Here is a 144,179-nt window from a genome sequence, read left to right as displayed (position 1 = left end):
AAATAAACTTGCAGTGACCAAAACCATTTTCTCCCAAAAATACATCTTCTAGTATCAGCTTGTTATTGTTTCCATCTGGAACATTAACTACATATATTTACTGTATTCTTAAAACTGAGAAGTTATCATGACTAGCTATCAGTTTTTAGATGTGTACACTTAGTTACCAGTTCATTAGAAACACTAACTACTACTAGCACTGGCAAGTAGCCTGTGCTGGTTTTAGGCACAGACTACAGGTTGTCTTTCATAAGATCAGATCATAAGATAAGTTCTAAGTTGGAGTCCCATAGTTAGTTAAATGATATGATGATAAATGATGATCTCTGCCTTGATATGATTGTATTTATTTATTCATTTATTGGGACAGTGTAGGGTTTTTAACATGAATGATGCACTGCACCAGAATTAGCTCAAAGCTAATTTACATCTGTAGTCCCCTACAATCAAAACATACAACAGCACAACAAACAGTGCAAAGCAAAAAACACACAGAACACATTATACAAAATACAAAGCTACACACAATAGCACATCACATACACCCACAATGTCAACCAGAAATCAACAATGCAAGCATGTCAAACCAAAAGCAAGATTATTTACATTATCTATATGAAAATTAAATAGAGGATGTCCAGATGAGGACCAATCTAGGCTGATAGATAGGTGTTGACTATAAATCCACATTTGCCCTGGGGATAACAGCTGTTAAAAATACTGGTAGCCTACTGCACAGCATTTAAGTGAGTGACCTGCTGAGCCACAAAAAAAGCTGCAGCCAGTAGTTTCAATTAATGATTTGGCAACGATGTGAGCAGAGCAGCATTTTGCATATATTTCAGTGACAGTTTCCTAGTGAAGTACGCCTCTACAGTGCTGCTGTAGCTTGAAAACTACAGTGTTATGTTCATATTGAAAACAGTCTGTCTAAATCCAGTCTAAATCTTCATTCCAAATCCACACTGATATCATCTCTCTATGGATAAGTAATACTAGAGGAAACTAAACAAAATCACTGTGGGAAACCATCAAGAGAAAGCTGTTAGACATAACTAAATTCTCTACTCATTTTAATGCAGGGTTATTGTGGACCAAGTGTAAATACTGAACCACAACACATGGTCAGGACATCAATAAGTCAGACTCAGATACTGACAATACCAACACCAGTACAAAAATGACTGAGTCAAAGTCAAATATACTCCTGCACAGATCATCAGAAACCTGGATAATGTTATAATCGTACAAGGTTTCTTATGTTACATATATTATATGCATATTACATGTCATATAATGTGATTAAATACAAGGTAAGTCTTAACAGGGGTTCTAGTGTGCATGTAAGGTACTAATTGAAAGATTTGTTGATTACACCTAAATAGAAGACCAATCTTCACACTAAAATATAATGTCTCAAACTGCTGAAACCAATATGTGTGAATAAGCAGATCTACTCTGTCTTGAAACTAGAAATGGGGAACAAAAGAAGAGGGGTTAATTATTACAAATGGAATGTGCCAAATGTGTAGTAAGAAAGAGCATGGAACACTGCCAATCACTAAACTGCACCAAGGTACCTGCTAGTATGATTAAACAGGGGGAAAAAGTTGTTATACCTTCCAATCTAAAATTTAGAAGATGTATTTTAACATTTTTTCAGACTTGTGAGGCATCTATGAGTAGCTTTTTTTAATAATTTGACTACTATAACAGTTGTAACCGTTGTTCAGCTTTGAGGGACAGATTTTAGATCTGTATTGCACCTGTAATATTTTCTATGTGTGGGCTGTTCATATCAGAATCATCAACAAGCTGCATTTTCCATCTCCTCAGAGTATCTGCACAACCCACACTAAATACACCAGAGTCAAGGGGGGTCAGGAGTGAGGGAAAATGGAAACATGAGTGAAGATGTGTGCCGACACTCCTTTCATCTGCTTATAAGGCTTTATCACCAAGGTTTATGATAAGTGTGGCAAATATTTTGATTTCTCAATCTGTTTATCAGAGCATCTAGAAATGCAGTGTTGAAAATAACACAGAGCCATGCTTCCGCATGGCTGTGTGTCATTTGTTATTTTAACAATATTTCTGCCTCTATAGCCATTATATTACTATTTTATTAGTATTGTCTATATGTGTGTTTAAAAGGTACTGTTTGCATCAGTGTATTACTGTCATATGAACTCTGATACTTTGGTCTGTTTATCAAAAACTATGTCAAAAGGGTGGAGATCTCACACAGTAAACTCAGGTGCAAAACTGCTACTGCAGAAAGGAGTTAATGCTTTTTTCTCCAATTAGGGACCACATTTCCCATAAACTCTGATGCTTTTGGTACCTGCGCTCCAGTGCACCCCTTGTTCTTGTATCAGTATGTTTCCAATATTTAATTTAACTGTTGTCTGTTGATCACAGTGCAGACAAGCAGTTGTATTGAGAGTCTTTGTGACAGATTTGATGTGGAATCAAACATCTTTTTGAACAATTTAATAAATACACACCGCCGGCAGGAAACAGTCCACTAACCTCCTGACTGGAAATATTCAGCCCCACATGCGTGTGTACATGCGTGTGTACATGCGTGTGTACATACGTATAATGCGTGTTATACGTTCAAAGAATCATGCACACATACCTACAAATGTACAAACGTATGTGCCTGTATGTTTAAGTACATGCATGTGGTATTTTGTGAACCTTTTAACCCCCCCATACACAGACACACACACACTCACACAATACATCCTCTCACTTCACTACATTAGAGTAACCTATCAGTCAAGTCTTTCATGACCTAGGAAACACACTTCTCTCTGTTAGTGGCAATAGGCCTGTATCTGCTGACAGCCTTGCTGGCCACCATGGTGGTCCGTCTGTTTCAGAGAGAGAGTTGACTGATGTGAGGAAACTCCCATTTCTGAACCAGTGATTACTTGAACAGAGGAAATACAGTACATTTAGGACTGTGTATATTCAAAAAAAATATACACAAAACTATATTCTTCAGAGGGGTGTCAATTATTGCAGGTCCACTTCGCCAATCCTGTCAGTAAGACAGACTGAGCCCAGAGCCTCACAGATCTGGGCAGAAATGAGGCAGAAATCTCAGAGACAGATATCACAAAACCTGGATAAATAAAACCAAGACTATCTAACTGAAAACAATAACACCATGAGGAAAGGATAGAAAATGTATTTATTCATTTATTTGAGTGAACTGACCTTTTAAATCCCATTCAACAACATTAATATTGATTTAGGAGTTTCACACCGGTATCATTCAGCAAAACTTTACTCAAATAGAGGATTGCTGTTTGCACATATTCCCTCTCTTCTAATGGAGGATGTGACTTGTACTGTTTTCAGACAAAACAATGATCCTTATCATATCTTTAGCACCAGTCGACCTGGCTTGTGTGTGTGTGTGTGTGTGTGTGTGTTTGTGTGTGTTTTCATATGTCTTCATCAAGCTTCCCTACCCCACCCCCCCCTTAGTCCCACCCAGGTATTGCATGCCACCGACAGTTCAGCTGCATAGCGTGATGCTGACTCAAAAATGCAGTAGATCTCGTGTTTAGGGTGACGCTCATTGCAACTGAAGTGGCAAGCTGCCAAAGGAGCAGCCACCCACTCATTCACTTGCATGCTAGCAAACAACACTGTAGCTCACCCAACCACCTACGGAGGAGGGTGTGTGCATTTTTATGTGCAGTCCGTGAGGGCCACATGTCATCACAGAGACAGGAAGATGAAGATAGCTCTAAAACCTGATCGATTTCCACCTCAGGGATATTATTAATGTTTTATTATTATTAAAACATGGGTTTTTGTTTAAGATTAGATAAATATTCAGATAAACATTATCCTTTATATTAACAGGCTTTTGCTGCACTCAGCATTACAGATTGTCCTAAACAGAAAAAAAAACAGCAGCGGTTGTTTTGTTCAAATGCCTAATGCGACCTATGTTTATGACAGGTGGAAATGGAATGACTGTCTCTCACATCTAAAAGTGGAAGTGTTATATAGGAGATGACTGTTAGCAACATGTATCCTACTAACAATCGCTGTTGGATATCCAGGCGCCGGTCATTATTTATAGTCAGATTAGCAACTTGAGATGCGAGAATGGACTTGGAGTTGAGAGACGACCTCTATAATCGTTTCACAAGTAGCCAGTTTATGTTTCTCCACACAACAAACAAACATCAATACTTTTTTAAGTGTTTTAGGTCCAGACGTGGCATTTCAGCCAATGCATTCTGCCTCTCTCACTCCCCACAGGGACTGCTTACCTGCATGCAGCCAAAGTATGACCATGGTCTTTCTAAGCCAAATTAATTTCACAAAAAATCTCAACTCAAAGAAAGAAGGACAACAGTCACATCTGACACCATAGACCATTTTTTGGCAGAGACAGAGGGTACCATCATCCCCCATACACAACCACCTGTCACATAACCAAAGTGCCATACTTAGATCATGTTATGACAATTGAGCCAGCTCCATTCAGTAAGAAAATCTGTGAGATGCTCCAAAAAGCTAGTAAACCCTAGTGCAGACTACAAGACTTTGATATTCCAGAATTGCTGTGGAGCTCACATTCCATTTTTGGTCCCAGACATGTTGGTGTGGGTGTGGACAAACTATTCAACTGATCTCAGACAAGGTGTGCTGTTTAAAGTCTGCATTCTGACCCAGAGACTTGTATGTATCAAACAGAAGAATAAGCATTTTTATGCAGATGCAAATGAGTTTTACACAATCTCGAAACCCATCAGCTATCGTCTGATGACAATTTAACCTCTGGAGGCAATGGCGAATGTTTAAGGGCCAAGACTTCCTCTTCCGTGTGCCAGTCATTGTTTACCGTCTGATTAGCAACTTGATATGTGAGAATGGAGTTGGAGTTGAGAGACAATGTTTGTGACCGGATTGTTTCACAAGTAGCCAGTTTACGTTTCTCCACATAGTACACAAACATCAATACTTTTTATAGGTGTTTTAGGTCCAGACAACATTTCAGCCAATGCATTCTGCCTCTTTCACCCCCACATGGATTGTTTACCTGCATGCAACCAGAGCATGACCATGCATGGTCTTTCTAAGCCAAACTAGTTTCACAAAAAAAATAACTCAAAGAAAGATCAAGGAGGACATTCACTGACACCAGAGGCCATCTTTGACAGAGACAGAGGATACCAGGCTTGTCCACTGCTGTGGGATTAAAACAGTCTTATCCAGTCCCCAAAACTGGAAGTACTTGAGCACCTTATGATAGGAAAAAGATCAGTATCCAAATCAGAAGTGGAGAGGGAGACAGTTATGACATTGAAACAGTCTCATTAGTATTCACAAACAAATGTCAAGTAATGTAACTTGCAAAAGAGAATGCACAAATAAATGCAGAATGATTTGTATCTGTAAAGCTGTATCTGTATCTGTGCCTCTAATTTACCACTCGTATATCATCATTTGTACCTTACCAGTTACATTTGCTGTAGTGGTTATATGAATTTAGGACCTGAAACCTTCAGTGAACTGATCACTAAAGCCTTTTCTGTGTTGTATTTAGAGTGAGCTACAAGCAGCCATGGTGTGTTTTTCTGCTGTCATCTGATCACATCTGATCATCTGTGCTGAACAGATTCCTTCATCTGCCACAGTGAGAGCCACCAGGATCTAACCAGTATCAGCAGGTAAGAATGTAGTTCTGACTCACAACACCATAGAAAAGCTAGTTAATTTTGCAGAAGTGACACTATCAATCTGTTGACAAGAAACCTGCAGAATGTTTGTCTACAAGTTAACATGGCAAAGAATTCAATATTGGTTGATAGTTTATCTCTTCACACTCACACTGCCGATGTGAAGTTGTGAAGTTGCAGTGATCAATTCGAGAGGTTGTAATCACTGAGTTGGTGTTGTACAGGAAGATGGACTCAAGTAAAAAAATAAATGAATATGAGTAAACGTTGGATTACAAGTTTGTAGCTGTCATTCTATTTCTCTAAATATCAGTTTACACATTTGTAAATATTTTGTCTTCAAATTCAGCTCGCATACGTGTGAATATTTCATATATTTCAACACAAGTTAAAATTTTTGTTCTACGAGTTCTCACATGAAGTCTACAAACTCGCATTTTGCAACATATCTACCTTCATGTTAAAGTTGCCTTGGGGGAAACACTGTTAGCCATGCTGCTGCTGCCCCTTCACCTCACAAGCAGGCAACCACACAAGTCTTGGTCCTGATCTTGGTCTTGGTTTTGGGCTTGTTCTTCTTCTTCTTCTTGTGTTTAATTTAACAGCAGTTGGCATTCATAAATGTTGCATTATCACCATCTACTGGAAAGCACTTGGTCTTCCCTGCAATTGTGGATTTTGTGTGACACACGGTGCGGTACAACAGTCTCAAAGGGATCCACACTAATAGGTTGAGATTCACAAATATATTTCAATTTAAAAATGCTATATTGATGTACGAATGATGATATATGACTGGTAAATTAGAAGCACATATACAGATTTACAGATACAAATCACTCTGCATTTATTTGTGCATTCTGTTTTACAAATTACGTTACTTGACATTTGTTTGTGAATACTAATTAGACCTCTGATTTGCACTCTGATTGGATACTGATCTTTTCCCATCACAAGGTGCTCCATCTACAAGTACTTCCAGTTTTTGGCTGCAATTCAATTAAAAATGTTTGAAAAACTGTAACAGCATCTGGGGTAGCTCATGGGCCTGTCATGAAGGGCACAAGAACAGTTCTGTGCCAACATATGTCACTGTGTCAGATTAGGCAATCATAGTCATAAATTCTTTCTGTGATTTGGCTGAGGACCTTAACCAATCATTGCTTGGCATCTTTCAGGACTTGCATGATGTACACGGATGATTGGTAAGCCGTCATTGTTCCACCTGACAGCATCAATAATAAATAATTCTGTATGCAATCAGTGTTGTCTAAATAATGGCTCTGTCTCCTTCCTACATAATGAGGACCCTGAAAAGTCCATTATTTTCTATATCAGGAGCGCATTATCATCCATGACCACCTATCACAGGCAGAAAGAGAGGCTTTGTTCAAATTGTAATCCATTTTTTTTTAAATTAGTGGTGAGATCCATTTCACCAGCAATGTTTACAGTTAGAGCAATTTAATATACCTTAAGCACTTACTCAGAACAGTGGTTAAACTAACTTTTGAACAGACCTAAATTATTTCTATAGTTTTTCATTGCTTCACCTCTTACTCAGTGGACACACCTTGGCACAATATCAACATGACTTATTTACACACCTTAGCAAGAGAGCTTGAAATGAAAACCTGCCAAATGCACGAGTAAAAATAAACTGGAGGGTAGTGTCATCAACTTACTGGTCAGGTTAAGCACTAGGTAATTTGCACAAAGACAATGACAGCACATCCAACTACACCTGCTATTAACATTCATATGTGCAACAAGCTATGTGCAAAATAGTTTTGTAAAGTTGAAGATAAGCTAAATACACAGCTAAATAACTTTACATTTTCTTTAACTTGTTTCAGAAAGAAAACATAATGTCCAAAAACTTGCTATCTTTTGGCTGCATATTTGAGGTGTCATACATTATTTTCCTGCTAACTGTAACTGATCTACACTCTCCTCTTCATTTTTAACTATCATATAGGACAGTCTTTTCTAAGTTTGTCTCTAGGCCAGCTTTGCTGTCTTTCATAGTGTCATTCTTGATATTACCACTAGATGGCCCAAGAGTGGTCCACACAAAGGGGATTTAAATTGAGTGTATTGTGTGTGTGAACCATTAAGGCAATTGTTAAATGTGGTTGCATTTTTAATTAAATATTTACATGTGTGTTTCTCAGCTCCACCATGACTCCACCCCCATCACGCCACAACAGTGCATTTTGTGACACCGATGGAGCAGAAAACACTGTCCACATTGTGTCCAGTAAGTGTCCAATCACTGGTGACCTGTCCATCAAGGACATTTATCTCTGAATGCAAGACTAGATTTATTTCAGGAATATCATCCCCTCAAAAAAGAATGCTGTTGCATTCAATTAGATTTGGTCACATGTACATGCTACAATTAAATTAGACTAGAATGATCTGAGGTAAATGTTTCCGGGTCATCGGCTGGTCATCAGAATTTTATTTTTTCTCTGGTTTTCTCTAAGTTCTCCTGGTGAGGTGTATAATCTCACAGTTCTGTCAATATTGTGCCCAGGGTTATTTTGCTGAGTAGGTGGTCTTGATTTCACTCAAGACTGACCTCAAAATTACTGCACTGACTCAGTGTTATGTCATGACCATGCAAAATAGTTGTTTCTGATTGGGTAAAATCATTCCAACCACCAGGGGGGAGAAAAGGAACAGGTTGTTGTTAAAAACCAAGAGAGGAGACAGTTTTGTTGATTATGTCAATAAGTCCCTAATGGTGAGGGATCAAGTTGATATAGGGACCATGCGAGTATATGCAAGAATTAGAGGATAAAATACACATCTGTGTGTATGTACAGATCTATAGGGATCATACATCTGCAAACCTCCTCTGCCTTACATGCACAAAATGCATGGGAACGCATGTATATACGATGGTGTTTGCCCTGGTATGCATGCAAATAGGAGCTGTCGCTCTGCTCCTGGAGCAGGTACTTTATATTAAAATCAAGGCAGCATTTCCATGACTGCTCATGAAGTGGTGGTTTCCTGGAGTAATGTTGCCGAACTCATTCCTGTCTGTGTTGATATAATTCCTAATTCCGCCATTTACTTGTTATAGTGTTCATTGAAGAGAGAGACAACAGTAGCAGCCAGTGAATGAGAGCTTGACCTGTCAGTCAGTGAGCGTAAATTAACCTTGCAGGAGAGAAGCTGGGATTCAAATTCATTTTCTGCAAAAACGTGGATCTTACAACTAGATTGTGTGTAAGCAAAGTGAATGTCAATTTGCACTTAAAACTCACCACCTGATTCTCTCTCTCTCTCGCTGTCTCTCTCTCTATCTCTCTCTCTCACACACACACACACACACACGCACACACACACACACACACACACACACACACACACACACACACAGGCTGACCACAGCTCTTTGTGGAGACTTTTAAGTCACTCTCAGCAGATCCATGGCAACCACTTGTTGAAGCCTCACTGCTTGTTGCTAAGTGATGGGATGTATTGGACCAGAAAATCCCTCTTTTGACACTCCCTCCACCCACTTCTCCACACCCACCCCTCTCCCACTCCCTACCCCATCCCCACCCACACATGGAGCGCAGCCAAAACAACCCACATATATGCTCTAACTTCCGCTAGTTACAGGGCAAAAAATGCTCCTTTGATTCTTTGCCAAAATCAACATGTATTTAAATACACTGTCAATTATCGAAAGTTATAAAAGCACCTTTTAATCTCTTCTGGAGAGCAAAGTTCTACATGCTCCATATGTTCTTATGTTTAGGTACTATCTAAGAATGTTTGAATTGCAGCAGTATTACATGAACCATGCCCAATGCTTTTCACTCAGTTTTTTACAGATTTCTTTTTTACAGATCAAAAAATAATTTTAGATTTGGTTTATACAGCTCTATAAACTCCACTTTTTGGCCATATGTTCCAATGGTTCCAATCAACATGTAAGAGATTCTTAACAACTGAAATAAATGTTTCAGGGGGGATCTTAATCAATAACCGTGGCATGACTAAATAAGTACATTTTAACAAGGTCCATATGTATGTATATGTGTGTGTGTGTGTGTGTGTGTGTGTGTGTGTGTGTGTGTGTGTGTGTGTGTGTGTGTATGTATGTTTAAACAAAATACAGGTATGTTCTTTAAGAATAACATTTAGATTAATTCTCAATGTTTAATCTGAAAGGCCCCAAGTGGTCCCTGAAATGGTTCTATGCGTCCTTGAGATAGTCCCATGGGTTCCAGGGATCCTCAGGGGGCTTAGATGGGTTTGAGGGCGTCTCGGAATCTTTCAGAGGGTTCGGTTTCAGTTCAGGGGGTCCTTACCAGAGTTCCACAGGTCCCCATGCAGCAAATAAATAAGAAATTAGAATAGTTTCACTATTATTTTATTAAAGTTTACATCACGGGAAACCTCTCTGTACACAATTGACCGTTGCAACTCACAGGGCTTTCTAAAAACTCAACTAAATTCTTCATTTGGCTAAGGCTAACTAAAATATGGCACTACCTATGAAATGTATTCGGATATGTGCTGTTTGGGAAATTTGAGAAGCTATTGATTTTCGCCGACCTCCCTGCATTTGTTCCCCGTTATCCTTTTCCCCCTGTTGATCCTGGTTCCCTCATCTTTCTCTCCCCCCTTTCCCTACCATCCCATCCCCTCCCCTCCCCTCACTGACCGATTAGCCGGTGCGGGGTTCTGTCCCATTTCCATGAGAAAGGCGGCGGTCGGTGAAAGGGTTAAGCTTGAGGACGAAGCCGCAAAAAGCAGCCCTAATTTTCTGCCCAGCGGGAGAGTGGGGGAGGCGGGGAAAGGGAACAAAGACGCCCGGGGGAGGAGCGGAGACTCCGGCTTTACTATATGCACCTGCGGCCTGAAAAGCCGCGGACAATGCGCCTCTGAAACGGCCAATTACGAACGGGCTATCCACCCGCTTTCTCTGTTGAGAGACGCAGGGGAGGAGGGAGACAGTGAAAGGGAGGTGGGGGGAAAGGAGAAAGTGAATTTTAAAAGAGGGTAAAGATAAGAAAGTAAATAATCGAGCTTTAAATCATTCTAGGCACCATTCACCCTCACCCATCACGTCTTGCCACCCCGGCAAGACACCCATGTTCTCCCGCTAATGTTCACTTTTGTCCGGAGTTTTATTCTGAGCGGCCTCAGGCAGCGCTGATGGCTCCGCCTGTGAAGACGCTGTGAAAAAAGTGAAAAAAAGGTCAGTTTTGATTGCTGGTATGCCATTCTTATATTCTGCGATGATGTCGATGAATGAGGTCATGTTTGAAGCAACAGCTGAGAAACACCAACACTCATCTGGTGACATTTAGATAACTGGATTTTCCAATTCAGAGGAGAAAAAAATATTAGGCTACTATTCATCTGGCCCTTCTGGAAAAAGATTGGTTATAGCCTATTTGAAAATAATAAGCAAAAGAATAAACTGTAAATCTATCAGCAATAATATCAATAAAACACATTAATGTAATATGATAACATTTAGGCTGTAACAAGTAATGCTTAGCAGTACGTATATTTATAAACTGTAAGCCTACAGCACTGTGTCGCTTTAGAGGAAAATTCCAATGTTTAATCTCCCTATAACAGTCTATATTTTACACAACTGCTGACCATTTTCCAAATCATGCTGTAGAGCTTCAGATTTTTTAAGGGTATATAAAATAAATTCGAAATCTTTAAATAGGCCTATGTGCTACAAATGTTTAAACCATCACAGTGAAAGTCAAATCTGCAAAAGTTTTCTTTAAATTTGATTACTGCTGCCTAGAGGGAAGTCTACTCTGCATTAACTTAGAATGATAATATAACTATGACACAAATTAATGAAGACTTGGTATTCAAAGCGAGTTTAATTACAGGACTCAAGCAAATTTTAAGCTTTCATATCCCATAGATATGAACAAAATAACTAACCGCCAAGAACAATAGGAGCCCTAAATTAAAAACTATGAAAGGTTGAATGGAGGCTTACAAAATATATATACATGAACTGAATTGAATAAAACTTGCTAAATTACGAGTATTGTCCTTTAAATGCGTCCATATTTCGCTAACATATAGTATCAGTAGTGCACCAATGTTATTATATGTTAGAGTTAACAATTTTGAGCAACTTGAATTTTACTTGAGTTTTACTTTATGGTAAATTCTACTCCATTTCATTTCAGAGGAAAATATTGTACTTTTTACTCCACTAGATTCGTTTCACAGCTATAGTTATTAGTTACTTTTCAGATTGGGATTTTATATGAAGTTGCAATTTATTTTGAAAAAAACTAATAAGCTATAAGTTGTTAAAATTAGCTGTGCTTCGACCTTAAAATGCTTACATGTACATATCAATAAATCAGTAATAATATTCCAATATATATGATAAACATAACCCTCCAGGGCCATTTTGCATAATAAGTAATTTTACTTTTGATACTTTAATTCCATTTTGCTGTCAATACTACTTGAATGCAGAACGTTTGAGGACTTCTCTTTGTGATATATACTTATGTAAAAGGTCTCATTATAGATTTCTATGATACAATGATGGAAGAATTACTCTTATATAGACTACTGTTTACTACAACAATTTTGTGTTAAGTTTTATTATCTTTTAACTATTTTGATTAATCACCATGTGAATAAAAATTGCCTCCATAAAAGGAACTGTTCATGGGCAAAATAAGACTTCACTAATTCCATTTCTATTAATTCCATCATATACATACTGCCTTTGAACTAAAAGCACACAGACAAAATTTATCATGCAACATAAATGAAAAAAGGATTTGTACTTTTTATTAATATTGTCATGAATGCCATAACAAAGATTTTTTAATCAAAAAGGAATCAAGACTCTTAGTATAAGAGCCTAAAAATGTATACATTATTTACATGAATGCTACATACAGTAATTCTAGTATCTGGCAGCATTTACAAAAAGAGAATTCATTCTAAAAATAGAGATACAAGTCAGTGTAACAGTTAATTTTCAAATACTCGGGTAGCAATGTAAACATTCACGTATTACTTAAATATACCTGCTCTCCCCCCTTTTCAAAAATAAGTCAGGCATCTGTTTCTAGTGCGTGTTTACAGTAGTTAGTAATGAATGCTTTAAACTAAAGAACTGTAAATAGTCTACCACATGCAGCATTCGCAGTTTTTGTAGGTTGAAAATATACAAAAAAAGCTCCCTTTAGGTCCATAGCAGCACTAGTAACCAGACAGAAAAACAGACAATGACAGTACTGTCGGTTTGAGAGAACTAGGATTAAAAACACTGTAGTTTATTCTTTCATAGAATGATTTAATTATCCACAGGTAAAATTATCTGAAATAAAGTTTAGAAACAAAATGGAAGGTTTGTTAGAGATATAATCTGAAAATTTAATTTGATATATTCTCTTTGCTGGTGGTAAAAACACTTAGAAAGGCCATTAAAAACATGCCTGGAAGGCTTTTGTCAGTTCAGCGTACTTGGAAGATATAACTTGCAAGTCTTAATGTGCTATTTGGAGTAAAACTACTCAACTGAAATACAGCCTTTCATATCAAATTTCATTCACTTAAATGATCAGCCTATACAATGCCTATTGCCTAGAGCAAAGTGACAATGAATACACAGAGCAACTCAGGACAATGCCAGAACAACACAACTGAACATTTACATCAAAAAAGTCCAATCTAAAACTAATTATAGCGAATAAAAACATACAGGCAGCAAAAACAGTGTCACACATCTTCTGAGACTCAAAGTTGTAAATCCAGAGATCTGGTGAGAGTGTGGAGACTTTCACTAGACCTACTGTTCAGCATTTTGTACACTTTATAGAGAACGAAGGAACCAGGCTGGTTCTACATTCTAAGCAACACCGTAGATCATAGAAGCCAGTGTTTTATGTTCATTTCCAGTGAATGCAGTGCTGATTGTCCAACAGGTGTTTTCCATGTCATCCAAAATTTTCATCAATTAAAAAAATATAAAAATACAAGAGTACTAAACCAAAGCCAAGGCACAAAGAGTTCATTTTAAAAAAAACACCTCTGTTATTCAAGTTGTGCATTTCCTTCCCATTCTACCCACCCAGCTGTTCTCCAGCTCCACTCACACATTAGGACAGCAACAACAATTCAACAACCAGAGCACTTCAGCTCAGGTGATTTGTCTGTCACTAGCTGAGAGATTCTGATCCATGGACCAAGTTGGCATTTTATTTGTCTCTGTGCTGTGGTTGTACATGGCAGGGACTGGCTGTATGGTCAAACACTGGAAGACTAAACCCAATAACAGAACCAGTCTACAGGCACTGACTGGGTATGGTGGAACTGTAATGAGTGCCAGTGTCACAAGTTAGGGAGGTATTAAGGAGTCTTTGATTTTAAGTTATTACGGATAACTTCTAAAAAATATAAAAAGGCAAAGTAACATTTCCTAATGTGTACACAATAAACAGACATTGTCCCCGTCTTCACTGCAGTCCTTCATGGAGAGAAGTCTGCTGGAGGGCGGTGGGCAGGAAGAAGTCTCAGTTCTGTACGTGTGGTGGCAGGTGTGTGTGGTATTTATCTGAACAGATGTGGCACCAAAGAGGTAGAAAAAACTGCTTTATAAAATAAAAAAAAATGTAGTGATCTTGTGCCTTTAATTGCAGACACATGTGGAACTATAAGAGCCCTGAATGCAGGAACAAAATGTATTTTTTCTTCACATCTTGTGTCTCTTTGCCAGTAAAGTCCACCACACTGGACTCCAACTTCTTCACCCACCCCACCCCTCCCCTCCCCCATGATTCCCAGTTCAATTCTAGATGTGTGTGAGTGGGACGGTTCCAGTGAGGTAGTGCTGCTGGACACTGCTGTAGCCCCTCTGTGCTGCTGTGGGGTCACCGGCATCCCCTCCTGGTCCTGGGATGTACATGCTGATCATGTCCCTGAGGTCACCCTGCAGAGGACCCCGATGGTGGTTTGGTGTCCCCGTCGGAGGTGAGTGGGACACAGGTTCTGCTTTCACCATGGACATGGTCACAGGGCTCGGCTGCTGGGGACTGCTACTGTAGGACATGGGGCTGTGGGTGCAAAAGACATACAAGTAAGATGCCTCATCTGAGAGTTTAAAATATAAATACATCTGGTTACTGGGAGAAATCAGACTATGGGTTTATGTCTGATTTCAGGATGCACTGTTGCAATAAGGTTTTCATGCCCCTGTCCTTTATGCTTACGCTTTATGCGCAAGTTAATAAAAAAGAAAAACGTAGCAGAAATGTAGCCATGTTAACAGGGCTTCTCTTATTAAGATTCCAGATTAAGAAAACATCTTTCTCATTCACATTTAATAATCAGGTTACTGAAAAAAACCCAATGATAATTGGGTGACTGTCATGTTAATTCAGTGATAAGAGAATGGGCCATGTGTGATGTAATCTGTTAGACACTTTGAAAAGGAAAACTGCACAATTTCAGTGTCTCCAACTCTAGAGTACAACAAGTTCGCCGTTTGAGGAAATAAAAAATTAAGCCAAACTTTGCTCCAACTTCTAACAACTGATATTCTGAATGTCTTCTTAACTTTTAAGTTTTATTTTAAGGAGTTATCCTTTCAAGAGGAGAATCAGTGTTCAGCAGCATTAAAATTAATGAACTGGGACTTGATGGAAATGATCATCGTCATACTTGAGTTCAGTCTTGGGAATAATTGTATCTAAATGTTATATAGGAGTGTTCATGGCACAAGTTCAGTAGACAGTAGAGGACAATTCCAGATTACTTGTTTACTGCACAACAAAGATGCTCTTTTACCAAAATGAAACCATGTTCACATTACATCATCATCATTACGTGTAAGTAGCTTTGTAGCTTTAGTTTCCATTTGAGCAGTGACTGCTCTGTTTCTAGGTTAAAGAAGTTGAGGCATCAATCATGTATTATATGTGCAAGTGAACAAAAGGGTAGGCCAGTCCAAAACCATTTGAAATAGTCTCGAAACCTGCTATCACTAAAATTTAGAGGATTTCTAAGAGATGAATATGAGTTATTCATAGGTTTTTGGTCCTGGAATATGGTTTTAAACATAAACAGCTTCAGAAATCATTAATTTAGTGGTGTTTACCTAGCTAAATTAACACTTAACACACTCATAAATTAGGTGCTTGCAGTGTGAATAAGTGTGCAGGTGTCTTTTTTCCATATGTAAATATAATTTATATGATCAAAAATACCTCTGAGAGGGCTTGTACTTCTTAATGACTTTACATTTAAGCACATTTTATTGACGTGTAAATATTTAAGTAATACAGACAATGCTAAATTTTACCTGTAATGCAATATTTTACATTGTGGTGTTGCTACTGTCACTTGCACTGCTTGGACTGTTACAAGAGGCAATGAGTCAGAGTACACCAGTGTTCAAACTACGACAGATTTTTCATAATGAGCACCTGCATGTTGAGACAGAGCCAGGATCAGGGAGAGTAACCACTGTATGTTTGGTCTACAGATCAACACTGGCCTAGTTTACAACCCCACCTACAAACTCTGAAAGCCTTCAGTCAGAAACACCTCTGCTATTCACCAGCCTGAGCACAAAAAAAAAAAAATTCTCACTCTGAGTCTCAGTGGGAACATTCATTTCTTATTTAAAATGAACATTTAACCTTCAGGTACAACAAATTCATTCATTCACAAGAAACTGACACTCTTAGCAAACTTTTGCTAGGATATGTTAAGAAAAGTTAATCCAGTATGGGGGCTCCTATTCTGGAGAACAAAGAATTTGGAGCTGCACTGCTGCCATTATAATTCTGACCAGCACAGGAGGCTAAAAATTGATTTATGGATAATTCAGCTGGAAGCAAATTCAGTTTAACAGAGCTCCTCATCCTTGTGGAGGTTAATGCTGAATCCACACAAGCCTGCATGTGGAACTAAAAATTGACACAAGCAAAAAATATCCATCATCTAGCAATCATAGCAACGAGTTCACAAACAACAACAGGACAGTAATCCCAAATGAGGAGAAAGAGTGCAATGCACCCAGAAGTCATGGAAATGTGCACTGAAGTGTCACTGTAGAAACTTGCCAGCAGACAACATCCCACTCAGTTCAAATGGTTTCTCTGCAAAAAGCATGTCATTGAAGTGTTGAAAAAGTAGTGACTTATTTTAAACCATCTTATACCAGTCTAATTGGGTCCAGTTTTATATAGTTAGAACATCCTACTTATACAATATAATGAAGAAAATGTTTAAAACCCTTAATCAGTTGTATTTTTGCCATTTCTCAAACTCACAGCCCATAAAGATTTATGTCAGTTGACAAGATGTTTCTTTTTTCCTAACTACAAACTTCCCTGTGTTAGATTCCATTTACTATGCCACAAAGGAACAGGATGGACATCAACAGACTTGGCCTCCAGCATGACTCTAAACTTTTGACTTCTAAAACGTAAGCTTCCGTGGAAGATACTTTTATTTGTGGGAGAAAAAAAAACAGTAAGAACAAAGATGTCTGAAATGATAACACTGCAAATCAGTCAAAGGAACTTCGAAATGATCAAATATTGGAATAAAGTTCAGCATCATTCACACTACAACATTTGTCAAAGTGTTCTATCTTTCAATTGTATCTACTGTAGTTTGGGGGACAGTAGACCTACGGCAGAAGGCAGAGACCCAGAAGTGTATCCGGACACAAGTTTAGGGTTAGCAGGAACAGGGGATTGTGGGTAGAGGACCACACACAGAGCAGTCTTGCCTGCCATCAAGTCATCCTGATCAACATTCCAGACAGGACCCAGCCCACAGCAGAACGCCACACTCATAACAAGTAGGCAACAGACTGAAGCCTGTTGTTTCTCAGAGTTTTTCAATGGCTCAATGGCACTGAATAATTTATCTCAACATTTCTTCCCGATTAAAGTCTTATTTTTAAAGTGCTCTCTTACAGGTCCATTTTACATCTCTCACTCTGAAGATTGAGTAGTTGAGTGGTTTCAGTGTCAGTGTATTTCAGGTCATTTGACATTACTTTTTCCTTTCTTGTTTGTTTTTTGTCCGTTGGTTTGAAAGTTTTATTCAGAAATTCTTAAAAAAAAAACAAAAAAAAACACTAAATCAACATCAGAATTCTCAGTCCCCTGTGAGAATTCAGGCACCCCTCTTCATGTCTGACAAGCAAATCCAGTTCAGCAACTAATAAAGCTAATTGTCTGTCACTGTTGTGGCATCTAAATATGATATTGGTTGACTACTTTTATTTTAAAAATAACTAACTTTTTTTAGCTGCTAAAACTATTTAAAACCATTTCTGGGGTTTGGGCAGTACAAATAAAATGGGGAGTCTTTCTATCCAATGATCAAGTCACAATCTTGTTAAAAAAAAAAGAAAGAAAGAAAATACAACTATTCTGTGAATGTGAATAGAAGAGGCATACAGTATATGCAAGTGTAACTATGTCTTTGTTTTGTGTTTGGAACTGCTGACATGGACCCACTACAATAAGAATAAAAGATCAATCTAAATAAAAATCCATATTTTAAAAAAATTTATTAAACGCCTTATTCTAAATAAACTGATTCATGCATGTGCGTAATATTTAATCTCTGCCATGCTCTCCACTTGATTTGAAAGTGTTCTGTGCAGACCTCTCTCCTCAACTGATTGTCGTTGAGAGGCGCTCCCTTCTTCAAATCCATCTTTTTTGGAGAGCTATTATCAAGTCACGTGATTAACACAGTTTGCCTTTTGTTCAGTAATTCCAGAATTTGTACATTTCAACAAAACTGTTTTTTTCTGATCGCAGCAATCAACCAATAATCGGCCTACAGCGCGTGCTGGAGACCTTATTTGGAGGCTGTAAACAGGAGGCACCTAATTTCATCATTTTATTAAGCATGTTAGGCTAATTCTTGGGATATTATTTACTTTGGAGGCAACAAAAACGGCCTTCAAGGAAAAAAAAACTGCAGATAAATTAGGCGAAATGAAAACCACCATTCACTCAAATTTAATAGTTTTGATCCTTGTGGGAAAGTTCTGAAGGGTTTGCTTGATGGACAAAAGGGTCACAAAAATTACGATAAATATATTATATCCTCTTTCTATAGGCCAAAGTATTTGTAAAGCAGGCCACACTTTGATACATTTTGGCACTGACTGGAGAAATGAGGACAGGCTGAACAATCAATGCAAGGACATTCGGACCAAACTGCCTTTGTTGGTTAAACAGCGAAAAAGGGACACAGTAAAAACAAAAAGTGATCCTAAAATGTACTTTAATTTACTGCACTGTAGTTCCCGTACAGCTGCAGCTCACCTGTACGAGTTGGCTCCGTTCATGTACGTCTGTGCTGCCGTCATTGCAGGTGGGTACTGGAGAGCTGACAGGTCATACCGGTGTAGCTGCTGTGTGTAGCCGAGCGCCTCGCCCTGCATACCGGCGTACCCACCGGTGGGGCCCCAGCCGTAGCTCTCCATCCTCGGACTTCCACCTTGGCCTTGCGCAGCCGCAGCCGCCAGCAGGTTACCGGCTGACAGCGGGTACTTACCCACCTGAGTGTCCTTCTTCAGCAGTGGCTTTGTCTTGCGGCGTGGCTTGTACTTGTAGTCGGGGTACTCCTTCATGTGGACGGCCCGGAGCCGCTTGGCCTCGTCGATGAAGGGCCGTTTCTCGGCGTCGGTCAGAAGTTTCCACTCCGCTCCCAGCCGCTTGCTGATCTCAGAATTGTGCATTTTGGGGTTTTCTTGAGCCATCTTGCGCCTCTGTCCCCTGGACCAGACCATGAAAGCGTTCATGGGCCGCTTGACTTTATCCATGGGGTCGCCTCCAGGTGCTAATGCCGTTTTGGAGCTCGGGTGTGAGTTGCCGTTGGTGCCCATGTTCCCGGTCATGTTGCCGGTGACCGGTGACATTCCTTGGGAGGTCTGATGAGACGGTGGCTGGCCGGTCGGCTTCAGCTCGTGTTCCATTATGCTGTACATGTTGGATCTGGCAGAGTTAAGATGAGTTACAGAACAGTTGAAACGATGAAGCGCGCAGCAGCCCTTTGTCGCCGTGCACCTGGCGACTTGTGGCCAGGTTTCTCCACAGGTTTAATCGGGAGCACCGGGTGATCCAAATTAACTAATTACTCACGACACACCCGGGAGAGAAAACAAACCGCAGCGGACGACCGATTTGACCTTTTTTTTCAATTTTTAAGTCTGAATGTGGCAATCATTACTTCGATACTGAAACTTACAGAAAATATGCAAAATTCAGCGAAGAAACGCAGCAACTGCCCGTTTTCAGTACTATAATTCTCAGCGGAAAACCACTTGTCAGACGGCCAGCTCAGACACTGAACTCAGCTGCCTGTTAACTCCAAAACTTCCCCTATTCTCGTGCAGCCGGTCCGGTGGGGACCAATGGGAGAGCGTAAAGCTTCAGCCTGTGCGCGTGCATTTGCAACTGAAAAGGCTGCGATGGTGCCCGAGATACTTGGTGATGTCGGAGGTGGAGAGAGGGGAGGAATCTTAATAATCAATTCTAATCAGCAATAGACTACTTAACAGATTGTTCACATTTAAACAGTGTTTTACCAGTGTTCTCTTCGTCAAGTGTGCGTATATAACACACACACATACACACACACACACACACAGGTAGAGAGAGAGAGAGAGAGAGAGAGAGAGAGAGAGAAAGAGAGAGAGAGAGAGAGAGAGAGAGAACGTGTAAACTGCTACAAACTTGAAGGTCTATCTTAAATTTACTCCGTTTTTGCCAGGCGAAACACACAAACACCAAAATATTAAATATAAATATATTTACGTTTAAAATTGCAAAGGGATAAAACAACAAAATATATAAAAGTAAAATAAATTACAAAAAATATTAGTAATTATTATATGAATAAAATCACATAACACAAAAACCATCAACAAAATATATTCAAAGTAAAGTTTAATGAATTATTTAGAAATTTTATACTTGGTGAAATCCTTCATAGGATTATTTTCCAGGAAGTCTGTTAATAAACCCTACATATTTTCATAGTATTTTATTGCAAATATTAATTTTTCCATAGAAAGTGACCTTGACAGACTGCAAAATTTTCATAAACAATAAAAGTTAGATTTCAAATAAAAATGATGTACAACATTCACCCTAACCTCCTAACCGGTAGTTGGGCAACAAGGTGTAAACTGAGAGAAAATCAAGCCACAACCAATAGCAGTGGGTGGCGGCAGTGCATCACTCTATTGTTTTGCCAGCCACTATAAAATATAAAAAGAAGAAGAAAGGTGACCACAACAAACATGTCAGAGGAAATGCAACAGACATTAGAAGTAAGAAGAAAAGAATTCAATTAGCAAAGGATCAGTATGTTGCCTCAGGTACCAGTCAGAAATGAAATGTGATCCAGGAGGTCCAGTTGGAGTAACAGATCTGTGAATTTGAAGGCTTCTCAGATGCCAAAAGACTTGCTTTTGTTCTCCATCCTGTTCTTGTGTCAAAATATGGTGCCCCTGTTAGAGAAGTGCAGTACCCTTGTCGCTCAGATATCAACAGATTTAAATGCACCAGTGTCCTGTGATTGTCACTGGTGGCAGCAGCAGAGGCCACTGCTCAGCAAAAGTTAGTCTCACTCTAAGTTACATAAAGCTTCCTATATATAATGTAATGTAAAGTACCACAAAAACAAATGTTGTTTAAAATGTTGTTTATGTTTAGGGCCATTTTAACTCCCTTGAGGTCTCCGGGGCAAAACTGTTTTTGGGCTCCCTCTTTATAAAGCAAGGGATCTCTGTTTGCAATACATCCGCCAGGTATTAAGTAGATCGGATCAACTGTTTTCGAGATATGTGAAGGACAAACATATACACGTCTGGGGACTCAAGGAAGTGCAGTGTCAAGTGTGAAGTTGTCTGGATGAGCGGTTCTTGAGAAATATATAAAAATACCTCATAAACAACGTTGATTTGCTTTTTCTTCGGCCCATATAGTCAACAGGCAGAAATGTGGACAGCACCACTCTGCCATTGCAGCAAACATTGTGGTCGAAAGTGGGATTACATTTGTAATGTTACTGACTTGAAAAAGTTGAAGAGACTTAAGCTCTACTATTGAATTGTGCACTGTGAACAAAACTTGGCATGTACGTTCAACACTTACTGCAGGATGTCTCAGACACATTTTGAACAGGCACTGCAGTTCATCTTACTAAAAAACAAGGAATCTCTGTCTGTCTGTCTGTTTGTCTGTCTGTCTGTCTGTATGTATTTGTGTCTTTTCAATATCTCGAAAACCATTCATCTGATCAATTTCACACTTGGCGGGTATACTACTGAGGACCCAAGGAAATGCAGTGTAGAGTGTGAAGTTGTTTGGACACGCGACACATTTAATTAATTTAATATAACAGGGAACAGCGAGCCACTCAGCTCCACGTCTGAGTGCATGGGGGACTGTTTGATATAAACATCATCACATCACAGTGGGGTGGAGCTTCTGGGCTCTCACTTGCTGAGCGGGACAAAGGCACATTCCCCACTCAGTTAAACTGCCCGAGAGAGACGAACGAGCATACACAGGAGAAAAAAACAGAGGCGGAGGCAATAAAACTAGCCAATAGTAGCACCGACACCTTTGATTGGCAGCAAAATCAACCAGTGGAAGGCCATAAACTGCTTCTACAGTTCAACCTCAGTTTTGTTTTTTCTTCTTTCCTCTCCCTTTAGTCATCTCACAACCCCTCAGTTTTATCTGGTGACCCCTTTGAGGGGTCCGACCCCTAGGTTGTGATCCAATGGTTTAAATGACCAGATGATGAAGTCAGAATTCCGGAGGAGCGGCTGCACTGGGAGTGAGCTCCTGATTACATCTCACACTTGGACCTAAAAAAGTGGAACATTTTTCAAAATAACCTCCTAATCTTCAGAAAGGACTCTAAAGAAGAAGTCATAACATTGATCAGCAAGAACAGAAAAGAAAATATCATCTTACCTACCTGCTGTTACCAATATTCCAAAGGAGATACAGCACTAAAGAAGCTAACAGAAGAGTTATTTTATGAAAACAAGAGGAAAAATTAAAGGATCCTTGCTGGTAATGTAACCCACACATGCTGGACCTATCCAGTCACCTCTCTGTCAGCTTCACTAAATTTATGCACTTGTGTAAACTTTTTGTGAATAATATTCCATCTCAACATCGAAGGAAATGGTCCTGGCCACATGGATCTTTTGGGGATCCTAACTGATGGTGGCCTTTTCTCCCCCGCTGAGCTCAAGAGTAGGTTCCGGGTGCACCAGGCCAGTGCTGAGGGACTTAAGAGGAGCTTCTTCCCTCAGGCCACAGAGATCCTGCATGGGATTGCTGCCTAGGACTGTCATGTTTATCATACCCCAGAGCATGCCTGTCAAAAACTGCGTCAAGTTCAAAGCAGTTTTTCATCAGTGAAAAGACCTGGGCTGTGTTTCATGGAGTTCTTTTTGGACTACTGTGTCAATGTCAATGTTGGGAAATGTTGGGAATGGAAAACAGCTGGAACACCGAGTGACTTTAATTTGACAAGCTTGCATCATTAATTTCTAGTTGACATTGTGGATGTATGTGATGTGCTATTGTGTGTAGTGTGGTATTTTGTATACTGTGTCCTATGTGTTTTTTGCTTGGTACTGTTTGTTATTGTGCTGTTATATGTTTTAATTGTAAGGGACTGCAGATGAAAATTAGCTTTAAGCTTACTCTGGTGCAGTGCATCAAATGTTAACATTTATGTTTAAAACTGTACACTGTCCATAAATGCAATACAATTGCCAATTGACGCTCCTTCACTGAGTTTTCATCATAACTTACTGGGATATTTTGCAATCTATTCCTCTGTCCTGCGGCACAGACAAGCCCAGGTACTAGAGCGAATCACTGATCCAGTGGACTGGTCATCTGCCACCCTGTTTTGGAGAATAGCAGGTCTCCTCTTCATGCTGCTCCTGCTCTCTGGAGATATTCAGCGAAATCCTGGACCATTGACCCCTGGAGCGTTGCAGAACTTCTGTGCTGATTTGTGACCAAGTGTGTCCAGGACTCCTCTGGTACCAGTGATGAGTGAGCATCAACCTTCTGAGCCAGGCTTTTCCCTTAACAGACTAAACTTTGTTAACACCAGGCATGATGATGATGATGATGATGATGATGTCTCAATAAATAACGTTTCACTCCCGGACTGTGGAGACCTTGATAGGTCCAGTGTCTCTCACAAACCTGCTGCTGACACCACTGTGTGTCGAAACCCTGCAGTGAGGAGGCAGAGGTTATTCAAAATCTTCCAAACTGTCAATCATGCAAAAGTCTTGTGGGACCCAAAGTTGAAACCGTTTATTTAGTAGACATTTTAACATCAGAAGCATTACTTCTAAGAGCAATCAGCTAACTCATCTTCTGTCTGACTCAAAGCTGGACTCTCTCTGTCTGACTGAAACATGGTTGAAACAAACAACTCCTGCAAGTGTGTTCACCGTGCCCAAATGCCAATGTTTTAGAAGAGACAGACCTGATGGAAGAGGAGGGGGGAATGCTTTTTGATGTGAGAGACAATATCAGATGTGAATATGTGGTTTACAATGTGGGTAACACGTTAGAATATGTTGGGATAAAAATAGTGTTATCTCAACAAATGTCTTTTAACATCATAGGTGTCTATAGGCCTCCTTCTGCAGATGACACTTCATATGATCAACTCACAGAAGTCTTGAAAGAGTGCAATCTCAATAAAGAATTATTATTTATGGGTTATTTTAATGTGAACTGGGAGGATAAATCTAAGAGGTAAAAACTAAAAATGATCACAGAGAAATTCCAATTAGAACAACTAGTAAAAGGCCCAACTAAGATTGCAAAATGCTCCAGTACACAAATTGATCTGATATTTACTTAAAAACCACAGAGAATAATTTAAAGTAATAATTTAATCACTAGCTTATCAGATTATAACCCTATGTGCAAGAAAAATGACTAAAAATAGATTTAGGACCATGGCAACTAAGACTAAGGCGAAGGTGATTAAAACTAGAAGAGACACTGACATGCTAATTTATAAAGCAGTGTTTCCCCTACAATTGTAGGGGCCTGGAGGGCCACCGGGCCAACAAGAGGCCCCACTGGGCCAAAAAATAATTTCTTTAATGCGAAAAATAACGCCAAATATCCATTCATTCAGAAATCAATAATCATTTGTGTTAGGAACCTCTGTACAGCACTGTTCTGAAACATGAGTCCACTTCTATGTCATTGCCTGGGAAACTTTTGAGGTGTTGTGAGTGCCACTGCTGTAAGATCACAAACATATGGGATGCAGGTTAGCTAATGGCACCACCTAAAGAGAAAAAGCTCTAACACAGGGCACAAATAATCAAATATATTACAGTTTTCTCCAAAACTCTGGAGCCAAGCAAAAATACATATGGGGAAGAAGGTAGACTGACAGAAGTGGAAGAAGTGAGAGGGGCAGATAGGAGGCGGAAGCTCAAGCTTATTTTTATGCAATAAATGCAGCTTATTAAGTCATTCTCTCCTTTTGATCTGACCACACAAACATGCCATTCAGTGTGCCTCATCTCTTTAGGGTTTTTTTGGTGCGTACCACCAGGCCTGAAAAAAATTCTAGGGGAAACACTGTAAAGGTTTAAGGAACAAAGTTATCCAAGAGCTAAGAGAAGCTAAATCACATTTGTATCTCAATATATTGAATGAAGCAAAGGGCAACAGTAAATTGATCTGGAAAAACATTGATAATCTCATGAGGAGGGACCCAAAATTTTATGAGATTTTAAACTCAAAGTACAGGAAAACTTAATTGAAGATCATCTTATTGTTGCTTCTGTCTTTAATATTTTTTTACTTGAGTTAGGAAAAAAATGTATGAAAAGGAAACTGGATATTGTTCCTATAGATGCTACAGGCCAGGTTTTCGAGCTGGTAGAGACTAATGAGTTACAGTTAACAAAATCATCAGCTCCTTAAAAAGCTCCAAAAGTAGAGATGCTTTCCAATTTGACACCATGTTTGTTAGATCACACAAAGATATTTTAACTAACCCCCATTGCTCATTTAATTAACTTGTCTTTTTGTCAGCTCCTTTCCAGATGGAAAATGGAAAAGTGCCATTATCACGCCTATTTTTAAATCTGGAGACCGCCTTGAAGCCTGTAACTACAGACCAATAAGTATACTTCCAGTAGTCAGAGGTTGCTTAGAAAGTTGTCATTGAACAACCGACAACATTTCTTAATACAAGCAGTTTTGGTCTACATTGTATGCAATTTGTCTTTAGAGCAAATCATTCCACCAAAACTGCTACCTTGCACTTAATAGAGCAAATTAAATCAAGACTTGATAAAGGAGGAGTATTTGGTGCTGTATTTTTAGATCTGCGTAAAGCATTCGACACAGTCAATCATGATGTTTTAATATCGAAACTCTCTAGATTTAACTTCTCATCTAGAGCACTGGCATGGATGTCTTCATATTTATCTAATAGGATACAATGTGTTATAGTTTGTGATGCACTGTTCAGTAACATGAAGTTCACAATGGGTGTTCCACAAGTGTCAGTGATAGGTCCCCTATTATTTAGCCTATATATTAATGATCTCCCTCAACAGTGTCATGATGTAGAACTGCAAATGTATGCAGATGACACTGTTGTGTACACACATGCTGCTGCTAAACTAACAATTGCAGTGGAAAGGATCACACATTGGCTTGATCAATCATGTCTGAGTCTAAATGTAAACAAGACAAAGGGTATGTTTTTCTCTAAAACCATGGTACAACCTCCTAATGCTGATATTCTCATAAAAACTGAAAGGATTGACACAGTCACTGATTTTAAACATCTTGGTGTGACACTGGATCCAAATTTGAACTTTAAGAAAAAAACAGTTAAAACCATAAAGAACAATTTAGCAACTTTTAAACATATTAGAAACTGTCTCTCTTTGGACTCAGTCAAGATATTTATGCATGCTATGATTCTTTCCCATATGTCTTATTGAATCACATGTTGGGGGCAGGCTGGAGAAACAGCCATAAGACCTGTTGAGTCCTCATACAAAAAAACTCTAAAAACTCTGGACAAAAAGCCAATGCATATCCATCACTGTAGGGTACTGGAGAAATACAATTTACTGAGCTTTGAGAATTTCAGATTATTCTCAAATTTGTGCCTAGTTTATAAAAATTTAAATGGTTTGGCCCCTCCTCCCCTACGTGACTTTGTGTATACTTGCTCAGAAAGTTTTATTAGATCCTCCAGAATAACCTCTATACAATATTGTGCCATACCATTTCGTTTGTATTTGGGCAATCAGCTTTATCCGTGAAAGCCACAACTCAGTGGAATGCCCTACCTGATGGTATGAAGAGCTGCAGTTTCACCAGTACGTTAAAACCAAATTAAAAAATCTGCTAAAAACTGCTCAGCTCTGTAACCACTGACTCTAAATTTCATCTCATGGTCTTCAAATGAACGCAAATAATCTTGCTTTAATTTGACAAGCTTACATTAGTCATTTATAGTTGTCATTGTGAGTGTATGTGATGTGCTATTGTGTGTAGCTCTTTATTTTGTATTATGTGCACTGTGTGTTTTTTGCTTTGTACTCTTTGTTATTGTGCTGTTATATGTTTTAATTGTGACCTGCCTAAGGGACTGCAGATGAAAATTAGCTATAAGCTAACTCTGGTACAGTACATCAAATGGTAACATTTATGTTTAGCACTGTACATGGTCCCAATAAATAAATAAATAAATAAATAAATACATACATAAATAAATAAAAGTAGTAAAAGTCTAAAGTAGTTCAAACTACCTCCAAACTACCCACAACAATAACATGCTGCTTACACACTGATGCTTCAGTATTAATAATCTAATGATGTCATATGTCATATATAATAATATATCAGAGGGACCAAACCACTACTTTTACTGCAATACTTAAACTACATTTTGCTGCTAATACTTAGGTACTTTCACTTAAGTAGGATTTTTCATGCATGGCTTAAACTTGTAATGGAATACTTATACAATGTTATATTGGTACTTTTACTTAAATAAAGGATCTAAATACTTATTCCACCACTGCTCATAACATTGTATTAATTATTCACTATCTACCTACCTATGTAAAACTATCTACCTGCAAAAGAGGCTATACGATGTTTGGAAACATTAGCCCTGATGTAAAATCAGTAAAATCAGTAAAGTAAAATCAGTGAGCCATGGTTCCAAAATAAGTCACTCGCTACAGGTATACATTGATTTACAGTAACCAGGTTAGCACAGTGCATAGAAACACGATTCCTGATTTCCTGTGTAACCTGATTTCTCAGGGTATCCTCATTTCTTGTGTGTATTTAAATGTGCTAAACGAAACAACTGCCCTGATATAGTGGGCTTTAAGCCAAAAACCACCCAGGGTCATTTGGCAAAAAGTTGAATCCCTCTTCATGTTCACCACAAGGCAATGCAGTGTCATCCAGCAACATACTGCATTGGCCAATCAAACACATTCCTGGTAGATTTCTTTGTTACATAAACATGGTAAGTCTACTGTTTGCCTCACAATCTTTGAGAGTGAGGATACAACCTGTAGACATCTTGCATAGCAGGTATGCATTTTGACATCAAAGTACGCTGGTGCGATTTGTCTCTAAACTACGCAGAAAACTGGTCACGCCTATGAGTTCAGTTGTTCACATGCAGTAGTCAAGTCAAACAGCAAGAGGCAGCAGTGTCTAGCCTGCTGAAAAGCAAAAGAAGAAGGGTTCCACCTATCAGAGTGCCGGATTCATTCCCCCTGTCTTCACCTAAATATCTAGCAGCAGGGAAGATCATGATTGACAAATGCGTAATGTCATTTCAAGAGACTGCAAGTCAACAGCAATACAATATCGATTTTATCCCTCTCGTTTCCCTCCTCACTCCAACTGGTTGGTTCATCAAGTTCTTTTAACTCCTTTGCAAATGTAAATGGACTGGGGTGGATGTGGAAAGTTGAAATTGTGAATTGAATTAACTAAAATTAACACAGACCTGCCAACTCTGAGAAAATATTTAACATTAACATCATTAGCCTAATGTTACGTAATTTGCAATCTGGCTTGCTTGTTCACCAGGCATTTAAGTTGGCAAAGTAAAGTTATATTGTGTATTTGTCGCAGATTGTTAAATGTGACTTTTCATAGCACTGTATTCATAATTATTATCGCAGCTAAACCCCTAACCATAATGAGAGGAGCAGATCATGGCAGAAATAACGTTACCTAGAAAGTTAATGGGAGGTGTGTGTGTGTGTGTGTGTGTGTGTTGGCACTGCAACTATTACTTTGCCTACTCTAGGAAAATTTCTGACCTGTGCACTGGTATTTGACTTTTTTTTTCTTCTCGAAAACAAATATTTTTTAAAAAATATTTATATAAAATAAATATTTGTAAAAAAAAAAAAAACAATTTTGCTTTGCCGAATAACGTATTTTTATTCAGGCACACCCCTAGTAACTACACTTGTTAGGAGAGGCACACTGTAGTTGTACAGTGTAAACCTACATTGGTTAGTAGGCTATGTGGTAACCCAGTACAGCAAGCAGTGCCTCAGCCCTCGCTACAACCCTGCCAGATAGATCACTGTCACACACGCACACACACACACACACACATATTTATGCATTTGTCAGTCAAGTGCTAGGAAATCTTACCTGTCTAACATATTTGTGTGTGTGTGTGTGTGTGTGTGTGTGTGTGTGTGTGTGTGACAGTGAGTGATGATTGAAGGTTGGTGGTTGTACATAATGTTTTTCTGTGTCTGAGAATGAAAGCATGATTTGTGTTGTGTATGTGTGTGTGTGTGTGTGTGTGCAGCATCTTACCAGAAGTGTGTATAAGAGTGGGCTTCCTTGAGAGTCAGTTGGACAGTGTAATATGCAGATTTGTGTGTGCATGCTGCAGGTGTGTATTTGTGACCATGTGTTTGTGATTAATTAGAAGTTGTGAGGCTCCAGTCTCCCATTTCCATCTCCACGACAACACTGTGTGGAATCCCTTGCAAACCTAGCCCTCTCCCTCCTCCACTCCCTCCTCCTCTTCGCTCCCCTGGCTTTCCTCTTTCAAAAACAACTCACCAGCACTCACATTCTCTGCTTTTCTTCATCTGTCTGTCTTCATCTATGGTTTCAGAGGGAATAGAATGGCAGTGCAGTTTTTTCAGCTCCTTCTGTCCCCTCTCAATCTTTACACTTGTTGCATGTGTTTGTGTGTGTCACATCAGACACAGAAAAAGCCAACATGGTAGTGGGTTTCCACCTTCCTCTCGATCAGAGTCATGCTCTCTCTGTTTTTTTGTTTTGATTTGTTTTGTTTTGTTTTGCTTGTTTGTTTGTTTGTTTGTTTGATGGCTATAAAATCTTCATTATCTACTTGGTTGTCACAGTTGGGAAAATTGAGGTGAAGACAGCAGCAGTTCCAGTCCTCTCCTTACCTTCCTGTCAAGTGGGTTTTTGTTCACACAGTCACACATGTACGCTCCTATACAAGCGATGTCATACATTCAAAGTTATGTGTCGGATTTCCTTCAGTCCAGCTAGTGTTTGGGTTGTGTTAAGATATTTTCCAGTAAATTACATCTGAGTTTTTCTTATCCTATTAAATGTAGTCTTTGGTCACAAGGTCCACCGCAGTAAACTGGCTGTAATAGTTGGGAATGCCACAGTGGTGCATGTGTTGTCCTGTTTTTGTGGTATAAACTGCTAGGGTGGGTGTGTCGAACCCAATGTGGGTGTAAATATTCCCCCTTCTCTGGTTAGCTTTGACTGCTGCAGTATCACTTGTGATAGAAATCTGGCTCATAAATCTGTTCCCTGATATCTGGAGAGACAAAAATACCATAAACTCAGTTTTGAGTCACTACACAGGAAAGCTGTGGGATACATAAGGAATGTTTTAAGAAATATTAATGTCATCAATTACATACAAATATGTACAATTACATACAAATTACATACATACAAGTATGCTACCTACCAGGACTGTTCGAAGTCACTGTCGGGATATTATACTGTAGGAATATGATTACAGGGCCTTGGACCAGGGAAGTAAGTGAACTAGTATTACATTTTTAATGTTGCAGTATTTGTTGATACTGCTTTCAATGTTTGACACAGTCCTGCTGAGTAACATAACTCTTCTGCCTTCATGAAATATCTTAGACATAATCAGTATCAAAGTTCACATTGAGGTTTATTATTTTTTGCACATGGAAGAGTCCATGTGAACACTCCTCAGATTTCTGTTAGCTGGAGTTAAAAATTAGTTTGTGGGGAGGCTGATGGAGCTCACTGGTAAACTGAAACTTCTGTTAAACTGTGATGGGCCATGACAACAGTAGCTGAGGTGGCTGGTAGAGGGACAACCTACACAGATCATTATTTTTTAACTAGCTCCACCTTTTCAGTCTCATTACCGCCAGATTTACACATACCACTTGAAACTAAAAGCCTCCTTTTTAAAAGACAGCTTAAGGATTCCTTAAGTCGAGGGACTCGCCGATTTAAAACAAAAAAAAATCCCATAAAACGGTGGACTTGGACACAGGAGACCGCTGTTCATTTCCCATTTCCAGCTGCAAGTTGGGACAGTTTTTAAAAAAAAACTTAACTGCAATCATCCCCTAACTTTAACCCTGTGATTATTATTGTAGCCATGACAATGAAAGTTGCCTAACTTTAAGGACATAGTAACTTTAACCCACACCACATGTTTCTCTAACCTTAACAAAGTGATCATTTTAACCCAAACCCTGATGTTTCCCTAACCCTAATCAAGTGTTTTTTGTGCCTAAATCTAACCAGACCTTAACCACAGTATTGTCACATCACAAAACATCATTATTTTTGAACAGTGATTTGTAATAGTTTTATGTCAACCCACATATTTGATTGTTTAATTTGGAGGACTTGTTATTTAATGCAGGTATAAATGCACCAGTGCACATTGTTATTAGAATGCATCATCTAGATCACATCCAGAGGTTGTCTGGCTAGCACTGTAATCAGATCTCAGCCAGGTGCAAATGATATCTGAGCAATTTGGCCACATTCTCAAGAAAAAAAACAGGTAGCAGCTCACCAAACGGTGGACGGTCAGTGTGACGTAAATTTCCTCATTTGCCCATGTCTGTGAGGGACCATACACACTAAAAGTGCACCAACTGCACGTGCTAGAAAAAAAAACAGTACACTTGCGTCATGTATGTACTAAGGATGTGCAGAGAGCCCGGTATTTGTATTTATATCTGTATTTGTTGAGGCAGCAAAATTATTTGTATTTGTAGTTGAATAAATGTGGAACAAGGATTAAAAATCCTATATTTGGTATGCTTTTAATTTTAGAAAATTAAAGTGTTACAGTAAGTGTTCATGAATAAATTACCTTACAAAGGAGGTCCCCACACCGGGTCTCGAACTGGAGTCTCCCAGATTATAGACGACTGCGCCGACTACTGAGCTTAAACTTTTATCATTGCCTCATTGCAGACAGACCTCTACCTATTTATACAGCCATAACACAGACAGCACACCATGTAATGTATAGTGAAGAACTTCAAAGGCAATTATTTCTTTGCACTTTTCATGTATTGCCTTTTTTTACAATCTAACTTTGTGGAAAGGAGAAGGGGACACAACAGGTTATAGAGAGTCCCTTGGAAGCACTTTGCGTGTGTCAGTATCTCGGCTTTATCTCTGAGGAACAGCCCCAACTCTGGGAGTGATGTCCAAATTAGGAAATGTGAGTGATGTAGCAGGTGGATGTCACTCCCCTTGTTGAGACCTGCTGATAGACGTAACAGCGGAGCAGAGGAGAGAGACACGCACTGGTATTTGACATGTTTTTTTTCTTCCTGAAAACAAATAATTTTTAAAATATTTGTATGAAACAAATATTCATTAAAAAAAAAAACACTACTTGTGCTTTGCCGAATAATGTATTTGTATTTGGGCACACTCCTAGTATGCACTATTCCTATTCTCATTAAGCTGACACCATTTACTTTTTTCAACTCTGGAAAGTTATCACGGCCGCAAGCTCCTCTCATCCCCTTCAAATGCAGCAGACAGATAAAAAGGATGAGAGAAGAGATGCTGAGGTCTCTGAGAAAGAGAAAAATGGTTTGCCTAAAGCATGTGCAATCCAAAAACACAGATAAACAATATAACAAATATTAATGCTATCAGGGATAAATATTATAAATATATAAATATAGGGATAATGTCCTTTCTTCGCTTAAATTTATGTTTCAGGAAACACTAAAATTCATGGCCATGCACAATGAAAGGATTATCTGTGCAATGAGATGACCACAAAAACTACAATACAGTTTGTTTCTGTGATGCTCACGCTTGGGACCCATAACATTTCCATCATTACAAACTGCCTTATTTTGTTGTTATTTACCAAAATTAAACAATAACAGAGGATGCAGTCAGTATATGGATACACTTCCATGTGCATTATAATGCCACTGCTACAAATGTTTTGATTGCAAATAGTAAAACTTCCTGTATTAATCCCCTTGTCATGACAGTAAAAATATTTGATTCTTAAGAGAAACATTTGCAGGAAATATCTTGACAGATTTGATGGAGCTCAGGATTCCTGAGGATGGTTGCTGGCTATACTATTCTAAATGACTGCATCTGTGTGTAACGGCTTAACGTCTGCTGATTACAAAAAAACAGAACATCAGCTAACATTACTCACCGACCCTGTCAGCATGTTGAGAGATTTAAAAAGTGAATGAAGTGACTGCGTAAGTAAAATTCATGTAGCACCTCTCAATTTAGGGACTGCAAATGAAGACACTCTTCTCATTGCCACTGCTATATGATGACTATTCAGGGGGTCTATAGTTAGACAGGGGCCCTGAAACATGCCAGGGACTGTAGAGTTTTGATGCAATCTCAGAATAAACTGTTTTCAGGGTTTTTTCTAGCAGTGTCTCTTTCATTTCTTCAAAATGTCTCAAAACACTGAGATTGATCATAATCATTTTAAAAACATAACTGAGACTTCAGTGGATATGTACTGACAGTCTTCACATATTAATACTGATGGGAGAGGGCGAATGAGTCCTTCACAGTATCGAAATCACAAAAAATTATCACCCAACTCTACATCTCTGCTGAGCTTTTCAGCTCTTTTGACCTTATTGGTTTGGTTTAACACATTTACAGGAAGGTTTAAGTCCAACAGCTCTCATCAATCCACGTAAGCCAATTCAGGTAAAGAAAAAAGCTTTGATAAACCCATTGTACATCCTGTCTGTTGCAGAGAGGGTGTTGCAGAGAGACTGGTGAACATAGTGCAGCATTTAGCAGTTAAAGAACCAGGTATTAGAGAGTAGACATGTAATATGTTAGTAATATCAACTTTATATATGACATGCTTGTGCTTTATGTTTGCCTTGTTTTGGTGTTTTCCTGCCCCCTGGTGGCTCAAAATATTTTAACACAGCTTTAAGCTAATTATGCCATAATATCTCCTGCTGACTCAAATGTGGACTCAGTCAGCATGTCAGAGTCAAGTCACATGACTTCTTTTAGTGTTAAAGAGCTTTGACCATGACATTTCCATTATAGCTTCTCATTCACAATACCCGCAAAATAATGAGAGGATTCAAATGTTATGGAACTCACAGGGGTACAAAAAACAGCTTGATGGAAAGGAGGGGAAATCTGAATGAACAGAAATTAAGTGGGATGAAATCAAGAAGTAAGGAGGGCAGCCGAGTGGGGGTGGGGTGTAGATTATAGGGTGAAAAAGAAGCAGTGAAGACAGGCAAATGAAAGCCACAAAATGAGGGAAGAAAAGGAGGCTGAAATAGAGAGGGAGAGCAAGGGAAGAGGAGGAGGAGGTGGGACGAAAGGATGAAGGGATGGATGATGAAGGGGTGGGGTGTGAGGGTTCGGTGCATGAGGGTGGTTTTGGGTGACAGGCCTCATTGAATAGACCTCTATTCTCCCCTCTGCTGGCTTCTCTTCTCATGCAAAACAGGCCTGTTCAGCCTCCCAGCCATCCGTCACACAACAGAAAGACCATGGCAGGCCCTTTACAAGCCTCCCACTCGCATAATCCCCCCAATCCAGCACCCAACAGGGGGTGGAGTGGGTGACAGGGATGTGTATGTGTGTTGGGCAGTTGGGGGATGGGCATGGGTATCTTGGCCACAGAGAAAATACCTTTGGAAGAAGGGCCACCTAGGCTGAGAGCAGGACAAAAACACAGAGAGATGCAGCATGTTTTGAGGCTGGATGGATGTCATATTGGGATACTGGGGGGTTAGGAGGACTTAACCAAACTGGGATGTGGTGGGTGTGTATCTGTGTGTGTTTGGCAGGTGGGTCATTGGAAGTGTTGCTGCAGGGAGTTACATGTCATGGACAGCTGGAGGGAGCACTGTTTTTATTTGTTATTTGTGCTTGCCTGTTCAGGGCCCATCAGAGCATGTGTACGCATGTGATGCAGCTTATATGGTATGTGTTTGTGTGTGTGTGTGTGTGTGTGTGTGTGTGTGTGTGTGTGTGTGTGTGAGTACCTGGAATTACTGATGCTGTGGGGACATAAATCTGTTAACACAGTCACATTGTGGGGATTTGCCTCCCTTTTGGGCACAGAAAGCAAGTCTCAATAAGTAAATCATTACATTTTAGGGTGTAGACTTGGTTTAAGGTTAAGGGCAAGTAAAGGTTTGGCAAGTAATGATTATGATTAGGGTTAGGGAAAGTCTAGAGATTCAGGGAAACAGGACAACGTATATTGGGGCAAGCCACACAAGCCTTCTACAGCTTTCTGAATAAACATGATTTTTACATGAATCACTTCAAACACTTGTCTCTGAGTTTAACTGAAAGTACACACAGAAACTGGCTACCTGGAATGACCATCATGGTTAACTGCTTAGGATCTACAACTGCACGTTAGTTTGTTTACATGGCTGTGGGTACAGCCTCAAACATTTAGCATGTTCATTCTAGAGAAGTAAAAGAGTCCAAATTACAAGAATAAAATTACAAAATAGACACTGTGCAGTTTTCATGGAGTATCGCTGGACAATAGAGATGTACATATCATAATCTCTCACACAGTGTTTTACCTGTTGTAATGTTTTTTTCTCTTACCAAATGGAGAGCTGAGCGTTTGGTCCAGCCGGCTTGGCCTCCAGATGATTCTGGGGAGGTGAAACATAAGTCTCCAGGGCAAGAATGTTGATAAGCACTTGCAAATATGTTTGATGTAGTTCACAGCTGGGATAATTCTAGATTCTATATTTTCCAAGTTTGGTATCAACAAGTCCCACTCTGCAGCAAAAGTTTTCCTTCTCACTTGGCAGGAGAGCAGTGACTGCAGGAACACCACCAGTTTCCCTGAGGTATGTTGTCTTTCCTGACAGTCCTGTTGCCTTCTTCATTTTTCTTCTTCTACTTGATATAGCACCTATCTGTGTACTTCAGCTCAAACAAGTATGGTTGGCCATAAAAGTGAACTGACTTGCAATTGTACTCATAATAGTCATTATGGTAATTTTGGTCTGACTCAGAGACAAGCATTTTAAATGATTCATGTAAAAATCATGTTTATTTGGAAAGCTTGCCCCGATATATGTTGTTTTATGTAAGTCCTCGTTTACCCAAATCCCAATAATGGAGTTGAGGAGTGCAAAGTTATCACGACCCATAGGGGTACAATGGCCACATTTATGAAAAATATACACCATGTTGAAATAAACCGGAATTGTGCCTTTAATCACCTTCATATCAGGATAGAACACTGTGAGGGTCCCAGAGACGTAAGTTCTACTGGGTGCAGAAATACCCCTTCACCTTTAACCATGAAGTTACCCTGGATGTACATCCCTGGGCACTCAGCTGAGTGGCTAATTTCTGTGTTAACTTCATTTGGACTCAGAGAGTCTAAAAGTGTTTGAAATGAGTTTGTAAAACTGAAGTTTATTTGGAAAGCTTTTGAAGGCTTGTGCTGCTTGCCCTGATGTATATCGTTTACTGGTGTAAGATACTGGTGTCAGTTAAAAAACACAAATCCCCTTGAGGAACATGGCTCATTCCCTTGCTCAGTATAGCAAATAATGTGTGTGTGTGTGTGTTGGGGGTGTGTTAGGGTGCATAACACACACAATGGGTGAAAAAGCAACTGAACAAATCCATGGTACAACATGTTAGATTTACCTTTTTGGAAAGGTTAAAACTGTACCATGTCAAGTCATTGAAAGAAGACACATTTTTTAAAAAGCCTGAACATCTCCCGAAAAACTTGTTTTTGCTGACCTCCAGTGGTACAGTGCAACAGAGCACACTTCTGATCACACCCTACCGCCCCCATCGGTGGTGCTGGGTGTGGTCAGAGGGGAGACATGCTTGACAGTTTCAACCAGAGCTGGAACAGCAAAACATTTGCTTTTCAGCTTGATGTTAAGTTACTCTTTAAAATTATATTACTGGCATTTGAGACATACATAAATCAAAGTATTCAACCTTGTCTCCTTCAGCCTCATAAAAAATTCTGATTTAATTAAAATGTGTTTACAGACTCACCTCCTCTCCCTGGTTGTATTATTATTCATGACAAAGGTTAAAATGGAAAAGAAAAATGATGGTGAAAGTTGGTTTATGCTTCATTTATTAGACCTACAGAGAACACAAATCTAAGAACTGTTACTAGATTGATAATCAAATCAAATCTAAACTTGGTAGTGGCATTATACTTGAATTTGTTCTGTAATTTGTCTCAGATTAAAACAGTAGTGGTACGGTCACATTATGTTTCTGTTCAACAAAATTCGGCCCTGAAAAGGGACCTGATATAATGTATATGATGTGGGTAATAAAAAAATATTGATCAGAAACACACCAGAATAATAAGTTTCCAAATTTCCAAACATAGTGCAGCACTGTCTCAATTGGCCAACTGTACACATCCCAAGTGAATGACAAAGATGAACAAAGGTGAACTCTCACCTGCAAATCCACTGGAGCAGCTGGCGATCACAGTGAAAGAGAAAACACAGGCTTGAATGGAGGGAATATTTGTAGGACTGAAGTGTAATGTAGGCTATACGTTTGCATACCTTTAGCAAGCCTCATATTTAGTATAATTCCATCCAAACTTAGACTAACACAACTCAATCATTTTGATCACTTTTCATCTTTTGCAATCACATTCACACAAATCGTCCCTCCTATCACCAAACTATGTTAATAATTTGAAGATGAGGACTGTCTAAAAGCAGAGGAAATTAACTGAAGATATTTGGACTCAATGACAAATTCCCATGTAAAATCAGTGAATAAGCATTACATCCTACTGTGAAACAATAGGAACATGACAAAAACTAGTGAATCTGATTGTGTACAGATCCATAAGATAACATATATGGACAGTGGTGGGTGACGATTATTTACCTGAATGGGGCTACAGGCAGTAAGGGCTTCTGTTTGCACGTTAGCAATGTTGTTGTTGGTGCACTTAGCACGTAGCAGCATTATCATATCACTTTGAACATGGTACAAGTCTAAAGTGAATACCGTCAGATTAACGTAAAGGCTGCAGCAGCACAAGATAAAACATGAAGAGAGAGCACACGTCTTGTTTCGCCTTCTAAGATCACTGTAATGAATTTGTTATCTCAATCATCATCTCTTTTGCACAAAGAAAATAAAATAAGTTAAAAATAGGTTAAACTTTGAGAGAAACTATTTTAATTTGTTGATGAGATTTTTCTCCTCTATAAAAATGATTTTCCCCTAGTGGTGTGATGGGGGAAAACATGGGGGAAAACAAAGTTAAAAAACCCTCATAAAACCACAATAATAATATGAGCAGCACTCTCTCCTTCCAGCAGAACTCACAGCATGTGAGCTAATAGGAATTAAATGAGCATCCCAACTTAATGCTCTGTCATTAAATGATTGTGAATGTCAAACTTTATACAAACAGGAAGTAGAATTCTCTAATAATACTGCCAAAATGATAATTAATAAGAACAATATCAGTGAGTTCACTGTAAGAAGCGGAGTTGTGCCTAATTAAGGCTTAAACAGCAAAATAAGTTCTAAAATCCATCAGTGATGCGCCTGTGAAAGGTCACAGCTTTGCTCTCATATTCTGCTTTTCTGCTTTAAGGCCTACTGTTTCTGTTATAGTTACAGCAATGTTAATATGCAAAAAAGTGGCAATAGCCTGTAAGTTCAGCTACCATACCATTTTGCCATTGACTACTCCTTCTTTGTCATGTTGTTGCCATCCGCTGGGCTGGACCACAGGAGCTGGCAATGATTAATATCAAACCTAATGTAAATACTTAATTTCTGAAAAAAGTGGAACAGAGTAGCTTAAAGTCTCTGCTTCTCTTACTATAATTATTGATAGCATGAGAAATACTAATAGGGACAGCCTCCCTTGTGTAGGTTCTTGATTGGCATCTCAGCTAATCACTCATGAATCCTGTGGTTTGGTTTAAGGGCCCCTTTTACACCCATTTACTTGTAATAGATTGAAGTGGGCTCAGGAAGAGGGTAGTGGTGAATTAGTGTGTATTGCATGCCTGGGATGGCACCCATTAGGAAAGAGAACACAATATAGATTCATTTTTGCTGTTTATGTCATACTGTAGATACTGTATATATGTATATATGTATATACTGTATTTACTGATTTCAAATCCGATAATTTCTTAAGCTTGTTGATCCTGAATGACCCTGAGCCCTGTGACTGGTGGGGCAACGCATGTGGGTCCTCTATCAACCTTAATCTAAATTTATAGATATAACAGCCGAAAAGGCATTATTTCTACAATGGAAATCAAATATTATCAGGAAAGTTCTTCCCGATACTGTTGCAGAAGTTAAATATGTTGCACTCTCATGTTGCTTTGCTTTTCAGTTCATCCCAAACCAGCTTGATGACTCTGCTGGTTTTCTTCTAAGGTACAGTAGTTCTGACAGCCTGGAGGTTTTTTTGGATCATTATCTTGCTGTAGGATGTACCCCTGACCAGCTAGGTGTAGACCAGAGGGTACTGCATGGCTCTGCAAGATGCTGGGGTAGTCCTTTTAGTCCAGGATGCCAGTCACTCTTTGCAAGTCACGAACTCTGGATCCAGCAAAAGAGCCCCAGACCATCATGCTTCTTCCTCCATGCTTTTATACAGACAGAGGGTTTGGAAGTCATCAGCTAAAGTTGGGACACCCGTCGGAATTGTTTGAATCAACTTTCATGGTTTTATTTACTTCCATTGCAGCAGAAAAGCTGTATGTTGTTAACCTATTACTTGATCCCTGAAAATTTCTTTCTTTTTACATTATTTTTCAGTTTTTGATAACTGAAAATTTATTTTACCTAACTATATTATACAATATAATATAAACTTAGCACAAAAAGTAAGGAAATTTGTGTTTGGTAGATTATTTCTTTGTTGTAACAAAGCTTCTTAGCAATAGATCTTATACTGTTGGAAAGCCTGTTTATTTCCCTTTTAGATGGTGCCACGCTGTCCATAACCTGGATTCCGGATTTTACAGGAAGCCAATGCAGGGGGTCGAAATACCTCATCCTGTGAGACGAGAAAGCACAAAGACTCCGGGGAAGAAGCCAAGTTAGTAACATGCATTAATGGTACATGAATGCATACAGATGGAGAGGAGGAAGAGGAGAGAGGAGCTCAGTGCATTATGAGAAATCCCCCAGCAGTCTAGGCCTAAAGCAGCATAACTAAGGGCTGGTCCTAACTATAAGCTTTATCAAAAAGGAAAGTTTTAAGCCTACTCTCAAAGTAGAGAGGGGGTCTGCCCCCCAGACCGAGACAAATTTCAAGGACTGCCTTTTTCCACCTATGTAATATTGCAAAAATCAGGCACATCCTGCCTCAAAAAGATGCAGAAAACTAGTCTACGCATTTGTTACTTCTAGGCTGGATTATTGCAATTCCTTATTATCAGGCTGCCCTGACAAGTCTCTAAAGACTTTCCAGCTGGCCCAGAATGCAGCTGCACGTGTACTGACCAAAACTAGGAAGAGAGATCATATTTCTCCCATTTTAGCTTTACTGCATTGGCTACCTGTAAAATCCAGAATAGAATTTAAAATCCTCACCTACAAGGCCCTTAATGGTCAGGCACCATCATATCTTAAAGAGCTCATAAAACCCTATTATCCCACTAGAATACTGCATTCCCAGAATGCAGGCTTACTTGTGGTTCCCTGAGTCACCAAAAGTAGAATGGGAGGCAGATCCTTCAGCTATCAGGCCACTCTCCTGTGGAACCATCTTCCAGATTCGGTCTGGGGGGCAGACACCCTCTCTACATTAAAGCGGAGGCTTAAAACTTTACTTTTTGATAAAGCTTATAGTTAGGGCCAGCCAGGCTTGCCTTGGACCAGCCCTTAGTTATGCTGCTGTAGGCCTAGACTGCCGGACCACTGAGCTCTCTCCCCCTCCCCCTCTCCATCAGTATTTATTCATGTACCATTAATGTATGTTACTAACTTGGCTTCTTCCCCGGAGTTTTTGTACTTTCTAGTCTTACAGGGTCCTTTGGATCAGGGTCTGGCACTAGCTTCTCTGGACCATGCCTGTTGCGGCCGAGTCAATATGTTGTTCATGTTATTTTTATTTTGGTGAACATTCTCAAAACCTATGTGCAATATTCTCTGCCATAAAGTTAAAATTTCTGTGTATTGCCAACCTCAAAATTTAACAAATGACCCATGACTGACGTAGCTAGAAATTCCCGGCAAAAGTTGGACAACTTTTGTGCTGATAAGATGTGTTGTGATGCTCTTTCCCTTGGGTAACTAGCACGTTTAAAAGTAATTTATTCCAGCTTAAACTGTATGGAAATGTAAAGACAGATCATTGCTAACATGTTTTTGAGTTTTTCCACTGGTTTTGGTCAGCAAAAATGGCTGTTACTTCTGTTAAATCTGTTGGAGATTTTCCCTCACTTGCATATTTTCTGACTTGCTGCAGGGGACTGAGAGAGAGTGTGCCACTGTGTGTCTGTGTACTGACTGTGCCCCATGGTACTCTTATAGGTACGTTATGGTGTTGAATTGTTATTTGTAATATTCTTGTATACTTTTATGGAGGGACTGCATTGAATAAGTAGCCTTACAACATGAAAATCTTTACTTAATGTGTATTTTTTTTTCTACATTAAATTTTGTTTCAGTGGATATTCATTTTACTCAATTATTACTTTCATTTTTGCTTTTATTGTAACTGCTGATTTCTAATACACTTGTGTAACTACTGTAAGAGCATACTTTTTTTTTTTAGTGTGCACATATTTTATTTATAGCAGTTTATTTTAACACAAAAAAGTTGGACAGCTTTTGTGCTGGGGACTGAGAGAGAGCCTATTATTATTAATCATATTTCTACTATTATTGTTGTTATGTTGTTATGCATCTCTGTGTCTCTCTCTCCTCTCTCCCTTCTCCCCTCTCCCGTCTCCCTCCTCCCTCTTTCTCTCTCAACCCAACCAGTCAAGGCAGATGGCCGCCCACCTAGAGCCCAGTTCTGCTTGAGGTTTCTTCCCGTCAAAGGGGAGTGTTTCCTTGCCGCTGTTGCCAAGTGCTTGCTCATGGGGGAATGCTGGGTTTCTGTAAAATTCAGAGTACAGTCTAGACCTGCTCTATGTGAAAGGTGCCCTGAGATAACTTGTGTTATGATTTTGCAATATATAAATAAAAACTAAATTGAATTGAATTGAATTGATGGACTTAACTGGAATGACACCAAGTTTGGGAATGATGTACATACAGCCACGCTGCGCAATTGTGTAACATTTGATACAAGTGTACCCTCGGGGTGCTACTGTAATATTATAAAATGATATTTCTACAGTTCTGTTGTCTTTAATAAAATGAAACTTGGTATGGCCATTAGTGAAACACCACCATACTACCTATTAACTGCCATATCTCTTAAATGTAATATTCCATGGTAACCAAATTCAGCAAAGTTGTACAGATGGGAATGCTAAACAAGACATCATCATGTTGAAAAACATAAAGTTTTTCCACTGAAGATCAAAAGGATGATTCATATTAACAAGTGAAAGAAATGAAAGCAATATCCCAATTATACAAGATGAGGCAGAATAAAACATGAACAACGCTGACATATGTCAAAGGGTAACTGAACAAATATGTTAAATGTTAAGTTATCCACATTCACAAAATAAACGTCCTTGAAAGTGAAAGAGGACATTGACGTTGTGAATGAACTTGAAAGACGAAGAGAACAGGAACAGGACAAAAAATAAGCATGTTACAAGATCAACACCAGATCTGTTCTGGAAATGCGTCAAAAACTGTCAATATAAAAACACTCATTAAGTTTCACAAAGGATCTGTCTGATGTGACAGAAAGGAGAAAAGAAATCATTTTTTATGTATTTTGTTCTCCATGGTAATATGTGACTGTGACCGTGACCATATGTGTTTATGTTGGGGAAGAGCTCTATCTAGTGTTTGAAGACATTCTCATAATGTGGTTGATTGTTTACTTTGGGATGGAGCTCCAAGGCTAGGCTCCTGTTTGCTCTCATGATGCTAAATATAAAGGTTCTACCAAATCAAAATGCTTCCTGATTGTCCTGTATGATATTTGATATGAAGGAGATTTTCCTCCTATTTGTGATGCTTTCAGACTGTGATCCCCCTGCCAATTAACTTAATTAGCATGCCATAATGAAGAAAGAACAATGTCTCCCTCTAGTGGAGTCAGTGAATACATTCAAAATCATTTTGATATTATTTGTGACTACAAAAAGGGGGATCAGATATGATTTCAGTTGGACATGAGTAAAATGTATAGGGGACACATATTAAAAGAGTAGGAAATCAGTCCTGCTGGCCAAAATTGGTCCTCTTTTAAGACAAGTACTTAGTAATGCTTTAGATTATAACCCGATGTACAACCTAATTATTTCCGATTTACAATGTCATTCTTGTGGGCCAACTAATGGTGTTCCAGTAAAGTATATACCATAAATTGTACCATAAAACATTTTCCCCTCTCCCCCTTCCTCCTTTTTTCTCTCCCCTCTCTGCCGGTCAAGGCAAATGGCTGCCCAACTAGAGCCTGGTTCTGCTTGAGGTTTCTTCCCGTTAAAGGGGAGTTTTTCCTTGCCGCTGTCACCAAGTGCTTGCTCATGGGGGAATTGTTGGGTCTCTGTAAATTTAACAGTACGGTCTAGACCTACTCTATGTGAAAAGTGCCCTGAGATAACTTTTGTTACGATTTGGTGTTATGTAAATAAAATTGAATTGAACTGAAAAAAGTGCTCTTTGTGGTAAACAGTGTTAATATATGGTGGAAACTGATTGGAATGATGAGTATACAAATGATCTTTTGCCTACATTATTGGAATTACCTCTAAACCTGATATTGAAAGTAAACATCCCTTTTAGATTTTTCAATAGCCTTTTGATTTCTTACTTAATTTGAAGGTGCCCAATAAAGCCAGGTCAACACAAGCTGATGACAGCAACGCAAGCTGATGAGGCAAGCGATGATCCTGTACCTGTGTCTCAATCTCCTGAAGTATGGAGAGCTGAACTCATCAACCTCAGCAAGCGTAAGAAAGTGGTTCTTATCCACAACACTTTTGCAACATACTTGGAATACTTGACTCTGTTGGCAATGAATGATGGGACACCACTATACTGCTCAGAGCTGTTTTATAGTATTCTTCCTCAGTAAGGTAAATGCCCCAATAAGCCCTCAGGAATCTAAAATAAATGGTAAAGATTCTCCTTTTAACAACTGATGACAGTGAAGCTTCATGTTTCATATCAAATATCAAACAAATGTTAATAAATGCATCGATTGGCCCATGATGATTAAATAATTATTATGTACTGAATCCATTGAAAAATGCATATGCACCGTATATATGCAAGTATCCACTTGGGTACAGGGGCTAAATAGAGGTGTTTACACCTTGAGTAAAATTTTAAGGAGTAAGCTATAGGCTTACGCTGCTGATTTTTCATTTGCAATATCAGCAAATTTATTAATTTAAAAAATGCTTTTGCTGTACAGACATTATGACTCTTGTCTCTTATCAGTCTTAAGCTATACTTTTTTTTTTAGTGTAACCTACTCTTTAAAGTTTTTGCTATTCGATGTTCAGTTCTATGAAGTTTTTTTGATGTTCCATTTTGGTGTTGTTTTTGTTGCCTTTTATCCTTTTCTATTTCCAGAAAAATCTGAGGCACTTCAATCATGAAATGTGTGGGTATCATATGAAGTTGATGTGTTTAAGAAGTTCATCCAGCAACATACGTGTCTCATCATCAGTATGTTAAAATATTCAATTCAATTGAGTTAAAACATTGTAGGTGTTATGAAGAAACTGGGTCAAACTTGCCTAATGATTCCTGTTTTATTTCTACCTTAAGGTACCAAATATGTGACACTCAAATTCAAATTCAAATTCAAATTCAAATAAGCTTTATTGGCATGGCAGATCAGAAATCTACATTGCCAAAGCAGTGAAGTGCGTCATGACAACTTGTCGTCTCCTCAAAATGACGCTGGAGTGTGCGAGGACGTCCCGTTTGATAAATTCAATTCCTCCGTCCTCGCATCTCTCTCTCTCATCCTTGCTGGGATGAGCTAAGACGCGAGGAAGAGACGCGGGTGAGGGAAACGTGGAGACACGTTAGCGTAATGAAAAGCACCCATGGACTTAGGAAAAGACAACTGTGGTGTTGAGAGAGTCCGAATCCACTTACACTGTGCTACGTAATTATGCGACGGCGGATGTTATTGACGTAGGTCTGCTGTGGTGAAACTACAATGTTCTGAAGATGGACTACAAAAAGCGCATCTTAGATACTTCGCCCCGGTCGTTCTTACCGTGTTGTTTCATGCAGGCTATATAAACGTGCACAACACGGTGAAAAATATTACTTACCAAGGTCAGAATTTAAGTTAAAAAAGGACTATAAGCTACCAGCCTCAAAACAGAAACAAAATTATCACACTGAGAATGCTTGCTCACACTCACCCTCCTGAATCCCAATTATTGTATGAAAATAAAAGTTAAATGTATGAAAGATAGGCAGAACATGTTACTACTGTACATATCATCATTCTTAAGTTTCAAACATGATGAATTAAAAACATCATCTAACAAAAAACGTCTCATATCCCTTTTTCTTGAAAGACAGACTTCTGTGTTATGGTTAATATGCCGATTATGATCTGTTATTAGCCTGTGCATATAACAGCTTAAGAACCACCATACAACTCAGTAAACACCTTCACACGAAAAACGAAATGCATTGAATATTTGTTTATCCTGTATCAAACAAGCTGAACACAGCTTTCGACGGAGGATACACGGACCGCTGTGGATGTGTAATGTGGGTTTAATCGTGAGTTTGTGAATGGTGCGTCGCTTGCTGCCGCAAGGAATTGTGGGACGGAATTATCTTCTTTACCGTCATAAAGGATGGTCAAGTGTACCCCTATGTTCAGGGAGATTAGAAGGGAAACATTGACGCACCTTTCCTTAGAATTTAGAGAATTCGACCAGCTCTTATCATGGCTGCCACTTAGATACTTCCGGGTCATTTCACGCAATTGGGAACCTTCCTAAGCAAAATGCACTATTCGACTGCAGCCATGGTATAAATGAACAGCCAAATTATGGGACGCCCAATGCCACTCTACCGAAACAAGGAAGCACCCGTTACCATCGCAACGGATAGACGCCGTGCTTGCACGGCTGTTATACTGTTTCACAGTTTATGAGAATGAGATATGAGGTAAATTTGACATTTTTTAATTCATTTTTATGTAGGCGATGCATGCATAGAGGCATTTGTGGGTTTTCTACAAATCAAGCGACCTTCGGGAAAAAGTGATATTCTCATTTTTGTTTTATTTTTTCACACTACATTCTGAGATTTTGTTTGAGACTCTAATGTTAGCGTGAGGGAAACAAAGATACGTGTGCTTGATCTAAATGCGTGACAAAGTAGAAAGATGGAACACTCACATGTGTATATGTTGTTTCCTCCATTCTCCTGTTACACGTGCACTTCCTGTTAGGATTATCGTAAACCTGCACCGATGCAGAGTTGCTATTTAATGGTTTCACAGTCCATTTATACTCCGCGCTAATTTCATTGGGACGGCCCTTAATTTTGCAAACCTCCACATGAACGCGCAAATGGAGGGATAGTGGATAGGGCAGGGAGATATTGGCTAGTTTGGGATTGGGCCAAAGTCTGCAGAAATACGGATTTACAGAAACTCTGCATAAAGGGCTCAAAAAGTCTGCGAGGGAACCCTCACGTACTTGACGATTTGACAGTGGGACAACCCTAAGCCCTCGCGGATCTCGCGGGAACGCGCCTCAAAGTCCGTTAGTGCGGACATTTGGATTGGGCCGAAGTGTGAGTTAGGTGTAGTGTGTTGGTATATTTTAGACTCAGGACACACATGCTTACTACCTGGTGCTGCATGAATGTGGACTGAAGTGCTCAAGACTGCAAGTGTGGGTATTTAGACGGATCCATAATTACTCCTTCACCTAGACGATGATACTGTGTGGGATAAGTAAAAATTTGAATTACTACACCTGCGATGGTAGTTGTTCGTCTGTCCACGCCGGCAGTTGGACCAAACTGCAGTGTTGCGGTTTCGGAAGAGCTCTGCCATCTGCAGGAGCCTATCGCCGCTCCCCTTGTAGGTTGTGTAAATCAATTTAATACACAGGATTTGGCCATAAAAACTTTCATGATACTCAACAATGCAGAGGCCAGATTACAGTTAAAGGAGCAACCTTTATTTTTTAAGACCATTAAAATAAATACTATACAGAATCCAATGTAGAAAACTTGATACACGGTTTCTGTCTCAAAAAGGTTAACAATTCCATAAATTCATTTTAAAAAATAGCACTGACCATACACCCCAAAACATGACTGTTCTCCTAAACCAGACACCACACCCCATGATGACAAGCATTTAAAGAGTCAGACAGAGAGATGAAGAGAGATTTGGGGGCAGGTGGTTGGGGAGGGGATATAACCTCTATATACGTAATTATCTGTAGTTTGGTCCTTTTATGTCAGACGCCCCCCTCCCCCAACATTTTGACGAGGTAGGTTACAAAAAGTTACCACCACCTTATCAAAAATCCAATATTTCATTTAAAAATAAAATCTAAAAGAATGTCAGAGATGAAGATCCAACCAGGTCGTCGGGGTCGAGAGGCAAAGTTTCTTTAGAACTCACCGTTGTTTGCCTCCAAACGTCTGCGGCCACCAGTCAGTCTTCAACTGAATGCTAATGAGCAACTGATGGTACAAGTCAAGCAGTATGTACAATAGCATTAAAAAAAAAAAAAGAAACAGAAGGATCAAAATGGTAAACAACTCATTCATGATGGATTTTACTATACAGGTCTTTTTATTGAATATGCCCTGTGTACTCTAACCCCCAAAATCTGTTCTTAACATGATCATGGATGTGTGTTATAGGCTGTGTAAGTACACTGAAAATTGTTTTAACACTGGTTGGTCAAATGCAGCACTTCCTATTTCATTTAGATCATTGTTGACTTGAGTCCAAAACTGCGGTCTTAAGTACTCACATCTATCAGTCACCAGAACTGCAGCAGCTGGTGACATTGCACAGGTGCAAATCACACCCACATTTCACAAAAGCCTCAGTCATCTATGTGTTTGCATCGTTCATGTTACTCATTGAGCCAAGTTATTGATTTAATGTTAAGCATTTGCCAACAGATAAAGCCAGTGCTAGTATCTTTTTTTGCCCCCCCCCCCCTTCCATTATCAACTTTAATGGCTTTTAAATGTGCTTTTGGAAACAAGGTTATGTTTTGCACTCGTGGGAACCAGTTAAAAACTTATTTTATGGTTAAGTCCTTAGTTTGCAAAACATCGATGTGGAAATATCCAAATGAATGCTTCAAATTTTGAAGGCAAGGGATTAGCTGCAGGAGGAATTTAGGTGCCGATATGAAGTAATGAGACTATGGCGAGCAAATAAAGCAGATCAGCAATTCATTCTTCCAATCGAGACGACCAAAAAACTATTTCAGAGGTTAGGAAGGAATGATGGCTGCAGTCTTCCTTTCCTTACAATGTAGAGGGTTAAGTCAGGGTGGAATTTAGCCAAAGGAAGTTCTTAAAATTCAGATCACATAAGAAACAAGGTTTGACTTCTAAAATGTGGGGGGCGGGGGTGGACGAAGGGCGTGTGGATTCTTCTAGATAAGATCGGCCACATTCATGGGCATCTCCTCGATCGTGGTGTTGTAGAACGTCTCAATGTCCCTCAGGGTTCGCTTGTCATCCTCAGTCACCATGTTGATGGCTACTCCCTTTCGGCCAAAACGACCACCCCGACCAATCCTGACAGGACAAAGAATTCAGTTTCACTGGGCAAAGAACATTTAGTGGCTCCAAACAGCAGCAAGAGTAATTGGGAAAACTTGTGTTCAGGTGTCATACAGGATGGGAGATAAAGATGTGAAAGCTTCTTATATTTCCTGTCAAACAACTGAGGACAGTTGTATGTGTACATGTCAACATCAAAATTGTAATAATGACATGAACAATGTTTACAAACTGGCAATTATATTAACATGAACATGGCATGAAAAACTATTTGAAATGACAGGAATAGGTATTTGAGTAGTTAAGTGGAAGCAGTGTTGCATCTTCTGACAAACCAAACACTGAATTTCAGTCACTGTATTTGATGGATTAGTTTGTCATCCAAGTGCTACAGTGTTTTCTTTTAAAAACAATTCCATACAACAGTTTTATTGCTCAAAATAATTTGTAACTTGATTCTTGGCACTCCTCAGTTGTGTTTTTACCTGTGGATGTAGTTTTCCCTGTTGGTCGGCAGGTCGTAGTTGATGACTAGGGACACCTGCTGGACATCAATACCTCTGGCCTGAGGAGGGGATCCCAGCAGCCATTAGTTACACAGCATTAAGTAATTTGACTAATCTCAGTCACCATTTCAGTTCAGTGCACTAGAGCTCAGAAGTAAAGCAATTAAAGATGCAACAGTCCATACACTCCGATAGTATTGTTTGTTGGTCAACATGGGCAAAAGTGATTGTGAACTAATAGACTCAGTGTCTATAGAAATGTGTACATCTTCTTTAAACCTTTTTATAGTAGACTACATGTAGGGGATTTCTGCAAAAGATACGTGCAAAAATATCATCCAGTCAACAGTAAGCCCCCTCTAAAATGTTAATAAAATCATAACATGAAAGGACTAGACTAAGTGTAATCTGCCATTTAGTTGTGAGTCAAGACTTACACCCAGCCACAGTGGAGGGCAGATAAATTTCTCTACCAAGGAACTTTCAGTCCTTCACCAACACTACAGATGGGAGGAGAGGGAACCTTGGACACAGCTGAATCTATAGATGTACATATAAATACTGTACATGATGTGCCTGTGACACTGTCAGCAGCTCGTGTTTTCCAGCATACTCATTAGTCCGCACTCTGTTGATCATCTTGGATCTAGCCAAAAGTTGGTGTAAAAAGCAGTTCCTGTACATACCAGCAGATCAGTGGTGATGAGAACTCGACTGGAGCCAGAGCGGAACTCCCTCATGATCAAGTCTCTCTCCTTCTGGTCCATGTCACCATGCTGAAATATAAAGCAGGACCTTAAGTGAAGATAACAGACTAATTTGAATAACTGTTTAGAAGTCAGCGCTACCATGAATCAAATTTGTGCTCACAAGAACAGAGCTGAGTGAGATACTTTGTTATCCCTGCCAGATTAGGACCCTGTGCCATGGGAAAAAAAAAAAAAAAAACCACTAAGAAGACAAAGGATTTACTTACGTTGTACTTGCCACAAGTACAACGTAAGTTAATCCCTGAAATCTTTGCTAAAACAAAACCCATTATTACAGTTTGTAATTGTTATCCTACTAGTCCACATTGTCTGAGCTGACTTTACTGTACATCCTTCCACTAGTGCAACGCCTTAGTCAGGTATGACAGTGAGTAAAGGATCTTACCAGAGCAGAGACAGTGAAGTCTCTGCCTTGCATCTTCTCAGTGAGCCAGTCCACTTTCCTCCTCGTGTTAATGAAGATGACAGCTTGTGTGATAGTCAGGGTTTCATACAGGTCACACAGCGTGTCCAGCTTCCACTCCTAAGGGAAAATCACCAGGTCAGACACAGCCAGCTCAAAAAAGTTATTATCTGTACACTGCATGTCCTTGCCCTCTACTTTTTCCCCACAAGTAGCTAATTTACATTGATCATCCTGTATTCAAACTTGTAAAAATTCATCCTCCTGTCTAGTTTGCTGAATCCACTACACTGGAAAATGTTTCTCCACCTCTTTCTCCACATTGATGTAGAACTGGCGAATGCCCTCAAGGGTCAGTTCCTCCTTCTTCACCAGGATTCGGATAGGTTCACGCATGAACTTCTTCGTGACCTCCAAAACATCAGCTGGCATTGTGGCTGAGAGTAGGACAACCTAAAACAGACAAGGGCTGGTTAAAACCTGATCACTCATTTTCAGTTCTTGCATCCCTACATTCATGAGGCATTTTCAAATCACTTAGTGTTGTTAGCTTGATGTTTGCAGCTCATTTGAAATACAAATAAAGCTGCCCCCCGTATACATCCCGTTACAGACAGCACAAAGTGAACCATCTGAAGCTAATTAAAAGTCAGTTTCAAAATCTGTTGAGGTTCCCATGCTGTCAAAAGGCTCAAACTGGTGCAGTGAATCAACTCCTACCTGTGTGCTGCTTAACAGTTTCTGGAAGATCTCGTAGATCTGGTCCTTGAACCCCCGACTAAGCATCTCGTCAGCCTCGTCCAGCACAAACATTTTGATGTACTTAGAAGCTGCAAAAAAAAAAAAAAAAAAAAAACGTGTTTGTTTTATGTACCCATACTTGTGTTATTTTAAAAAGGCTGGATATGAGAGTACAAGGGATGCTAACCAATTAATTGCCATCATCAAAAAAAAAATACATTCTGAGTAACAGTGTTCTGCAATTTGTTTTGTGATGTAGTTCCAGTTTGCATCACTGGTGGTGACACTTCAGTTAAGAGGTGAGGGTGTGCTGCCTTGCACTGTTCACCGTGCCAGTCTCCAGAGCTGATTAAAGAAAGATTTAGCTCTTTATGAAAACAATGTAGAAGCCTGCAGCTTGGATATGGTATGAATCAAAGTGCTACACATTAAATCACACTGGAAAATTCAAGCAAGTGGTTGCTGTAGCTCAGGAGGTAGAGCAGGCTGTCCACTAATCGGAAGATCGGCAGTTCGACCATGCATGGTAGCTTGCCGCCATTGGTGTGTGTGTGTGTGTGAGAGAATGGGTGAATGTGACTTGCAGTTTAAGAGTGCTTTGAGTGGTGGGAAGATTAGAAAAGGCATTATATAAGTGAAAAGCAAATGGTAAATGGACTGCAAATTAGCTACACAGCTCATGCTAATGTCAAAACTAGCAAATGACACCCTTTCAGAGGTGTGATGGTGCTGTATTCAGAAGTAGTGATGTATGATCATGCCTCTGCATCCCTGCTGTCCTGAGGACTCCAGCCAGCAGAACGCCAACCAGAATAACAAAACCACCAGGGGTTTACAGAGTCAGCTGACACGCATGGGTTTCATCATTATACAGCAGTTCTTTCTGAATGTTTGTAGCTCACAATCTGAAGTGCACCAAGCTGGAAGGCTGGATATCATGTTCAGTTGAGTAAAATTGCAGCAAGCAACTGCCTAAATTTGGACAAAATCCTCTAGATATGCAATTCTATATTGCAACTTTAATTTATATTGTGACAGTCAATATTGTGGAAATTCAATTATAGAGAATTGGAATTATAATGTAGAATAAAAACCTAATTTGTATACACTAATCATTTCTGCTCTCAAATATTTGTTTTGCATGACACACCTGCTTTCAGGCTCTCTTACTCCCATGCCAGCCAAACAAATCTCACACCAAATAGGACGTGTTCTGTTTGTTGCCCACAACCACCTGTATGTAGGACTCTATTAGGGACAGAATCCAAACAAACAGTTGCAGGCAACAAATAGATCAGTACTGACGTTTTTCCAAAACATCAGAATTAGCCGACATGTGAACACAACATACATGGTGTTGTGTTTTTGCAATTAGAAAAATCTGTATGCCCTGCAACAAAGTAAAACACACCCCACCCAGTGTAAATACCACTGGGTGGGGGGGGCCTGACGTTTGTCGAGTGTGCAGAGGCAAGCTATAACCTTGATACAGGTACTGTGCATTTTTCAGTAAGAAGTGACTGATTTTAAATCTGAAGCAGGAATTGTTAAAAATTGTGCAAATTATTATTCCCCTAAACCCTCCATATTCAATTGAGAAACTTTCAGTAACATCAAGCAACTCAGATTTGTCACAATTCTGCAGGATGACTTACAGAGGTTTTTGCGAGTTAACATGTCAAAGACGCGGCCGGGGGTTCCCACCACAATGTGAGGGGCTTCAGCCTGCAGCTTCTGGACTTCACTGCGGATGCTGGTCCCTCCAATACAGGCATAGCAACTGGCTCCCATGTAGTCACCCAGGGCCAGTATCACCTTCTGGATCTGGGGGAAAAAAAAAAAGGCAAAGAAACATTATCACTTGTTGATTCATGTGTTAGGCCATGAAAGCAGTAAACATTCATCAATGCATGTCATAGGTTGTTGGAATGCTGTTTAGCCAACTCACAAATTCAGAAACAACATTTACACAACTTTCTCCGCAGTTTCTTGTAGCTTCTAGGAACGCTCATTTTGTTTTCCGTTTGAACACTGTATCCCTGTATGAGACACAGACGGCTGTTACTGTTAACAAGGACCAAAAAACCCACCACTGGCTCCTGCTCCCGTTTATGTTTTTAAAAAAAACAAAAAAAACCCTCTGTGCTGAAGCTAGCATGCAGACTGGAGCTGCTTTCATGAGACAGACAAATGAATCAGAGCTCAGAGGATCACATATGGCATTAACTGACATGTGCAGCATCAAACAACAATAGTCAGACTTAAGACGAAGTAAGAAGCTAAAAAAGCTTTTCAGTGAAGCTTAAGTTTGTTAAACTGACAGTTTTAACTGTCCAGTTTATCTGCTACTGCTGCTTTACCTTATGGTAATGTAGCTTGATAGTTTGGATAGCTTGACTGCTGATATATTCCCACTGTGTGTTGTTTGTCCACAATTACTGTAATTATCATAAAGCTAAAGTTCTGTTTCATGCTCACTCAGACTTTAAAGAATCTTCAGAGTGAGTAAAGGAATCGGGAGAGAACAGACAGAAGCAAGGAAGAATCGCAGGATGTAACGTTAATGGTGTTGAAAGAAAAAGGAGAAAGTAAAGAACTGATTCAAAAAGAAGGTGCAACTGATTCAAGATTTAAATAAACAGTTTAAGGATGAAAGAGAAACACAAAAGGCAGCCCAGGTGTCAGGTGATGAGAGACATGCACAAATTCAAAGCAGGAGGCAGAAAAACTGGCAAGGTCTGACTTACACCTGTATCTAGATGAATTACTGTTCTGTAAATATTTTTAAAAGCACAATCTGTTATCCAAATGTAAACTAAAGGGCAGCCTAACAAGTCAAAGCACAAGATTAAACCCTGCTATAAAAGCACAGATCTTTGAACACAAGTACTAAAACTACAAAACAATTCTATTAACATGTTTTCTTCAGCTGTTAAAAACGTTGGCCTCAGTAACCATTGTAAACAGCACTATGAGATAATTCCAGTTAATAGGAAACAAAATGCTGATTCATCATCCATCTGACTGATTCAATCTCTGATTGCAATCATACCAGGAATGAAAAACTTCACATAATGAGTGAAGCTGCAATAAGTGCGGTAAAACGATCCCTCCATTTGTTAGAAGCTCTGGTTTAAAACCAGAGTGGAAATGGAAGCCTGAAACCAAAGTTATTCTACTGACCAGGGCTGTTGCGGTGAAGGAATTTCCCCTGTAGTGGTTCAGGGTGGTACAACAGCGTGGTATGTGGTCTATGCGATATTAGCGCCTTTTGAGATCAATCAAGGTATGTTCGTCAGGTACTGATGCTCCATTAGGCTGACACATAATCAGACTAACACGGAAAACAACTTTAAATTTGTGGTGTGGCAGATCGTATGTAGGGTTTCCACCAGTGTATCGACCCCCCTGCTGGGCCTAAGCATTGGGGATTTAAAAAAGATAAAATTAAGATGTTTTCTAAAAACGTGTTATACAAGTAGTGTAAGGAATGTGTACGCTCAGTGCGTAGGGTGTGCAATCGAGAGCGAGCGTGCGTACAGTGACAGTGAGGCTGCACCTACCAGAGAAACCCGCCTACCATCCAAGAGCAGGCAGAGAGCGAGTGAGTTTCTGCCGAAAACAAGCACCGAGACCGAGGAAGACATGAGAGCAGCTGCTCACCAATAGCTAGCATTATGTGTAATTACAACACAAAGCAGGACTCTGCTGCAGCAGACGGCCACAGAGCAGACACTTGCTATGATTGTAGCATCCGTCATCCGACTAAGTATTGATAACATGCTTTATTATTTTACAAATGAGTTTGTTTTTTGATGAACGTGGGAGCTGATATGCGAAATTAAATGGGTTTTAGTTCTATAAAAACAAGCAAAACAACGGTGGGGGCATTTAGCAAGTAATCAGTATATGCTCAAACACAGTGTAATACTGGGAACACCTTTACACACGGCAACATGCTTTGCTCAGCACCAACCCCGTTAGCTCACCCCGAGCCTGGCTCTGTTATGGGGGCTGGGCGCCAGGTTAGCTGGCACTCAGTGTGCAGCGGGCAGGATCCTCTGGAGCCACCAGACTGGACGAGCTGCTGAACATTCAATACACACACATTTAAGTGTAAACCATGAAGGCCTAGCCTCAAAAAAAAAAAACAAAAAAAAAAACAAAAAAAACCCCATGAACATGGGGTTAGGGCGGTTGCTTGTCACCCACCGTGGATGGCTTGTCTACAGCACGGTATTGCAATGTTGCAATTATTGTGATGGCCCTACTACTGTCCAATAAAATTTTTTTTTTTTTTTTACTTGTCACTTTATTGAAAAGTCAGGATCCTGTAGGAATGATGACTGAATTCCAGTGATTCAATTGGTCAGTGGTCAGGCTGTTGATAGATTTTGATCCAATCCTCCAAAATTCACTTACTCCAGAGCAGACAGCATGAAGTGGGAGACTTACATACATTGTATTGTGTGTAAAAACTGCTTTGTCTGCTCAAGATTAGCTTATTTCTGTCTGCTGTTCTCTAGCCTCAGCCCCCCCCCCCCCAGGCAAGTATCAAAACTAGCTAATGATTCCCTTTCAGAGGTGTGATGGGTGCTGTATTCAGAAGTAGTGATGTATGATCATGCCTCTGCATCCCTGCTGTCCTGAGGACTCCAGCCAGCAGAACGCCAACCAGAGCAACAAAAACACCAGGGTTTACAGAGTCAGCTGACACGCATGGGTTTCATCATTATACAGCAGTTCTTTCTGATTGTCTGTAGCTGGCACCATAAGTTAGTATTACGTGTTCAGATGTTAGTCTGTTCCTGCTGCTGTGAAACATGCTGACCATCTGAAGTGCACCAAACTGGAAGGCTGGTTTGATTCATGGTGACAAACTTCACATTTTACAAGTTGGTCTTTCCACCTCCACACACACACACACACACACACACGTTTGGTCAAATACATTAAAGCAGTTTTGCCTAAGGCAAAAAAAAAAAAAAAAAGAAAAAGAAAAAAAAAGAACATATGCATTGGAATACTGCAGATACTTGATGGACAAAAGTCTGAGGTGTACATCTTAATTTTGTAACTGCAGCCTACAGTGTCAAATTACTACATTTGAAATTTGTTGAAGTTGGGCTGAAACAGTGTTTTCGTCTGTACATAGAAGTCCAACAGATTGATCAGATCACTGGTTAAGCCTGAGGTGCAGCAAACACTAAAAACCAACTGGACCAGGGCACTGTTTCCCACAAGCATAATGAGTGAAGACAAGCTTACAAATGATTCTAGATTAGTGAGCAACTCCTACCCAGCCGTAGGAGGCCCAGGGCATCTTAGAAGCTCTGCATATTGCAGAAGGAACCAAAAACTGTTTTTAACTGTTTTTTGTTTCTGTTTCTCTTTTCATGAACACTGATATTTAAGTGAGATTTGAAGTAAAATTAGTGACAATGTTTAAATTACAAAGAAAAAAAACAAATTAATCTATGGCCTTATCCATCCATCTTGTCTTTCTACTACTACTGTATTTGTATATGCGTATCGTTACTGTTTTGTTACCTGCCTTGAGACTACAGATATAAATTAGCATTCTAGCCAACTCCGGCATCTTGTATTTTATACTTCTGTTCATTAATGTGCTCTGTCCCTATCAAATAAAATAAATTAACTGATCATGTTCTATGAAAAATGCAGTTATGTGATTGGCTGCATCGACATGAGTTAAAGCAGGGAAGAGACTTGGCCTCTTACTTGCCATGTTTGTAACCATGATCTACAGAACAACTATAGAACTACTGAGAGTGTTACATGATAACCCAGCTCTAAAATTGATTACCAGCTATCTAAAGCATTAACCTGCTAGAACACTGAGTGCAACACTTATGTTTTTAAAATGTGTTTTGATTTTTAAAAAAAAAAAAAAAAAAAAGGAAAAAAAAAGAAGAAATATGGTTTCCGTGCAAGAGAGTCTACCTGCTGAGCCAGCTCCCTGGTGGGGGCCAGAACCAGAGCCTGGGTGCCTTTCAACTCCACATCAATCTGCTGGAGGATGGAAATGGCAAAGGTGGCAGTCTTCCCAGTGCCAGACTGGGCCTGAGCAATCACATCATAACCTAAAGAACAAAACACAGAATAACTTATTGGAAATATTTTGTCAGAGAGATCAGTGTCTTGGTCTGATACCCGACTTGATCCAATTGCTAGGGTGGTGATGCTCCAGTGATTTCCTCAGATCAGAATATTTTTAAAACAAGTAGCTGACAGCACGAGTTGGCCCTGATAAGTTGTGTGTTTTTTTTTTTTTTTTTTTTTTTTTAAATGGCTAGTAGAATAAATTGTACCAGTAACAAAATAGACACTGACAAGTATGTGCATACTAACTACAATAATTTTAAGGTATGACAGCAGATCACAATGAGTAAGGAGGTTTGGCAATGGATTTAATTAAAACAGCAGTGTAATTAAATTGTCAAGATTAAGTTACTAAAAGTAACAAGGATAGCTCATTCAGTTCAAGTATTTGCTGTAAGTATCCGTGCATCTCAAGTTTTGGTTTGTGTGGATTTATTGTTTGGCCACATACAATAATATGAGCGCCCCATGAAATAAGTTACACCAATTGCAGGTGTGATGTTTTAATTTATCCAGTAGGAGGCAGTAATACACCTTAAAGCTGGTTTGCCAACCACAAACTCCATTTAAAGTCCCATTCAAACAGCTCAAAATTACTTTTTAACAAGTCATTTCCTTGTCAACACTTGCTGCTTATTTTCTCAACCATAATGAGACTTACAGCTCAGGTGACATATTTCATTGCTACTTGCTTGATTGTTTTGTATGTTTGAAGGGGCCATTTTATAATCATTTGTCAAGATGCAACTGACTGGCACCCCCCCCCCCCCCCTTCATTTAAAAGGGTCAAACCCGCTACAAAGTGACATGAAGATGTGATTTGATGGCACGGATTGCAAAATGGAGGGAGTAAATAGCAAGGGGAGAAGAGGCAGGCCAGAGGACACAACACAAAGTGTCCAAGCTAAAACAAAGCAGAAACTCTGTACAGTGTATGTAAAACCAAACTAGCCTACCACAATAGCACCATGTCAAATGCTTAATCATCTCAGCAGAAAGTATCCAGTCCACAGTGTGGACACTACACAAGGCATTAGCATCACAACGATGACTATTGGTAGAATACTTCACATAATATAAAATAATCAATGGCTGCAGCCCTATACACATGTACCCCACTGTTTTCAGTGAGGAAAACAGCTACAATGATTGAGTCTCTAGGCATGTGTAGAGGCATATGCACACACACAAAGAAAGCTGTCAGAATGCTTTACTGAAGGTGCACCTTACTTACCCTTGATACAAGGGATAATGGCTCTCTGCTGTATAGCGGAAGGCTTCTCAAAACCATAGGCGTAAATTCCCCTGAGCAGAGCCTCGCGCAGGTTCATCTCATCAAAACTGTCCACGATCTGGTTCCAGTTGCTCTGTAGGAGGTGGGCCCAAATGAGGAGCAACATGGCAGAAGAAATTAAGACACTCATGGCATATTGCCTCACCACATTAGACTGGCTAAATAGCCTATTAATTTAAATACATTTTTATTTTTCCCTTAATATCAGTTCCATGGCTAGCACCAGTGTGTCAGCATCAAATTTGAGTCTGAGCTAAGCATTCATTTCTCTAAAGAAAGGTACTCTATGTTTGAAGCGTTTCCACAAGCTTACAATAAAAAATAAAGTATTCCATCCTCTACACAATAATAAAGAATTGATTGAAATTCACTAAACTGTAAAGGTTTTCTATGTGAATTACTGCAGCAAGTTGGGACTCACCTCAATGATCCCATCTGGCTCCATGCCCTCTGGGCCATTGTCTCTGAGAATGACAAAACAAGGCATTGGTATTATTCCTTGGAGATTTCCTCCGCACCATATGACACAGTTTAAAATTCATAGCCAAAAAAAATAATTCAAAAGCCATTTTGCGTCAACTTTTGCAGCTTTGCTTGGAGGGATATTCCTTTTCCAGCCCCTTTGTGTCTTCACTCTTCTTGTCAATATCTTTCTTATCAGACGCCTGCATTTTTTAATTAGCAATTTTCGATTTTATGCCACCTCCTAAACACGACGAACAGTAATTGTTGGCCTCCTCTATACACTTTAGAAAAATCAATTCGTCTTTTTACCCTGGTACTTCTAGGCAAACGCCTTTTCGGAAGTCCGCCATTTCTACATCTTAGATTCAAGATGGTCGTTTCTCCAGTCAGGGCTGAAACAATCTAAAGTGAGTCTGTGGAAATAGTGCCCACAACTAATCACATCGATTTAAGTCGAACAGTCTACAAAATGCTACTTATTTTTTTAGTCTAACTTATCAAATTAAGAATGGGTTTTAAGACGTTACTCCGATGCAAATGCGAGATAGTAAGAATAAAGAAAAAGCTTAGCTAGTTGAAGCCGCGGCCCGCTACAGTCACTGCCAACAGGCCTCGGTCGTCTTTATGCGGCCTTTTATCACACTTGTCAAGTCAGCGAAACCTATTAACTCCTTTATACCGACACTAACCAGGCGTTTGTTTCACGAAGGCAGGGTATGCTTTCACCTACGGCAATGTTAGGGGAAAAGCTTCCAGCAACAGCATTTAGCGGCCTACGCTACCGGCATTGTCCAAACCGCTGGTTAGCACCAGCACGACCATGTGCGCCCATCCTACAAATAGAACAAATACTTTTAAATATGCACCGCAAACTCCACAGTCCACCCCCATCCACCGTAAGACAAGCCGGAAATGTTACATTTAAATATACTCAGATGTAATATTACACTACTAACGACAGAATCACTTGAAACAAATAGAATTTAGGAAGGCCTAGTCCAGGCTCATTCACGTGCTACCCAAGGCGCCGGTTGCCATCTACTTTGTTTCAGCTATGTTCAGGACCTACGGCGATCGGCATCGTTACTATTTCCTACAAAACACGTTTGTGTACTATAATTTTAGGAGGCAAAATACACGTTTATAACTTAAAATAACAAAACCTTAGATCTGAGCTAAACGTAATGGTTTACAAAACCGGTAAGGTTTGTGTGAGACCGGGTATCGGTGGGCCTTCACGTTACTCGAGCACAGAAACACCAGGATGCTCCGCTCAATGTCTACATTGCCAGGAGTAATCAATAACCAAGACAAACATACCGACGTTAACTTGTAAATCCATTTTTTAACACAGAAAATGATCATATCAGCATTAATGTTCTCCTTACCTATTATCATATTCAGCCGACATTATTACAAAGAAAGAAACTGCGGCAGAAATGTCTTATATACGTTGACACACACAAAGAGGCTTTCTCATTGCAACAGAACGCCGTCATTTAGCTGTAATCCCGCCCAACGTTACTTGTGATTGGTCAATCTGTACGTCGTATAAAAGTAGGTGGACCGTAGCGTCTGTGGTAGTGCACGATTGCATCACTGTTAGCGTTTCAGAGGGGCGGAGTTTACACTTTAACATTAAGCTGACTGAAAGGTAATTGTGTTCATATCCTCCGGGCCACCCCGGGTATCATTTTAGGGCCCCCAATTTGTCAACGCAGACAAAAGCCTGGACATTAGGGAAAAAATTCCCCATGCCTCATTCTGAACCATATTTCCCTGTTCGTAGCAAATCAAAAAATGGAAAATTACAACAGTGACATATTTTATGTGTAGTAATCTTCACAACATGAGACTGTTTGGATGAGTCATAGTGTAGCAATCTTTACACAGGTCATGGGTTCCGTGCATGAACTATAATTCATTTGCAGTTGTTCACGTTGTATAATGTAAAATCCCATTTTGGGGAGTATTTTTTCATTGTCCTAAGACGTGCAATGCAATTCAGTGCGCTAAAGTGTCCGCTTGTTCCATCATCCAAATTAGTACAATGAGAATTGAAACAGGAAGTCGAGAGCCGGAAACAGGGACAACTCGCCTTCAAAGTAAAAGTTGCGCGTTTTGAAGCGTGTCGGCTGCAGCGGTCCATCTAAGTAGAGCTCTACTAAATAAATACATAAATAAATAAATAAACAAAAAGCTTAAATGGCATAATTCCTAACTTCTTTTATACACTTTGGAGATGAAACTATGTCAAAGGAAAAAAGAGGCGGCGGGACCAACCCAGGAATTTTCAAAGTAAACGCACCATTAAACATGGTTTAAACTATTTACCTGCCCACCAGTGTAGTTAACTGTTAGCTTCAGAAGATAACCAACGCTACCAATGTTAATTGTTTTGTAGGTAAACTAGCTAGTAGCTAGTAATAAGCTAGTAAACTAACTAGCTAGCAAACTGTTGTATGCTAACGTTACTCCTTTATTATTATCAGCTGTTTTGTACTTAATATGGATATTTGCTGTGTGAAATGTCTACATTCATGGTAGAAGTGAGTCAACTGGACCCTCTGCAGTCAGATATGTAAAGATTATGGCTGTTTTGAAATGCATTTTAGATTTATTAAGCTCACAAATGTGTACATTACCAGCGATGTGTTTGTGCATGCAGACTACAAAGTAAAGAAATGTTGTAAATAATATAATACGTGCCATGTGCCCCTATTTGACAGCTGTGTGACCTCCACCGGTAGTCTGATGCATAAACTCAACCTATGACTACAACAGGATAACCTGGAAACAGCGCGGGGAAAACACGCAGCTGGTAGGTAGAGAGCAGAGTCCACCGTTTAGACATTGACACATTTAGGTCGTTTTGGCTCTGGCATATTTGATTTGAAATTAAACAATGACTCAAAAGGCATTGTCATTTATCTGACCTCAGTCCAGCTGAGCAGGTGTGTCACTTATCAAAAATCAGACCAAAAGCAAAAGTCCAGGTTGTAGTTCAGATCTGGCATAGAATCACCAGGGGAGATAGAGTCCTCTGGGATCACAGACTTCAGATAATGACTGAAAACAGTTTGACACCAAATATTATATATTATGACTAAAGTTTGTTTAAATTGGTCAAATGATCCCTGGTCCACTAAAGTTGGAGAGCTTTAGTTAAAAGTAAAAATTAAAGCTACAAGTCCTACACTGTTCATCTGTGGATGTAAAAACCATCAAAGTAAAGACAAAATATGTCTCATAGTTATTTATTTTCTTAATGCAGTCTTTATTTAAGACATCTATTTAAACTTAACAAAACATTTTCTTTAGTTACAGAGTTTCCAGAGGACCAGAGTAGAGAGCTTGTGAGACACCAGGGAAGACAGCTGTGGATGGTGTGTCATTCACCTCGGATTTTTGCTGGGGCTTCACATGTCTGCTTTCCGAGTCTCTAACTGTACCTACCAAGACTGGCTTTCACAGCAAAACATATACTCACAAAGCACTTTATTAGGAACACCTGTGCAATCTAATGCAATCCTGTAGACCACCTCTGCCATAAATTCTACTTCTACGAAGCACTGTATTTTAAATTACTGGATTATTGCCAGAGATGGTTAGTCATTGTACAGTTTATGTACAAATTAATTCTTCATCTTGTCTGTTCATATGACCTCTGTCTTCTTCAAAATAAATAAAAGGTATACTCTCACTTTGTTGTTGAAATTTTCATAATTTTTGTCCAGCTAACAGGCTTCAGTGGCTCATTTAACAGTCACTACTTTAGTGTTTTGTGACTTCAACATCCTATAGATAGTGAGAAAGGGAATGTGATATAGTTTTATGAAATTTGAGGAATTTAAAAAAGTGAATATAATCTGCACGCTTTGATTGGATGTAAGGCTTAATGTTGTTTCTAAAACTGCTTTGTTTTGCATAATCCTGAATCAGTATGTCACTAAGTGTGAATACTTGCTGCATTCTTACAGGGTTAATCATTCAGGTGAAAGATGTATTTATTGATAATGTCAGATGGCCTCCACATATGAAGTCAACCTGTTTCCACTAATCTCAGGCATGAAAGCAGATTTTCAATGCTGGAGTAGTTTCACACTATCTCTGACTGGCATGCTTCAATGTGTGAAAATAAATGTTTTCCCCAAATTTTTTTTACGTTTCACTGTCATTTTTATTCCAAAATCATTTTTCAGAGTATACAGTAGTCAGTCTCTTTTATTTGGGTTGGTAAAGTTCCACGTGTAACTACATCTGTGACCAAGATGCGTTGGTGGACTGATTTTACCCAATTTTATAAGCTACTATTGGTCCACCAATATTTAAAAAAAAATATTTTGGAATCCTGCTCATGCCACTCCTCACCACGCCCTGCTCTGGTGTGTTCCTCCCTTTTTCTGTCTCCCTCTGTACATTCTTCCAATGTGGCCTCAGTTTTGCCGCCACTTTAAGTTTCGTTCAGTTTCTACTCTGGGGGCTTTAAGTAACAATCATTTGTTCATTCCCTCCTAATTACACTCAATGGTCAATGGGCCAGATCATTAACACATTCAAAGATCTTTATGATGATGACATTTTGTAGCATTACCCAATTATGTTCTAAATACAGCCTACCCAGCTCCAATCTCTTAAATTACTTTCAGATTTGGCATTTTGTACAATATCATTTTGTTTCCTTCCCACATTGTCCTCCTGAATAAGTTTGGGAGGAAGTTCTAAATTTGTCCCATACTAGTTGGTAATGATTGGTCTCCAATATTTATTGTAGTATCATGCCATACAATAACTAATATCCAATGAGGGAGCATGCCGGCCAGTGAAAGACGTCCGTGTAGGCTGGTCTTGTGTTTCCTTGCTCATAGCTCCTCAGAGATCCCTCCTCGCTCCTCACTCCTCTGAGCATGAATAAAAGACTTGGGACAGCCTTCAAAATGGCGAACCAGAACAACTTCTTCAAGCAAGGAGTGAGGAAATATCAAATAAGAGACTTGGGATATACCCAGAGAGACAGACAGGGGAACACAAGGAAACATTAGGGTAACTAGAGGCACGGCTAAAGCCATGACACACTTGTATGCTTTTGTTTGGGTACTGACTTCTTCTCTCTGTTTTAATACTTGTTTTATTTATTTATTTTGTAGGATTGTCATGCAGGTGGTGTCAGGGGGAGGGGGGTGTTCCTGTTGTATGTGAGTAAGGGAAATTAGGTCCATTAAAGTTGCTTTTAGGGTGACGGTGGGAAGCCAGACTGTTTCTGAGGAGGTTTTACACACAGTGCTAGTTGAGATAGTCAACTAGGTTTGGAATCCTTAATTCCAAACCAATAGGATATGCATCTTCTGACATAACAGGTCCTGACCCTATTACCCAAAGTCTCCATCTTAGTGAACAACCAACTTGCTTGGACAGAGGCAATGGAGGAACAGTCAAGTACTAGCTGATCGGCTTTGGTCCTCCTTCGTGAAAAAATCTTCCCAACATGGAATAAATGGCAAAAGGACAGTCAGAATGTGGAGAAACAGTACTCCTATTAATGGACCCACCTGGAGGACTATGGCCTGTAGGAAAGGTGTCATGTATTGCACCCAGTCACAATAGAGGGACACGCACTGTGGAAGTCACATCTAGAGGGAAAAAGTATATTAGACCTGTGGACCAAGTAGTCATTCTTTTACTAACTCACTGCAAAGACTGTAACTCCTGATTAGACACCGACAAAGTTATAAAATGCGTAAGGCCTGTGAGTCCCTTTTCCCTCCAAACCATTGTACTATATGTGCAGAACAAAGAAAGAACCTCCATAAGTTTAAACATGACTGTTTCACCCTCATAATATTCTATTTGGTTGATATTTCATGGATTTGTTTGAATGTTCAACTAATTGTTTGTATTGCATTATATTAGATTCCTGTGTTTAGTAAGGCCTGTAGATTACTGAAATGCCAGAGATTGTGGATGCATTAATGCAAGTGAAAATGATTTAATAGTTTACTTAATGTATTTAGTTCTTTGTTTACTGCTAATTATCAGATGTGTAATATTTTCTCTGCAATATTTATTTTTTAATCTATCCATCCACTTATCCATTCTTGACTGCAATTATGATGGAATGGCTCTCTTGCATGCTGTGTTTAAATGTGCACCCCACATCAGATGTCCTGTGAGCCAACGTCATCACTACCACTTTAGTTTTTTCAGTCATGCTATAAATAGGCCTACTCTGCACTGTTTGAATTACTGGTACTGTAATTCAAACTATATGTACATTTGTATAGTTGCTAAATTTACTGCAAAATAGAAATTAAGGAGCCTTTACTGCATAATTTGGATTTGTTGAAGCATCTCAGGAAAAACCTAATACCCCTGCAAAATCAGCAGCACATAGTGTTTCATCCGTTTGCCTACTCTGGTAAAGAAAAAAACGAAGTAAATGGTTAAAACAATATATGGTTAGAAAGGAAAGATGTTGTACTTAACTTTTACACCGTTAAGTTAATTGCAAAAATTCACAATAATTCTTATTAGTAGTTAAAGTAAATTGTAACGGCAAAATTGTGTTGTTATAATGAGAAATATTTTTTCTTGTTATAAAGAGATATTGAGCAAATGTTTTTAATCTCATGGTAGCAGCACTATGCTGTTGTATGCTGCTGTATATTGCTTCCACCATGACAAAAAATTGCTCAGTTTCTTGTTACCTCATTAAAACAAGAAAGTTTTCTCAAAAATTGTCTCATTATACTGAGATACTGAGCAATTTTGTTTTTTCTCGTGGCAGTAATTGGCTGATGTAATTTAATAATAATAGGCCAACTTAGTTCATTACTTCCACAGTATAAATATAAAAAGGTCCACAACCTAGACTATTCCTTGAGCTCAATAATGTTTTTATTTGACAATCAAGTTTTTCTTTATTGGTTTATTTCTTCATCTTTACTATTTGTACTCTTAAGAGAAAGGTGTTTCTTTCACAGCTCCAATATGGCCTCCTCTGGTGTTGCAATGTTCATTTTATCGTCACTCTCTTGAACTTGCAGGACTGCGCTACTACTAAGCTTGGTTTTAATATCCAGTTTGTGAAACTGTTGTCTCAGAGGCCAGAATGCCGTCTCGCTTTTTGGAGCCAAAAGCAAGAACGGACATTTACAATAGGCTACTGTAAGATTTGACGGTAAAATGCTGTATTTTCTTTTTCACCGTCACAGTAATGGAAGGACAGAAGCCACATGTAACAATCAACATTGTATAATCATTGCTCATCCTCCTTTGTGGACTCTAACCATAATGTCAGTAAATAGAATAACATTTGTGCATCTGGTTATCCAAATAGTGACTGCATGTAATTTTTGCTGATATTAAACTGGTAGGCTATAATCCAAGCAAGCTCCTGGCAGGCACAAGAGAGCAGTTTCAGGTAGTGTCTAGTTTTAAGTTTATTTTCGGATGAATGTTTTCTCTGTACTTAAGTTGGTGAATGCTTACATTAACCGGCCTGATCTATGCCTACACCTTATTTATCCCACTTGCAGTTCATCATTAATAACGAGCCTACTATTTAAAACACGTAACAACTGAAGTTGATTAAAATAAGTAACCAAGTTGGAAGATAAGTTGGCTGCTGAGCCCCAAAAGACCGAGTCGTTATATAGCATCGCAAGGTTATTTGGTTATCTTAGCTCAACCCAGGTGCATTTCTAAGCTGTAGCTAGGTTTCTGCAAAGATATTGTAGTTTGTTGCCAAGCTGTACTAAAACCTGGGACATAATAGGTGATTTCCATGCAATATTTTGTACTCACTCACACAAGTGTTAAGGTACTTCATTGTAATTAACTCCGAGAGGGGAACAGAGGCCAGCCAGGTAAAAGTAATGTCTAAGTAGTAGTAATGCCTAAGAAGCAAGCTCAAAGTGAATCCTCCTCACCATTCTTTTGAAGAACTTGATGTCACTCCATAAGTGGTATGTGGTACTGGTAAGTTAGGTGTCCTTCTAAAATGTTTCTCTGACCCATCCAATTGATGCATTTCTTTCGCTCTCACTTTGTGCTTGATTTTCATTTTCACTCTTGTTTCTTTCTAACTCAGTGAACTGTCAGCCCTGTCACAGGGCGTGAACCTCAAGAATTAAGTGTTCAAACCAAAAGTATGTCATATTTGAATACTTTTAAATTACTGTTAAGTTCCATAAAGCTGCCACTTCTCCCATCCTCTTTTCTGCTATATAGTAAATGTTATGTGTTTTAAAATGTAAAACTGAGCTGATCTAATTACTTATTCTCATTATCAATCAATCAATCATCAATCAATCTTTATTTATATAGCGCCATATCACAACAGAAGTCATCTCAAGGCACTTTTCACATAGAGCAGGTCAAGACCGTACTCTTTAATTTACAGACCCCCAACAATTCCCCCATGAGCAAGCACTTGGCGACAGCGGTAAGGAAAAACTCTCCTTTAACGGGTAGAAACCTCAAGCAGACCCCGGCTCTTGGTGGGCGGCCATCTGCTTTGACCGGTTGGGTTGAGAGAGAGAAAGAGAGAGGGAAAGGGGGAGGGGGGACAGAAGAAAAACAATCACAACAACAACAACAACAACATTAGATCTCACTACTGGACCATTAACATTGAAGACACATTAAGGTTATTTACAGTATATGTCTCCAATTTACATTTGTTTTTATTATACAAATAAGAAGAAAACTTTTCAGTTTACTGTTACATTCACAGTTAGAAACTGTAAATGTAGATTACAATAGCAACACTAAAATACACTGTGAAAAAGTAATTAACTGTTGAAGTACATTAGTGACACTGTACAGTATAATACTGGCAACCGCAGCTGCCGGTAATTTACTATAATTTCACAGAGAAATTTGTTAGTGTATAGCTGTGTCAAATGTCTGGGATGATGCTGTTCTTAGGGATTTTGCTCATTTGTCCTTGTTCCTTAAAAGCTTTAAGAATCAATATTTTCTTAAGGTTATGCAGTTTAAATATAATGGTGCAGGGGAAACACAGTCTCATTAAAAGGGCGAACACCGTGCTCACTCTCAAAGTGGTATTCCTTCAGATTTACTTTCCACTTTTTATTTTCAAGAATTTAACCAGGAAGGCAACCATCCCCATTTTATCTCCCTGCAAAGATAACAATGCACATGTTATAAGCCCATCATGTTTTTGATGTAAAATGTTAATTTGTATTGTAGTTATTTATCAGGACAGTGTACAGTTTTTAACATAAATGATGCACTGTACCAGATTTAGCTTCAAGAAGCAATAGCTGTTAGATAAATGTAGGGGAGTAAAAAATACAATATTTCCCTCTCAATGTAGTGGAGAAGCATAATGTTGCATGAAATGGAAATAGTCATGTTAAGTACAAGTCCGTCAAATGTGAACTTTGTACAGTATTTGAATAAATGTACTTATTTACATTCCACCACCGGACCCAGGATTACATGTGGATTGTGTCATTATACAAAGCTGATATCCATGCAGTTGCATTAATAAAAAGCACAACCACTTGTTTGCCACGTATTTTTATTTTTAGCAACCATAATGCATTGTAGAAGATATATAAAACTGTCAACTCTGTTGCATCAACTCCTGTTTGAAAAAAAAAAAAAAAAAAAACTAGAAAAAAAACAACATACACACACACAGCTCTCAACAAAGTTGTCTTTTGTTATAAAAAGAAGAGTAGAGGAGGGTACTGTAACTCTACTGTTGGACACACTGGATCTGTTGTGTAGCTGTCATGGTCCTCACCAAAATGGATCTCAAGCTTTTAAAGAAATACTAACCAGAGGATCTTTTTTGTACTTACTCCAAAAATAACAAATTAGTAGTCCTCCTTTTAAAACAGTTTGTTTAAAGCAATAAGCATAGCAACACATTTACTGACAGAGATAAACACTCAGGAAAAGATAAATGCAATGTAAAGATACCCTCTCTTTGGGCCAATTTGTCATTCTGGCTTGTATTTGGGTGGCGATCCACAGAGGCTGATCCAGTCTCAATTTGAAGATGTTCCATTTCTAAAAGTGGGAAAGTGGAGGCAGAGGACGTTTACAGCCTGGGGGTAAATATGTGGTGTGTTCCACAGATGTTGTGTATAAGCTGATTTCCCTCAAAGACAAAACTCATTATTATGGCTATTCACATCAGAACCCAAAGCTGGAATGGTCAACATGGCAGCATCATCTGTGCATTGTAAGTTCCATTTTCAGCATCACCTTAAATCTATCTAAACATCTTTGAGGAAATTGTTAAATAGTACATATCTGAAATGTCACGTCGCACTACATGGCAAATACGTGCTGACTAGATAGATAGCATTGTCAACATAAAACTGGATTTAGTGTGGGGGAGTGTATTTTATGTTGGGTGATCAATGTTTTTCCTTGTTTTGATGTCGGCCGAGAGTTTCAAACTTTTGACATATAAAATGGAGCACAACATATTGTGTTGACTGGATGGATGGATGGAAGGCATGAAAATCCACTGGTACTACTTAATTAAAAGCTTACACAGACTGGTTCAAATTATTCTGCCATCCACCGCTGCTACCTCATACACTCACTGTTCAGCCATCTGACAGGAAAGTAGTAGTCAAGGTTGGACTAACTGTGGTCCAACCTTAAATCTGGACTGGATTCTTTAGATATCTACATGATCATCTTCATGCTCCCATTCAGACTGAAAAATGCAAGTGGACTATGAAAGGATGGAAGATTAGTACATTCCCAAAACGGAAGCTATTCTTGGCCTCTGTCAACCACAAAGGAATAACCATGACATGGAAATTAAATCAGAGTTGGCAAAGGGTGAAGAGAGGGAAGCAAAGGGAAACAAAGTGAAACAGTGACATCACCTACAGGGGAACACCAGTAGAAGAAGTAATTTCTCTGGATATTGGCAGAGAAAAATATAAGTTTTTTGGAAAGTTCCTCTTTTCTAGTCAATCATTTGCTCCCCTTGTTCTCTTCTTGTTATATCTTTGTCCCTCCATCTTGATAGAGTCAGGGGTGGGAGCAGGTGTAGATGGTGGGATGGGGTCGGGATGGTGGGTCACAGGGTGAGCTTGCAGTGACACAGTTCTTTGTACATTTGCCTCCTCAGCCGGGGCATATCCTGCTGGCCAAAGTTGAATGGCTGCCCTAATGCCAGACACTTGCAGTACTGCAGGATAGTATGGTGAAAATAAGAAAAGTTATTGACCTGCAGGGACAACAGATTCACAACAAAACTTTTGTAATAGTACATTTACTCTGGATGCAACATAAGTCAGTGGCTGTGTGTTCCTACTGAGATGGGCAACCAGCTTCATAGACGCTCTGGCTGACAATTTTAATGCAAGGCAGCCATTTATCACTGGAGTAGGGTTGGCCAATTTTAAACGACAAACACTGAGCATAGTTGAAAAATTAGAAACTTTGATATACTGTTGATAAATTACAACTGCTTGACAACATAGTAATGACCACTCTCAAATAAATTATGCTATTTCTGACTAAACATATGGCAGCCCTTTGCGAACAGCATACTTACCCAAATAGGCACATCAGGGTTCATTAAGTTAGCTAAACACACCATATGCGCTTACAGTCTCAAACATCTGCAATTAAACCAATCCCCTGGTACATATAGCAAGGCACTCAAACACCCAGCGAACAAACTGTAACATTACATTAACACATAACACATACAAGACATGTTGCCAATATACAGTACATACATATACACTGACCGAGCACTTTACTAGGAATACCTGTGCAATCTAATGCAATCCAGTCCAACAGCTCTAAATTCTATTTTTATGACGCTTATACATTTTCAGTCTTTGTTGACATTGTCAGACAGTTGATAATTTTACTTTGTTTATTATTGAGGTTGTAGTGGGTGGTTGTGGTGTACTGGAGTGCATTAAACTGAAAAGTGTTCTTAATATTTTGTCCACCCCATTGACATACATGGGGGGACAAAATATTAGGAACACTTTGCAATATAATGACAATCAATAGAAACTGAAAATGTATAATTTTAAAATTTTTGTTTGCGCATTATGTTAAAAAGTGCTCCTAATATCTTTTCAAACCCCCAATCTTCTGATTAGTGGACGACCCACTCTACCTCTGAGCCACAGCCGCCCCAGTGGGTTCATGGATTCATGCTATTGACGCCTAATTCTGACCCTACCATCTGCATGCCACAGCAGAAATGGAGATGCATCAAACCAGGTTACAATTTTTCAGTCTTTAATTGTCCAGTTTTGGTGAGCATGTGCCCACTGCAGCCTCAGATTGCTGTTCTTGGCTGAAAGGAGTGGAACCTGTCATGGTCTTCTGCTGGTGTAGCCCATCTGCCTCAAAATTCCAAGCGTTATCTAAGTTACCTTAGCCTTTCTATCAGCTCCAACCAGTCTGGCCATTCTCCTTTGATCTCTCTCATCAACAAGGCATTTCCATCTGCAGAACTGCCACTCACTGGATGTTTTTATTGTTTTTTGCACCATTCTGAGTCAACTCTAGAGACTGTGTGTGAAAATCCAAGGAGATCAGCAGTTTCACAAATACCCAGACCAGTCCGTCTGGCACCAACAATCATGCCACGGTCAAAGTCACTAAGATGCAGAGTAGGGGTTTCTGGCACAACTTAACCTACTTCCAAGGTGCATGGAGAAGGGAAAAAGTCCAAAGAGGTCAAACCTCCAGCAACACTTGTAATATATAGAACAACTTTATTGTGAGACCAACGTGTTTTGACTCGTGGCCGTCATCAGGGATGACCCTGACAAAGATCAAATTTTTTTCCCTATTCTGATGTTTGATGTGAACATTAACTCTAGCTCCTGACTGATATATTCCGTTTTCTGCTAATATAATTCTTTGGATTTTTCTGGTTCTGAATCTAGTAATATGGAGTTTTAATATTAAGGTTCATTAAGCTCAAAAGAAATTGACTTCTATATAATCGATACTTGTCATATGAAAAAAATACTGTGCTACAATGTCTTGCCATGTTACTCAGCCCTACACCAGAGACCAATTCAGGTCCTTAGTATTTAATATGTATATTTTATACATATACAGTACATTGTCAGCTGGAATTCAGGACTAAATTTGGTTGTAGTTGTGTTGTTGGTGTTGTCATTAACTCCAACAAATGTCAATAAATATCAATATTTTAACTGTTTCCCTGCAGTTTCCTAACTTTAATCATTTCTTCTTTGCAATGGATGAAAGCCTTTCTTAAATGAACTACCACTCTTTCTATCATTCTTTTTTTTTTTGCATTTCTGCCTTGATTGTTGCTCAACAGTTAGTGTGTAACAGTAAAGCATGTTGCACAACATGAACAACAATTGCAGAAGACACTGAGTAGTATTTGTCTAAAAGCATTAATCTCATTTTGCAGTGGTGACAGGATCTTCAGCTTACTTGGGAGGAATGTTTTCCTGGTCTTGATAGCCTATTGATTTTTTGGCAACATTTCAGAAGTTTGTTCTCCAAATTTGTTTGTTTGTTGTTTGTTCTTTTTAATTTAAAAGCTTGCAGAGTGATGTATATGCTTTTGACAGTCGTCATCTTTTAATCTGGTTCCACAGTTTTTACAGTACAGCAACAGTGTTTTTGTTGAGGTTGATGAATACATATGTTCTTCCTCACATTCACTGGGCTTCCAGTATTCTGACATATTTTTATTGTTTCGATGAAGCTTTTCTCTTCACCATATTGTACTCCAGTGTCTCTCCCTTGTTAGTTATATTTACATTGATGTCCTGCCCCCCTTTTCCTGTGAAAAGTTTATCACCTGGAGTAATTGACACTTGTCATTTGTTAATGCAGCTTAGGGAGAAATTGGGAGTTCTTAGTTTGATGTAAAAGGTGTGATGCAATTCAGAATCATAGTCATATAAAAATTAGCTCATAAAGGCCTGAATCAAGATTGAGATATTAATACTATTAATTGTGTGGCCATATTAATATCAATGTATGGCAAAAATGATAAGTCAAGATTTCACATTTGTTTCACATTCTCAACACATGAGAAACTCACCTGTAGCACAAAGGCCCCACAGTCACTGTCGTTGTTTTGACGACCCACATTCTGCAACACACAATCCACAATCTATTAGCAATAGTAGTACAACTGTTGAAATGCACATCATAGACAAAGTTATGCATGTGTGACTTGCAGAATCAACAACCCATTTTCCCCCCAGTGATCGTTAAAGTTTTATTTTAACCTTTAGAAGGCTTTGTGAAATTAGTAACCTTAATCTGTGTCAAAGTTGAAAAAACAAAACAAAAAACAAAGCATCTCACCATTTTGAAAAAGCCTTTCCATCCCGTCAAAAAGTCTTGTTGGTCTTTTTTGATGGCCTCCGCTTGCAGATACTTAAAAATGTGCTGGAAGCAAAAACAACACAAGATTCAATGAAAGAATACAGAGATAAAGCAAAACAACACAAGTCACAGCCTCCTCAGTTTACACCTTGCATTAAAATGTATCCTGGGTGATCTGATCACAAGTTGACAGATAGAGGTGTGAATGCACCCAAGACACATTGAGATCCGATCGCTCAGACCACATTTGAAGGTGGTCTGCCCTGCATGTGGCCAAATTCATTTAGCAGTGTGAATGCAATGTGTCCTGGGCCACATTGAAGGACAGCCTATTCAACTGATGTCCTCTGTTTTCTGGCAGACTAGGCACGAAAATTGCATTGCTGCCTCCTGGTCCATGCACCCTCTGTCCAAAGCTGTGTTCAACTAGTTTGATAACAAGATAAAGACATGCATTACTTAGTTTTTCCGTTTTTTATGTGAATTTCCCCCCCCCCCCCCAAAAAACCCCAAAGCCAATTCACATTTTTTCCTGTTCCCCTAACCTGTTTTCGTCATAATGGAGCTCAGGATTTATCAGGAGGCTGCTTTACTCCAAACAATTTCACTGTATGAACCTCAAATGTGTGTGTACAGCTGACTTTTTGGAACACAAACAAGCGCATTAATTACAATTAGATCCTGACCGATCCTGTCAGCGTTTCAGGAGACTTAAATAATCAATGAAGTTACGCTGCTGTGCCTAATGCGTAAATGCGCACAGCATCTCTCTCTCTCTCTCTTAATGGGGAGACACAGCTGCAAGGGGATCGCTGCACTTAACTCTATATTTATTATGGTCAGACCCGGCACTAGAGCAAATCAAGGACGGGCATTTGATTTTCATGAGGGGGCACACAATGCATTGTATATTTGTTTATCCTGTTATCAAACAAGTTGAACACAGCTTAGGACGGAGGGTACAAGGACCCCTGGTCCTCCCGCCGAATAAAAACAACAACGCATTTGGTCTTTGCAAATGGAAATGATGTATGTGTTTATTTGTATATAGAGTGGGGATGTGAGATCCAATCACAACTGGTCACTCAAGACTCATGTGGAGACACATGTTAATGCCAGGTGAACAGACATACTTAGAGCTGTCCACTTGTGATCGGATCACTCAAGATGCATGTTAATACCAGGTGTAAACAGGGCCAGTGATTTGTTCTACTACATTATTCTTTGTTTCCACGCACATTAGTTAGTTATATATAAGTTAGATTTATTAAGATTTCACATTCTCATGGACCCACTTTGAGGAGAAATAATGATAAAATATTTATGAAATATGTGAACATTTTCCCATACCGTTTTTTTTTTTTTTTTTTTACCACTGACGTGTTTAACGGAAAATCAGAGTACATTATTTGGAATTTAAAGAACAGATTAAGTGAACACCAAGCCTTGAATTATAAATGAAATGACACAAAATAATGACTTAATTTAAAACTGCAGAGCTACCACTACCATCTTTCATTCAAGGATTAGCCCCACAAAAATCCAAACAACAAATAATACTGTACAACTTCTAGGCTTCATTAAAGGACATACATTAGATAAGATGTGTTGGCCATCTAACAAACCAATGTGACTCTTTTTTCCTTAATCAAAAGTGCTGTAGCCTTCAACAGTAAATAATCCTTTAGCATCTGCATGAGCCTCAGATAGCTAAACTAAACCAGACAGCTGCCAGACGATAACTCCGTGGAATTTTCACAATTTTATGCTGCTGTTCATCAGAGAAGGGTCCAACTGCAGACCTCACGTCTAGGGACTCCAGGTCTGCGAGCCAATTGGAAAAGAGCAGGGTCCCCATATGTGAGGTTATTCACTTCCTTGTCTGCCACAAAATGATATAACCAAATAGGCTACAAAATCAGATTGTCGTATGTGGTTATTGTATGTTTGTTACATTTTTGTCCTGAGTGAGAAGGAGTTAGAAAATACAGAAACATAATGTTTTCTAATTTCTATATTGTGTACAGGTTTTGAAGGCAGTATGAGTTTAGGCACACATAAGTCACTGAAATCAAATACTGTCGCTAACAACATTTGTGTCGATATATTATACTGACAATCTGTTTCACATGATTTTATAGGGCTAATATAAATGTTAGCTTTTCCAACAGACTAACATCACCTGCACAGTCAACCAGGTTATATTTTTAGTATTTTGTTTAAATTTACCATAGTGTTTCTTTCACACCTAACACACTACAAGAACAAATATTTAGCTATTTTTTTACATGACAAAAATATTATAAGAACTCTCAAGCACAGAAATGTGACCATGCAAATCTAGAAAAAAAACAAAACTTTAAAAAACAGAATGCTAACAGAAGTGATGGACCTCAGGTATGGGGACCATGGGGAGGTTAATGGAGGTTTAATGGGCTGACGCTCAGAGCACCGTGCTGTCTCGCCATTACAAAGACATTTCCGGCTTTGTTTATACACAGGTCCATGTACATAAAAACAAATCGGCTGCATGCAAAAAACAGAGTTTAAGATGAGAATGTGTGGGACACACAGCTTTCTCCCTCTTTTTGATCATTCACCAACAGTAGTTAAAGGGATTCATTTTTAGGGATTTAAAATGGGACACTGAATATGGTCTATATTTATGACATTGAAACCGGCCATCCCAATTTTGAGTGTTGAACTAAGCGGGCAATAATACCTAATGACCTTAAAATTGCTTAAGTAGTTCCTGTGTTTGAATCTGGAGACCAAAGTTCATTTAACAATTACCACGCTATTTGGATCCAAAATGGATTTAGGGAAAAAAAAATATTCTACAGAAATGGCTGTGCTTCAACTGGTTGACAAAATTCATACTGCTTTGAATAACAATGAATATGCTTTAGGAATATTTGACTTATCTGTTTTTGACAGTTAATCATGACATTTTACTCCAAAAACTGTTACACTATGGTTTTACTGGAATCACTTATAAATGGCTTTACAATTATATTCATAACAGTTTGTTATCATTAATGGATAGTAATCAGCCAATTTAACATGTGGGGTCACACAGGGATCTATTCAGGATCACTCTTATTTATTATTTATATTAATGACCTGGCTGCAGCATTGTCCTTCTTGCTCCCAGTACTTTTTGGCAATTTATTTCTCTCACATATTAATTTCTCTGTACTAATGGCTAGAGCTAATTCGGATCTAGGAAATATTTCCAAATGGTTCAAATTAAACAAATTATCTATCAATGTCAAAAAATCAAATTTTATCATATTCACATCAAAAAATTGTAAATATAACTCATGTCTCTCCATTGGAAATTAAAAAAAAAAAACAAACCCAATTACCCAGGTCTCATCCACAAGTTTCCTTGGAGTCCTGAATGATGAAACTCGAAGCTGGAAGATTCATATTTGTTTTGTTTGGTGTTTGGTGTTTATTAACTCTTCATTATAACCTAATTTATCTGTACATCATATATTGCAATATCATTTGGGGATCTACTTATCCCACATACCTTCATAAGCTTTATATTTTGCAAAAAAAGTTTTGCAGAATTGCCACATTTAGCAGAAGCACTGACTACTCAGCCGCTCTCTTCAATCAGCTCAAGATCCTATCAATTTTTAACATAAACAAATACAAAACTTGTTTTTGTTTTCAAGATTTTGCCTGATTCAGCCTGCGTCGCTTCCCTTGCCTTGTAAAGCATTTTTACAGCCCAATGGTGATGTACACAACTATAATATGAGACATGCCAAATGGTTACACCTCTCAATGTTCCATACTGGGCTCTGTCAATTCTCTATTAGATAGGGGGGCAGCTATGGAACAGTTATATTCAAATCGCATTTCAGTCTACTTCATACTACTCTAAAGAATTTCAAATATAAGCTTAGGACCTGTCTGATGAATTAAACTTAACTATTCAAACTGATCATATCTGACTATAATTGGCCTTTCTCTCTTTCATGAGGAGTTGACTCAACATACGTGTGCTTCAGTATGCGTGTGCACACATTCACATGCATGCTCACACACATGCCAAAACACACACATTAGAAGTCGTTGTTTTATTTATGCTAACTATTTTATGTTTGCTTTTTCATCCTATGGTTGGTTGTTTGCTTATTTTTGTGGATTACATGACTTTTGTATTTGCTTATAATGCGTACTGAGGTGAGATTCCTTCTATAAGCCTCTGGGGGTTTTCTAAATCTCACCTGCACAATTTGCTTCCTCTCATTTGTTGTTGTGTTTCTGCTATTTTGTTTTAAAAACAAAATAAATAAAATAAAAAATAAAAATAAAAAAACAATCTTGATTTTTTGCATGTAGCCTAGACATTTTAACAGCTTGTGGTTTTACTTTTGTGATAAACTGGTGGTCCAACTCATTCTGGAAAAAGACATGGCTGTCTCTCCCTCTCTTCAATCTTGCAGTAGTACAGTATATTTTTTGCTGGACTGCAACAACAGTTATAAACGCAATTGTCTACCACTTACTGACTGACTGAGTGACTCCCTTACTGGGTGATGAAGCTACACCATTGGTTGGCCCAAGCTAAGTATCCCAAAATGCATTTCACACCAACCAGCAGCAGTGGCGGAGATTAAGGGACACCTTGGTTGTAATTCATATTTCAATAGTCCAATCACTGAGAGTCTCTAAGGGCTTTCCAATATTTTTTCAAAAATAATCTACTAGTATAAGGACTTAATGTTACTGTCCAGTCTTACCTTTGGGCAGCGTCTGTTGAGGGTCCGCTGGGAGTCAAAGTATGTAATGGCTCGGCGAGGAATGTCAACACTGACCAGCGACCAGTGGACCTCCAGATGGATGGGGATCAACAACAGATCCTTCTGAAAGATGTCAACCTGATAGAAGTATGACAAGAAGAGAGGAGGGGACAAAGTAGTAAAAGGAAATAATAATATGAGATAATAGAGTGAGTGAAGGCAGCAATGTTCCACCTAGCAGTTTTAATAGATGTAATTCAAGTTCAAGTTACACTTTATTTGTTGTTTGCACAAAATACGCAGTCATCTGTACTATGAAATACTTAGGATAGAGACTCAGGGACAGTACTGCAGGCCAAAGTAATTATACACAACAATAAGTTAAAGAAAGACAGAAAAACTACTATAGACAAGGAATTTACAATAGAACCAGTGTATATATAAATAGTGGGTGTTTGAGCAGAGTTATTAAATGCTTTGCTATGAGTATGGAGTATATATAAATTAAAGCAGTAATACAAATAATGCAAAGATGAGTGATGGAATGTGTAATAGATGTAAGCAGTTATCACAATAGTGCAGGGCATGAGTGCAAGGGCAAGAGATCTTAGTTTCTCTAGTAGCAGCATGAACATTAAGTAACATGTGCAGTGGGCTGCATATTTCAGGTTTTTACAGTTAAGTAGCCTGATAGCCTGGTGAAAGAAACTGTCATTGAGTCTCCTGTACTGCTTGCCAGAAGGTAGCATGGTGTGTTGGGTGGCTATGGTCCTTGGTGATCTTACGTGTCTTGCCAAGGCAATGAAAATTGTGAATATCCTCTATGGCAAGGAAGTTTGCCACCAGTTATGACATCTGCCAACTTTGCAACTTATTGTAGAGCCTGGTGGTCATGGGCGGAGCAGCTAATTAGTGATCATTCATTGATATTGGCATGAGAAGCAACAACAGAACAGTCGAGCTACAACCCTATGACTATCCCTTTGTCTTGATTATATGAATAGAAAAGGACGTATAGACAACATACGAACAATGACATTGACTATAATGCCTGGACTGCAAAAGGCTAACAACTATCAACTGATACCAGACAAATCTAAGAAAGATTTAGAAAATAAGAGGTCTCCGTTGGTAGGGATGGGGCATTCTTCTTTTGTAGCCCCATTTAATAGTATAAAATGAAAAGATTTACATAAAAACCTTATGTAGGGCAGTCTTGAAAATCCTGCTCAACGTTGTCACTGAAAAACAGTTCAAAGAATGGGACACCCACTTACATTTTTCGTCCACCGTTTGACTCCTTCATAGCCTTTTGTCCTTAGCTTATCATAAAAGAAGCTGTTGAAAAAGTGAACCTGAGGAAGAGAGGGAGAAAATTAAAAATAATGGTAGAAGACATAAGAGTTGTCAAAAAGGCTTATGCTGTGAACGTTCTCTTTATAATGTGATAAAACACCTCATGAACTCTTGCACAGCTGACAAACGTCTAATAGTAGGACTTTCGCAATAAAAAAGTAAAAAGGTGAACAATGTTTGAAGAACTGAAACTTGATGTATTACTTTTACCAGAAGCGTTTAACAAAGTATAAGTCACAAACTGTGTTACCGTTTACTGTCTCTTCAAACCTCTCCCCACTGATAAAACACAGCTTGTAATGGTCAGAAAGAAAAAAACAAACAGCTACTTCATAAATAAATAACTGTCTTCAGAGAAGCAGATGAAAGTACAAACACTCTCCAAAACTTAATCAGTGTTAAATCCATCAATAACAACATTCAGAGAGCAGTCCACTAAGAACATAAAATCTTATAATCTTGACCAGATGGCTGAACAATCAGCAACTGTTAGAAGTTTTGTGTTATTTTAACACTGTGGTGACCTGACAGTCTTACCTCCACCAAAATATTGGTAGTAAATTCGCAAGTAGGCTAGCAAAATCTTCGAAACTTCAATCTGCACACTTGTTGACATCAAATTTAATACTTCAAAGAAGAAGTAGTAAAGTGAATAAATGCACATTGTCCCTGAGCGATACATTTGACATCAATCATGACATTAATATGAATATTTTTCCAATATTGGATGCAAAAAATTTCATAAAATTATCAAAATATAATCATCAAAATGTTTTATACAATTAACTGTGTTCCACTGTTATGTATTAAAAGCAGCAAAAACCCTTAACATGCCTTAAACAATACCTTACATAACTTATTATGGTAGCTTTTTTATTAAAGATCCACTCCATACGTGTTCATATATATAGCATATAAAGAAAAACTCTGCTTGGAATAATAATGTCTTTGATACTGGTTTTCCACAAAAAAGTTCACTTAAGTGCTTAAAAATTCTTTAAATTACATCTCTTCCTTCCTCATTAAAAATCCAGAATCTATGAATATGTAAATATTTTTAATTAAAAAAAATTAACTGCTACAAGATGTCTCCTACTTCACTGAAGAAGTCCATTGTGTATGTACACACCTTAGACTAGACTTTTCGGTGAGCACAAAGAAACTTTCCTCTTTTGGCGGATTGATTTGAAAACACTTATCTCGTGTCTGCAATTATGCACAAACGTACAGTAACAGTCAAAAGTTTGGACACACCACCCCATTCTCTCGAACAAGAAGGTGTGTCCAAACTTTTGACTGGTGCTGTACAGCATTCTGCACAGTGAAGGTCAAACATTACAGTCAGGTAACAATAAAAGGAAAACATTCTTGAGTAGTTGTTTAACAGATATTTGTAAAATGATAAAGCAATGTAATCGGTAATCTGAAAAATTAATCAAACAAAGACAATTTACTGTGGTTTAAGGCCATGTATTTATTTACTTTGGGTAATAAAGTTAAATATATATAAAAGGTAAATACTCTCAAGTTTAACCAGTTGTAATAAGCTTATTAATCTTTCAGCCAATGATGGGATATGAAATGCTATCAGGCCGTATCCCTGGGGGCCTGCATAAACAAAGGAGAGAGCAACAGGGAGAGATATGGTAGCATGTACAGAGTAAGTGGTTAGAGAAAAAAAAATACAAAGTTAGGAGTTTGGTTCATTAATGGAGCATAACTGCAAAATTAGTTTGTTACCAGGTGCCTTGCCCCGAGTAGGTTGTTAGCTTGTTTACCATTAGTTACCCTTAGTAGTCTGACCATCATGTTTGCCTTTAGACCCTTTGGTTATCTCTGGGCATCAAGTGGGATTTTTTTGGCATTGGCCTTTGGAACAAATAAATTAAAAAAACGGAACTTGTGATGCATCGGTTGTGGATTTTTGTTCAGAATAGAACTGTCTGGTACTGTAAGTAACTGAACTACAACTCAAAAAGGCTCTGGTTAATGATTGTTGCATGGATTCACTACTTTGGGCTTAATACACTGAAACTGAAATTTGTATTTGGTTGTTGACTGATTTATGGTGACTAGGAAATGTTATTTTTGCATTTAATGATTTCCACCCCTTTGGCAGAAATCTTCAGCTTTTAGGGTTTAATACTAGCGAAATCATAAGTACCTGAGACCTGTTATCTGTGGTTAATGGCCTTTCCATTGTCATTCACTTAAAAGCACATAAAGATTTATTTTTCAGGTACTTTGCCATGCAAGTATTTAACTCACTTCCACCCGGCAATTATGTGGTTATACTAGTTTTATTTCCCTTTACCTTTTTGGTTGTTAATATCAATTTTAGACTGAGGCACCAGCAACCAGTACATAAACTGAAACGCTTGACTGTTTCCTGTAACCATATGACCACTTCTGGTGAATTGTTGTTCATCTCAACTAAACTAAAGCACAGTCTTCAAAATGGAAATAAAAGAGTAGTCCAGCCCCAAACTGCACAAATCCAAGTCACCCAACTGCATCTCACACACATTAGAACTTCAGCTATCTGCTCTACCAACATTAGGTTACTCCAGGCACAAGATCAAAAAATAAGATTGTACCATATATGACAAAATATTAAGCTGATCATCATGACAGCGGACACTCCACATCTCCTGTTCTACTGTCTGTGGAGAACCAGGTCAAACATGTAAAAATGGACTGCTCGAGCAATTTAGTATTGCAATTAAATAAAACAAGGGGAACTTACAGTAGAGAGATTTAAAGAAGAATGATCAAAGTCACTGCTGCAGAGGCTGAGATATCCTGATTTTTAGTTGCTAGTATGGGTCAAGCTCCAGAAATGCTGGATCTGCATTTCCAATAACACAGCTCATTCTTTAGACTTTATAACATCAACTTGCACAAGGACTGCAGATGAAAATTAGCCTTTTGGCTAAATCTGACACATTTACATGTTGTAAATTAATTAATGTGAGTTGTCCCTGATATATATTAATTAATTAATTAATTAATTTATTTATTTAATTTAATTAAGCATCCCCTTAAAATTTTATGTCCCTAATTCAAGCTGAGATAAACTAGATGACATCATTAGGGTTATATTACAGCTTGCCTCAGAGCCTCCAAAGACATTTAACAACTGTTCTCACTGAGTAGTACTACATGATGAGTTACCTGAAACACATGTGTAAAAATCAGTGGAAAGCCCTTAAGTGCGCCATTGTTATTTTGCTTTTATTGCCTTACCTTTTCTGGTACAGAGTCCATGACTAGGTCACCATACATGTTCATAACCTGAATAAAATAGAAACAAAGGAAGATGCCAAATGTAGAGAAACATCTTGAAAAAGGACACAATAACAGATCTGATCAGTGAGCAGTGATCAAACAAGGTGGTATTTAACCCATTTACTCAATTTGTCAAAAGATCATCTCTGCCATCTTAGATTCTTTCCTGAATTTCTAGGGGCTGAATCCATTTTGATAAATTTTGCTGGAGCTTGGTAAGAAGTCTTATAATTGCATTCATCTTAGCATGAAAAAAAAGAAACTGCTGCTGAAGCCCATCACTTGTCACTTCGGGGTTTCTTCGCAATTCGCACACACATTTTGGTTCAAGCATGATCTCTTTCATTTATCCTTCCAACTCGGGCCAATATGCCTTGGTATCGAGAGAGAGAGAGCGCGCACACAAGACAAAGAGCGAGCAAAACACCGTACACGAGAAAGAGCGAGACAGCATGCACAGGAGAGAGACCGAGGTGCATGTTGTGCACTACAATACATCATGGTAATAGAGCATCTCTGTGTGAGTTTAATAGAAAAAGGTATGTTTTTGACTGTATTCAAAATCATACATTTGGGTATATCTCAGGAATGACCAAAACCTGGTCCGTGGGCCACTATGGGGCCTCGGAATATTTACTACTGGGTCGCAAGGAAACTTTATGATTCAGCAAAAATAGCAGAATAATATTTTCACAACTTCATTGATTATTATAGGCTATTTTGGTGGTAAATGAAGCTGGGCTGCACTTTTCCTCATCACTTCCTGTCATGTCATGGCTGGAACACAGCTCTCACACTTGTTATCTTCACCTTTTATTGTGTGAATGCTGGAAGCACAACATATGTTATTCTACATTCTTCTACTGATGTGAATGCTGGAAAGCGTTTTTCCGCTCCATTCAAATGAATGGACGGAATGTTAAAATTTACCAATTTTTACACTTTTTCATGCATTTTCAACTCTTACTATTCATTCATACTTTACGCTACAAACTTCACTCAACGTCGAGATGTGCCACATCTTTCATACATTAAAGGTATTATTCAGTTTTCGAATCCCATTGAAACTTTTCAAAATATTTTAATTTGTTTGAACCTTAGTTATAATGGAAGTCTATTTGAAAAACATTCAAACCCACTCATCTTCAACATCTTACAAATCATTTATACATTCATACATTCATGTAGAAACTTCTTTAAATGGGTAACAAGTCTTGGGACTTAATCACATTGATTCAACATTTTCATATCATTCATATTTTTTACAAAATCACAGTTTAACTTTCATGAAATTTTCAGCCTTTCTCAGATTATTACATTTGTGTGTATTGTGCAGAATGTTCAGACCCAGAGTGAGTGAGTGAGTCACTCATGACATCATGCACTGTAGGCTCAGGCATAAACATTTTATCAAAGATCTTCAAGACATTATGATTTTACTCCCACAGCTTCCACTCTACAAGCACAATTTCTACATCTGGATGTAGACAAATTTGTCCTCTCTCATTCAATGTTACTTCTATTGAAATAGGACTCAGTTTTTGAATAAATCATCCAAAAAGGCAGAGTGCTGTCTAACGGTCTCATAGAGCCCAATGTTATCTGAGCTCATGATGGTGATAGATAAATTGTGACAGCTCCTTTATTTTAAATCATACAGACTAGTTCAATGTACCATCATTCAATGCGACTCCAGATCCCTTTAATATTATTAGAATGTCAGGGCTGCAAGCCTTATTTCCTATGAAAAGAAAAGTCTAAATATGGAAATCTGATCTTGCTTACTGTTTGCTGTGTGACATGTTAGCTCAGTGCAAAGCGTGGCTGTCTTACAAATATGAGGTAAGATTCCAGGGGGTAATATTACTTTTGTAATATTAGCTTTTCAATACTATTCAGCTATCCCGGTGGATTACTTTGTAACAGGAATGCAGTGTTTCTACTGATTTGTAAAGGCCTGTCTCTGAGTATTATAAAATTATAAACTGAGAACTATGAAATTACAAACATCTGGTAAGCCTTTAAACACATAAATCTATTCCTGGACGTCCTGGATTGTATTTCACCTTCTCATCAGTGCTTTAAACAACACACTCTCAACAACAAAGCCCTCTGCTCTGTTTTAATACAGGGTTTTTTTTTAATCTGAATCCCCACTAAGACACTTTTTCAACAGTAGGTGGCAGTATATTCATTCTATGCAAATCATCTGCATTATTTAACAATGCAAAGTTCTGCAACCATGGTGGTAATTAGCAGCATTCTTCATCAAAGTGTTAAGCCCACAATATTGAGATTGTGTACTGATGTACCTGATCGTTGAGCCAGTTCTGTCCATACAGAGTGCCCAGGTCATCCATGGTCAGAACATGGCGTTTGTAGTTGACTCTGAATGTTTTAGCCAGAGCTGATCCTGATGAACGCTGAAAGGACTGTATTAGGTGCTGGACCACTGCTTTCCTAATGAAGAACAAAAACACATGAGCCCTTTTCAGACATGGAATACATACCACTGCAGGCTTCATTTATCTGTTAAATGTGATGGCTTTTTGTCATTCAGACACTGATGACTTCATGACTTCATAATGTTCCTTAAAGATGATTTCAGAAGTGACATTTACAGAAAGAGACACTGCTCACGAGATATTTGGCATGGTTTGACTGGTGCATGAGGGTGAGCAAGGAGTAAGAGAGAGTCTGAGCGAGAGAGAGCAAGAAAGAGAGAATCACATCACTGATGGATTTTAAAACTTATTTTGCTGTTGAAGCCTTGATTAGTGATCACGAGGGATGCTCATCCCCTCTTTTCTCCATGAATCTGCAAATGAAAATTGAAAATAGAGCAAGGGTCTGTTGGTCTCATTATTACCATCGTAAGACGTTTTTTTTGTTTTTTGTTTTATACATCTGTATATAACATATACATGTTTTCATACATGTCAGATTTCTACACAGAGAGTACGTCCTAGAATTAGTTTGGTTTTAAAATCCAAGCACAGCACAGTGTCTCTCCTGCCAGCTGCTGAAAATTCGAGCGCTAAACATCAGCTTTGCTGCACTAAACACCGCAGCTGAGAACTGAGAGCTTGGAACAGGAAACACAGTTGCTCTGCATCACGCTGTCCTACCATCATTCCTCTCTGTTTCCATCACAGTTATGTATTTTGGTCATTTAGAGACAAGAATCTGTAAAAGTTTACCACCTGTCATGCTGTCACCCTTCATTACTCTGTGTATAATGATGTGGCTTAAAAAAAAAAAAGGGCAGCTATTTGACTGACAAAATGCGAGTGGACCTAGGGGCTTATCGAATGATGCGTCGACTCAGCAACTTTTAGGGTGCAGCCTTAATATAGATAGAGAATGCTTTCAGCTTTTCAAATCTGATTTCTACATTTTGAGGAAAGAGCTGCCTTCATCCATAGGTAGCATGTGAGAGGCTGTTTACTCATATTGAATAGCCCCAAGCTGAGCATATTTTCATACTGTAACACATAATAAGTATGATTCTTGAATCTTACAACACTCATTGAACATATTGTACAGATTGAAACATCCACTACAGAAATATAAAAACTGGAAGACATCAAGACTAAGACTGTTGGTAAATTATTTTGTTACTTTTACACTTATTTACTCGCCATTATTACTCTTATTTAAAAAAGAAAAAAAAGGAAAAGACCCAATCGAGTATATACAGATTCAACCTTAAAGATAGATCACTGTTGGAGATGTAACCATGTTGCAAGGAACCTTACACATAAACTATGGGAATGTCCAATAACTTAGAAGTACTGGCACCAGATACATAACTTCATTCAGGAGATAGTAGATGAAAACTTGGACTTGAGTCCAAAGTTATACTATTATAATGATTTGGAGGCTGTTGATTTACAACGTGTTTTGTTTTGAAGAAGTTGATGGCTCAAGGTTATGATAAGGAGCAGATTGAAATGGTAAATGGACTGTACTTATATAGCGCCTTTCTGGTCTTCCCACCACTCAAAGCGCTTTTACACTAAGAATCACATTCAGCCATTCACACACATTCACATGCTGAATGGTACAGGGGCTACCATGCAAGGTCCCAACCTGCCCATCAGAGGAAATGTAATCATTTACACACATTTACACACTGAAGCCACAGCCATCAGGAGCAATTCGGGGTTAAGTATCTTGCCCAAGGACACATCGACATGCTGAAGGAGCCGGGAATCGAACCGCCGATCTTCCGATTAGTGGACGACCCACTCTACCTCCTGAGCCACAGCCCCTCTGATTGTGATCAGAAGCTGATGAATTTATGTATTTTTCTTTCTCCTCTATTTATGTATGCTGAACATAACATGCCAGGGTATATATACTGAGCACGAGTTAATGTACTTGGGGAGTTGAGGCCTGAGATGGTTGTCTACACAACATCCTAGATAATGGAAAAATAATACAAGTCAAAAACTATAATAAGGCAAGTACGAGTATGAAAGATATGAGCAATTAATTCATTCATTCATTCAATTACGTTTCCTTCCAAGAGATTGAGTTGTGGATATGTTATGATATGTAGTAATATGTATGTATGCAAATGGGCACATATATACTGTATATGTATTGGCATGTATTGTATACAAATATATGCATGATTTATGTATTCCTTTTTATTTACTTCTATTGTTTCTTTGAATGTGGTTTTTGGTTTGCTTGTTTGTTGTTTTTTTAGTCCGTTATAAAAAGGCAAAATCAATAAAATAATATAGCCATAAGGGGCAATGAGCGGGGTCCAAGCAGATCGTGAGCATTTGGATGCTTGTCTCCTATTTAATTGACAAGAAGCAAAACTTTTGATTTTCTTTAAAATAATTCATCATAGTTATCACTATATGCTGATGCTCTGTTGAGGGATATAAATCTACTTTCAGAAACATTTGATGTGCCTCATAACCTTCAGTGAAGACATGTTTCACATGACTGCACTGCTATTTTGATAAAAATTGATTGGCTTGTATAATTGAAATGGATTGACACATCGAAATTTCTTTCACAACTTAAAATCAGTGAAGTCTGTAGATGATCCTAACCAAGTTTTGGGACAATTGGTCAAGCAGTTTCTGGCGAGATGGTGAGAATATGATTTTGAGAAAATTGAGTTAAAAAAAATTTCAGAGAAGAAGACTAGATGCAGGTGATTTGAGAGATTAAAATGATAAAACAATTTTGTCACTAGGTTTTCAAGATAATTGTGAAAAAATAAACTTGATTACTACAGCGTCACCTTGAGTGTCATTATATGTGCCTGAGTAGTGGGTGGAAATTGCAACCCACCTGTCAATTTTGGTTTTTCTAGGTCTTACGGTTTTTGCTGCACAAACACTTTTAGCAGAGAAAAATAATAAGGTTTATTTTTTAAAAGATCAGACCTAGATCTGTCTTATTTTAGTGGCAGCATCATTTAGGACAGATTTTTTGTATCTTCTGTGTTGAAAATTGTTTTTCATTTCACTCATGTTCCTGTCAAAATCATCAGTTTTCTGGCAAATTTGTTTTAATCTGTAAAACTGACTAAATGGAGGACTTTTTTAACAGTAAGTGATGATCAGACTCTGCCCTTGGTAAAGTATTTCTAGCATTAGGTTGATGTGTTTGTAGTCATAATCCATGGTAAATGACAGGAATTCAGAGCATGAGTTGAGGTATGTAAAAAATTACTCTAGCTGGGTCTTGGATCCTTTAAACAAACAAAACACATCATCCAAATACCTATTTCATAAGAATATATTCTCCTTGAAGCCATGATTTGAGTAAATAAACTTCTCTTCAAATAAGCCCATATACAAGTTAGACAATGAGGGTGAAAAGGAAGAGTGCAGAGCAGTTAAAGGGAATAATAACAAAACATTGGCATATACTTGAATCTGACTGTCAATTCAATGGTATATATATGTACTGAGGTCAAAGAACAACCTCAGTACATAAAAGAAGTAAAAACCTGGTACACTCATTTACGTCCTCTTCAATCAGCACCAGCCCAAGCTCCTATCCACAGCCCACACCTATCCCTGAGGGCAAACGTTGTTGTGGTTGTTGTCATCAGTGTAATAACACTTACCGTTGTAACAGTTTTAAAAATCCTTACACAGGTAAAGAGATCCCTATAAAAGGGATTATTTCATGTCACACTAAGTCGCTCATTTATCTTATCACTTACCACACATGGTAAGTCATATGTTGACTGTGAAAGACCACGTAAACCCTCAATCGCTCGGTCATGTCGACAACATCAGGAAGATCAGATCCTAACTGTCTGAGCATGCAGCACAACTCCTGGTACAGGCTCTCGTAATATCACGCATTGACTACTGCAACCCCTTAATGGCAGGCCTCCTTGCATGTACGTTCAAACATCTGCAGATGATCCAGAACGCAGCGGCACGGCTGGTCTTCAACCAGCCCAAAACAGCACATGTCACCCTGTTGTTCATATCCCTTCACTGGCTCCCAGTTGCTGCCCACATCAAATTCAAAATCCTGACACTCGCTTACAAAACAGCAACTAAAATGGTTCCCGCCTACCTGAAGTCCCTCATTCAGGTTTACACTCCCTCCCACTCACTACGGTCTGCCAATGAAAGGCGCCTCTTACCACCACCACAACAGAGCCATAAGTCACTAGCTAGACTCTTCTCTTCTGTAGCTTCCTGGTGGTGGAACAAGTTACCAAACTCTGTTCAATCTGCAGTCCCTCTCAATCTTAAAGAAAAGACCAAAGACCCAGCTATTTCACAAACACCTCTGCACTTGATGGACTGAAGGAAGAGAAAAAACAAAACAAACAAAAAAATTAAATAAATAAATACAAATTTAAAAAATCTGCTTCTATACAATCTATGCAGTCTATGCAATGCCTATCGGACTCAAACTTAGCTTTATGGCACTTATGTTGTATCAGCTCTCAGATGTACGTTGCTTTAGATAAAAGTGTCTGCTAAATGAAACTGTAAATTGTAAAGACAAGTAGAGCCCATTTCCTCTATAAGATATACTGGTATTGAAAAAGTCTCTCCAAGAGGAGGTGGATGTTTTACTTTCCAGGAGGGAACACTATTGGATCCACCGTTTGAGAACTCTGTCACTTCATGGATTAAATATACATTACAGTAGTGGACAATGGAGTGTTGCACTGGGCCTTCAATAGTCAGATTGATGACACCGCCACACATACACACACACACACACACTCACACACACATAGCGCACTTATCGCCAGCAACTAAAATGGAAACAGTATGCAAACTACATCATTAATTCCACATTAAAATAAGTCCATTACAAAATTGTCTTCCAACACCTGTTAACTCGCCTGTGCTCAAACCACCAGCTCAATAAGCTGAAACAATGTGTTGTTTTGTGAGCTCACCAAAACCAAACCACCAAACCAAACTCCTATCAGCTATGTTGAAATGGCAATAAAGTACTGAAACTTTGAAACCCAGAAATTAGGCCATATATCTCACAGCAGCAAATTTGAGCATTGCCAAGAACAGTCTTAACCAACTCTATAGATAATTAATATAGCAGGACTCACCAGTCACTTAAAAACAAAATCCATCCTTTCTGCAAAAAGCCTGCCTGCCTGCCTGCCTGCCTGCCTGCGTGCCTGCGTGCCTGCGTGCCTGCGTGTGTGAGCTCTGCGAGCCCCACGGCACACAGAAATACCTACGCTTATTGGTTGATATGATGACATCACCTGGGTTCATGGTTATGATAGTAATTGAAATCGAAACAAAATGATTTTTAAAAATAAAAAAAATCATTTTAATAACATATTCTATTTTATTATAACAATAACATTATAATTACTCATTTGTAATATTTTATTAACTAAAAATTACACTTCCTAATGGTTGGGCCTGCAGAGAAGGTCCTGAAGGACCCCCTCTGATAGATTACGTCGTGAAGTGCTTTCTGTAATGTACCACTATTTTATTGTTTATTTAGATTAAGTTGTTTATGATATTCATCCAGAGCTGAGGTTTAACTTTTTCTATATATCTATTAGAAATGTATTCAAAATAAATGTATTTTTAACATAATTGAATATACTTAACCAAAAAATTGGAATTTAAAATTGAAATCTCTATATGTGGTATGAAACATATTGGTTTTTGTCACCTTATTTGAAAAGAATTGACTGTGTCCTACTATGACTGTTGATCTCGAAGAAGAAAACGTCATCTGAATAAAAGAGAAATGCATACGGAGCCAGAGTGTGCAACACTTTTTTCCTACTCTCAAGTCTACTTCCAGTGATCAGCACCTCACTACAACCCTTGGCATGCGTTACTTTTCCATTATATATAGACTTCTGAATTGACCATGGGTTACAGTGAGGCTTTTTTTAAGTTTGGAATGCGAAACGTCTAGAAATCAAGATTTTTTTGTAATGAGCCATACCGACTTTGATCAATCATTACCAAATTTTATGCATTAATTTTATGTTGAGTCATCAATCTGGATCATGCAAACCTAATTTTGTATGAACCTGTGCAGCCAATTACGAGATAAACTTTTCGCATTTGTGGTACCCACTAGTGGCAGAATATCCCAAGACTGTGTAGCTAAGCTCGGATCTAGCATTCAAGCACGTGCACCAAGTCTGGCAATAACTTAAGCCGATTTTAATTTATGAGCATTTATTAGGGGTCCAAGCAGGGAAGCTGCTGAAACCCTATTTATTTGTTGCTGTTGTTGTTATTATTATTATATGTATTAATAACTTTGCTCATTATTAATTTTTCTACCATACATTTTTCAGTCGCTAACTACTTCTGCATACTTTCAGCTACAGAAACCATTCAAATTTCAAAATATTCAGCTCTTTAAGGACATTAATGCTATCATTCAGATTTTTTTTAAATAACTTTTTTAAAGTATTAAAATTTATAATAGAAAATCTATGGGAGAAATGTTTGAAAGTTGATATCTGAAAAACAAAAATTGCTGAAGTATTCATACTTCATGGATGGCTGCCCCATGTGGAAATGCTTAACATATTAACAATATAGGCCACACCCATTTGCCCCTGGAAAAAAATTCATTTTGGATTTTTTGTAAACACATTTATATCTTCTGTTGGCACATGTTTCATCTAATCTTCACCACACTTGGTATACCATATTTAGATGATCCTGAATAAAACTTATGAGTTTGTTTTGGGTTATCACTTACCATTTGTCTGTAATCGGTTACCAATATTTGAAGGCATGGACTGATGCATTTAACGGGCCATATCTCTTCAATACTAAATTCGATTGCAAACAAATTTGGGAATGATGTACATACAGCCACACTGCACAAGTGAGTAACATCTGATACAATTCTGCTCACAGGGGGCACTACTATAATACTATAACATGATATTTCTATAATTCTATTGCCTTTAATAAAATGAAACTTGGTACACAGGTTCTCCATGAAAATGTGCACAGCATATGGCCGCCCACCTACAGCCTGGTCCTGCTTGAGGTTTCTTCCCATTAAAGGGGAGTTTTTCCTTTCTGCTCTCGCCAGGTGCTTGATCATAGGGGAATTGCTGGGTCTCTGTAAATTATGGTCTTGACGTGCTGTATGTGAAAAGTGCCCCGAGATAACTTCTGTTATGATTTGGCACTATACAAATAAAATTGAATTGAATTGAATTGAAGCATGGCACCAAAAGCCCCACCCTGTGGCCATTTGTGAAACACAACCACACAACTTATTAACTGACATATTTCTTAAACGTACTATTCCATGGTTTCATACATTTTCTGTAAAAAAAACATCTAAAAGCAAAAATCTTATCAGATGGGGGCCGTGGTCTAATTTGTGTTCATTTAGGGGTCCTTGATGTAACAAAGTTTGAGAATCACTGCTATAAACTACAGTGTGTATCTGACCTGTGTGGCTGTGAGAAGCTCTCATTGAAGATCTCCTGAAGCTTCTCCACGAGGTCATCAACATGGATGGGGATCAAACTACCATATTGTTGTAGGGACTCTTCAAGAATACCTGGAGACAAGAGAAAGAAATAAGACACTGAATGTAAACCTCATCTTCACAAGCTGAACAAGCATACAATGGTGCCCATTCAAGAGGGCCACATCATTAAACCTGTAGTGCGGATAAATGAACGTCCATTACATTGAAGCCCTTGCCAAACAAATTCACACAATGACGATTAAGCCTATCACCTAAACCTCTCTGTATTTTGCAGTATACAGAGTTTTTAAATCTCATGTCGGGTGTGACATTCCTGCCCTGGCCGTTTGGCCATTAACTGTGCAGCTCTGTTAGACTTTCCAAATGTAATAGGACCGAATGGATCAATTCTGATAGTGAGATGAGTCATTTTACAGGGGATTATGTGATGCTCAAAACAATTTATCCACCGTTTTAAAGCCGCAACAGTAAGTTACTGCAGGTGGTGTACTGGCCATCAGGCATACTGGGACAAACCCCGCTGGGCCAGTGGACCAACAAAATATACATTTTTGGGCTGGTGGCCCATCAAAACATATCCATTTTTACCTGCCCTTACTGTGTGCTCGTCATTCTGGATGCGCATGACAGTGTGCTGCATGCCTGTGTCAAGTAATCACAGCCAAGCGCCCCCCTTTACTCTCACTGCCAGATGGGGGAGACAAAAGTCCCCCACTCTAAGTTTAATTGTAACATTTTTAAAGTTTTGCATGTAACTTCAGCAGCTAGCTAAGACAAAAGGCTTCTATGACAGTGGTTCTCACAGTGGGTCCTGTGGCACCCTGGGTTGCCTTAAGGGCAGGCCAAGGTGCAGCAAAATTAATCACATCACTGTTCATTTATTGTGCATTTTTAATAACATTTCATCACATTTAAAAAAGTGGTGACAGTTACATTAACTATGCTTTATGTTACATTTCCAAACATATAAACAAAATTAGAAAAAGCAATAAATATTAATATCATCGTATCAAAAACTGTTTAATAATATGCAGCTATGCAGCATGACAACTCATAGTTGCCGGTTGTCAGTAACTCAACATTCTTTCTAGCTCAGGAGTTTTCTCGGAGCTCAGCAGTCGGAAAATAAAAGTGACCATGAAAGCAAGCAATGGTAAGATTTGAGAAGATAAACAGAGCTCAAAGAAATGCAAACATTTCTCAGCTCTTGACACAGAATCTAAGCTGGCCAACAACTCAAATTTGACTGAACTCTTCTCGGCTAATGGCTTAACAGACAGGTTTTGGCTGCTTGTGGAAGACGGATATCCATGATTGTCCGCATTCACTGTGGTATTGTGCATTCCCAACATCATATGTGTGTGATGTGGCTCATCATTGGTATACATGAAAACAAGGCAAGAAATGGTCTGTCAGTGCTCTCCCTCCCCACATCAACAGCAGGTTCACATCACATTAAAGTGGCTTGTTTGGGGTTTTTTTTTCCTTGTTTACTTTTGTAATCTCAGCATTCTTCTTGAAACTCCACCTGACACTTCAGACAGAGATTCCGGTGTGTTATTCTAATAGTAGCCACTACCAACATAACATCACTTGCAAAAAATTATCACACAGCTATATACAATTTTTTCATTTGTGCAGTTATAGCTGCCCCACATTAGTGATTCAAATAACCAGATCACAAGCCACTGAGTTGACTCGCATTTTGTCAGTCTCTGTTTGCCACTTTAGCTGTGTCATTGTACACATTTAATAGCATGTTATGACTGTAAACTTTAAAAAACAGTCTCAAAATGACTAACAGGACACACATTTTTTATTTCTCTGACTGCGGAAAGGTGATGTTTTCATATCACAGATGATGAACAATGGCATTTACTATAAGTGAACCGGAACTGTAAATAATGAAGAAAAAACATCAGAAAAAATATTGAGTATTTAAAAAAAAACGAAAAATATCTATAGATAAGAAAAAGCATGATCCTCATGATCAGATACAAAAACAGCAGTTTTAAATGTATCTGATCTACTGTGAATGTAAGCGAATAGCCTCTATCTCTGATCCATACCTGTCACACAACTCATGTGTTCCTCAGTAAGAGCCAGCTCCACTGGTTTATCCTCCACTCCCCGTCTCCCTCTTTCCTCTTGCCTGTCTGGAGAGCAGCCATTTGTCTGTTTATCTGCCAGAGAAAAGGAAATAAATTACACACAAACAAATTTTACTCTATGCAGATTCTTAGACTTAGTCATTATTTGTCTATTCATTCCAAGAAAGCAACCTGATGGGGCTAAAATGTTTTGTTATGACATAATTAACTCTTCTTAGAGTACAACTCCATACATTGACAGCCCATCTTAATTTAATATTGATCTTAATCTTAAAATTGCAAATATTTTAAGAAAAAAAAACCTTAGGGGGCTTGAAAGGGGGCTTGTTTTTCAATAACATTGTGTTTCCCACAACGGACATATTTACGATAGCCAGTGAAGAAATAAATCACCAACTCAAAACTACTCCATGTTTATTTTGTCTCAATAAATCCAAGGGTCACTTCAGCTTTTCTCAGGGAGTGAAAAGTGTGGAAAGCTGGTAACCCCACTATGATGACAGGATTTTAAGATGCTGCATTTCGTGCCCTGCTTTTTGAAAAATGAAAAATTAAAGAAAATTATTAAGTGAATTACTCCTTAAATAATCATTTTTTCTTTTCTCTTTCTGCATGTCAGTCAGCTTTGGAGGTTTGAAGGCACTCTGACAGAGCTTGGTTAACTGGTTTCCCTACTTCCACTCCCTTGCTAAGACAAAGTATGCACTTTCCCTACTGCTCTACTGAATGCACAGATTAAATTGATAATAGGCTTCTTGTCTAGCTTTATCTAACACAGCAAACATGTATATAAAAAGTCACAGTGTTCCTTGATAGGACCACTTATTTTTTTCCTTTTTAGGTCTGGTGATATTCTAGTTTTCTTGGAAATCCTACGTGCAGACCCAAACCAACAATTAATGTATCATACTAACAAGTAATGTGAATGTATTGAGTACCACAGACAGAGTAGGAAGTCAAAAGTGTTGAGAGACAGATTTATGCCAAGGTTACACTACACGATTTTAGCCCTGATTTTCCACTTGCTGACACAATAATATAGTCAGTAGAATAATATAGTTTCTATCAGAATACATTGGCATACACACAAGCTTTTCAGTATTTGTAACCTTGTTGTCCTTGCCGAACCACAATACGAGAAGGCAGCTACGTTTTCGCTGCAAAAATATTTATTTACTTTATTTACCTTCATTTACTCACATGGTATCATGTCATTTTGCATATGTTTTAATGACAAAACATAGTTTAGAGACCAGACAAACTGCTTAGGGATTCCTTCTGGTGAAAGATATTGTAATGTGTGATCTCCTATCACCAGTCAGTCATGTAGTGTGCAAACCACAACGACTTCTAGATTCCCAATTACGAGACAGAAAGTAGTGTAAACAGTACAGCCATTTGACGACTTTAAAAGTCATGTAATGTGTAAATGGCATAAAACTACATTCAGACCAAATCCAGCAGCAAGGTGGGGGCATGTTTTCTGAGGTACCAGTGAGACAATGAAATATGATCCAGGAAGTTAACTTGGAGTTACAGATTAATGCATTTAAGGTGGCTTCTGATAAGAAGCCACAACACCATGCAGCGGTTTGTAAAACTCACAAACAGGATTTTACAACTCTGGAAAGTTATCACGACGGCAAATGTTTTATCTTTTGTCGCAATGATCATGAGGTAAACAGCTGATTACAGCCTTCAGGTTACAAAGTAATCCACCATGAATGTGCACTTACATGTATGTGATTGGCCAATGCAGCGTGACATTGGGTTGTATTTCAGCAAAAGTTGAGTCCAGTTCAACTTTTTGCCAGATGGCTTTTGCGTTTTTTTGCTGAGCCCTGCACGTTCCCCCCTCCTGCAGCATAAAAGCAGTGCCCCCATTCAAATGAATGAGAGTGCTGCCATTTTTCATATATTACCAGATTTGGTCTGAACGGAGCCTTACATGTGGTTGGTTTTAGTCTTTTTATAGGATTTACTGAAAAGAAGAAAAATGTACAATATTGCCAGGCTTATCCTTTCAGCACTAAACCCTACTGTTCCATTTCAATAAATTCTGTCCACATCAACTAGCCTTCAATGGATAAAAATGTAGTGTATGCCAATACCTCTCTCAGATTCTGTGAATCTCTCATCACTGCTGTCGTCTCCTCCATCAGGGTATGGTGATTGCCGATACCTTCTTATCCTCCTCTGCTTCCCATATAGATTGTACCTTTGCCCTCTCAGGCTCCACCGGTGCCCTAGGGAGCAAACCCACTGGGCCCGCTGGCGCCAGCTCTTCCAGTGCTGGGTGAGCCTAAATCCTTGGCCTCCATGGGAACGCAAACGTTGCCAGCGCCTGAGCCTCCTCAGAGCCCTGTATCTGCTGAGATGGGACCTGAACAAGTCCCCTGTTACAGCCTGAGAGATAGTATCCTCTACAGTGACATCACCACCCTCTTCTGCCTTCTGCAGTGGTCCATAATATTGGTGTTTTTGTGAATGAAGATGCTGGGTGGACTGGGAGGGAAAGTCTGGGATATCCCACTCTACCTCTGCATGGTCTCCTTCCACCTCCTCCTCTTCTTCTTCATCATTGTTATCCCAAACCTCAAACTTGCCCTCTGCATCCAGATTGTTGTCGTCTTCCTCCTCACCTATTGCCTCAATCCTTCCCATCCCATCCTCGTCTGCCTTGTCCACAAACTCACCTCTCCACACCATCTCTTTCTGCCCCAATCTGAGGTGCATGGGGCTGGGTATGCTGTGGCCTGACACCGGAACTATGAGGTGGTCTCCAGGAATCCCACCTAAACACAAACATCAGCAACTGTGTTCAACCATGTGCCATCATGACCCAGAAGCCTTTAGGGTTTCATTTCAGCCTAATACAACTTGAGTTCATTTCACTGAGAATACTTACTGTGCTAAATTACACACCATTAGTCTGTCAGGCCACCCCAGTAACATACATGAAGGAGGCAAAATATTGGGAACACTTTCTAATATAATGCACCCCAGTACACCACTAACACCCACTACAACCTCAATAATAATTATCACTGAAAATGTATAAGCTTTGTAAAAGTACAATTTATGGCAGAGCTGTTGTATTGGATTGCATTAGATTGCAGAGGTGTTCCTAATAAAGTGTTTGGTGAGTATATAAGCAGACTGATGGGCTTTGATATCACAAAGCAGACAAATTCATAGATAGTAAAGCCTGTCCCTCCAGGAATTTAACAAATACTCCTTTATTCATGTCCAATTTTCATATTATTGATAGTATTATCAAATCAAAGGAACACTTGTACGTTTGTAATCCATTTCCATATTACCTTCCTACCTACTGTTTCTGCCTTCTCAGTCAACAAAGGCTTCTTACAGTTCTAAATTATAGTAGAAAATGGCTGTTACAATTTCCTAAAGCCTAAACTGACACTTTCACATGGTTTTTGTCAGTGTATTGCAAACCCGGTGGCCTGCCAGGTCTGAGTTGACCCCTGCTGGGCCCAAGCATTGGGGAATTTTTTAAAAAAAGAGATGTTTTCCAAAACTAAAATGCGGGAACGAGCCAGACAACAACCACCGCTAAGAACCAGAACCGGAGCACCCCGCCTGCCATCCGGAGAGAGACACAGCGAGAGCAGGCTGAGCAGGCAGAACGCAGGAGAGTTTTTGCTGAACATAAGCACCAAGACCCAGGGAAACATGAGAGCAGCTGCTTGCTAACAGCTACATGTGTTAACAGCATTGAGCAGGAGGGTGGACAGATGTCTCACTCCGCTACTCTGTGCTGAGACTGCTGCTACTGCGGACGGTCACGGAGCAGACACTTTCAGTTTATATAATTGTAGCATCTGTCGTCCAACTAATTATTGATAACAAACTTAGTATTTTACAAATTAGAGTTTTTTCATTTGATGAATGTGGGCGCTGTTAAGCAAAAATTAACGAAATGAGCTTTATTTCTAGAAAGCAAAATGACAATGGGGGCAGTGGGCAAGTGATGTAATTGGTGCCTGACTGGTAACACGGTAACATGTTTTGCTCAGACCATCCTCCATCCTCTGCACAGCGCCCTATTCCACCGGGAGCGTGTCAAAAGCGGAGAGTCTTCACTGCTGGGAAGCCATCTGCCGTTTAAAGTCAGTTGCACTCCTACTACAGTAATTTCAGCAGCCTAGTCAAAGCTGATAAAGTGCCTTAAGGCTACTGTAATTACTGAAGTAGCAGGGCAACTAAACTGCCCAATTTTGTCATTTTTGTGCTTCTACTATGGTTAAGTAGGCTACGTAGTTAAATTGTTTCTTTATTCGTCTGTTTTAATTGCGTTTATTGTTGGTATATGACCAGGAGTCTGCACGGGGCGTTTTATATTGAAAATTGACCAGATGCTTGATGCTGTTTCTGTGTCTGACTTCCTGCCCAGCTCGATCTGCTCTGTGCTGTTTGACGCGGCCTCCGTAAAAAATAGACGAGGCACCTATCTTTAGCACAGCGGAGCGGAGAGCCACTTCTGGGACGCTTCTGGGACGCTTCTGAAACGCGCCGTTGGAATCTGATACATTGACTAGAGTGGCCGCGATCAGCACTGACGGCCGTGTCGGAGCTAGAACAAAGCGCACACGCGCCCGGTGGAATTTAGGGGTTAGAATGCAGATAGAAACTTATCGTTCGCGTTTCGGCTGTGGATGTTTTGGCCGCTGCGGCGCCACACCGGACTGTGGGCGGAAAGTTGAGCCAGAGTCAATTTGAAGAAACGCAACCTGACGTCACTGCAGCTGAAGGCCGCGGTGGCCAATCACAGCCAGAGATCAGACTGATTTTATTTGCCAAATTTCTGTGCACTCTAATTTCAGCTCAGTCTCGGCTGAATTTTGCTGTCATTTATGGTTGCACTACTCTCCTCTGCTGTATATGGTTCACCACAGGTGGGGCTGAGCGCTCCATGTGTGTGCTGCACACACAGGAGAGACGAACCAGGTGAAGTACTTGAGTTGATGACAACAACGCTCATTACATTACTGTAAGTGAACAAAAGCAAAGAAGAGTTATTTAATTTAATCTGCACAACGGGGGGCATGGGTGCACAGACCAAACCAACTATTTATTCATTGAATTAAAATGTGCTATATCAGGATAGGTATCATTATCAGGATATGAAATTACCTATATTGGGATATGAGATTTTGGTCATATCACCCAGCCCTATGTTGACTGATTAATGGTTACCTAAAGCCCTGAGACACCACTGTTTTAAAAACAGTGCAAGTCTTTTGCCATTAAGTGGTTCACTGGCGTGTGGCATCATTTATGCTTTCCTCTGTCCTCCTCCCCCTGCTGCTGATATGAATAGTCTCACTGCTGAACAGGTACTGCTGGTGCACTTATGACAGCAAGCAATAAAAGATCAGACCATAAAAAATACCCCAGGTTCTTAACATTTTAGAACTGGTTACCACTCAGAGCTGGGTTTTGAGGGGGCATACCTAGCCAGCTGACTGAGTTACTGTAGCGAGTCCATTTCTCTCATACACAACTTTTGCCTTACCAGCCCACTGAGAGGAATTTATCTCAGTGTTCCTACCCCTTCAGTTGGCACTAGGAACTGTATTATTAAAATCTCCAGAACAGTAGAGAAATCTCAACAGACTTTTTTCATTCAGCTTAGGCACTGCACACAAAAGCCCTGCAAATAATAATACAAGTATAACTAGAATGTAAACTTTTTATTGACCAGAAGTAGAATGCCTACCTCCTCCTGTGTCGTCCTGCCCCACAGCAGTCAGACCCAGGTCTCCCTGCCAGCGGTTCTGGGCCAGGCTACCGCCACTGTCTCGCATTATCCACGGACAACCCACGACCTGCGCCAGCTCGTCACCTACAAACAACAAACACAGTCTACAGCTGGGGTGTAACCACAAACTCAGCTCACAAATCTGTATGAGAAACTGAAGTTCCTTGTAAGTTTGGGTATTAGTCTGATTCTGAGTCTCACACAGTACCTGCTTGCTGTCACAGCAAGGTCAGCCCCATGAACTCAACTAATGTTGACTCTGTCTTAAAGACATAGTGAAAAACCACGTCAGTGGTCAAAGCAAGCTACTTTACTTTCAATCTAAATGCAGCTTGCTAGTTATCTTGGAGTGAGAGAGAACATCCCTATGAACATATCTCCTCCACAGTAGGACCGCAAATAACTAAAAATATGTACATTATTGGTTAATCTGCAAATTATTTCGTCGATCAATCAATTATTAGTTTTGTCTATATAATGTCAGAAAATAGTGAAAAATGCAGGGTAATGCAGGGCCAATGTCATTAAGTGTGTTATTTTACCTGATCAACAGTCTAAACCCCAAAAATGACTGAGAAGCTGAAACCCGCAAATTTCTGGCATATTTGCTTAAAAAAAAAAAAAAAAATCACTGAAATGATTATGCGACTAACAAAATAGTTCATTTTTGTGACAGTAATCAATTAATCAACTAATTGCTGGAGCTCTGCTCCACGATGCTCCACATCAGCCACAGCCCATTTATAGGATTTCTCCTCAAGGATGTATATTGTAATGAAAAGCATGTCTACAGTCGGTCTGGAACAAAAACAGGAGAAATCAACATTTACATTCACTGCCCTGGCCTGCCATAGTTAGGACAGTTGAGTTAACATTATGTCCAGCAAAAAAGAGAGGAGTCAAGTGGCCTGGTATGTGATAGTTATTCATTTTACCTTGGTTTCACTCCAGACAGAATGACAACCAAAGTCCCTTTAAAAATGTAACCTGTTACTGGATATGAGGAAGCAATGCATGATACTTATCTCGCTACTCCCCCTGAGCTACACAGTCTTGCTGGTATACAAAACACACCTCATCAACGCACCACTCATGCCCTCTGATGACAGTGCTACAATTGACACAACTAGCAGAAATGGCTGGTTATGCCAATTATATATTAAAATATTACAAGCTGTAAAAACGACCAATGACCTTCCAACAGAAAAGTGATGTGTTAATTCTCAACAGCACATGATGCAGTAATGGGATTTTTAAAATTATGTTCTCACTAACTAATATTATTTAATAAGTCACAACCATGATTACAATCTCAAGTCTTCTTCCAGAATACATAGAAAAAAAACTACTGTGCATTTGGGACTACACAACATGTGCACCTGGTCGGGGGGGAATATGTAATTTAGCATAATGGCTGAACTAAGAATGATTGAACAGCTGGGAGAATTAGCGTTCTAATAGTGAACAATTCTATGCGGCCTGTGTCGTGTGAAAAACATATTCTTTGAGAAAAGCGGTTCTGTGATGACAACATTTTCATTTTTTTCCGGTGCAGGAAATAGTACCTACCACGGCTAGCTTGTGTGCGTTGGGCGCTAGCACCGTCGCAGTCTTTGTATAAACGGTAAATTTGAAATAACGTTCAGGCAAATTAACAACCTTATTTTGTCGACTATGAATGGACTCAACCACTGCAGCACATTTAAGAGCAACCAAAAATAACCAGAATACCTATTAGTATCTGCTGTCTATCCGTCCTAACATATTAGCAGGTTAGCCATGTTGTCGTTAGCTAGCTAAGCGTTAGGTAGGCACACCATGTTAGCAACAAAAAATAAAACGCCTGGCTTATTGTATTCCCAGTCTAGCTAGGCGTTGCAACTGTATGCTTACCGTTAACCTGCAGATTTATAAGAATGTTGCTTCTGACAGAAAGTTTGGCGTGTTCAATTCTGTATGGGTATCGAAACAAAACAAATGCTAATCGGTGCTAAACTTCATTCAATGAAAGGTATGGAGCAGCCAGATGTCACCTCCTTGCTAACTTCGATTTCTTTTAGGTCTTCCGGTTCAGAGGAACACGCAAATACCTACACAGACGCGGTAGATTACAGTAAAATAATCTATTTCATTTTTTAAAGGTCTGTGAGGAACCGAGAGAAGCGCTAAGCTAGATCACTGCAGAATTTTCGCTCTCATGTCATCTACATCAAGTCCGTCGCACAGCAAAGGCGTCACACCGAGTCTGCACAGTGGACGCATCATGGATGTATAACAAAACCTTACTTCCATGGATGTACCATAATAGACGCATGGATGTATTAGGAGAATATCCTTGGGTGGACTAAACTACGAAATAGCCTAATTTTGGTGAGATTTTTGTTTTCATTCCAAATATTATAAACACTATTTGATTGGTGTTTTTGTAAATGTGATGATTATATTTTTTTCAGATGTCGTTTTTCTAAAGTATTGGTAATACTTTCTCTTTCCGTCAGGATTTTTATATTTTATAAACTTTTCAAATACATGCCCATTTAAATATTAGTTAAACATTTTTGAAAACACTTAGAATTCAAACTGCCTTAATTTTACTTGTTGTTTTTATTGTTGTTTATTTTATTTAATTTTTATTATCCTTTTCCTCTCTATTTTGTATTTCCTTTCATTAGACATGATGTAATTTCTACTTACAACCAGGAGGTTAATCACTCAACAGGGCTTGGGGGTCCATGTACGAAGTAATTATAATTCATCTGAGATCGTTCTTGTATATTGGGTAATACGTCTTTTGCAGTCCGTGCATGAAGTATAATTCATTTGCAGTTCTTCACATTTTACAATGAAAAAATCAAATAATTCGGGATATTTCCCAATTTTATTATCTTACGACGTGAAATTCAATTCAGGGTGCCAAGCGTCAGCTTGTTCCATTTTCCAACTTGTACAATGAAAATTGAAAGAGGATGTCAACAGCCATAAACAGATAGCTTGCCTTCAAAGTAAAAGTCGTGCATTTTGTACAAGAGGCAACCTCCGGGGCTTTAAAATGAAGCCAATGTGGAAATGCCAAAAACTCCAGTTCCCCCGAATGGCCACTTGAGGCTGGCTCCAAAAGCGAGTCATTCCCCATAGACCCCCATGTTAAAATGCCCAACTTTACAGCAGAAATAAACATGATACAAACAACCTGATACAAAAAATGGTTTTGGTCCCTATAGCTAATTTCATGACAACTGTACGGGGGAAGGGGGGGGGGGGTAAGCCGTAAAGTTATGCATAATGAAGGACATGGCTGCTCTGAGTGACAGGTCTGCCAGCTGCTAGGTGGCTTGTTTCAGCCATTCGGCCCACCTCTTTGCCCATTTTTGATTGGCTGGGAGTTAGGCAGCATCACGCACTGCCAAGACGGCTCACTATGAGCTTCAAAACCACTCTTCAGCAACCAATGGGTGACATCACGGTAACTACATCCATATTTTTATACAGTCTATGGTTTTGAAGCGTGTTGCGTGCAGCAGCCAATTTAAGGGGAGCTCAAGTGATTTTGGACACAGCCAATATGTATGACAAATAAAAGAAAGCATATTGACATTAGCTAGGTAGCTAACTTAAGGCTATGTAAACAGAGGGTTGACTACACTGCTAACAACAAGCTTAGAATGTGTAGGGTGATAGAAGCACAACACTCACCTGCAACATTCAATGTCCGATCGATCTGCTCCCACAAATGGGCTTTTCTGTCTTTGTTATGACAGTTTCTGTTTGACCAGTGGAGGCTGGTGCATAGAGGCAGAGGAGGTTGCTCTTTCTCTATTTTTTGAGAGGCAAGAGGAAGATCAAAATATAAAAAGGAATATTTGGTTGAAATAAACCATTACCATTACATCTCTGTATTATTTATAAAATATATTTTCTCTCTTCTTTGGAAAAAATCCATTATTGAAATTCTATTTAAAATGCTTCAACAGCAACACCTGCAGGGAAGGAGGAGAAAGGGCAGTGTGTGTGAAGTGGTGGTGGGGGGCAGTAGGGGATAGTGGAGGGGGAGTGGGGGACAGCAGCAGGCACCTGTCCTCCACAGGGCGGGATCTCTTACATCCATTTAATGTACTTAATTTTTTTTCATGCTAATCTATGATTGGCCAAGACACGTAAAATGATGCTCCAAGGGAGGACGTCCTCCCTAACCAATCAACAACCAGAATGCAATATTGACATCACGTTGGTCCAATGATAGTTTCCAGATTTCATCTTCAAATCTCTCCACTGTAAGGCAGAGTAGCAACAGTTGCTTGCGTTAGCCAACGCAACAGTTAACTTCTTGTAGCAGCCCTGAAGGACTCCATGGAAAAACTGTTACGGACTGTTGTAAAACTAATGGGAGAGTGGAGTTGGACTGTGCGGAGCAGCAGTAGCAGGAAGCTGCCGGGGAGACTGGCAAGAGAAGCAACCAGAGAAACAACCAGGAGAGTTAGCTTGTTTGTCATTGTTGCAATGATATCAGACTGGTTAACCAGCAGCCAAAAAGTTCTGTTAACTAACAAACAAGATGACCAACAGTACGTAGACGTCTTGCAGGACTTGGTTCAAAGCTATAATAACAGCTATCATAATAGTATGAAAATGACGCCTAGACAGGTGACGACAGAGAACACCTTGCAAGTTTTTCAAAACCTGTACAGTTCTCTTCCCATCTGGTACCAAGAAAAGTTAAAGATGAATTGTAAACAAGAAGATCTTGTGAGAATCTCCAAACTGAGAGGAGTGTTTGATAAAAAATATGAACAGAGTTACACCGACGGGATGTTGACGGTGTCGAAATGCATACTGCGATTACCCCCTGTGTACAAACTCAAAGATTATGACAGAGAACCTATCCAAGATATGCTTTACGAAGAAGAGTTGCAAAAAGTAAAGATAGCTTGAGATAAGAGTTATCAAGTGGAAGAAATTTTGGGCAAACAGGTCGTGAGGGGGGAAAAACAGGTGTTGGTACGTTGGAAAAACTGGCTTGAGAAATTTAACAGCTGGATCAAGGCTAGCGACCTGAAAAATGTATAAAATACCATAGGTGACTCTCATGACTTCATTACATGATGGATCAAGCCTTGGGTGAGGGGTTTTACGTCACCTTACCCTCCAATGCTAGTCTCAATGTATTTAAAAATAATACAAGTTCCAGTTACCATGTGGCAACATATTGATTTACAAGGGCCAAGGGAAGTGGCCTTGACAGAGATTTCATACCCACACACCTGGTTTAACCTCCCTGTAGAGTTAGGGTATTTTGAATAGAGGAAAAAAACCCCAAGACCCTGACACCGAGAGTGAAATCCAGCGTCAAAAGATTAGAGGGGGCTAAATTTACTAAATTTCAGCCCTATTCAAAGGAGATTTGAATTTCAAGCGGGTGCTAAATATCATTTGCGTTTTTTCCCACCCATGGCTTACATGATGGGGATGAAGTCAGGCGAATGGTTCAAATTTGACGAAAGGACGGCTCCCTATCCCACAGATATAAAGGCGGGGATTTATCAACTTTACTGTTATAGCGATATGGTACGTCATCAGCTGGTAGGGGACGCTTACACTCCTCTCTTGAGAACAGTCAGAATACAAGGGATTTACAGCAACATAGTCCACACAGTCTTTTAATCCTGCCTACTACCTGCCTGTGGCGAAGAAACATATTGAAAACATTCATATTGAGATTAAAACGGATCAAATTGAACCCATAAATTTTACATTTGGAAGTGTATCGTAAAACTCCATTTTAGACCCTTGAAAACCTCCTCCCTAAAAAAATGATGCAACACGATCCTCACCGTTTTGTGAGCTATTATGAAAACCAAACGGGGGGGGCGCACTCCCCGGTTTTTATAGCTTGCCCGTCATATGTACGGGAGAGGGATAGGCTCTATATTTTCAAAATTATTTCGTTTTGTATCACCTTTGATAAAAAGAGGTTTTGCCATTGCTAAACCTCATCTTAAATAAGCTGCTAAAAACATAGCCTCAGAGGTGATTAGCCACGCCATTGGTAAAATAACCGGTCTACAGGAACAGGGGTCTAAAGAAGGATCCAGAGGTATTATGATTTTGGCTAGAAGAGCGAGGAAGAGACCTCCGGGGCAGTGCATTTCAGAGAGATCTAAAAACGACGGTGCACTGAAAAGAGAAAATCAGTTGGTAGAAGCAATCCTAAAAGAAGGAAATCTACCCACGCAGCAAGATCCAGAGATATCTTTTAACACCTCATTTTTAGAAGCAAACAAAGATGGCTCTTTTACATCACAAATCGGCCAAATGCAGTATGGCAGAGCCCCCATGACACATCTGTCTATCAAAGAACAGCTTACACAGAAGTTTTACCTTTATTGGCCATTACCGACAATGGACCGAGTTTTTTATTCCCAGAGAAGGAATAAAATATTTGGATTTGTTACACCTCCAAGTAAAAATTACTACCCCTGGGGGGTCTCGTCAATTATCCTCTGAATACAATTTTCAGTCAATGCAACGTTATTCTAGGGGATAGATTGATATCACAATCCAGCACCACTCATCTGTACAGAGCTATGATCGAGACTTGGCTCAACTTTTCAGAAGATTCATTAAAAAGTCAGTTCAGCGCCAGGTTATTTTACAAAGACATGGCCAGCTCTCTAGATTCTGTGGTAACAAATAATGGCCCAAACAGAGGGTTATTTCAGAGAGCTCGGTTCACTGCCAGTTCTAGAGAGGTTCACCTATTGAGTCCTCTTCACGCTGACATATTTTTCAGCGAGAGGCTTCTTTTGAACACTGTGGATTTGAGAATTAAACTGAGCCGGGCTAACGACACTTTCAGTCACATGTGTGCCCCAAACAGTAACTTCCGATTAAAAATACAGGGGGCGTCTCTGTTTGTCAAGAAAGCTACCGTTTCCCCTGCCGTGCATTAAGGTCACGCCACGGCCTTACTGAAGGGTAACGTTTTTGTTTTTTTTACAGCTGTTACAAATCTATTTTGGAGATCAACTCAAAATGACAAGTGTTGGTGGATTATTACTGAGAAAAGATGAATGAAAAGATGAAAGATGAATAATCACCAACTGGAAGGTCTCATGCGTCATTTATTGGGTGATGCATTTTGGAGCGTGTGGGCCTCAGACCAGTTACCTTTACTGACGCGCTCGTTCAGACTTCCTGCCTACATGATCGTCAACACACACCCCGTCCACGAACCCAGAGAGCACTCTCTATGGATGAAGATGGAAGTGCCACTGTTTTTGACTCATTTGGATTCCCACCTGATTTTGCCTATTACCCAAAAGCCATCTTGCATTTTTTAGAAAACCGTTCTAAAAAAATATTGTTCCAGAAAAGTCAACTTCAAGACATTGTGTCTACGGCATGCAGTCAGTATTGTGTTTATTATTTATTTCATAGGGCCTGCAGGTTACCTTTTGAGGATGTGCTATCCTCGTATCATGATGATGTGATTAAAAATGATGAGATGGTAACCAGTTTTGTGAAAAAATGTCAACGTTGTATAAGGAATTAAAGAGCCGATTCTTTCCACCACACCATCTGTTCTTTAGAAATGTTCAAAGATTGTTACCACTTGTAATAACGTGTGTGAAAGAGAAATAAAGACAGACTCAAGACAATATTGTTGTACGAACCTTTTATTATTTCATTAAATTCATTCAAATTCAATCCAGCGTGGGGATAAAATTATTTTTTTCCGTTTTCTTTTCATCGTCTTTGCCGGTGTGACTTCATCTTCAACTTCATCTTCTCCTTCATGCAATCTCTCAGTTTTAAGCTGACGATATTCCTCTCGAGCTTGGGGGTTAGTCACCAAGGTTAGAGGGATGTTGAGTCGAGCTTGGGGGTTAGTCACCAAGGTTAGAGGGATGTTGAGTTCTGATAGAGTATTTAAAAAACCTGTACAACCCTCAGGAGGTAGGGTCTGTGATTTTTTTTTTATATGAGGCAAATAGATTTTTAAACAAGTCAATCATGTGTGACCCTTTTACTGCTTTTCCCTTATAAATCAACTCTCCCTTTGAAGTCCACCCGTCCTGGCTTTTGGCTAATTTATTAATGATATACTGAGCATTTTTAACGATCGTGTGGAGGAAGGTTTTGTAACACATCATCTGCCAAAATAGCAGGACGAAATGTCCTGGCTTCTTCTTCTTCTTTCCTCTTCTTCTTCATTTTGATTCGAGGTTATCCTTCTGCCATCAGAGTCTTTAGCAACAGTCAGAACTTCCCTCCCCCCTTGTTTGATCAGGGTTAGGTATCTTTGCAGTAGAGCGTTGTATCTTTTAATTTTTTCATAAGGATTCACCCCCTGTACGTTTAATATATCCTTCATTTTTACATCCAAATCATTTTCGGCTGTACGTCTCACAGATGGAGTCTGATCGACCAAAACTGACCCATACGGTTAAACTGTTGTCTTTTGACTGGCCCTCTGTGCCATTTTTTCTTAGTTTTTATTAGTAAGTCCTCCTATAAGTTGTCCAACGATAGGAACAACTGCTGAAAGCAGTGGTAGAAGAAACCCTCCAGAATGTTTGATCAGAGTCCTGTGTTTGCCTTTTAGACTGGTTTTTTATCCACCAACAATTTTCTTTTGTCTTTTGAGTTTGTTATACTGACTTGCTGACAGAGGTATATTGCCTCTTAAAACATTCAGAGAGAGTTCGCACAGAGATTGAAGAAAATCTGAGGAGCAATGACTAAGTACATCTTTACGTCTCTGAGGTGTAGCATAATAAAAAGCTTGCAGTAAAAAAGCATTTCTTTTTATCCGAGCCGACATGTCGATTTAGGAAGATCTCGATTTGGGTAGATAGATGACCGGCCACTGATCAGGTAACAACCCCAACCTCAGTCTGTTTTGCTCTAGACAAGTAGGGGTGAGGTCAATGATTAAATATCCGTGAGGATCTTTAGTAGCATCTTCAAAACTTTCTAAAAAAAAACTTTTCTAAGAAGGAAAAATTTGCTGAGCTAACATATTTATCTGTAGCCTGTCTCAAGGGTTTTTAAAGACCAGGTAATTGCTGTTCAAACTGATGGTCCGACTATGTTTACCCCTGTGAAATACATTTAGCATCAACATCATGACACTCATGTTCTTGTGATGCCTGTATTGTGAAAATCCTGACTACTTCAGTATGGTCGGAGGCTTGAAAAATGACATCGTGCAGGATAATCAAATGATTCTGATCAGGCAGAAACAGGTTTTCATCTTTGAAAGAATCAGGTAGTCCTTCAATAAATTTAATATTTTTATTCTTCTTTTGCAGTTCAGCATACATGGGTTGAAAGTAAGTGTATATCCATACAATATTTTCAGGTACCTGAGACAAAACATCTTGACAATTTTCCAACACATTTTTTACAAAAAAAGTTTTTCCACAATCACTTGGACCCACAATCTGGCATGAAAAAGGTAGTTGCAATCTAGGGTCAAAGACAATTTCTTCAGTAACACCCAGGTATGATATTTTCAATATCCAAAAGGCAAGGTTTGACCTGTGGGAAGCAACCGTCTCTTCACGAAACTTTTTTTGAAATTATGAGTTTTTTTTAGAAGAAAACCCTTTTTATCACGTACAATGTTGTGCTGAGGGGTTTCAATGACGCCCTCTGCAGTGTGGTTTTGCACGTACCCCTCCACCAGCTCTTTGACGCTATCAAAGTTGATCCGTTGACAACATTCGTGCGTCTGAGTAATGCCCTTCACGCACAGCACTACTCGCTTGTTTTTAGTTTGATAGGCATAACTTTTAGGACCCGCAGCCGCAAAGTCCTGTATGCTATCGCCACCCAATTCATCCATCAAATCCCCCAAATAATTACCCAATTTGTGGCGAATGCTGTGATAAACACATTGTCAACCTTGTTTGGGGGTGCGATATAGTGATCGCCGTGACTCCATTGAATGAGAGCTGTTGTGTTGTGATGTTGTTGTTGTGTTGTTTGAGGAACGAAAAGTATTTGATTTTGTACTTTTCCGAAAACATGTAACCGAAACTGATTAAAGCGGTCTGGTTAAGGTTACTTCTCTGCGCAAACTTTCCCCAAAAGCTATTTAAGCAGATCTTAGACACTTGGCTTTTAGCCGGGTTTGGTTTAATTTTGTCGGCATCTAGCAAAATGCCCTGACTGGTCATGTAATCCCTAATGTATTTTTCTCTACCTTCCTGATCAGCAGCCGCCTCAGGGGGGTACCCTGAAGCTTCCTGTTTACCCTTCAGAAAAGTGTGCATGTACTTGACAAAGATGGAATCGCAGTGTCGATCAAAGTGCCAAACCTCCGTGATCTTACCTAATCGATACCCCATCTCCAAAGCCTTAAATTCAGGAGTGACCCAAACCCCCGTCAACGGTCTGGCCCTTGTCGTCGTGTGTACATGCACCGTCCTGAAAATTTAGCTCGGCATTACATACGAACACCAGTTTACCTGCAGCTGTTCTGTGAGGTAAAACAAACCCTGAGGTGGATAGACAACAGCCCTGATTATCCCAAAGTAGTTTTGAGGCTCTATAATCTGTGTAGATTATTTTAGGGTGTCCTAGAGAGTAAGGAAATACGCAGTTGACGCAGGGATACAAGGATGTCACATCTACATACTGTACAGTTTCATTCGGCGCGCCATATACCTCAGCCTCACAGCATTCGTCCTACCGCCGTACAGAGCGTTGCAGGGTTAGAGGCTGAGGAGCTTTGTAATGTTCGAGAAACTCCTTCAACCCCTGGTGGGATTTTTTTCATCTCAACCCAACGATGCTCTCTCATGGCAATCAATTTGATGCCATGGACAGACTGTAACATCTGTAATTTCTCTTCGCAGACCGCATGCAACTCTTCAAACAGTCTGCCAGTCAGAGGACAGGTCTCATGAGGCTGGACAACCATGTTAAAAAACAACCCAGAAACTCCCATGCATATTTCACACCTTGGACCTCTGCATAACCGTCTATAAAGTAACGTCTTATCTGTTTTTCACCCTCGTTCAAAGCGTGTTGAATGAAGATGTTCTCTGTACGCACTACCCACTCTAACCACTGGATGCTGGCATTTGAAAAGGATTTGAATTGCCTTCGACAATTGTCGAGAGATGGAACAGCCAGGGTATTAGGAGGAGTTGCTCGATCATGTCAATTCGCCCTGTGCAACATCAGGAAGATCAGACCCTACCTGTCTGAGCATGCAGCACAACTCCTGGTACAGGCTCTCGTTATATCATGGATTGACTACTGCAACTCCTTACTGGCAGGCCTCCCTGCATGTACACTTAAACCTCTGCAGATGATCCAGAACGCGGCAGCGCGTCTGGTCTTCAATCAGCCCAAAACAGCACATGTCACCCCACTGTTGATATCCCTCCACTGGCTCCTAGTTGCTGCCCACATCAAATTCAAAACCCTGACACTTGCTTACAATATAGCAACTAAAACGGCTCCTGCCTACCTGAACTCCTTCATTCAGGTCTACACTCCCTCCCGCCCACTACGCTCTGCCAATGAAAGGCGCCTGGTACCACCACCACAACAGAGCCCTAAGTCACTAGCTAGACTCTTCTCCTCTGTAGTTCCCCGGTGGTGGAACGAGTTACCAAACTCAGACTAAAGACCAAGCTCTTTCGCAAACACCTCTGCACTTGATGAACTGTAGGGAGAAAAAACAAACAAACATACTTCTATGCACTCTATGCACTCTAATCATTGCCTTGTTGCACTGCCTGTTGGCATCTACGTCCTATCGGGCCCAAACTTAAGCTTTATGGCACTTACTCGTGTTGTTGTCCCCTGACTAGTTCCTTGCTTGTGTTGTATCAGTCTCATATGTACGTCGCTTTGGATAAAAGCGTCTGCTAAATGAAATGTAATGTAATGTAATTTTACATTTATCGCATTTTTTACGCAACTTGCAGTTACTGATATAGATTTGAGCCCTGACTCTCTCTGTAGGCTCCTTGTGTTTGGTAAAACAAGAAGGTGAACGACATGTTCTGTTACAGTCAGTGTAGACTACGGCTTGGAGCTCTTGTTCAGTACAGGAAGGGTCTAAGCAAACATTACAATGACCTCTGCATCGGTGAGTCAATAAGTTGTTATAACCCGTGTAACAATAATTGCACGTGTACTGGGTGCCTTGAAAGGCTTTCACGTTTATTACACCATAGTAGTGGTTTTCAAACAGAAACATGTACAGCGTTTCTTTGTTCTCGGGGTATCGGTCACAAATTTAGAGAGCATACGTTTAATAACGGTCCTGAAAAGAACTACAATTTTACAGTTCAAAACTCTTTCAAATTTTGGTAAATCATTAAATGTTACCACAGTCTGATCAGTTAATCCGACTGTATTCTGAATGTCTCTGCTGCGCAATAACACTTCGTTATCAATGATATTGGGATAAAGCAGATAAGCCAGATTGATAGCGAAACACAGTTGGTTATCAGGGCCATTGTCTATGACATGCAGAAACCGTTTCTTCTTTTTCAAGATTTCCCTGTCTAATGTTTCTGCTAACATTCTTTTACCGCCACCTTGTGGGTTTCTGATGATCTGGGCTACCAATAGCAGATTACTGTCGGCGCTAACAACCGTGTTTGATTGTACAGTGTGGTCTATGAAAGACTGGAGTTGGTTTAGATCATGAGGTTCACCACTCAAGATGACAGATGCGCTATTAGGTAGACGGGGCGGCTGTGGCTCAGGAGGTAGAGCAGGTCATCCACTAATTGGAAGATCGGCGGTTCGATTCCCGGCTCCCCCAGTCCACATGCTGATGTGTCCTTGGGCAAGATACTTAACCCCAAATTGCTCCTGATGGTGTATGAATGCGTGTGAATGGTAAGTTTCCTCTGATGGGCAGGTTGGGACCTTGCATGGTAGCCCCTGTACCCATTCAGCGTATGAATGGGTGAATGTGATTTGTAGTGTAAAAGCGCTTTGAGTGGTCAGAAGACTAGAAAGGTGCTATACAAATACAGTCCATTTACCATTTACTCGCACCTCAGCTCAAGTTGCACCAGGTCTTGTCGCACAGTGTGTTAGAAGGCCCATCGAGCCACATCCTCTGTGATATCCATCACACTGCAGTAATATGCAGCATAATTAGCAATACCTTGATCCCTAAGCATATTGACAGGCTGAGTAATTTCAATGTTGTTAAATCTTTCACGCATCACCACCTTCGGAGGGGTTGATTTTCTTGTTGTGTTGTATTATGATTATTTTAAGTAATGTTACCTCCGTCTTGTTGATTTTGTTGTGAGGGCTCTGACTCAATGTATTGTGGGGAATCTGCCTGATTTTCTAAAAGCCTTACAGCATTGTTTAAAGCGCTAAAGCAGTTTCTGATTCATTTTGTACTTCAACGGTTTGTGTTTCAATTTGTACATTGTTTAACATTGACGGTTCAGAAAGGTCGGATCAAGGAGGTAACTGATTTATTAGGTCTTGAAATTGGTTTAAGACACTAAGCTCAGCAATAGCGTTATCGATAGCAGCGAAGGGGTCAACAATGTTAGAACTGGTGGAGATTTCGGTTATTGGAGACAGTGATTCATTATCTTCGCAAAATAAATTTTGGTTTAACTCTTGAATTACAGTCTGTAGAGAGAGAGAGTTTAAGATTTGTGTGTGTGTGTGTGTGTGTCTGTGTGACACAGAGAGAAAGGATCAATAAAAGTAAACAGAATATGAAGCTTTACATGTAGGATCATATAACTTATCTACGTATTATATATGTTGATATGTAATCAGAAATAGCCTATAAAGCTTTACATGTAGAACCAATATGACTAAGCTATGTAGTATATATGCTGTTGTTGTATCGTATTTATTATCACCATGTACAGTGTTAAACATAAATGTTAACATTTGATGTACTGCACCAAAGTTAGCTTATAGCTCATTTTCATTTGCAGTCCCATACTATTAAAACATATAACGACACAATAACAAGCAGTACAAAGCAAAAAAATACACTGGACACACACTCTCTCTCGCTACAATCAAATAAACACGTCTAACCATTTTCTAGACTAGAGAACCGTATATTTGATCCTAAATACAATGTAACCTTTAAGTTTTTAACATCTTCGTGGCAATATTAAATGTCTATGTTAATTTGAGCAGTTTACTGGTAAACGTTTGTACATGTTGTTGCACAGAACTTAACATTTGTACGCAGTGCCTCCATGGTGAACACAATAGGCGTTGCACGTGCTCAGTAAGTCAGCATCATGGATGTATAATAAGAGCTGGATAGGGCACTGACGCTCAGCCTTGCAGCCAATTTTTTCCAGTGGCCGCTCATGGTATTGCAGCAAAAAATCCCCCTGCAGCCCAAAAAGTATTTTCCCTATAGACAGCCATTGTAAAAGAGACGTCTGTAAAACTGTTGACAAGACACCTCGAACTACAAACAGCGTCAATTATGACTCTTGCTATTATGAACTTGTTCCATGGAGGTTTTATATTTGTAAAACTTTCCACGAGCCGAGAAAAGCAATTTAAAAATCTGTGACGTCATCACATTGTAAAGTCTATGGGCCGAGCGGGAATATGCGGGCAGGGCCAGTGGGGGAAACACTACTGCGCATATTCAGTGGGCCGCACAACGCAGAAGCAAACCCGGAAGCTAGAAACTTTTTTTGGTGTATGCGCCAGCCGCGCAATTCCTATAGGACTGAATGGGCGCCATTTTTCGTCTGGTATCCAGCTCTTATAATACATCCATGGTCAGCATCGATGGAGGGTTTTATAACCCACTTCCACTCTCCGCTAGTTGGTTTGGGATGGCACTTAATATGGCGGACCCTCCACATGAACACACAAATGGAGTGGAAGTAGGTAGGGAAAGGGTGTAGGGGCTACTTTGGAAAAGGCCCACTTTGTTGCCCAATATCAGACAGAACTGTCAACTCGATTCAGTTTAGTGGGTGGATTCAAAGACCCGACCAAGATATTTTCAACTAGAAACGCTGGGAGTGTGTGCTGCCTTCCCATGACGAATGTGCCAGTGAGAGTGCAAAGATAGCATTATGCCAAAAAGAGACAGTTCCCAGGGAGTTAGCAAGAAGCCTGATCTGTGATATAGCATTTTGGTTTTCTGTGTGAAATGATTAAAGATAAGTCACACTTGTATTATCACCAAAGCGTCAAGGTCACTTATGAACCTCAGAAATAATGACCAGATGGTTGAATATAACTAAAAAATGAGTTGGGGACTAGAAACTAAGCTCCACAATAGGAGGAGTTATGAAAATTATATAATATAAGGTTTTATGATTTTGCATCAGGTTTTTTCTTTGTCCCGGGACAAGGAGGCCTCGGTTTGCTCTGTATCTTTTTATATGCACAGTAAAACAATTCACATTGAACTCTACCAGCTGCCAGTGTATTTTTTGAGTTTTTCTCTTATAAGTTTTGAGTTTAATACTAAGTTGTGGGTGACCTGCAGATTTATAAGCCCATTTGAAGATTTTTCCAAGACATATGGCGAGCCAGCCAGGAGAGTGTCAGAGGCTGCTGAGGTCCGGACAGGGCATCTGTTAACCAGAACCAATGGGCCCACTAAGAGAGATAAGCAGAACCTTTTATCACATCTGCTAAATTGTTGTTCCTAGCTTCAGATTGTGTCTGCTCGGGCTGCAGGTAACTAACACCTCTCCTCTTAAGAACCTAATATTGTGAAGTTGTGTTTTAAGTATTATTATTATGTTAATATTAGTATGATTATTAATAAAACACTAATAAAAATTTATAGAAGCAATTAATTGAAAGACTGATGAATCAGAATCACATGGTATCTCCATCCTGGACCATTCATCAAGTTGAATCTGGTAGACTGGAATACTGTGGGATTTAATTGATTTAGAGGTCTATAAAAAAAGGAGCAAGTCAATCACATGATGTCTCCATCCTGGACCATTCATTAAGTTGAATCTGGAAGACTGAAACATTGTGTGATTTTTCACATAATAGTTGAAGAGAGTTCAATGTGATGTATGCATGTGTTGGTTGTGCTTTGGTGTGTGTGTGGAGTAAAGTGTTGGGATGTGTGAATGAATAACGCTTTGGTGTGTGTGTGTGTGTGTGTGTGTGTGTGTGTGGAGTGATGCGCTTTGGTGTGTGTGTGTGTGTGTGTGAAGTAATGCTTTGTGCAAGTTAGCGACTGCTGTGATGTGAGACCTTGAGATACTATGAACAGTAGATAATAGTGATTTAAGGGATTTTTTGGCGTTTAAATGTGAGATAGTGTTGTCTATGTTGAATTGTGTTGTTTGAAGAAATAATTAAATTATATTATGAGTATAACTGCAACCATGTAATAGTTGCAGAACATATGAGTATAAAAGAGAAAGGCCTAATTGCTAAGGAGCCTAAAAGGACGGCAATTTATGAGAATAATCTGAGATACAGCTATTTTGGGACTGCTATCGGGCCACGTAAACCACGATTACCGCCACTATAGGGCTGACATCCAGAATTTATATCTGAGGTGACGCTATTTTTGGGGCTGCTCCAGTTAAAAATTATTAACTGAGATACCGCCATCTATAGGGCCAAGAAGCCAGATGTCTAAGATAGCGCTGTTACGGGGCTGCATTCAGAATTGGCTAAAAACTGCAATAACGCCGTAATTAGGGCTGAATCTAGACAAAAAGTTTATGAAGTGCACTATTGTATGATTTTGTAAACAATATGTTGAGCTCAGTTTAAATAATATTTGTTGTTGTAATCGTGTGTAGAATAAAAGTGATTAAATGCCTATTCATTTATTTGGTGATATTGATCGTATGCATTATCAACGGCTTGGTGAAAATATTTCAGATCAGAGAGTCTATACCATAATTGAGGTGATTGAACGTACTCCACACTTAGTGCGGCGAGGCTGCATTAGACTTTTTCAGTGTAGGAAAGAAAGGAGGCAAGAGACTGCTGAGACTGAAACACAGCAGAGGAGTGCAGCAGCGGGGAGTCGCCACACTCTCGCTCTCTTTTTTTGTTTTCTTTTTGCTGCAGCCTCTGTGTGAGTGTGAAGGCAGGGTGATAACGGAGCTTAGACACGGGATACACAGACACACTTTTCTTTCTTTTTTGCAGGAAAGGATATAAATGGAATAGAGGAGTGGAGTGTCACAAAGGTGCTTTATCTAAATTAAATAAATTTAAAAGTATGATAAATTACTAAATGGACTGCATTGAAACATGTTAAGACTGATTTTCCCAACATTTTATGAGAATAATTTTTGCAATGATTGTGAACAGCTGAGACACTAGAGTTGATATTGAGGTAACTCTGCCATGACCCAGAGAAAATAGCAATTCTACTTCTTAATTTTTTTTTAGGGGTGCTAGATGATACTGCAATAGAGGTTGAAAATAAACTATTAGTTAATCCCAGATTGGCAATTTCTGTAGTTCCCAGGAAAATCAGATGGGAGCTAGATGTGGGGAGATATTATTATATATATATCAGACTTAAACTTTTCAACAACATTGAAGCATTGTGAATGCTGTGTTCTTTTGGCCTGATAATTTGCACAGCTGATACACACTATTTGGGTGTTCTGAGCTAAATTCGACCCATATTATCCAAAGGCACCATTTAAAATTGTTCTTGCTTATTTTTACAGTTAGTGAAATTACTGTGGTTGTTGTAGGTGACAGCAGACCATGGTGATACAGTATGTTCTGAAATAGACAGGAGTGAGAGTTGGTGTGTGTATTGTTGGTGAGAGAGGAAAGAGGAGAAGGAAAGGGCAGGATGGCTTGGATCAACAATTCAGGAGAGCATTCAAAATTTAATGAACATCAATGGATTTGATTTTATTAACACTTCCACTCTTTCTTTTAATAAAAGTGAAGGGGTGCTCATAGCAGACTGTTCTCTTGTGTGTGTGTGTGTGTGTGTGTCCGCCCTTTGCGGTGCAAACATGGAGCAGAGTTTTTTTTTTCTTTTTTCCCTCCTCCTCCCACTCACAGATACAGGCGCTGCTACAAGCAGCAGATTTTTTTTTCTCTCTGTTCTCTGTTCATTCAGCTTGGGTGCTGTAAATGAAAACTTTATTAAGGATTAAATCACCTGGTTATTAATGACTGATCTTTCCTGCAGAGATGGACGGTAGTGACTATTAAACATATACTCTTAAAGTAATTTCCATGGCTTAAAAATCATGACCAATCATTTGACCTGTGACCCCAATTACCAACAGATATGTGGGTGGTGCAGAGTGCAATCTCAGTGTCTTTTTGCTGAGAAAATCCCAATTTAATTTTATTTCCTATTACCTTATATCTGTATTTAATTGTTTTATTGTTTGTATGTTTAAAAAGTTGAAATAGATGAGAAATTAAGAAAAGTTCAAGCAATCCTTAAATATTTTTTGGTGAGGATTAACCTATAAAGATGGTTTGACATATTTATTTTAATTGTAAAGTTTATGTACACCCATTTTTAGAATTAGATATATGCTCTCATAGAATATAATCAAGTTCCTGTCTAAATAGAAATAAATGATACCAGTCAACTCTAGGTTAATAAATGTTAAAATTGTTGTAATGCTGTATAGGTTACAAGCTGAGGTTATATAAATTACTATTTAGCTACATAGTGTGTGCTTATAGATGGCACATTTAACATTGCCTGTTGTGATGAGGTAGAAACAAGCTTCAAATATCAAAAAAGCCACTGATACCAGCAACAAGAGAGTAGGAAAAAGGCGGAAAGAGAAAGAAGTGTTGGGATGGTTTGTGCACAAGTGCACCATATATCAACAGACAGTGAAAAAGAAAGGAAAAGAAAGTCGGATTAAGAACAGGCCAAGCAGAACACAACACACAAACTAACTCAGCTGCAGTTGGAAGAACTGACTAAACAAAAGACAGATAAAGGAAACACACAAGCTCTGGTGCGAGCACCTGTGGTAACAACAGCACCCCCACAGGTGGAAAGACCAGTCTACAGTCAACAAACAGAGTCTACAGTCAAGCCTCACAGCTCCTTCCCATACATGTGTATGTCTACTAACCAGGGGGTAATTACAGACCACAGCAAGTTTGAGGAAGACCAGTGATGAGAGTGGGCCCCGGCCAGAGAGGGGGCTAGAGAGGCCAAACACAATCTGCTTAATATGGTTGACCACCACTCAACCAACCGAGAACACAACAAGGCCCAGGGATGCCTAATGACAACTGGGCCACAGGCAAAGAGACTGTCCTACCAACCCCTGGAAACTGTGGGTATGAACACAACTGAACAAACCCATAGACCTATCATTACCTCTTCACTGAATTTTGAAATTTTACAGTAACCAATCAGACAAAGACTATGAAGAATGTTGGGATGAACTTCTTTTTGCCAGGCCCTGTGAGGGCAGCCCACTGTGGGCCCTGTTACCAGTGTGAAATGCGGGGCACGTGTGGACCCCACACTATGGGGCCCACAGTGGGCCCGGGTGGGGCTCACACAGCCCACCTGAGCCCACTGGGGCACGTTGTGGGCCCACAGTTGGCCTCAGTGGGGCCCAAACTCAGCCCATACTTTGGGCTGGGTGTGGGCTGTCCCACTGCTGCACCACCCAGGCCCCATAATGCGGGGCCCACACGTGCCCTGCATTTCACACCGGTAATGGGGCCCACAGTGGGCTGCCCCTGTGGGGCTCATTTTATTCCCACAGTGGCCCCACATGGGTCCCAAAGGGGCATGTTTGCTGTTGTGTTGGTTAAAACCCAAAGCCTATACAATTCTCCAATCTTTTCAATAAAGAAACCCCATTCAAATGATTACAGGTTGGTGCATGATCTACACCGCTGTAGATGTAGAAACCCCAGTGATACCTGATCAACATGCTCTGCTTTCAAACGTTCCATCAGACACTGAATGGTACAGTGTGATTGATTATGTTTAGCATTTTTTTAGTGTGCCTTTACATCCAGATTTTTAATACCTGTTTGCATTCACATACCAAGGTGAGCAGTACACCTACACTAGGATGTCACTGGGTTGCTGTGAGAGTCCATTTTCCATGTTTAACAGAATGTTGCTTCAAGATTTGCAGCACCTAGACATTGAAAGCACACTGACACGGTGTGTGGATGCTTGCTAATCTGTAGCTCATCAAGAGGACAGTGTGAAAAAGACTCAATAGCAGTGCTAAAAGCATTAGCAGAAGGGGGTCATGAAGTAAACAACAAATTATAGCTTTTGTCAACAAGATGTAGGATATCTTGGCAGAAGACTAATTGGTGAAGATAGATTTATTGCTCCCTCACAAATTGAAGCAATAACTAAAGCACCCAAATCACAAACAGTGACCCAAATGCTTTCCTTTTTGGGAATGGCAGGGCATAGTAGACAGTAGATCTGTAGCTATGTGATTAAAACAGCATCCCTCAGGGCAATGATTAAAGCAATAGGGCAAATAAATAGTTCAGTACAGTTGCAGTGGACAGACGAAGCCAATGGCGCATTCAAAGGCATTAAAGGGGAACTACAATTAGTACCAGCATTGGGCACCCCCTATTACAGTAAACCTTTTTACCTGTATGTGGCAGAAAGGTCAGGATATGCAAATGCAGTATTAATGCAAGACATGCCTACTGGCAAACGGCTACTAGTCTACTATAGCAGTGGTGTGGCCCAAAGACTGCACACCCCATGACTGTGAGGCACAAATTTAGTCATTCCTGAATCCACACCCAGACATGCACAAAGAATTAGTTGAAGCTGAGTTTGTTTTGGCAGAAGAACAGAGCCCAACATCTGACTTATCCTCTCTCATCCTTAAGAAGCAGCCAGCATTTATAAAAAAAACTGTTTGGTTAAAAAGGGGGGAAAGCAGGGCCCAGATGGGCCCCACACAGGCCTCTGTTGAGGTCCTTCTGGTCATTTTCTGACCTCAACCTCTGTGCGATACACCTTGATTGAGGATGCACATGGTGAAGGCCATTGCGCAAGGGGGGAAGTGATACAGGAAGTGATACGGAAGTGATACAGGAAGTGATACGGAAGTGATACAGAAGATCCAGGGAGTTAGGAGACAAGGGAATTAGTGGTCATTATACTTGACAGCTATGGTTGACAGATCTTTGGTTGATTGTCCAACATGTACTGTGCATAATTGAAGAAAAACATATTTGACGCCTATTGCTACCATTTCGGTGCCAGGTGGACTGTTCAGACAATGTGAAGAATTTTGTTGATATGGGAAAAGACAGAAGGGCACAAGGCAAATGCCACATGCCGGTGATTGTTGATAGATTCAGTAGGTGGATAGAAGCTACACCTACAGCTAGGAATGATGCACAAGCAGTAGTGAAGTTTCTCATTAAGGAGGTTATATCAAGATTTGGCATACCTGATGAGATCAGTTCAGATAATGGTCCACACTTTGTAAATGTGACGGTATAGCTCCTGACTAAGTGTATGGGTATCAAGCACAGGTAAGGGTGTGTGTGTATCATCCACAGTCGCAAGGGATGGTGGAGAGAGAGCAAATGGTACGCTGAAACTAAGATGTGTTGGAATTTGTGTGCAAGTGGGAAGCTTCAGTGGCCAGATGTGGTACCTTTGTCACTAATAAAGATGAGAATGTAAACTAACCACATGACACATTTAATCCTGCATGAAATGCTTACGGGTCGACCCATGCCAGTTGCAAACCTTAGAGGACCCTATAAGGGACCTCCGCTTGAACAGCTGGAAATGGAATTAGCAAGCTATGTCACACACCTAACTGCTGTCCGCAAAGCTATCTTTCAACAGGTGAAAGGAGCCACCGAAGGGAAAGGAGTAAGATCACAGAGGATCTCCAACAGGTGCAGTAGACGATGATGACTAACGACTAGGACTCACATGGTCCCATGTAGACGCAGAGTACAATAAGTATTTACAACCCATCTTAGATGACTTGCCTTATGGACCCATCTCTATATCTCAGTCACACACAATCCATAGGTTAACAAGGGCTTCAGCTCAGTCAGTTAGGATATCCATTATTTGGGACTTCTTGTGCCCCTTATGAACTTCGCATAGCAAACATACAGTGTAAATCCTGGACAAATAGAATTTATACGCTGCCTGGAGGTATAACCCTTGAAATTAGCACTCTCCAATTACTATACTATTTTGATCAGGTACGTCACAGAGTGCATCACAGGGGGGATTATGACAGTTGGTGTATGCCATTAGAGACAACTGCTGATAGAGAAGTGATCACATTGAGACTAGGGCCTGTAATATTGTTTAGTACATATGACAGTTTAGCATGATGCGGCAGGAAAGGTATAGAGCATACAGCTGAAAAGTTAAAGGCTCAGTATACAAGATACAAAGGCAGGTACTATATCTCATTAATAGAGTCGGTTTGTTGATACCTTATGATGAGGGAGAGATACTAGAAGATGTATATTGTACGTGCAAAGACTGTTTTGCTGATTGTATTTTAGATCCCCAGTGTCCCAAAGCATGGAGACAACGCTTGACCTAGGACACCTATGGACCGATCTGCAGGAGTCCACAGATCAGTGGATGCCGCCAATGGATAATCGAACAGATCAGGACCAGAAGAGGATGTGCAACAACCAGTAACCCATTACCCTGACTCGGCACTGCAGTTGCCTGGTGTTTTGAGAATCAGTGCATGATGTGGGGGTGTTAATAACATCATAGGGTAATGGAGAAAAGAAGGGACTTTCATACCAAAGATTTTTTCATGTTTATTATGCGTGTTTCCAATGAACTCACTCTGCACTCTATGATTTTTTAAAAGTTTTATTGTCACATTTACATGGAACCGAGGCCTGATCCAATTTAATCATGTGTTTTATCCTTTGTTTTTTTATTTAGGTTATATTAGTGTGAATAAACTAGCTATTATCCAGGTCTTAAGACCAGCAGCATATTCTGCAATATTGAGTAACCATAAGTTACAGTATGTCATATGTTTTCACTTGAATCAATGCTAACATCACATCATATGCTTACACCAGCTTAGAGCAACAATGTGATTCTTTTATTATGATATTATATTATTGTATGGTTTTACACTGTGAATCATTGAACATATGGGTATATCAAATAACTGAAAGTAGTTGTGATGTTTTGTGATTCCTCCTAGATACTGCAATGTCAACTCACTGGATTAGTTGATCACTTACTTATGAGAAATTTCCCTCATTCCTCATAAGTTAACAGAGGTTTTCTCTTGCAACTCAGATCAGGAAGGTGTAGGCAAGGTGCGACTTTTACTCACTCCCCGCCAAACAGGGAGGAGAGGTTTTCCACGCCATGCCCTGCAATGACTCAGGATGGTATCCACATTTATGGTCATCTCACCACAGGAGTTTTGTTGCTCTACGGTATGACTGACTCCATCATTGCAGGTAGAGAAGTTATTTTGATGCGACTGTAAAGTCACAAAGGGGGAATTGTGGTGGAAAACTGCCTTCTCATGACGAATGTACCAGTGAGAGTGCAAAGATAGCATTATGCCAATAAGAGACAGTTCCAAGGGAGTTAGCAAGAGGGCTAATCTGTGATATTGCATTTTGGTTTTCTGTGTGAAATGATTAAAGGCTTCCATGTCCATTTTTAGTGTGAGAAAAAGGTGGAAGATGCTGAGACAATAATTTTTAAGATAAGTCACACTTGTATTATCACTAGAAACTAAGCTCCATGATAGGAGGAGTTATGAAAAATATATAATATGAGGTTTTATGATTTTGCATCAGGTTTTTTCTTTGTCCCAGGATAAGGAGGCCTCGGTTTGCTCTGTATCTTTTTATAAGCACAGTAAACCTATTCACATTAAACTCTACCAGCTTCCAGTGTATTTTTTGAGTTTTTCTCTTATAAGTTTTGAGTTAAATACAGAAAAAAGTTGTGGGTGACCTGAAGATTTATTGGCCCATTTGAAGATTTTTCCACAACAAGCGCCTGCACAAAAATGAAATGAAAAATGACAAACGGGTGCTGGGTGCTGCGAGAACAATTGAAATTAAAGCTGTAATCAGCCGGGAACGGGCCCTTGCACCTTGTGCACATTGAAAAGAGTGGCAGCAGTGGTATGGCTACTGGAAGTCGATTGACACGGTGTTGTGTCAGATTGCTGAAGGAAAATATACCAGATCAAAAAACTATCTTTTGAAAATAAAAAGGGAGTCAGAGGTCCAAGCAGCAAAGTGTTCTTTAATGTCGGCAAAAAAGGGGAGCAATTAGCATTTTTACAACGAACCAAATCGCTCCGAAGGTTTTTCCTTCGGGGCGTAGTTTTTATTCCCTAGGGTCGGCATAGGTCACACCTATCATCCACCCTCCCTAATTTTTGGCCAATTATTCTGTTATCTTTATCTCCGTCACTCGTTGTTGGTCAAAACTCTTCAAAACAGGTTTTGAGCTGTTTGAGGATATGTACTGGCATATTCAAGTCTACCTGGTTATATCCAATTTTTTTATATAAGTATTGGGAATCATTTTACACCATTATTGCCAAGTTGTCTTCTGGCCTTTTATTTTATTCTGGTCATTTTACACCCTTATTTCTTGATCTCCTCCAGAGAGTATTTTTTTTTTAAAAAGGTGAAGACTTTAGTGCAGACCCAAGCAAAGTGACATGTAATACAAACACACTCAAATTTCTCCAGTGTATGATTATGATTCTTCTACCGTGCCTCTATACGTACATTGTGATTAAATATGGTTCATGAGATTATAACTACACCAATACAAATTGTATCACACTAGCCCTTATTGCTTGTAAACTTATAAAATCAATCTGCATAGCTTAATATTGTCTTTAAGCACACCAATGACATTTAATGAAAATACACCACATTTCCCCCCTTTGGGACTAAAAGTCCCATCGATAATGCTTTGGGATGATAAAGTCCCATTGCCAATCGATACATATGTGCATTGTATTCAGGTTCGCATATCATGTCATATCTTAATAACAGGGATCCTGCAATATGGGGAATGGGTGACAAATACATCAAAGTCATAGGGGTTCAAGCACATCCATTTAGTTTCAGTGTCATAAGTATTAGTAGTAGTCTTAAGTAGTAAGGAAAATGAATCAAAAACTATCATTGGACAATACAGTAGTTGGTTGATTGTAGGACTATGTTGATTCATCATTAGCAGCTAAATGTCAGATTTATGACTAATCACCACATGCAATCAAGCACACTTATTTATTGATTAAAATCAGTACATGTTCACATAACACAGGTAACTTAAGGTTACTCAAAATTGCAGAATATGCTGTTTTTTTGGTCAAGCGACCTAAAGTAATAGCAAGCTTAATACACACTACTTTACATTTCATCTGAGCCCACAGGCCCCTTGAAATACATTTTAACTCTGTTAACAATTGCCTTTATGAATGCCGTTGTGTCATCTTATTGTGTCATTTTATTACATAAAAGATTTCTTTGACCAATTCCGTCAAGGGCAGAAGGATAGACAAGCACTGACAATATTCATGGCAGTGGTAGGAGTTCGAATATGTCGTGTTCCGTTGCAGACGACCATCGAGATTGACAGTTAGTACTCAGCTGTCCTATCTGCTGAGGACAAGCAGGTGCCTGGGTGACCATAACACGTTCTGCAAGGTTAGGGATTCAGGGCCAACACAGTTCTGTCAGACCATCTCTCTTGAGGTGATACATCTGCACAATCAGAAAGGAGAGTATGACCACAGTGGTCACCCCTGCCACAATGGACTTGTATGTTGTGGGGGAAGCAACCGTCGTGTTTGGGGCGTATCCTGTTGGTAGAGAAAATAAAATCCTTTGGGTTTTCCGACTTTCCTTTCCCCATATTACTAGACAGTACACATCTCTGTTGTAGTCAACAGAGACTGTCAGGGTGAGATTGCCTTTGTTTGTGAACGTGTGGTCTGTATTCATCAGTGTTGTGACTGCAGTGTCATTACTGGCCTTTACCAGGGGAAAAAAAGAGCCATTGGATTTCCAGGGGAGGCTTTCCTGTAGCTGAGCAACTGAACATAATCCTCACAAGTCCCTTTGCTGGGGTGCTATCAAGCACTTTGGCATCAGTTCTTATTCTGGACAGTCCTTGTACTGAAAGACAAGTCTGCCGTCTTTGAGACCCACTTGGATAGAACAGAAGAACAGACATAACAGCCCTCATCAGTCCATGTAATGTTGCTCAGTGCAATGGATGAGGAGCGGTGAGATGAGTGGGCAAGAGTCAATGTCCTTTGATAGGGATTATTCACGTGAGGTCCATGTTTCTTGCTGTAGGTGGCCAAGTTCTCTAGGGAACCATCTTCAGACAGTTTTTGCCATGTGACCTGGAGCACATCTGTAGAGTTCTGTAGTGTACATCTGTAGTAGGCATCTCCGCCATATTCAGCTGTTGTATCTCCGTGTGTTATAATGTGGTTCCCCCGACCCTCACCAGCAAAGTAGAAAGTAGCAGGAGATGTAGCACAGCCATTTGGGTTCCAATTTTTATCCGTCTTGTACGGCTTCGTTCGGCAGGGTCTGTAGAGGAGCATAAACAGGATAAGAGGGATTTTCCTGTACTGTGGGTTACTTTCACATTAGTACTTCATTTTTACACAATGACAGTCATAGAGGCAGTATTTCACTGGCAGCGTAGGCTGTGTGATGGATGATGCTATGGTCAGTTATGGAAAGCGAATTGCGCTGCTATAGTCGGGACTTGGAGTAGAAGGGGCGGAGGACCCATGTGGGGTGGTAGGAGACAGTGAGGGCCCATAATGTGGAGATTGGTGATGGACTCTCAGTTCTCCCAATCCCATAGCACTGCGATACCCCGCCATGGCTAGTTGATCCTTCATATCCTTGTTGCTGTCAGTAAGTTCTCTGTTCTTTCGCCGGAGATCTCTATTGGTGCGCAGAAGGTCTGTCACCTCCATCAGTAGTTGGCACCTTTCCGAGGTCCATTTTTGTCTTGCCTCATCTCTTTCAGCTGTCAAGCGAGTCTTTTCTATGATCCACTGACGTTGTTCTTCCTTCAGTTGTCTGTGTGAGATGCGAGTGCGCTCCTGGAGAAGACGGGCCTTTTCCACTCTCTGTATTTGGCGTAATTGTGCAGCTTCCTCCGGAGTCTGGCTGGAGCCCACAAGGGCCTTGTATTGCCATGCTGGCATAGCACCCACCTCTCTTCGTGTAGGGGCTCTCTACGGTGCATAGCTGACAGGTGGTCGTTGCTGGGTTGTGGGAGGTCGTTGCTGAGTTGTAGGAGGTCGTTGCTGGGTTGTAGGGGTCTCAAGTAGTGGAGCTGACGCCCTCCCCCCCTTTGATGCCTTCCGATTCAGTGTATGAGTACTGCATGGGTTCCAACGGCGGTTGTGGTTGCTGTTCCTGGCGGGTCCTGCTCCTCAAGAGCCATGGAGTTGATGGTGGCTCCAGGTGGGTCCTGTCGAAGGTGGCTCATATGATGTGGAGGGTTGAGGTGGCCGGCCCTCGGTCCAGGTGGGTTCTGCTGATGATGGCTGGAATGTCCAGGTATACACACCGGCCCAACCTGGAGCTGCATTTCCCCCTGGTGTTGGTCCTGTTGGCATATGTAGGCCATCCTGGTAATCTGCATTGGATTGCCCATCCATGCCGTAATAGCACAGCCACTGTTCAGCCATGTCTATCTTAAACGGTCCTTCTTGGCTGATCCCACTTTCGTTTGAATACTTTCACGTAGACCCAGTCACCAGGCTCGACTGTCCTCAGTTGTTCTGGGATTTCCACGTCCTTGCTCTCGGCCACAGTTCTTATCTGTTGAAACACAACCTTGTGGCCATATGAAGTGGGTGGCCCTTCATATGGCCCCCTATGATAGGGAACCGGCATCGGTCTCCCTGTAAGCGCTTCATGCGGTGTTAGATGCATTAGTCGGTTAGCTTGTGTTCGCATAGACATCAATGCCAACGGCAAAGCATCCACCCAGTTAACCTTGTATTGGCTATCTGCCATAATTTTCCTGAGCTTCATCTTTAAGGTACCATTTGCCCTTTCCACAGCCCCCTGAGACTGTGAATGGTACACACACCCAAACTTTTGTTTGATCCCTAACATCTTTAAGGCTATTTTGAGTGTCTCTGCTACAAATGACGGCCCATTATCAGAACTGATGGTATCTGGTAATCCAAATCTTGGAAAAACCTCTTTGCACAAGATTTTAGCTACTGACCTACAATCCGGACCTTTCGTCGGGATCGCTTATATCCATCTGTTGAATCTGTCAACTACCACCAGGATGTATCTGAACCCCTTTACTCGTTCTGTCATGTCTATGAAATCTAACATCAAATGGCGAAACGGTCCTTCTGGTGGTGGGATGTGTGCTATTGGTGCTGAAAATGCTTTCCTTACATTATGCTGTGCACACACCTCACATTCATGCAATGTTCTATCCACCATAGCCGCTAAATATGGCCACCACCATACCTTCTGAAGCCTTCTCAATACCTCCCCCCTTGCACAATGGTCCTGACCATGTGCATCACGAATTGCAACTTGTATCAGTGATGTGGGGAGAACAAAGTGGCCCTGTGCACTGTGCCATAGCCCCTGTGATCTGTGATCTGTTATTTTAACCGCCCCCCTTTGAAGCCATGCAGAGTGTGCATATGAACCTGACTGCTGTTGTGCTGCAATAATGGATGCTAAGTTTGTTAGGGGTTCACAATCTTCTGCCACTAGCTGTGGTCCCATACATGTGGACGTAGCTACACGTTTTGCAGCCTCGTCTGCCAAGTTGTTACCCTTGGCGATCAATGAGTTTGTTTTTTGGTGTGCTGCGCATTTGATAATAGCTAGTGCCTTAGGGTGATGTATAGCTTCCAATACAGCTGATATAGCCTCCCCATGGGTTACTGGGGAGCCATCTGCTCTCAAAAAACCTCTTTGTTTCCAAATGACTCCATGAACATGGCATACTGCGTATGCATACTGTGAGTCTGTGTAAACATTCAGCGTTTTGTCTGCAGCCAAATGACATGCCGCAGTCAAAGCCTTAATTTCTGCCAATTGTGCTGAACAAGGCTTAGGCAATTTCAATGTTTGTACTTCCGTAAAGGTATCGACGGGATGCAACTGTATTATAGCATATCCAGCGTGGTTTCCTGTAGCATCCCTGAAACAAGAACCATCTACAAAAAGTGTAGGTTCTGCAATTATAGGCTGGTTATGTAGGTCTTGACGAGGACGTAGGAACACATCTGTAGACTGGACACAATCATGCGGTGTGCCTTCTATAGGCAGCATCATGCGTGTGGCTGGATGTGGCTAGTGCATCGTTGAACTGTGAGTTCTGGGGCTGAGAGGATTACCTCATAGCCTGTTCATCTTGCTTGTGTTAACACAAATCTGGGGCTCGTGATCAAAGCGTGCAGCTGATGAGATGTGTATCAAATGGTTGGATGGCCCATTGTGATAGCTGATGCCTTCTGAAAGGCAAAGGCAGCTGCTGCTAACCCCTGATAGCAGGGTGGCAGACCTGTTCAATGTTGTCCAATTTGGTACTGTAGTATGCTAGTGGTTGCTTACCTGTTGGAGTATCCTGCATTAGGACCGCACATGCATAGCCTGCTTTTTCTGCAACATATAAATGAAAAACATTAGCATAGTTAGGATTACCTAACACTGGTGCTTGTTGCAGGTCGTGTTTTAAAGCCAAAAATGCGCCCTCAGCTTCAGCAGTCCATTGTAACTCAGCTGAGCCATTTGTTTGTCCTGCAGCACGAATTAGGCCACGTAGTGGGGCTGTTTTTATAGCATAGTCACAGATCCACGGTCGACTAAATCCAGTCATTCCCAGGAATGACAGCATGTGGCCCACTGTCTGAGGTTTTGGAGCTTTTGATACTGCCTCGATTTGTGAGGGAGCGATTGCTTGTTTATTGCCACATAGCTGTCTTCCTAAATACTCTACCTGTGGTTGGCAAAACTGCAATTTGTCTTTGCTCACCTTATGTCCCCCTCTTGCTAAAGCCTGTAGAACTGAGAGTGAGTCTTGTACATATTGTTCTTTTGTCAGACTACAAACCAGCAGATCATCTACATACTGTAGCACTGTGCTAGTGACATTTAGATGTTGCAAATCATTGGCTAGAACTGTTAAAAATTGATGGGCTGTCCACGTAGCCTTGCACAAGACGTGTATAAGTATACTGCTGGTTTTTATATGTAAAGGCAAACAAGTATTGTAAGTCTAGATGCAATGGTACACTGAAGAATGCTGAACATAGATCAATGACTGTGTACCAGCAGGCATCATGAGGAATATTAGATAACAGAGTGTGAGGTCCTGACACACCATGGAGAATATTTTTCCACCCACCAGCTCTTTCCAACATTCTCTGTAATCCGCGTGTTGTTGGGTTTCATCATACATCATAGTACAGTGCAGTGGCAGTTGTGGTTCAGATGCAGAGGGCAGCTCTCTTTGTACCCATGCTTTCCAGGTGTTCCACTGGTGTATTGGAGTTGGGCGGCCATTGAATCCAATGTACTGCAGGCTGAACATGAGTAGTTGGTTTTTCAAATTCCTTTAGCACTTGGACTGCCATCATGCCTGAAACACTGTCTTTTAAGTCCAATTTGAGACCTGTGTGGGTGCAGGTGATAGTTGCCTTTAGTGGACACAGGATGTGTCGTCCCAATAGGTTGATAGGGGTGCTTTCTGAATAGAGTAGAGGTGCCGTTATTGATTTTCCTGATAGTATCGTATGCACCAGTCATGTTAGGGGAATTATTTGGGTTGTCCCAGAGAAGCCTACAGTTTGGATGGATTGTCCTGAGAGGGGAAGTGAGGAACCTCCGCTACCAATACAGGAGTATGTGGCTCCTGTGTCCACCATGAAGGTGTATTTTCGAATCTGTATTTCAACGGCAACAGTGGGTTCTTCTTGTGGTTGTGTTGAGATGACCGGTGTCATGTGTACCCCCTCTGGCTTCTCTAGGCGCCCCTATTGCCAATCTTTGGCTGGTCCCACCCATGGATTGGTGGGGCAGTCCCTTCGGCGGTGTCCTTTTTGGTTGCACCCCCAATACAACAACGGCTCTGAATTTTCAGGATTAGCAGACACTGTGTGAATGGGTAAAATATTATTTCTTTTGTGCATTACATGAGTCTGGAGATATGTACATTTGATGAACTACATGTCATTTAGGCTTCACTTCCAGTTGCCTGTAGACATACTACATAAGTGAGATATTAATGCAGCAATACATTTACCAGAGGGCAACTGATATTGATATACATTTTCATGAACAATGGACATTGCATATAGGAAATAACTATTACTTCCTGTGTTCACTATGTGACACCAGAGAACACCCACTAATTATATGTGTCTATATATCATGTAGACCACACCATGTACATTTTATGTAAATCGGATGTTTGTCACATAAGGCTGACTTCCTGTTGTCAGTAGGTGGCGCTATGTCTATGACTCAATATTGACATGCAGATGTGTTCAATTCAATTCAATTCAATTTTATTTATATAACACCAAATCACAACAAAATTCATCTCAGGGAACTTTTCACATGGAGCAGGTCTAGACCATACTCTTTAATTTACAGAGAGAGCAACCCAACAATTCCCCCATGAGCAAGTACTTGGCAACAGCAGTAAGGAAAAACAGCAACAACAACAACAACAATAGATACATGACTAGCAGCAACAAACAGCAACAGCTGGAGAAGGACAGAAGAAGGACGCCAACACGTCAGCATGGTCTATGTGGTTTCCTGCGGATGAGAAAGCACAAAGAACTCCAGGGAAGAAGTCAAGTTAGTAACATGCATTAATGGCAAAAGAATACATACAGATGGAGAGGAGGAGAGAGGAGCTCAGTGCATCAATGGAAGTCCCCTGGCAGTCTAGGCCTATAGCAGCATAACTAAGGGCTGGTCCAAGGCAAGTCTGGTCGGCCCTAACTATGAGCTTTATCAAAAAGGAAAGTTTTAAGCCTACTCTTAAACGCAGAGAGGGTGTCTGCCTCCCGGACCGAATCTGGAAGATGGTTCCACAAGAGAGGAGCCTGATAGCTGAAGGTTCTGCCTCCCATTCTACTTTTGGTGACTGTAGGAACCACCAGTAAGCCTGCATTTTGGGAGCGCTGTGCTCTTGTGAGGAAATAGGGTACTATGAGCTCTTTAAGATATAATGGTGCCTGACCGTTAAGGGCTTTGTATGTGAGGAGAAGGATTTTAAATTCTATTCTTGATTTTACTGGAAGCCAATGCAGCAAAGTTAAGATGGGGAAATATGATCTCTTTTTCTAGTTTTAGTCAGCACACATGCAGCTGCACTCTGGACCAGCTGGAGAGTCTTTAGAGACTTGTTAGGGCATCCTGATAATAATGAGTTGCAATAATCCAGCCTAGAAGTAACAAATGCATGGACTATTTTTTCTGCATCTTCTTGAGACAGGATGTGCCTGATTTTTGCAATATTATGTAAGTGAAAAAAGGCAGTCCTTGAAATTTGTTTTATGTGGGAGTTAATGGACATATCCTGATCAAAAAGAGCTCCCAGATTCCTTGCGGTGGAGCTGGAGGCCAGGGTAATGCCATCTAGATTAGCTATATCATTAGATAATGTGTTTCTAAGGTGTTTAGGGCCAAGCACAACAACTTCAGTTTTGTCTGAGTTTAGTAGCAGAAAATTGCAGGTCATCCAGGTCTTAATGTCCTTAAGGCATGTTTGGAGTCTAGTGAGCTGATTGGTTTCATCAGGCTTCATTGATAAATATATTTGGGTATCATCTGCATAGCAATGAAAATTTATGGAGTGTTTCCGGATAATATTACCTAAAGGAAGCATATACAAAGTGAATAGTATTGGTCCAAGAGCAGAATCTTGTGGAACTCTGTGTCTTACTTTTGTTTTCATGGAGGATTCATCATTAACATGTACAAACTGAAATCGATCTGATAGGATAGGATTTAAACCAGCTTAATACAGTTCCTTTAATGCCAATTAAATGTTCTAGTCTGTGTAATAGAATTTAATAGGATTTGATGATCAATTGTGTCAAGTGCAGCACTAAGATCTAACAAGACAAGTACAGAAACAAGTCCTTTGTGTGATGCAGTCAGGAGGTCATTTGTGACCTTCATCAGTGCTGTCTCTGTGCTATGATGCGCTCTAGATCCTGACTGAAAATCTTCAAATAAACTATTGTTATCTAGAAAGTCACACAACTGATTGGCGACTCCTTTCTCAAGGATCTTAGAGAGAAAGGGAAGGTTAGATATTGAACTGAGTTGAGAGTTGGCTTCTTAACAAGAGGTTTAATTACAGCTGCTTTAAAGGACTGTGGTACATAGCCTGTTATTAAAGACAGATTGATCATATTTAGTAAGGAAGTGCTAATTAAGGGTAAGACTTCCTTAAGCAGCCTAGTTGGGATGGGGTCTAAGAGACAGGTTGAAGGTTTGGATGAAGAAATCGTTGAAGTCAGTTCAGGAAGGTCAACCGGAGAAAAACAGTCCAAATGTATGTTAGGTTTCATGGCTGCCTCTTAGGTTCTTGAGTTTGTGGATAAATCTGTGCCTGTTGAGGGCAGAGACTGTTGAATTTTGTCTCTAATTGTTAGAATTTTATCATTAAAGAAGCTTATGAAGTCATTACTACCGAGAGCCATTGGAATACATGGATCAATAGAATTATGACTCTTTGTCAACTTGGCCAAAGTGCTGAAAAGAAACCTAGGGCTATTTTTATTCTCCTCAATTAATGAAGAGTAATAGGTGGCTCTGGCATTACAGAGGGCCTTCCTATGTGTTTTAAGACTATCTTGCGAGATTCTTCTAGTTTGGTGGAACGCCAAATCCTTTCAAATTTTCGTGATATTTGCTTTAATTTGCGGGTTTGGAAGTTATACAATGGAGCTAACCTCTTATGTTTTATTATTTTCCTTTTTAAGGGGGTGATGGAGTCGAGTGTTATTTGCAATGAGCCTGCAGCACTATCAACAAGATTATCAATTTGGGAGGGAAGTCCTCTGAAGTGTTGAGACATGGAAGTGAATTCAGCACTGCTGGAATTGCTTCCTTAAATTTAGCTACAGTGCTATCAGATAGACATCTAGTGAAGACATTTTTGAATAGTGGTGTGTAATCCAGTAATTGGAATTCAAAAGTTATCAAGTAATGGTCTGATAAAATGGGATTTTGTGGAAAAACTATCAAATGTTCAATTTCGATGCCGTAAGTCAGCACAAGATGAAGGGTGTGATTAAGACAGTGAGTGGGTTTATTTACACTCTGAGAGAAGCCAATTGAGTCTAACAATGAGATAAAGGCAGTGTTGAGACTATCATTATCGACATCCACATGAATATTAAAGTCACCTACTTTAATGACTTTATCTGTACTAAGGACTAAGTTTGATAAAAACTCTGAGAATCCAGATAAGAATTCAGAGTACGGACCAGGAGGACGGTACACTATAACAAATAGAATTGGCTGTAAGGTTTTCCAGGTTGGGTGAGAGATATTAAGAACAAGGCTTTCAAATGAGTTATGTTGACTTATGGTCTAGGGTTGATAATAAGGCTTGAGTTGAAAATGGCTGCGACTCCACCTCCACCACCCAGTATCTTGAGGAATGTGAGTGTTAATATGACAGGGGGGAGTAGATTCATTAAAGCTGACATATTCCTCATGACACAGCCAGGTTTCAGTAAGACAAAATAAATCAATATGATGATCTGAGATTAGATTGTTCACTAATACAGCTTTAGATGATAGTGATCTAATATTTAAGAGTCCGCATTTAATTCCCCTATTTTGTTGAACAGGTGCAGACATGGAGCAGAAATGTATTCAAAAGAATAACATTATACTCTGGTTTCTCAGCTACAACTACTATAAATAGAATAACTACCCATGAGTTGTGAGATCTGTGCACAGGCATCTGTGCACACCTTCATCTCTGTGAGGAGTTGGGTCATGACGTCAGTGGCTGCAGACTCTTTTCACACAGGATGCTGAAGTCAATACAAAATGCTAATGAAATAAAAAAAATAGCTTATTAAATATTGATGAGTGCATGATATGTATCAACACCATTGCATTATTTCTGATTGCAATAAACATATATTGGCTAAATGCCTTTAATGAGACATCTCCCAAGCTTCATCTTTGCTCCTTTTCCTTCATATGCACAATGAAGGATACTGAACTGATGGGATTGACCAACTAAATATGTATCAGTAAGCAGTGCAGAAAATACTAATCTTCCTTTGACACTTGCCAATCTGGTTCTTTTACTCGTTGAGAATCTGTGTGTTATGTTAATGCAGAAAGCTAGTAATATGGTTAGTTGAATACTCACCATTCTGGTGTTGGGACTACATGTGGACTACAGTTTACCACATGTTTCAAGACTCCAAGAAACCTGAGCCCTGGGGGTTCGCACCCAAAGTGTGAAGCTCCACCCATGGATCCAGGTTATCAAAACTAGAGATTCCCCTCTTATCTTTCTCTTTTCTCCATGAGCTGCAGCAGGAGCAGCTCCTCGCTCTCTTTTCCCCACGAGCTGCAGCAGGAGCAGCTCCTTGCTCTCTTTCACACCTCCAGCAGCTGCTGGAGCAGCTCTCTGCTCTCTTGTGTGGCCTGCTCACAGCAGACACACACAGTCTTCTTTACGGCAGAAGATGCGAGAGCCTGCCTAAGACTCAGAAACTAAGTTTCCTTGTGCCAGCAGCTAACACACAAGTCTGCTGGCCAGTTTAACAAGTACAGGAGCCGCGAAATGGAGTTAGCTTGCCGCTAACTCTACACAAAGGAGTGACCTGGGCCCTCTGCACGACTGGAGTGCTGTCTCCCCAGCAACGCCTGCATCTTTCAGCTTCAGAGCCAAAGCCTTCTCAGCCTGACTCACCCACGGATTCACCGGCTACAAAGCAGGACACCACAAAGCATCTCTTCCTTCATGGACTGGTTACAACTGGGCATAGCCTAGCAACACAGTGAAGCATAGCACGGCTAAGCAAGAATGTTTAACTCAAACAATGTACTGTACGTGTATTGATTTGGTTAAGGTTATACATTGAAATGTTGTTGTGATGTCCTTGTTGCCTTTAGTCAGGTTACCGCATAGCCACACATGTGCTTGACATGCTTAACACATGTTACATCCAGTAACTAGGCCTTGCATGCAACTAACCTCGTTTTAACCTGGCACCTTTAGCATACACCAATTGGCCTTGAATAGAGAACCACACAGTTAAGAGGTTAAAACCTAGTTTGGCGAACTTTGGTTCAGGCAGCACATGTGGTTCAAGACACCACATGGTCTGGCCTTTTATCTCTGTAGTTCCCTTTATCAGCCAAATTGTCGGCATGCCATGTGCTCAGTCACCAGGTGACTGCAGCCATCTTGCTATTGTCTTCCCTAGACACACACACACACACACACACACACACACACACACACACACACACACACACACACACACACACTTGTATATAGGTACACTTAGCTAGATTAGTATTGTTTGTTGCTTTTACCCTTTTGTTAAATAAATGCTTTTGGATATACCTGTTGTCTGTTTTAATGTTGCACAGGAATGAGTTTTGCCAACCCCTGCTCTGTGAAGAACTCCAAATCCTTCAACCTTAACTAGCTATTGATATGGTGAATTTGTTTATAGTTATTAAATTAATTATTAATCAAAGTCCCAAATTCATAGATTAGTACACTTTGAGACTGAATTGGCTATCTTTTTCGCTGAGTCCAGGGTGGTGCCCCGTTATTATTAATTCTTATTAATAATTTAATTGATTTTAATAATTATTATTATTGCTGATAGCCAAACTCGTAGCCATGGCCCAACACTGGTAAAAGTCAACCGACGAGACTGGATGACCCAGGGCCCTTCTTTTTCTGTTTGCTGAGCATGGAGGTCGGTTGCTCACTTGGATCATCTCTAACTCATTATCATCATGAAAATATAATAAGCATGTTAGTGACTAGTAGCATTAGCTATTCAGGACTAATAAGAGGCAGTGCCATGGCCTAACCTTTTTCCAAAGAACACATGTGTCAGCTGTGGTATTGTAGTGTAGTATAGCATAATTAATGTTCTGTACATTGTAGACTACCAATACTTTTTTCACTGTCTGTGGGCTTACTTGATGGAACTTGTTTGTATGTGGTATGCAATAAATACGCATCAACATCACCAAGCTCCCGACTGACATAGCAGCCCCTGAGTGGTTTATAACCCTGAAACGGGACCCTGTCAGGTAAGATAAGGAATTTAAATGCTTGTATGTTTACCACAGAAATTATTCTGCCATCACTGTTGCCACTAGTGTTGCAAATTAGTGAGCAAACAGCAGTAAACATATCTAACTTTAGCTAAGTTACTTTGCTAGTGTTAGCTTAGGTTGTCTATATAATGTTTGGGTCCCAAAACTAAGGCCTATAAAATATTTTTGTTTAATTCCAATGTTTTTATATTTTTTATGGCCCTTAATATTTTAACACTCACATAAAAAAAAACCTTATCTGGAGAGCTATGTTTGGACATTAATATCTTGAAAAGTATTATTCCTAGCCTCACCAAACTTTGTAGGATGGAGGACAAACATGTTCTCAGTATCACTGAACCATTAAAGGTTGTACTGCTTGCCCATTGATTTTCTGTAATGCCCTAGATTTGGAAGAAAGTGCAAATTCCTAAACAAGAGTGATATTGAGAGTATTATAAACCCATTTTTTGCACCCATGTGGTATCAGTCATTATTTTTTCTTTAAATACAATCTTTTATTAATTTTGTACCAATATTTGAGGTCTCAACTAGGGATGTGCAAAGAGTCCAGTATTTGTATTTGCATCTGTATTTGTTGAGGCAGCAAAATTATTTGTATTTTGTATTTGAATAAAAGTGGAAAGAGGATTAAAAATCCTATTTTTGTGATGCTTTTAATTTTAGAAAATTAAGGTGTTACAATAAGTGTTCATGAATAAACTACCTTACAAAGGAGGTCCCCACACCAGGTCTCGACCTGGAGTCTCCCAGATCATAGACAACTGCGCTGACTACTCAAAAACTTTACTCATTGCCTCATTGCAGGCAGACCTCTACCTATTTATACAGCCATAACACAGAGACAGCACACCATGTAACATATAGTTTAGAACTTCTAAGGTGATTATTACTTTGCACTTTTCATTTATTGTCTATTTTTTACAACCTAACTTTGTGGAAAGGAGAAGGGGAACAACAGGTTATAGAGTGTCCCTTGGGAATCCTTTGCGTATGTCAGTAGCTCAGCTTTATCTCTGGGGAACACCCCCAACTCCAGGAGTGATGTCCAAATTAGGAAATGTGTGTCATGTAGCAGGTGGATGTGACTCCCCTCGTTGAGACCTGCTGATAGACATTACAGCAGAGCAGAGGAAGGAGACTAAGAAAACAATTTAACTGACCTGCATGCTGGTGTTTGACATGGGTTTTTTTTCTTCCCAAAAACAAATAATTTTTAAAATATTTGTATGAAACAAATATTTGTAAAAAAAACAAAAAACAAAAAACAATAAAAAAAAACACTATTTGTGCTTTGCCGAATAATGTATTTGTATTCAGGCACACCCCTAGTCTCTACCACTAATGGAAATGAAGATATTATTATGTATTAAACAAAGCGTGGTAGCATTTTTTGGTCATTTTTATAGGACCAAAATGGTATGTTGATTAGCCAGTAGGAACATGAAAATGTATGTGGAGAAAAGCTTTAATATATGCTCATTTAGTGTACAAAGTGCCATGTTCCCGAAGTGGCATGTCCTTCCATGTTCCCTTCATAGATAAATACACATAGTTAAAGGCATTGTTTTAACTGTAGGAAAAAATGTCCATAATGAAGAAGCAGGGTCTTCCCTTATTATCTCAATTCAATTCAATTCCATTTTATTTATATAGCACTAAATCACAACAAAAGTCATCTCAGGGCACTTTTCACACAGAGCAGGCCTAGACCATACACTTTAATTTACAGAGACCCAACAATTCCCCCATGAGCAAGCACTTGGTGACAGCGGTAAGGAAAAACTCCCCTTTAACAGGAAGAAACCTCAAGCAGAACCCAGTTCTTGGTAGGTGGCCATCTGCTTTGACTGATTGGGTATCTGTGTTCATTTGTGTCCCATCCTCTGAAATATTGATTGGAATAAAGAAATACATGTTTTCTGTAGGCTCATCTTACTATAGGTCATTAATGCAAGCTGTATTCTTTACTATCAGGGTATACAGCTTTCTAACATGCACACTGTAAAATTACATGTATAAATACATCCAACCTTTTATTTGGAAACATATTTAGATATTCCCACAGGAGCTTGAGAGGGCATTTCAATTGGAATTTTGACACCAAAAGTGCATGGTGACAAGTAAATGTAAATGCAATAGACTGAGGGCATTGTTTTGCTGGCAAATTGAAGTACCAGTGCCAAAATGCATTACATTGAATAAAGAGACCAAAAAACATAACAATATGAAATGCAATTGATTGAGCATTTCACTTTAATTTTTAATCAAAATAACTGAAACTGAATTGAGGGTTGCATTTCCACTTTACATATTGAATTGCCAAAATGCATTTTGCAATAGGCAACTTCCCAAAATCTCTGTTTTTGATTATTGTGTATATTGTATATCGATGAGAAAATACTATTTTTTAAGTGTTTTTCTCAGGTGAATGTCCCAGAGTACAGTTTTAACAGTAGAGAGATTGAAAACTGGGGAAATATGAAGAAAACAAGTTTTTGTTTGACTTTACTAAATCACTTTCTAGAACCACTGTTTTTCATCATTGTGAGCTATATTGATGAGAAAATGCTACTTTTCCACCATAGAGGTGGAAATGTGGTTTTCTTGGCAGATTGTCTCAGAGCACAGTTTTTACAGCAGTAAAAAACTGTACAGCAGTGGAATTTAAAACAGGGGGAATGTGAAGAAAACAGGTGTTTCGCTGATTTTTTGGAACTCTTTTGAAAACCATTGTTTTTCATCATTGTGAGCTATATGGATGAGAAGACACGATTTTTCCACCATGGAAGTAGTGATTCTCTTGTAAAAAATAACTCCCAGTGGAAAAACAGACAGATGTGGAGAAAAAAGGTTTTTGTCTATCTTCCTGAAACTCTTTCTACAATCACTGTTTTTGATGATTTTGGGCTAGACCTGATTAGAAAATGCTATTTTTCCACCATGAAAGTGGAAAGGTGTTTTGCTTGGGAGAAGCTCCCAGAACACAGTTTTCACAATAGACTGCAATGGGCAAGCAAACACATGAAGAAAGAATGAGGCTGAGTATTCTAAAAGACTTTCAAAAACCACTGTTTTTGATTATTGTGAGACATATTGAAGAGAAAATGCTATTTTTCCACAATTGGAGTGTACAGGTGTTTTTCCTAGAACACTGTTTTTATAGGAGACATTTTGAAAGCGGGGGAAAAATGAAGGATACAGGTTTTTGTCTGACTTTTGTGAAACACTTTCAGAAAACAACTCTTTTTCATCACTGAGAGCTATATTGATAAGAATACACAGTTTTTCCACCATTGAAGAGTTTCACGAATGATAGACAAAGACCTTCATTTTCATTTTCCACTGTTTCTGCTGTAAAAACACTGCTCTTTTAGCTTCACCCTAGAAAAACACCTTTCCGACTTTCATGGTGGAAAAATTAATGTTTTCTCATCAGGTCTAACCCAGACTCATAGAAAAACACTGATTGTATAAAGAATTTCACTGTAGACAGTCAAAGACCTTTTGTTTTCACTTAGAAACGTGTTTTGTCTATATCTTTTTCTGATCAGATCTAGCCCAGAACCATGGAAAAACAGTGATTCCATGAAGAGTTTCAGGATGGACAAACAAAAACCTTTTGTCTTCTGTACTGTCCATTTTCCACTGTTTCTTCTGCACAAACAGTATACTGGGAGCTTATCCTTAGCAAAACACCTCTCCAGTCTCATAGTGGAAAAAATTGTGTTTTCTCATCAGATCTAACCCAGAATCACAGAAAAACAGTGATACCTTTTTCTTTCACTTCTACCTGTTTTCCACTTCTTCTTCCTTAAAAACAGTGTTTTGGGAGCATCTCACCAGAAAAAGCCTTTCTACTTTCATGGTGGAAAATAGCATTCTCTCATCAGATCCACACTGTAAAAAAAAAAAAAAGTTATTTCAAAGAAATTTACTGTATTATTTTACAGTTTTTTTCTACATTAAGTGTTAATACCATAAAACACAGTAAATTATTTTTATTAAAAATATTCACCATAAAATAAAGGCTGCAATCTGTAAATTAAAATAATGGAATATTATAGTTTTTTTAACAGGATTCAATTACTTAATGGTCTTGAATGTTAAATTACATTGAATTCTATGTAAAAATACAAAAAATACACATCCTATTACTTAATGGAAAATTAAGGCAACTTTCTGTTTTTTTACTTTAAATTTAATGTAAAAAAATGTAAAAAAAAAAAAAAAAAAAAGTAAAAAAATGGTAGAAAGTCTGGCAGCAAAAGGTGCCAAACAGTTAGTGTCAAATAACAGTAAAAAATCCTTTTGTTATTCTACAGAGAATTTAAAAAAAAATATATAGATATCTACTGTAGACATTATCTGCATTTTTACAGTCCAACTATTGTAAAATAAAAATAGCAATTCATTATAAAATATTGCTAGGATGTTAAACAAATGTATAAATCTGCACAAAAAAAGGAAAACATTGAAGAATTACCTTATTTAAATGAAGGCTTCTTTTATACAGTATTCTTTTGTAAATTCATAGAATTATCCATTTTATCCTTAAGAATGTCACATCAAAGCATAGATTTCTGGATGTAAAACACAATAAAGTTATGTAAAATTAAATTCAAATTACCCTCCTTTAACACCCATTAAGGGTATCTTGAGAGTTTTAGGCTTTAATTGTATGTGATTATCTCATCTATTTACAGTAAATTCCAAGCAAATATTGGTTTTATACTGTACAAAAAATAGGATCATGTGAAAATGGCTTACAAAAACATAATTTTAATAATCATAACTTTATATAAACATTATTTGAAAGTAATTACAAGCAACTATCCAATATATCTACAGACTTTTCCAATTAATCTATGAGATTTACTGTATATAAACAGTATTTGACAGTAATGAACTATTCAATATATCTGTCTGACACTCTTCTTCAGAGGAATTTTTTTATATATTGTGTGTACACTCCCATCATTCTTCAGAACCTGCCAGTTATAGGCTATTTGAAGCTAAAGAGAGCTATTGTATTTAGGTCTTGATGCACAGCACATTGGTGTTGGGGCTACATATCAAAATCAAATGGTCATAAAATGTGTGTTTGTTGTATCCTATGTTCCATCCTGGTTGTTGAGACTGAAAGATCTCTTAATGATTGACATTGACAATTATGTCCCTTGCCTATTTGTAATTATGTAGATATGAATAAATCACAGATGTTGGTATAGTGGTCTGCCAACTCCTAGCAGTAGAGTAGGACTTGTATTTAGCTTAGCAGTTATATGAAGAGGGGTTAACAGTGGTACTGAGACAGGCAGGACCAACCATGCCTTTTTAAGCACTGTAGGAGCCTTTCAACTAGCCTGAACATGAACCCTCAGTGCATGGCCTCAGCCACTCCGCAGTTTAACGAGACAACCCACAAGCAAGGGCTCTTCTAAGTATAGTTGGATCAATCAACGCAATAATTATTACAGATTGTACACAGTTGATATACCTTCAAAAATATCATGTATTCATACAGTTAAAGCCCAACTGTGGGACTTTTGTCTCTGGCAATGAGAGTAATTACAAAAACACTATTGACACTTGCTTACATCATAGGCTCTGCCGCAGACTACTCTGTTGCAACTGTTGTGGCTGTAAAATGATGGGTACATTTTTTTGGGCATCACGCAACCGCAAAATGAGTT

General features: G+C 39.5%; 3 protein-coding genes, 1 long non-coding RNA gene and 2 other non-coding genes across 10 annotated transcripts; 1 reads left to right on the top strand and 5 right to left on the bottom strand.

Moving 5' to 3' along the window:
• Positions 1 to 12,507: 12,507 nt before the first annotated feature.
• Positions 12,508 to 20,148, bottom strand: sox19b (SRY-box transcription factor 19b). The gene is made up of 2 exons (XM_042402387.1): positions 19,052 to 20,148; positions 12,508 to 14,803 (listed from the first exon to the last, which is right to left on the bottom strand). The coding sequence occupies exons 1-2, from the start codon at positions 19,714 to 19,716 to the stop codon at positions 14,542 to 14,544; spliced, it is 927 nt and encodes a 308-aa protein (XP_042258321.1). The 5' UTR covers positions 19,717 to 20,148; the 3' UTR covers positions 12,508 to 14,541.
• A 28,110-nt stretch (positions 20,149 to 48,258) lies between these two features.
• Positions 48,259 to 61,006, bottom strand: eif4a1a (eukaryotic translation initiation factor 4A1A). Its single transcript, XM_042400856.1, has 11 exons — positions 60,925 to 61,006; positions 59,493 to 59,535; positions 59,012 to 59,144; positions 57,619 to 57,758; positions 53,310 to 53,478; positions 51,634 to 51,743; positions 51,223 to 51,366; positions 50,896 to 51,033; positions 50,427 to 50,516; positions 49,720 to 49,799; positions 48,259 to 49,249 (listed from the first exon to the last, which is right to left on the bottom strand). The coding sequence occupies exons 1-11, from the start codon at positions 60,945 to 60,947 to the stop codon at positions 49,105 to 49,107; spliced, it is 1,215 nt and encodes a 404-aa protein (XP_042256790.1). The 5' UTR covers positions 60,948 to 61,006; the 3' UTR covers positions 48,259 to 49,104.
• Positions 52,386 to 52,526, bottom strand: LOC121890181. The gene has a single exon (XR_006093730.1). It is a non-coding gene; the product is annotated as a small nucleolar RNA SNORD10 (small nucleolar RNA).
• On the bottom strand, positions 56,253 to 56,392 carry LOC121890180. Its single transcript, XR_006093729.1, has one exon. It is a non-coding gene; the product is annotated as a small nucleolar RNA SNORD10 (small nucleolar RNA).
• Positions 61,007 to 61,321: 315 nt separating the features above from the next.
• Positions 61,322 to 63,239, top strand: LOC121889141. Its single transcript, XR_006093448.1, has 3 exons — positions 61,322 to 61,834; positions 62,266 to 62,357; positions 62,858 to 63,239. It is a non-coding gene; the product is annotated as an uncharacterized LOC121889141 (long non-coding RNA).
• Positions 63,240 to 69,066: 5,827 nt separating this feature from the next.
• Positions 69,067 to 103,426, bottom strand: senp3b (SUMO specific peptidase 3b). Of its 5 annotated transcripts, none has more exons than XM_042400723.1 (13): positions 103,060 to 103,426; positions 102,736 to 102,777; positions 101,125 to 101,250; positions 97,493 to 98,176; positions 95,340 to 95,453; positions 93,228 to 93,339; positions 85,608 to 85,755; positions 83,254 to 83,301; positions 79,929 to 80,006; positions 78,652 to 78,789; positions 73,871 to 73,954; positions 73,602 to 73,652; positions 69,067 to 70,724 (listed from the first exon to the last, which is right to left on the bottom strand). In XM_042400723.1, the coding sequence occupies exons 3-13, from the start codon at positions 101,210 to 101,212 to the stop codon at positions 70,614 to 70,616; spliced, it is 1,656 nt and encodes a 551-aa protein (XP_042256657.1). In that variant the 5' UTR covers positions 101,213 to 101,250; positions 102,736 to 102,777; positions 103,060 to 103,426; the 3' UTR covers positions 69,067 to 70,613. The 5 variants fall into 5 exon arrangements, with proteins under 5 accessions (XP_042256657.1, XP_042256658.1, XP_042256656.1 ...); XM_042400724.1 differs by lacking the exon at positions 102,736 to 102,777 and adding an exon at positions 101,375 to 101,425; XM_042400722.1 differs by lacking the exon at positions 102,736 to 102,777.
• Positions 103,427 to 144,179: the final 40,753 nt, after the last annotated feature.

The sequence above is a fragment of the Thunnus maccoyii genome, chromosome 22, assembly GCF_910596095.1.
Source record: "Thunnus maccoyii chromosome 22, fThuMac1.1, whole genome shotgun sequence".
In the NCBI taxonomy this organism is placed as follows: Eukaryota; Metazoa; Chordata; class Actinopteri; order Scombriformes; family Scombridae; genus Thunnus; species Thunnus maccoyii.
The sequence above is the reverse complement of the archived record's forward strand: the minus strand, read 5'-3'. Positions and strand labels throughout refer to the sequence as shown.

What these genes read in the sequence shown, in the direction of transcription:
- sox19b (XM_042402387.1), bottom strand. Translation starts at nt 19,716, where the DNA reads ATGTACAGCATAATGGAACACGAGCTGAAGCCGACCGGCCAGCCACCG. An exon ending in AACGGAGCCAACTCGTACAG is followed by an intron (nt 14,804 to 19,051) that starts GTGAGCTGCAGC and finishes TTGCACCCACAG; the next exon opens with CCCCATGTCCTACAGTAGCA.
- eif4a1a (XM_042400856.1), bottom strand. Translation starts at nt 60,947, where the DNA reads ATGTCGGCTGAATATGATAATAG. An exon ending in GTTAACTCGCAAAAACCTCT is followed by an intron (nt 51,744 to 53,309) that starts GTAAGTCATCCT and finishes TTTTTTTTGCAG; the next exon opens with CTTCTAAGTACATCAAAATG. An exon ending in AGGGAAAACTACATCCACAG is followed by an intron (nt 49,250 to 49,719) that starts GTAAAAACACAA and finishes TTGTCCTGTCAG; the next exon opens with GATTGGTCGGGGTGGTCGTT.
- senp3b (XM_042400723.1), bottom strand. Translation starts at nt 101,212, where the DNA reads ATGCGAGACAGTGGCGGTAGCCTGGCCCAGAACCGCTGGCAGGGAGAC. An exon ending in ACACATGAGTTGTGTGACAG is followed by an intron (nt 93,340 to 95,339) that starts GTATGGATCAGA and finishes TCTTGTCTCCAG; the next exon opens with GTATTCTTGAAGAGTCCCTA. An exon ending in TGGACTCTGTACCAGAAAAG is followed by an intron (nt 80,007 to 83,253) that starts GTAAGGCAATAA and finishes TCTCTTCCTCAG; the next exon opens with GTTCACTTTTTCAACAGCTT.